General features: G+C 54.2%; 5 protein-coding genes across 15 annotated transcripts in view; 3 read left to right on the top strand and 2 right to left on the bottom strand.

Annotated features, from left to right (window-relative positions):
• Positions 1-43,400, top strand: part of RAB37 (RAB37, member RAS oncogene family) — a 66,605-nt gene extending 23,205 nt beyond the window's left edge. The window contains exons 2-10 of one of the 4 annotated variants that reach the window (XM_030827963.1): positions 24,942-25,052; positions 37,322-37,432; positions 38,803-38,844; positions 39,666-39,732; positions 39,825-39,877; positions 40,394-40,459; positions 40,971-41,027; positions 41,105-41,181; positions 41,381-43,400. In XM_030827963.1, coding sequence (XP_030683823.1) covers positions 24,942-25,052; positions 37,322-37,432; positions 38,803-38,844; positions 39,666-39,732; positions 39,825-39,877; positions 40,394-40,459; positions 40,971-41,027; positions 41,105-41,181; positions 41,381-41,486 — 690 coding nt within the window. In that variant the 3' untranslated portion in view covers positions 41,487-43,400. Of the gene's footprint in view, positions 1-24,941; positions 25,053-33,849; positions 33,946-37,321; positions 37,433-38,802; positions 38,845-39,665; positions 39,733-39,824; positions 39,878-40,393; positions 40,460-40,970; positions 41,028-41,104 lie in introns of those variants that run through there. The other 3 variants (XM_030827966.1, XM_030827964.1, XM_030827965.1) reach the window with 3 other exon arrangements.
• CD300LF (CD300 molecule like family member f) lies at positions 918-16,001 on the bottom strand. 2 transcript variants are annotated; one of them, XR_004033372.1, is made up of 8 exons: positions 15,817-16,001; positions 10,921-11,259; positions 9,487-9,550; positions 5,032-5,077; positions 4,825-4,937; positions 2,793-2,815; positions 2,326-2,463; positions 918-1,852 (listed from the first exon to the last, which is right to left on the bottom strand). XR_004033372.1 is itself a non-coding variant. In XM_030827967.1 (8 exons), exons 1-8 carry the CDS (start codon positions 15,857-15,859, stop codon positions 1,697-1,699), a joined length of 945 nt encoding a protein of 314 aa, XP_030683827.1. In that variant the 5' UTR covers positions 15,860-16,001; the 3' UTR covers positions 918-1,696. The 2 variants fall into 2 exon arrangements, 1 of the variants encoding a protein (XP_030683827.1); XM_030827967.1 differs by having other exon boundaries at positions 4,825-4,960.
• A 1,217-nt stretch (positions 43,401-44,617) lies between the features above and the next one.
• Positions 44,618-65,028, top strand: SLC9A3R1 (SLC9A3 regulator 1). The gene is made up of 6 exons (XM_030827962.1): positions 44,618-45,339; positions 57,959-58,120; positions 59,319-59,472; positions 62,591-62,631; positions 63,820-63,909; positions 64,141-65,028. The coding sequence occupies exons 1-6, from the start codon at positions 44,899-44,901 to the stop codon at positions 64,327-64,329; spliced, it is 1,077 nt and encodes a 358-aa protein (XP_030683822.1). The 5' UTR covers positions 44,618-44,898; the 3' UTR covers positions 64,330-65,028.
• Positions 65,029-66,224: 1,196 nt separating this feature from the next.
• Positions 66,225-72,077, bottom strand: NAT9 (N-acetyltransferase 9 (putative)). 5 transcript variants are annotated; one of them, XM_030827961.1, is made up of 7 exons: positions 71,925-72,077; positions 71,288-71,373; positions 69,241-69,350; positions 68,564-68,707; positions 67,889-67,948; positions 67,630-67,724; positions 66,225-67,528 (listed from the first exon to the last, which is right to left on the bottom strand). In XM_030827961.1, exons 1-7 carry the CDS (start codon positions 72,051-72,053, stop codon positions 67,394-67,396), a joined length of 759 nt encoding a protein of 252 aa, XP_030683821.1. In that variant the 5' UTR covers positions 72,054-72,077; the 3' UTR covers positions 66,225-67,393. The 5 variants fall into 5 exon arrangements, 3 of the variants coding, with proteins under 3 accessions (XP_030683821.1, XP_030683819.1, XP_030683820.1); XM_030827959.1 differs by having other exon boundaries at positions 67,630-67,647; XM_030827960.1 differs by having other exon boundaries at positions 67,630-67,647; positions 69,241-69,353; positions 71,925-72,018.
• Positions 72,078-72,140: 63 nt separating this feature from the next.
• TMEM104 (transmembrane protein 104) lies at positions 72,141-135,808 on the top strand. Of its 3 annotated transcripts, none has more exons than XM_030827958.1 (10): positions 72,141-72,235; positions 72,947-73,058; positions 81,172-81,293; positions 84,152-84,233; positions 85,529-85,625; positions 86,279-86,359; positions 91,306-91,405; positions 91,821-91,926; positions 115,972-116,065; positions 132,009-135,808. In XM_030827958.1, exons 2-10 carry the CDS (start codon positions 73,014-73,016, stop codon positions 132,767-132,769), a joined length of 1,488 nt encoding a protein of 495 aa, XP_030683818.1. In that variant the 5' UTR covers positions 72,141-72,235; positions 72,947-73,013; the 3' UTR covers positions 132,770-135,808. The 3 variants fall into 3 exon arrangements, with proteins under 3 accessions (XP_030683818.1, XP_003282091.2, XP_030683817.1); XM_003282043.4 differs by having other exon boundaries at positions 91,818-91,926; XM_030827957.1 differs by having other exon boundaries at positions 72,201-72,242; positions 91,818-91,926.
• The last annotated feature ends 2,096 nt before the right edge of the window (positions 135,809-137,904 follow it).

Raw genomic sequence — 137,904 nt, 5'->3', positions numbered from 1 at the left:
TGAGAACTTGCAGGCTGGGAGAGAAACCACCAGAAGGCTATAAGCAGGGAGTAATCAGGTCTGTGCTTGGAAAAGATCGCTCTGGTTGCTGGGAGGAGAATGGACTCTGCGGCAGAGAACGAAAGAGGAAGACCGGGCAGGGCCAGGTTGGTAACCACAGAGACAATGAGACGTGGTGGGGTTCAGGGTACTTTCTGGAAGAAAGGCTGTCAGGTTGCTAGAATAAAGATAGTAAGTCTGGCCGGGTGTGGTGGCTCACACCTATAATCCCGGCACTTTGGGAGGTCGAGATAGGCAGGTCACTTGAGGCCAGGAGTTCGAGACCAGCCTGGCCAACATGGTAAAACCCCATCCCTACTAAAAACATGAAAATTAGCCAGGCGCGGGGGCAGGCACCTGTAGTTTCAGCTACTTGGTAGACTGAGGCAAGAGAATTGCTTGAACCCAGGAAGCGGAGGTTGCAGTGAGCCGAGATCTTACCACTGCAATCCAGCCTGGGGGATAGAGTGAGACTCTGTCTCAAAAAAAAAAAAAAAGATAATAAGTCCAGCATCTGTAAATGCTCATGATCCCTGTGTGAGCAGCAGTGTGTGTATACACACACACACACACACACATGCACACACGTGCACATACACACTATCCTCCTTATACAAACAGTGCAGACTCCAGGCTCTGGAGTCAAACGTATTCAAATTCCAACTCATCTGCTTACTTGCCATTAAACTTGGTTCAAGTCACTGAACCTCTCCATCCCTAGGGTTCCTCGTCTGTAAAAAAGGGGACAATAGTAGAAGTGCCTCATGGTTGTCGTGAGGATTAAATTAGTTACTACATGGGAAGCATCTAGGGAAGGGCACCTGCCACATACCGTATGAGTTTCCTGTTGCCACTGTAACAAATTAGCACTGATTTCATGGCTTATTAAAAACAACACAAATTTATTCTCCTGCAATTCTGGAGGCCAGGAGCTCAAGATCAGTTTCAATGGGCTCAAGTCAAGCAGTGGGCAGGGCTGGTTGCTTTTGGAGGTTCCGGGCAGGGGAATCCGTTCCTTTCCCTTTCTAGCATGTGAAGCCTGCGGCATTCATGGCCCCTGCTCACATCACACCCATGTCCACTTCCATCATCTCATTGTCTCTTCCTCTTTGACCTTCTGGCCTCTTTCTTATGAGGACCCTTGTGGTGATATTTTGGGCCCATCTGAATCAGCAAGGATAACCTCCCTATCGCAAAGTCCTCAACTTATATCTGCACAGTCCCTTTCTGCCACAGAAGGTAACAGTCACAGGTTCTGAGGATTAGGACACACATATCTTTGGGGGCCATTATTCAGCCCATAACATGTGGTAGGCAATAAATAAAGGTTCATTGTATTATGATAATGATACTTCATGATAATAATGATAACATTTTTATCATTATCATCTTCATCATTCCCATGAAAGCCCCAGAGCATATCCCCAGCCCCCTCCTCAACTATGTAGGAGAGGAGGGGATGTTTAGAAAACCCCAACTCCTAGAAGCCCCCTGAGACTTTGCCCCAAGCCCAAACCAGAGCTGGGGGCAATGCTGGCTGATCAGGCAGAGTCACCAGTCCCCGGGTTGGTCCTGATAAGGGGAGCAGGGGACAGACGGTTGATGAGGCAGGAGTGTGCTCACAGCCTGGGGTCCAAGAAGGAGCCTGGAGTGCATGCTAAAGCCTCCTGATGGTGCTGTATTCCATGGGCACCTCAGGACCCCCGCTGGGGATGTGGCCACTGAGGTGGCCCATGTTGCAGTAGGTCGGCTCCTGATGCTCAGCACCGAAGGTCAGAGATGCGTAGGAAATGTTCTCCTTCGGCAAGGGAGCCTGCAGCAAAGGCGAGTGCCAGGTCAGAGAGGACGGCAGGAAGTGATGGTCATGGGGCAGAGGAACCATCGGAGGAGGCTAGTGGGGTGGACCCTTCAGGGCTTCTGACCCCTCTCCAGCCTTCCAACTTCCCCCGCACTCTGCCAAGCACCCTGAGCTTCAACCAAAACAGAACAGCTTCTCCCCCAACCCTGCACCAGGGCAGCACATTTCCTGTGGAATGCCAAGTCACTCAGCCTGTCTGGGACTCTGCTGCCCAGCGTGGGGACCGTGTTTGGCCAGTCCCTATGTCCCCGGGGCTGAGACTCGCCTGGGGGAGCTCCTAGGCGGGTTCTGCAGTGACTATGGCTTTATCCCACACTCGCCTCCTCGATGCCCACATGAGCAGGAGAAAGCCCACCCTCCGACGGGGCACAACAGCAGGCCTGTGCCCCCCTGCCCCAGCCTCGCAGCAGCCCCCACGGAGGACGCACCATGGTGACATATTCCACTTGCACCTGGTCAGCCTGGGCAGAGGAGGAGAGCTTCGTGGTAGCCTTTTGGGGAGAGGTTCCGGCCAGCTGCAGGGTCAGGTCTGCATAACAGAGGTCACCCTCCAGGGGCTGCAGTACCTGGGACAGGGAACACAGGCTGGGGAGTCACAAGACCTGTCTGTGGACACAGGTTCCTTTTCCACGGTGGGACGAGAGCCTCTCCGCTTCCCCAGGTGCCCCTCTCCCATTTCCCTCTGCGCCCCCACTTCTCAGGCTTCCATACCCCTCGGCCCTTGTCCCCCTGGCTGTTTCCAGGCCCTCAGCCCCCAGGCCCTGCAGGGGGCCTTGAGGACAGGATACTTTGGCACAGGACTTATCTGATATTTTGGACCTTCTGAGAGATGGAAAATGAGGAAGGGGAAAGAAGCTGCCTGGTCTCTCTGGTCCAACCTTGGGGGCTATCTTACCTGCTCTGGGGACATCCCGGCCGCTAAAAGACAAACAACAATTCAGAATTAGAAAGCCCATTCCCCAGACTCACAAGAACCCCCAGGTCTAGGGAAGACAAATATGGAAGAAAAGAGGTGAATTGGGTCCAGGCTCAGAGACAGAGACCTGGTTCTAATTCTGATTCCTCAGATGACACACTCTGTGACATTGGTCATGTCACCTCTCTGACCTTTCACTTCTCCACCTGAAAAAGAGGGACACCCCAGCCCCCTGCTCCCCACATCATAGAACCATGCATTCAGCTGATCGGGTGGCCCTGCCAGCCATTGGCTCCCCTGGGAGTAAGGTTGCTTCTGCAGAATCCCAACTCGGCCTGGAATTCCATCCTGTCTCTCTACCTGATTCATCCTTCAGGGGTCAATTCAAAGTCATGTCTGCCTTCTGCAGCTACCCAGGCTGTCTAATCCCCCTCCTGAGCCCCTGGGGGGGCACTTGCTTTATGTCTGTCTCATCATTTTCATCCTACTGAATTCTAGTTAGTCCTCAGGTAGGCTGTAAGCTGCAGGGTGGCTGGGCCTGTCCCTTCCTTACAACCTGGGTGCTTGGCTGTGCTGGGCAGGTGGTGCTCCATCAGTAAAAGTTGTCTGCAGAGACAGGATCGCACCAAGCTGCCCCCCAACCCTGAGTAGAATGTGCAAGCTGGGTTGGCACAGTAGGGACCGATTTTGTTTGGTTTGGTTTTGTTTGGTTTTGTTTTGAGATGGAGTTTCTCTTTTGTCGCCCACGCTGGCAGGCAATGGCACGATCTTGGCTCATTGCAAACTCCACCTCCTGGGATCAAGAGATTCTCCTGCCTCAGCCTCCTGAGTAGCTGCAACTACAGGTGTGTGCCACCACACCCAGCTAATTTTTTGTATTTTTTAGTAGAGAAGGGGTTTCACCATGTTGGCCAGGCTGGTCTCGAACTCCTGACCTCAAGTGATCCACCCGCCTCAGCCTCCCTAAGTGCTGGGATTATAGGCATGAGCCACTGCACCCTGGTTTCCAGGGGAAAACCCCCCATTTCTTTGTTGTCACTAGAGCAGGGATGTGTTCTCCAGAAAGCACTTAGACCTTAGGCCGTGAGCAACACATTTGGGAGAAAGTGATGAATAAGAGTCAGGCTCTAATTTTGAAAAAGCATCACAGAAAACAAACTAACAGAGAGTCAGGCTCCCCTCTTCCCAGGCGAAAGATTTCCCAGGCTGTGGTGAGGGAGAAGCGTTGGAGAGAACCCCGTGAGAGCGAGGACCCAGCTGTTCCAGAAGGGAAAGAGGTACAATTGTGTGAGAATGTGGAAGTGAAGCCACACAAAGGGGTTTGGTTGGGGCCAGGCCTCATGATCTGTGAGTGCAGGCTCCTGCAACAAGAGGCTCCTCCCTGAAGAGCTAGTTCACACAGGGCAAGTAGGTCAGCCTGGGAAAGTCCAGTGGGCGGGGGAGGGACAGAAGGAAAGGCCATTCCAATTTCCTGATCAGACTCGGAGGGCTGTGTGTGTGCATGCATGCTTGTGTAATGTGATGAGTGCACATGCACTGTGAGATCCATGCGCTGTGTGTGCCTGTGATCGCGCGCGTGTGTGTGCATCCACTGGTGTGTTTGTGTCTGTTTGTCCCTCCCCATTCCATGTCAGCTCAGTACCTCCTTGACAACCACATAGACCCGCCTCTAGCATCTAGTCTAGACACCCCAGACTGGACCACCCACCTGAGACCATTGCCACCTCTGCCACCAAGAGTCAATCCAGGAAAGAGAAAGGGAGGTGGATCAGAGAGAAGAGAAGGGGAAGGACGGAGGTGCAGGGCAGGCGGCGAACGCCAAAACCTCCTGGGGCGCCCCTGCAAGCTCCAGGGCGCCCCCCGGTCCCCTGGCACTGCCAGCTGCCGAGGGCCTTTGGGACTGTGCCCTTTCCAGATTGTGCGGGTAATCCCTTGGACCAGATAGCTCTCAGATGCCACACCTCCAGCCACCCGGCCCAGTCTCAGCCCAGCCTCACCCAGGTCCTCTCACCTTTCTGCTGGCGCTTCATCATCCTCCAAGCCAAGAGCGAGGCAGCCACCGAAAGCAGCAGCAGTATGGTGAAGATGAGGGGCAGGAGGACACTGAGCTTCAGGAGGTTGTGCCTGGAAACAGTGGCAAGCGTCCCCTGCATCCCAGGCTCACCATCTGCCTCTCAGCCCAATCCTACCCACCCAGCAGCAGGGGAGGGCCACACACCTGATGAGCTGCAGGTCTGTAGTTTGCAGCCTGGGAACCCTCACTCCTGGGGATCCTCAAAGATGGGTTTACAATGAGTACACATAGACACAAAGAAGGGAACGGAACAAGAGACATCAGGGTCTACTTGAGGATGGAGGGAGGGAGGAAGGAAAGAATCAAAACACTACAAACTACCTATGGGTACTATACCTATTACCTGGGTGACAAAATAATCTGTACACAAAACCCTGGTGACATGCAATTTACCGATATAACGAACCTGTATATGTACCCCTGAAGCTAAAATAAGTTTTTAAAATTTAAGAATTTTAACAAAAGATAGTTGTTTTTGTTTTGTTTTTCATTTTTTTGAGACAGAGTCTCGCTCTGTCACCCAGGCTGGAGTACAGTGGCACGATCTCGGCTCACTGCAACCTCCACCTCCCGGGTTCAAGAGATTCTCCTGCCTCAGCCTCCCAAGTAGCTGGGATTACAGGCACCCACCACCACACCTAGCTAATTTTTGTATTTTTAGTAGAGACAGGATTTCGCCATGCAGGCCAGGCTGGTCTCGAACTCCTGACCTCGTGATCTGCCCGCCTCGGCCTCCCAAAGTGCTGAGATTACAGGCGTGAGCCACGGCACCTGGCCTTAACAAAAGATAGTTTTTAAAAAGAGAAAGGGGTTCCATGAGGTGGTTTTAATGTGTCAGAAGCCTAACAGAAATTGTAGGGCAGTAGACTCCTAAAACATCTCCTGCCTCTACACCTGCCCTCTCTACTGGGTTGAATAGCGTCCGTCCTCTTCCCCCCGAATTCACATCCACTCAGACCCATGAATGTGACCTATTTGTGGATGTAATCGAGTTAAGATGAGGTCATACTTGATTAGCATGGGCCCTGATCCAGCGACTGGTGTCCTTACAAGAGGGAAATTTGGACACATAAACACACACAGGAAGCAGACCATGAGACGATAGAGACAGGGATCAGAGTGATGCCGCCACAAGCCCGGGAACACGAAGGATCGCAGGCGCCCACCAGCAGCTGGAACAGAGGCATGAGACAGACGCTCCCTTTGGGACCCCAGGGTGGAAACGGCCCTGGTGACATCTTGATTCGCAATTCCTGGCCTCCTTAGCTGTGAGAGACGTATTTCTTTTGCTTTGAGCCACTCGTAACAGCAGCTGCAGGACACTGACAGGCCCTACTGTAGTGGATCATTGCCACAGCAGCCGAGGGGCCTGTGAACCAAACATCAAAGCACAGCCCTCTCTTGCTCAAAATTCTGCAACAGGCCAGGCACGGTGGCTCATACCTGTAATCCCAGCACCTTGGGAGGCTGAAGTAGGCAGATCACTTGAGGTCAGGAGTTCGAGACCAGCCTGACCAACACGGTAAAACTCCGTCTCTACCAAAAAATACAAAAATTAGCCGGGTGGGGTGGCGTGGGTCTGTAGTCCCAGCTACTTGGGAGGCTGAGGTGGGAGAATTGCTTGAACCCAGGAGGCGGAGGCTGCAGTGAGCTGAGATTGTGCCACTGCACTCCAGCCTGGTCGACAGAGCAAGACCCTGTCTCAATAAATAAATAAATTAAATAAATGAATAAATAAACAAAATAAATAAATAAATAAATAATAAATAAATAAATAAATAAATCCTGTAACAGCCCCATTTCAGCCCATGAAAATGGCCAGGGCTGACAACGGCCTCCATTCCTGCCTACGACTCACCCCTGCCTGCTTCACTCCAGCCTCACTTCCTGCTGCTCCTCAAATATTCCAGGTACACCCCCACCTTAAGAACCTTATTCCAGTTGCATGTTTCTCCAGGAACACGCTCCCTCTGGAGCTCTGCATGGCTCACACTCTCATCTCTTCCAGTCTTTGCTCAAGAATCACTCGACCGGGCGCGGTGGCTCATACCTGTAATCCTAGCCTTTGGGAGGCCGAGGCGGGCAGATCACATGAGGTCGGGAGTTCGAGACCAGCCTGGCTAACATGGTGAAACCCCATCTCTACTAAAAATACAAAATATTAGCTGGGCGCGGTGGTGCGCGCCTGTAATCCCAGCTACTCCCAGCTGCTTGGGAGGCTGAGGCAGGAGAATAGCTTGAACCCGGGAGGCATAGGTTGCAGTGAGCCGAGATCCTGCCGCTGTACTCCAGCATGGGTGACACAGCGACACTCCATCTCAAAACAAACAACCAACAAAAAAAAACTGTTGTGGGCTGGGCTGGATTGTACTCCGCCACCCCCCACCCCAATCCATATGTTGAAGTCCCACCCTCTAGTATCTCAGAATGTGATTGTATTTGAAGATAGGATCTTTAAAGAGGTGATTGAGGTTAAATGAGGTCACTGGGGTGGGCCCTAATCCATTATCACTGGTGTCATTAGAAGAGATCAGGACACAGACACACGCAGAGGGATAACCACGTGAAGACATACGAAGAAGACAGCCATCTATAAGCTGAGAGGGCTCAGAAGAAACCAACCTTGTGGACCCCTTGATCTCAGACTTTTAGCCTCCAGAATTGTGAGAAAATAAATTTTTGTGATTTAAGCCCCCATTCTGTGGTATTTTATTAGGGGCAACCCAAGCAAACTAATATAAGGACTATCGGCTTCATCACTGGATGTGCAGAAATTTGAGAAAGAAATTCATCAGTCAATTAATTGTGTCACCCCTATTTGGTTACACTAATTAGCTCTAGATTGTAAGTACTTCGAGGGCAGGCATTTTGATTATTTGGTCCATTCTTGTACCCTTTTTAATTCCCTTAAACAGTGACAGGCTAGAGTGAGTGCTCAAGAGTTAAGTGTTCAATAAATGAGTGAACAAACCATCTCATGCTAATCAAAGGCCCTAATATAAGGCTTCGATTCATAAAATAACAAATAAATAAATAACCTTAACTATTACTTATTCAGAGCAGTTTGGTAGAAAATAAACTTTCAAATCAGAGGGCATCCTGTATTGGTTTGCTTAGGAAAAAGAAAAATAGGGACTAAGCAAGGTGGGTCATGCTTGTAATCTCAGCACTTTGGGAGGCTGAGGTGGGCAAATCACTTGAGGACAGGAGTTGGAGACCAGCTTGGCCAACATATGAAAACCCCATCCCTACTAAAAATTGGCCGGGCATGGTGGCTCACGCCTGTAGTCCCGGCTACTCGGGAAGCTGAGGTACGAGAATCACATGAACCCAGGAGGTGGAGGTTGCAGTGAGCTGAGATCATACTACTGCACTCCGACCTGGGCAACAGAGTGAGAATCGGTCAAACAAACAAACAAACAAAAAAACAATTAGCTGGGCATGGTGGTGGGCGACTATAGTTCCCCCAGCTACTCAGGAGACTGAGGCATGAGAATCACGTGAACGTGAGAGGCAGAGGTTGCAGTGAGCCAAGATGGCACCATGCACTCAAGTCTGAGCTACAGAGCAAGACTCTGTCTAAAAATTAAAAAAAAAAAGAAAACTTTTAAAAGTTTAATTAAAAAAAAAACAGAAGGCAAATGGGAGAGGGGGAGTAGAAGCGTCTCAGGTAGTCAGAATACCGGGGACCCCCCACAGGGATTGTGTGGCAAGGTCCCAGCAATAGGAGACCTTGGCACTTGGCAGACCTGAAAACAAAGTCAACAGGGCCAAGGAGAGTGAAAGGAGGAAATTAAAGGGCAAGTTCCACTTCCAGAAAGCCCAGCTGACTGCAGATGGTTCGGCAGGGCACTAAGAGGCGTGACCCGAGCTGTGGTGTAGAGCCCGGAGACTTCCGTCCAAGCTCCGGTGCCACCCTTCACTGAGGAAGGGACTGAGGCTCAGTTTCTTCTTCTGTAAAATGGGAACATTTATATCTGCCCATTCTTCCACATGGGGTGGTTGTAGGAAAGGTCAAAGAAAACAAAATAATGCATAAGGAAGCCTTTTGTGAGCTGTCGGGTGCTCTAGAGATGTGAGAAACTATCGGCATCACTGTTCTTGCCATAATAGTAATCAGATGAAAATTAAGGGAAACAGGACTTCCCCAAGCCCTCCTTTCCTTGTCCTCCCAGAAGTTGGACCAACAGCCATCCCTGCGGCTCCATGACCCCACGCCCACACTCACATGAGCCACACCATCCTTACTGACTGCCAACTCATCCGTCTCCCACACTGAGCTCCACGGGGACAGTCCATGTCTGTGTCCCCCGAGCTCAGCATGGTGCAGCCATGTAGAAGTTATTACAACACAGTAAAAGTGGGGCGAATGAACGAATGAACCTACAAACAGCACTGAGCTGCAGAATGAAGGACTGTGGAGACTGAAAGGACACCTTGTGGCCTCACAGCAAGTGGGAAGGGCTCCCAGCTTCCTCATCCTCACCAAGGAGCGTGCAGGTCCCAGACAAAGCTCCGGCTGGAAACTGGGGCTTCAAAGAGTTCTCCATTGGAGGAGTTTGGGTCAAGCAGGCCACAGTGGAACCAGAGCTGGCTTACCTGTTGTCCAAGTGGTGGCCGGTCAGAGTTGGGGAGCTGCTAGTTTCTTCCGGGGTGACTGGTGCTGTAAATATAGTGGAGGTAGGCGTGGTGGGGGCAGCAGTCGACGCTGTAGTTGATGCTTGGTGTATAGACCAGATCACAGACGCCCCTGCCCATGAGCCCACCCGCAGCCCTGCACAGAGCTCTGAGGCTGGGCGGGGGTCTGGACTGCTACTATGGGAAGGGGCTGCAGCTTGGACCACTCATGTCTCCTTGGTCTCTAGGAGACTCCAGAGCTTCAGAGGTAGGTGGGGCTGGGCAGGGTCCAGGGAGGACGCTGAGCAGGCCCTGGGAGGGTTAGAGGGGACTGGGAAGCACCTAAGGGCAGCTGGAGACCAGTTGAACTTGAGCAATCCTGCTGTTTATGACAGTGCCTTGGTCAATCTCCACCCCCAGACCTATTTATCCAGCAACAACAGGAGCAGAGTGGGAACTTGCACAGTGACCCTAGATCTGTGACATCGAAGGTCAGGACCAGCCCTGAATGAAATCATAATATTCAGGAAGAACCTTGACTTTGGGCAAGTTACAAAGCTTCAATGATGGGGATGCCCCTTTCTCAGGGGTATTGTGAGGACTCATTGAGACAATGCACGTTCAGCACTTTGCAAACTAGAACATACCCCAGAGGCTCCAAGTGCAGCCTGGGGCCCCGAGGACTGTGGTGCTCCCTCCATGCCACAAGGGCCCTCGAGCTGGTCCTGCTCATCTCCTGAGGGACAGCAGAACAAGCCCATGCAAACCGAGGCACTGGGACCCCTGAGCTAACCCTCCCAGGAGTGTCTGCGTTCTAGAAGGACGTAGGAAGAAACATCGTTAAGTCCACACACACAAATGGCTCATGGTGGGATGTCAGGGACCAGGAATGCAGCCGTTTGACTGTGAAGACCTTTCTGGACTTGGGAATTAGACCCCAGCACCCCGACTCTGCTGAGCCTCTTTTTCCCCCAGGTTAGATATGGAATGGGAGGTGGGAACGGCAGCTATGAAGCCCCAGCCCAGAACTCCACCAAAAGCAGGACACACCTGGGCACCGGAGGTCTCCAAAAAGCAATGGCAAGGATTGGGGTCTCTGGGTACCCTGGGAAGGCATCCCTTTGTCCCATGGGCTGAAACTGGGACCATCACCTTGTCCTCAGGCACTGAGCTGTGCAGAGGTAAAAAAAATGTGCCTAGAAAGGCTTAATCCCATCCTGGAGGGAGCCCTGGGAGCCACGGGGGCATTGAAGAGAGGCCCTGCTCCCCCAGTCCCAGGTGGTCGGTCAGGGTTCTACGAGACTCAGGACTCAAGTGATAGATCACTCAGTGACAATTAAATCACTTGAGTAGAATCTCAGAGACCAGAACAGAGCAGGCCCTGAGAGACACACACATATGTACACTCCCTCTTACCTGGGTCAATGGTCACTCGAACTGGGACCCCAAAGTCAGATCCAGTTCTCTCAATTCCACACCAGTAAGTGTCAGCATCAGTTTTCATGAGATCCTCCATGGTCACAGTGAACGTGCGGTTTTTCTGATTGTCCTTGATGGACACCCGGTCCCTCTTCACCTCCTGCTCTGATCCATTGGTTTTAACAAGGATCTTGCAGTCATGCCAAACAGCTCCTCGACACCACCATTTCAAGTAGGTCTCCCAGTGTGAGCTGTAAACACACCGCACGGTCAAGGAGCCCCGCTCCAGGCCATTCACCGTTGTTGGACCGGTGATTTCGGTGGCAATGGAGTAGCCTGGAAAACACAAATTCATGTGCTGTCACCTCCACCCCAAGGGCAGGGCCACAGCTTTCTGTTTAGGGAATAGCTCCCAAATCCAAGTTTCACAGGTTAAATAACAGTCAAGGAAGAAATACACCTTCCACATACAAAACTTTTGTCCTTCAATTTTCCACTGGGTCAAAGCCACCAGGAAAATCACTGAAGAGCCCAACAACGGATCCCCCAAAACATAAAAATATTGTCACTAAGCAATAATAGCTTCCTGCAGTTCACCCCTCTCTCCACCCTACGGCCAAGGTAATCTGTATATTTCAAGGAATGTCCTTTTGCAGCCATCTTTGTGTTAGTCCAGTCTAGTGGGGAGGAAATACCAGGAGACCCACTTCCACAGGGTCTTACCTTGGCTCTTAGCACTGATGACCCTCATGAGGCAGCCACATCAGATGGCTGTGGAGAGGCTGTCCTGGTGGTCCTAATGATTTCTAGTGGTTCTGGAATAAACCACCCTGGATGAATGCCTTTGAAGTTGATCAAAACAGCAACGGCAACTGGTCTCCATGTGCTATAGGATCCATACAACACAGATCCCACTTTCTTCATTGAATTGCTTTGACCCCTTTGTCAAATTGCAAATTTATGGACTTCCCATTCTGTTCCATTGATCTATTTGTCCACCCTTCTGCCAATCCTACACTCTCCTGATTACTATCACCTTGTAGAAAAGCAAGTATTATAGACAGTAAAGCAGTATTTGCTTTCTTTTTATCTTTTTTCTTTTTTTTTTTTGTTTTTTTTTTTTTTTTTTTGGAGACAGGCTCTCACTCTGTCGCCCAGGCTGGAGAGCAGTGGCACAATCATGGCTCACTGAAGCCTTCACCTCCCAGGCTTAATTGATCCTCCCACTTCAGCCTCCCTTCAGCAGGAGAATAGCTTAAACCCAGGAGGCGGAGGTCGCAGTGAGCCAAGATCACACCACTGCACTCCAGCCTGGAGACAGAGCAAGACTCTGTCTCAAAAAAAAAAAAAAAAAGAAAAGAAAATCAATAAGGGTAATATGCCACATTAACAGAGTCAAGGAGAAAAATCGTGTGACCATCTTAGATGCAGAGAGAAGTACCTGATAGGAATCAACACTCATTCATGATTTTTTAAAAACTCTTAGCAAACTAAGAGAACTGCCTTTATCTGTTAAAGATTGTCTATCAAAAACCTCAGCAAGCACCACACTTAATGTGAGACATTCATACGTACTTTATAATAATTTGTTAACATGGACATTGAAGTTTTATGCACTTTTTTGTACATTTTATTTTCCACAATTAAAGACTTTTAGGACACGATAAACCAAGAGGCAAATTATTCTTTTTTTTTGAGATGGAGTCTTGCTTGGTCACCCGTCACCCAGGCCAGAGTGCACCGGTACGAACATGGGTCACAGCAGTCTCAAGTCCTGGGCTCAAGTGATCCCTTTGCTGTAACCTCTCATGTAGCTGGGACGACAGGACCACAGGCATGCACCACCATACCAGGCTAATTTTTTTTTTTTTTTTGGAGAGACAAGGTCTCACTTTGTTGCCCAAGCTGGTCTCAAACTCCTGGACTCAACCGATATGCCTGCCTCAGCCTCACAAAGTGCTGGGATTACAGGCTTCAGCCATCATGCACCACCAGCCAAATTAGTCTTAACAGTGAAATACTATAGGCATTCCTATTGAAATCATAAACAAAACATGAATTCCCAATATATATAATAACATGATTCTGGAAGTTCTTTTTTGTTTGTTTGTTTTTTTGAGATGGAGTCTTGCTCTGTCACCCAGGCTGGAGTGCAGTGGCGCCATCTCAGCTCACTGCAAGCTCCACCTCCTCGGTTCACGCCATTCTCCTGCCTCAGCCTCCCGAGTAGCTGGGACTACAGGCGCCTGCCACCACGCACGGCTAATTTTTTGTACTTTTGGTAGAGATGGGGTTTCACCGCAGCCAGAATGGTCTCGATCTCCTGACCTTGTGATCCGCCTGCCTTAGCCTCCCAAAGTGCTGGGATTACAGGTGTGAGCCACTGTGCCTGGCCTGGAAATTCTAATCAATATAGGAAGATAAGGAAAAACATAAAATGTATAATTATCAAAAGGGAAATGATAAGTTAGAGAAAATGTTTTAATTTTAAATGAAAAAGTATTTTAATTCATAATTGAATTTAATAGAGTGGCTAAATAAACAATAAACATGTAAAAATCAATGGCTTCCCCATAAACTGCTAATAAATAGTTGGAAAGTAAAGTAGAAAAGTGCTCATTTAAATTAGCAATAAAAGTGTATTAAATTCCTAGGAATAACTTTAACAGAAACAATAAAGACTTATGGAAAAAAAGCACAAAGAGGCTGGGCACGGTGGCTCACGCCTGTAATCATGGTAAAACTCCATCTCTACTAAAAATACAAAAAAAATTAGCCGGGCATGGTGGCACACCTGTAATCCCAGCTGCTTGGGAGGCTGAGGCAGAAGAATCACTTGAATCCGGGAGGCAGAGGTTGCAGTGAGCCAAGATCGCGCCACTGCACTCCAGCCTGGGTGACAGAGCGAGACTCTGTCTCAAAAAAAAAAAAAAATCTCTTCCTTGCCAGGCATGGTGGCTCATGCCTTTAATCCCAGCAACTCAGAAGGCCGAGGCAGGAGGATCACTTGAGCCCAGGAGTTGAGGCTGCAGTGAGCTATGATCATGACACTGCACTCCAGCCTAGGCAACAGACTGAGACCCCAACTCAAAAAAAAAAAAAAAACCCTTCCTTTCTCACAGAAAACGAACTTCCTGATGGGTATTTTTTTTTCTTGGGTGTTTTAAAACAATAAATTATTTAAAAGAGGGAAGCAGAGTAAGCACACTTGCTGCTTGTGGGTGGAAGTTCTGCAGGAGAGGCTGGCAAGAGCTGATGCACGGAGGTTCACAGTGGTATCCGGGCTTCGTGTTGGCGCCCACAGCTGTGCCTGCTGGCTTTTCTGCCCACTTCAGACAGAGGTCCCAAACCACTCCCACCCCCAACACAACTCTCACATCTGCTCACTACCAAATTCTCCCATTTCCAGATGTCAGAAAAAAAGCAGCCACACCTGTCCTGGTCTCACTGTGCCAATGCATTTCATAATATCTCACCCAAAGTCTGCCTTCTCCACTTACACGCTGAAACTCGGGGCCAAGTGTCCATTAGCCACTCCCTGCTCTGCCTGTACCAGCCTAGCAGTCCTGGAGAAGTCATTTTCTTCCCCAAGACCCTTTCTCCAATCTGTCCCACCAGGCTCTTCTGAAGCATGTGGCAAAGCCGTGCTGACCTCCCTCTTCCTCAGACGTGCCCAGTCCAAGCTCATTCCTACATGAGAGTCCTCGTATCTGCTGTTCCCTGTGCCTGGAAAGCTGGTCCCGATCCTGTGTCTGATCTTTTTCCTCCTTCTTTTTCCAAGGTCTCGGCTCGGACAGACATCTGGGACCCTCTTCAGAGGGGTTGTTTCAGCCCGCCTGACTTAGAGCATCCCCCAACCTGGGTCCCACTGTAACATATCATCTTGTTCTGTTTTCCTCATAGTACTTATCACTTCTCACTTCTTGAAATTATTTTTTTGTTTTCTTTCTTTTTTTTTCTTTTTTCTTCCTTTTTTTTTTTTTTTTGAAACAGAGTCTCACTCTGTTGCCCACGCTGGAAGGCAGTAGCATGATTACAGCTCACTGCAGCCTCCACCTCCTGGGCTCAAGTGATCCTCATGCCCCAGCCTCCAGCCTCCCAAGTAGCTGGGACCATAGGCACATGCCACCATGCCTGGCTAATTTTTGTACTTTCTGTAGAGACAGGGTTTCTATATGTTACCCAAGCTGGTCTTGAATCCCTGAGCTCAAGCAATCAGCCTCCCAAAGTGCTGGGATTACAGGAATAAGCCTCCTTCCCTGGCCTCCCTTCATTTTTAATCAAAATTGCACGCACCAACTTAAGGTGTCTCCTGCCCTCTGGCTCTGCCCACATCTCAGTCCCTCCTTTCCTCTACGTCCCTGCCGGGCTTATCTCCTCTTTACCTTTCTGGTCCCTCAGCAAATTCTACTATTTCCTATTGCCCCAAATGCCTAGAACCACCACTGTCTCTCTGCCCAGCAAACTCCCTCTTCCCTCCTTTCAGAGCCCTCCAGCCCCACCTCTTCCCTGACGCCTGCCCTTGCTCAGAACACCTCCACGCAGGTGACAGACCACCCAGTCCAGGATCAGGCACTCGCCTGCTCTCCTGAGCAGCCCGTGTTCCTCCTCTGCTTTTCCCTGGCCGGCGGGGCCTACACTCTGTCCATTTCACATGATCAGCCCCTGGGTGGGGGTCAGGAATTCTGCCTTGCACTGGCTTCATTATGAAGGCCACGCCCTGTATTCCCGCCTTGGCAACGGAAACGCTAGGTGAATGGTGGGTATGTGGATGAAACGCACAAGGCTCATGCCATTAAGGACACCTTTTGGCCTGGTCCCTTCTTCCCTCTCTCAGCCACCTCCTCCTGCTGGCTAAGCTTCCCCCAAGAAGACAGACCCAGGCCCGCGCACCTGAGAGCCAGAAGAGGAGCGGGTAGAGCGTCAGCAGGGGCATCTTCTCTTCAGACAGGTCCCCGTTCCCCTCGGTGGAGCCTGGCAGCAGGAACAAGCTACAGACTGCACTCCATCTCCCAGCCTTCTGCTGGCACTCACTCTTGCCCTTGAACTTCCTCCTTCAGTCACTTCCCATGGGTGAATGAGACTAAAAGAGGAAGGAGGTGGTCGGTCGGGCACGGTGGCTCAGCCTGTAATCCCAGCACTTTGGGAGGCCAAGGCGGGCGGATCACGAGATCGGGAGTTCAAGATCAACCTGGCCAACATAGTGAAACCCCGTCTCTACTAGAAATACAAAAATTAGCCAGGCGTGGTGGCACACACCTGTAGTCCCAGCTACTCAGGAGGCTGAGGCAGAAGAATCGCTTGAACCTAGGAGGTGGGGATTGCAGTGAGCCGAGATTGCACCACTACACTCCAGCCTGGGCGACAGAACAAGACTCTGTCTCAAACAAAAAAAAAAAAGAGGAAGGAGATGGAAAGGGTGAAATTTCGAGGCAGTTGACAATGCAAGGGGTCACAGCGATCATAAGCTTCTGAGAAATACCTCTCTGTACACAGCCACCGTGGGTTCTCTAAAAAGAGAACTCAGTGGCTCCTCTGTCATGTGGAAACCTGCAGACATAGACCCACTGGGTCTGGCCAGCCCTTATCCAATCCTCCAAACCTGGTGGCTTGGCTTGGGGCAGGGGCACGTGGCTCCACCAGAGGGGTCCTGGAGAGCCACAGCTGATGTATACAATGTCCTCAACCTGGAGCTTCAGGTGTAGCCAGATGCGTGGGAGCCCAGAAGGCCAGAAGTTCAAGAGGATTGAGGGGCGCTTGGGGCCAAAGTCAGAAAGCCAGAGGCGAGATTCCAGACCAAAGGTTGGAAGGCAGCTACGAGGAGATGATTGGGTATCCAACCCCAGACTACAAGGCCAGGTACGGTGGCTCACACCTGTAATCTCAGCACTTTAGGAGGCTGAGGCGGGAAAATCACTTGTAGCCAGGAGTTCGAGACCAGCCTGGGCAACGTGGCAAGGCTTCATCTCCACAAAAAAAAAAAAAAAAAGGTCAGGCGTGGTGGCTCATGCCTATAATCCCAACACTTTGGGAGGCCAAGGTAGGCGGATCACTCCAGTTCAGGAGTTAGAGACCAGCCTGGACAACATGGCGAAACCCCATCTCTACTAAAAAATACAAAAATTAGCTGGGCATGGTGGCATGCACCTGTAATCCCAGTGACTTGGGAGGCTGAGGCAGGAGAATCACTTGAACCCGGGAGGCAGAGGTTGCAGTGAACCAAGATCGCACCACTGCACTCCAGCCTAGGCGACAGAGCAAGACTCTGTCTCAAAAATAATAATAATAGTAATAATAATTAGTTCTGCATAGTCACGCATGCCTGTAGGCCAAGCAATCTGGGAGGCTAAGGTCTGAGGATCACTTGAGCTCAAGAGGTCGCAGCTGCAGTGAGCCATGATTGAGCCACTGTCCACCGTACTCCAGCCTGGGCAACACAGCAGACGCTATCTCTTTAAACACACACACACACACACACACACACACACACACACACACACACACACAAAGAGGTTCAGAGAGAAGGGAGACGCAAGCAGGGAACTACTGGCCCAGTGACAAGGGCTTTGTCCTGAGAACACACAGGAAGCTCCTACTGCTGTACCCCAGCCCACCAGGTGAGATCCCAGGGATACCTACATCTGGAATCTTCCAGAAACCTGTCCATTGTACCAGGGGGTTTACCTGAGGAAACCAGTTCATTGCTCAGGACTATTACCCCCTCGCTCCACCCCCCATCTTATAACTATTTGTTGAAGGAAGGAAGGAAGGAAGAAAGGAAGGACCAGTTTTGCCCCTCACTCTCCTCCTTCTGACAATCATGTCCATCCCCCATCTCTCCTTTCCCATCAAGAACCCAGCAAGTCCCTAGGGTGGGGACTGGGGATATAAAAGGATTAGAAAGGGCCAGACTCGGTGGCTTACACTTGTAATCCCAGCACTTTGGGAGGCCGAGGCAGGTGGATCACCTGAGGTCAGGAGTTCGAGACCAGCCTGGCCAACATGGCGAAATGCTGTCTCTACTAAAAATACAAAAATTGGCCGGGCGCGGTGGCTCACGCCTGTAATCCCAGCACTTTGGGAGGCTGAGGCAGGCAGATCACAAGGTCAGAAGATCGAGACCATCCTGGCTAACACGGTGAAACCCCGTCTCTACTAAAAAGTACAAAAAAATTAGCTGGGCGAGGTGGTGGGCGCCTGTAGTCCCAGCTACTCTGGAGGCTGAGGCAGGAGAATGGCGTGAACCCCAGGGGGCGGAGCCTGCAGTGAGCGGAGATCGCGCCACTGCACTCCAGCCTGGGTGACAGCGAGACTCTGTCTCAACAACAACAACAAAAAATAAATAAATAAATAAAAGAAGAAAGAAGGGGATGGGCTTACCCTCCAATGTAAGAGTTATCCAAAGTTACTGTGATGGTCCAGGAGGCTTCCAAGGCAATCGGGCAGCATCAGTCTTCAGCCACTAAGCCAAGAAGATCTGGGAAGGAGTCAGTCAGAGAGCCTTGGGCCAGAGCTCCAGGGGCTCTGGGAGTGGCTGCCAGGTGAGCTGAACAGTCCGATTTTCATTGGGGTCCCACACAGATGGGATGCAGCTTAGGAGGAATCCTGGGCTGCAGGCATTCCCTGGCCCAGTGGCCAGATTTCCAGCACTCGTAGCAAGCTCCTGGGGGAGGAGGTTCTGGAGGAACGCCTGGCAGCTGCGGTTTAGGCATTTAGAGTTCTTGTGTGCTGGAGATGTGGCTGGGGTTTGTCTCACAGTGGAGGCAAGGAATTGCAGAAATACATTGCTACTTGGCTGCCTCTATTATTGTACACCTTGAAGATAAGGTTAATTAAGTCCTGTTGTGGGGTTTAAGGGCCGGAATTTAATTTTTGGAGCTGCATTTAATGTTGGGAGCAGATTGGGTAATAAAATAAAATGCATATTGAGAATAGGACGGCTTTCTGACCTTACAGGATCTAGGGCTGTAAAGTGTCTCAGGGTTGCTGCCAAACGGGCCATGAACTGGGCTGGGTTTTTTTATTTGATGAAAAAGAGCCTAAACACTAACTGATTTGGGAGAGGTCAGATAAAGAAAAAGGAGCATTAACCTTGACCATGCCTTTAGCTCCAGCCACCTTTTTAAGAGGAAATTGTTGGGCAGGTGGGTGAGGGCTATTCAAGGAACAAAACTGTCAGCCGGACCAGGTGTGAGGAGGGGAGGTGATAAAAGGATTATAGGGTGGGGGAGCGGAGGCTGAGGAAAAACTGGGACCTAGCTCAGCCTGGCGAGGAGCAGCCTTGGGAGGAGGGGAGAGGTCAGATGGGTCTGTAGAAAAGGAAGATTCGAAAGACTCAGAGACACTTGGGGTTGGGACTGAAGGGACAGGTGGGAGGGACAGAAGCAAGATTTGGGATGAGTTGCATTGGGAACAGAGACTAGGGAGGGACCAATGTGTAAAAGAACGTCAGGCACCTCAGACCGTTTGCCCATTTTATGACAAGAATTATGTAGATCTTGTAGGATGGAAAAATCAAAAGTGCTGTTTTCTGGCTATTTGGAACCACGGTCCAGTTTGTATGGGGGTCAAGCGGCATTGCAGAACAAAATAAGGCATTTAAGTTTTAGGTCAAGCAAGAGTTGAAGAGGTTTTAAGTTCTTGAGAACACAGGCTAAGGGAGAAGAAGGAGGAATGGAGGGTGGAAGGTTGCCCATAGTGAAGGAAGCAAGTTTAAAGAGAAGGGTAGAGACACAGAAAGAAGGGGTGAGGGGTGCTTGCCCCCCAGGAAAGTGGAAAAGGGGCAGAGACATGGAGAGAAGGGGTGGGTGTGCTTGCCCTCCAAGAAAGTGGAGAAGGGGTGGCAGGTGCTTGCCCCCCAGAAAAGTGGAAAAGGGGTAGAGACACGGACAGAAGGGGTGGCGAGCAGCCCTGGGCTGCAATGTGGGTGAGCAGCCAAAGCAGGCGTCCCTGCAATTGACTTGCCACCAAGGGAAAGTGGGTGAATGACCAAGGCAGGCATCCCTGCGGAGATCAGACACCAATGGAATGTGGGCGAATAATCAGGCAGGCATCCCCGCAATGATTAAACACCAAGGGAAGGCTGCCTTCCCAAGTCCGTGACTGGCACTGGAGTTTTGGGTCCACGGATAAAATGTGTCTCCTTTGTCTCTACCAGAAAAAGAAAGGAATTGAAAGTAAGAGAAGAGAGAGATTGAAGGATGGCGCCAAGACTCAAAGGAGAAAGAGGTTGAGAGATAGTGAGAGGTTGGAGAAAAGAGTAAAAGAGGCTGCTTACCCGATTTAAAATTGGTGAGTTGTTCCTTGGGCTGGTTGGTCTGAGGACCCGAGGTTGTAGGTGGATCTCTTCACAGAGTGAGGGTGAGGACAGAGGACTGGTCTCCCAAAGGAGTCCCGCTGACCAGGGTCTTCAGCACCAAATGTCACACACATCCATGTGAAGAGACCACCAAACAGGATTTGTGTGAGCAACATGGCTGTTTATTTCACCTGGGTGCAGGCGGGCTGAGTCCGAAAAGAGAGTCAGCAAAGGGCAGCGGGATTATCATTAGTTCTTACAGGTTTTGGGATAGGCAGTGGAGTTAGGAGCAATGTTTTGCGGGCAGGGGGTGGATCTCACAAAGTACATTCTAAAGGGTGGGGAGAATTGCAAAGAACCTTCTTAAGGGTAGGGGAGATTACAAAGTACATTGATCAGTTAGGGTGGAGCAGAAACAAATCACAATGGTGGAGTGTCATCAGTTAAGGCTATTTTCACATAATTGGTGGCTCTTCAGTTGCTTCAGGCCATCTGGATGTATACATGCAGGTCACAGGGGATATGATGGCTTAGCTTGGGCTCAGAGGCCTGACAATATCTAAGGTAATGGATTTAGGCAGCTCCGTCCCTAACATTTGGGGGCCAGGGCTAGAATACAAATGGAGGCTCACATACCGTGTGTCTCAGTATCTTAACATTCTAAAGCAAGTTCAAAAAGCTACAAAATCAAGTGTGTCTAATCTTCCCTCCTGAACAAAATACCTTCTTACCAACCTGGAAGCCAGGTTAGCATGTAGGATTCTCAGAAGTTCCACACTAAAATGTGGCAGCCTAGGGACAAACAACCTCCTGTCCCCAGCTCCCCCACCCACAAGCTCCTCTCCTTCTCCTCCCACCCTTGCGCACCCCAACCCCAAAGGAATTTTCAGCAGCTGTTGAGTGGCGAGAGAAGATATGTCACAAGTGCATTGGTTAGGTCAGAAGAATGCATGAGGCTCCACGTTCAAGCTCTGTCCACAGCTCCTGCAAATGGTCACCCCTTGGCCACACCACAGACCTAGGGATGCCACAGTAACAGCGACCTTGGGGCAAAGTGCAGTCAGTCTACAGGAGGAATAGGAGCCTTTGGCCATGTGGACACCCCTCTTCATGGGGAGGAGCACAGAGGAGGAGCAGGCCTAAGGGAGGTCCTAGGTTTAGGAAGAGACCATTCAACAATGCTTGTAAACAGACCAGCGCTGAGCTCTCCATGATGGCCTAGGTAAAAAGCTCTTAGAGTCATTATCAGTAGATTTTTTTTTTTTTTTGAGATGGAGTTTTGCTCTGTCACCCAGGCTGGAGTGCAGTGGCATGATCTTGGCTCACCACAACTTCCACCACCGGGGTTCAAGTGATTCTCCTGCCTCAGCCTCCCAAGTAGCTGGGATTACAGGTGCCTGCCATCATGCCTGGCTAATTTTTGTATTTTTAGTAGAGACAGGGTTTCACCATGTTGGCCAGGCTGACTTCAAACTCCCGACCTCAGGTGATCTGCCCATCTTGGCCTCCCAAAGTGCTGGGATTACAGGCTTGAGCCACCGCACCTGGCCATTGTTAATAGATTTCTGATGCTGATAAAAAAGACCCGGCAGGGCATGGTGGCTCACACCTGTAATCCCAGCACTTTGGGAGGCAGAGGCAGGTGGATCACGAAGTCAGGGGATCGAGACCATCCTGGCTAACACGGTGAAACCCCGTCTCTACTAAAAATACAAAAATTAGCCAGGTGTGGTGGCAGGCACCTGTAGTCCCAGCTACTTGGGAGGCCGAGGCAGAAGGATACCTTGAACTCAGGAGGCAGAGGTTGTTGTGAGCCGAGATCGTGCCACCGCATTCCAGCCTGGGTGACAGAGGGAGACTCTGCCTCAAAAAAAAAAAAAAAAAAAAAAAAAGACCATGACCAATATGAGAGGATCATCCTGCCCCACCCTGAGCCAAGGTTCAGCTGAATCTGAAATGCTGAACCCTGTGTGCACCCCCGGACCTCGGTGAGCCAGACAAGGTCCCGAGAAGACAGGACTGTTTCCTACGATGAACGCTGTGTGCACCCTCAGACCTCAGTGAGCCAGAAAAGGTCCTGAGAAGACAGGACTGTTTCCTATGATGAAAATTGATGGAAACTCCTCACCCTGGAAAGGAAAAGGATAAAAGAAAAAGAATTAGAGTCTGTCACGTTCTTTAGGACACGAATGAGGAGAATGTGGATGGACTACCCCTCACATTCTGGAATATTCTCTCTAGGAAGCACTTCTTAAAGCCTGAGGAAGTTAGATTCTAGATGTAAATTATTAACACCAATGCATATAACAAACAAATGAGTTCTCTAACCCAGGAGGAAATAAAAACTGGAGAGGTTCAGGAGGTGGGTGGGGGCGCAGTCAGGGGACATCCAAAGTCAATGCCGTGGACACCTTCATGGTAAGCAGACGCTGATATGCATCCCCTTCCGTGCCACTGCCAGAGTTGAACAATGGCTGGGCCCGACCCAAGGAGGCCCAGCCAATCTCTATGCTTTTACGGTTTTGTTGTTTTTATGTCTTTGTGTTTTTACAAGTCCAGCTAAAGTTTGCACCTCCTAGTCCTTTCAAACAGACTTGAATTCTTGTCTTTGGAAAGAGGCCACTGTCCACTTTACACTAAGGCATTTATCCACTCACCCATTCATTCATCCATTCATTGAGGGTACCAGCCTCTGGATGCATGTAGAGTTCTTCTCTGTTGTTTATGATTTTCTTTCAAACATTTCATCTGAACTTCCAAGCTAATTATCGCCCCTACTCCCTCCCAGTTCAGACCTCCCAGAGGAAGGCAGCCTTCCCCCTCTTTTCCCAGAATCTGCTTCTCTTTGAAATCTTGTCTGCTCCTTGTTCTAAGGCCAAGTGTGCGAGGCACATACCAGCCATCTGATTTTGTTTTACTCTATAGACTGGATTTGTGGGGCTCTCCCACACAGGAGATCTATGGACATCGTGTTAGTCCCGGTCTTCCAAAGAGGAGATGTGAAGAGGGAATTAAATGTGCAAGGGTTTTACCGGGGGAAATGCCTGTGAGAGAAATAGAGTAGGTGCCAGGGAGGCCAGGGGAGCCTTCAGACCATGATGCAGGTTGGATCCCCGTGAAGGAAAGAGGGCGGAAAAGTTGTGTGGAAGCATCCCAGACCACTTTGCCGTATCTGGAGGGTTGTGCAAGGCCATAAGAGAGCCCTTGAGCTAACTCAGCTATTACAGGGGTCCTGTGTCTCCCAGGAACAGGCCTGTCTCAGTGTCCCTGCTGTGCTCCACCTTTGGCTGGTAATTGCCCGTAGGAAGCATGACCTTGGTGCAAACACGACGACGATGGCTTTCAGAGCACGGCAGTGGGGACCGTCGGTCATGGATGCCCCTGTGGTTGGAAGTCTCAGAGACACATTCTCATGGTCACTTCAGATGCTCATTAACTTGGAGGGAGATCTCCTCTGTGCCTTCACGCCCCTTTCAGTGACTTCAATAGAAAATCGAGACTTTAGTGTCTTTGTGTATCTGGGTGTATGTGTGGGTATCTGTGTGCATGTGTATGTGTTTGTATGTATGTGCGTGTCTGTGTCTGTGTTTATGTTTGTGTGTATATTTATGCATGTGTGCATGTTTGTGTGTATACTGCATGTCTGTGAATGTGTGTGTCTGTGTGTCGGTGCCTGTGTATATGTGTCTGTGTGAACGTGCATATGTATGTGTATATATATATGTGTGTTTGTGTTATACATGTCTCTGTGTGTGCATGTCTGTTTCTGAGTTTCTGTGTGTGTGCATGTGTGTCTGTGTGCACGTCTTTGTATATGTTTCTGTGTGCATGTGTGTTTGTGCACGCATGTCTGTGTTTGTGTATATGCATGTCTGTGCAAATGTGTTTCTGTGTGTTTGCATGTGTGCTTGTGTCTGTATATGAGTATACATGTTGGTGTACATGTGTTTCCACGTGTCTGTGTGCATGTGTGTGTTCTGTATGTGTGTGTTTGTGTGTACATGTGTGTTTTATGTGTACTATGTGCATGTATGTTCTGTGTGTATGTGTTGCACAAGTGTGTCTGTGTTTGTGTATGTGTGTGTGTTTCTGTGTGTACGTTTTTGTGTCTGTGTGTGCATGTGTGTTTCTCTGTGTGTGCATGTGTTTGTGTGTGTGCCTGTATGCTTCTGCGTCATGTGTGTTCTGTGCATATGTGTTGTATGTGTGTATGTTTATGTGTGTGTGCCTCTGTATGCATCTGTTTCTGTGTGTATATGTGTGCTCTGTGTGTGCATATGTTTGTGTGTGCATGTGTGTTCTGTGCATATGTATGTGCATGTGTATGTTTCTGTGTCATGTGTGTTCTGTGTGTATGTGTGTACATGTGTTTTTCTGTGTCTGTGTCTTGTGCATGTATGTTTCTGTGTCATGTGTGTTCTGTGTGTATGTGTTGTACGTGTGTATGTGTATGTGTGTGCTTCTGTGTGTGTTTCTGGGTGTATGTGTGTCTTCTGTGTGTGCATATATGTTTGTGTGTGCATGTGTGTTCTGTGGATGTGTGTATATATGTTTTTCTGTGTCTGTATGTGTGTGTCAGTGTCTTGTGCATGTGTTTCTGTGTGTATGCATGTTGTGCACATGCATGCTTAGAAAGAATCCACTCCTGCAGCCACAAGGACACCTCTGAGGCCAACTCACATCACAGGCCCTCACCTCTCTCTCTATTGCTCCCTTCCAGACCATCCTGGTGGGCGACAGTGGTGTGGGAAAGACGTCTCTGCTGGTTCAGTTCGATCAGGGCAAGTTCATCCCTGGCTCCTTCTCGGCCACCGTGGGCATCGGATTCACGGTAAGCACTGGCTGGCACTGCTAGCTCTGGGCCTGGGCTCAGGACCCCAGCGTGTTTCTGTTGAGTGCCAGCAGGAAACAGGTGGACACTCGCATTGGATCATTCAAGGAGGATTAAGGAGAAGACTGTTCCCCAAGGTGTAGGAGGGTGTTGGGTGACCAGGAGGGAGGGTGCACTGCCCCTGGGTAGTCCAGGAACTCTGCCCACCTCTAGTATCAAGCAGGAAGGGAAGGCACCCTCACCAGAACCCAGAGACAAAGCGGGCTGCCGGGTGAGCTGCCTGGCGGGAGCTGTGTGGGACCTTCAGTGGAGGGACACGGCAGCCCATGGAAGCACCTGAGGGAGGCAGCCAGGAGAACAATCCCCTGTCCCACGTTGCTCTCCTCCTGCTCGCCATCTCCTTCTGGGGCTCCACATTGGATGAACGCAAGTGGAAGCCAGAAAGCAAAAAATATTTTAACATGGGATAGCTCAGGTCAGCCCTCCAAGGCAAGAAGATCTGGAGGGACAAAGGGACGACCAAGTTTTCAGTACAGTCCAAACTTAGCATTGTCACACGGGTCTCAGGGAGCTGGCAGGCCCAGGTTACAGTTCCACATTTAGTCTTTGGTAAAATGGTAAAAGGGCGGCTCGGGTTAAGGAAGACCAGCGCCCTCGGCTTTTTCTGCCCACAGCCCCTCTGCGGGACAAGGGATCCCTCCTCTACCACACATCCCATCTCCCCGCATTGTCCCATGCCTGCGGCTGCAGCTGCCCTTGAATTCCTGGGAAGACCTTGGGAGAGGGTTCCACTCCTCTCTCGGAATGTGGCAGGAAGAGCAGGGCCTTCCCTCGGGACCCCAGAATCCTAGCATCTCAAGATGGGGAAGAGCAAACATCTCTTCTTGGACAAGGTGGATGTTTGGGAACCTCTGAGACCACAGCACAGGGCCTGTGAGATCACACTCAGGGTCAGGACGCAGCAGTGCCACGCTGAGGGGAAGAGAGAGAGGAAAACCCAGAAAAATGGGCTTGCCCACCGGGTCACAGTCAGGAAGGCAGGGGTTCAGAACGAACATGGCTTCTGGGTGACCTTCCAGGAGGCAAAGCGGAAGGAGTGCCTGGCTCAGGTGTGTTCTGGGGCCTAGAATCGGCCCTGAAACACCAGTGCCCAGGGCTCTCCCTGGACTGGGACTGGCTGGGCTCTGGTAGTGCTGAATAGGGCAGGGCGGAGACCCAGGAGGCCAAGGCTACCTGGCAATCCCTGAGGTCTTGGAACAGGCCACCACGAAGCAAACCCGGATGACCTGGTGCCAGGCGTCACCCACCCCAACCCAGGTCCAGTCTGCCCTCAACAGCCAGGACACACCCTGCCCTTAGGGTCACACCCGCATCTCCTCACCCACCCTTCTGCCTGTCTGGCGAGGAAGGAAGAGAGTGGGGTGGATGTGGCTGTGGACATGCAAAGTCTGATTCACATTCCACAGACCACAGAGGTGAGATCTCCAAATTTTGCCGCTAGCTTGGCAAGAAAACTGAGGCCGATTTCCTGTGAAGGAAAAAGAAAGTGTGTGGTCAAACTGTGGGTCTACCCTGAGATGGGACACGCTGGGTTTTCCCACTGACCTCAGGGTGGGCCTCCTAGAGCCTGGGCTGCCTGCTTGGCACCGGCCAGCACCCGATGTCCTCAGGTGCATCTCAGGACAAACCTGTTGCCTGCTTACGCTGAGTGAGGGCCTGAGCCCCTGGCCAGAAACTCAGCCTGGGGACACCTGAGCAAAGAACTGGTAGACATGGGGGTCTCCTCCACATATCAGCGGTCTGGGGGTCCCCAGAGAGCCAGGCTACCAGACACTTGTTTACCCATCTGTCCTTCACACGGAGATTTGAGATATGGCATGGATAAGGGCCCTGCCGCTGGCCAGGCTGTATCCTGCAACTCCTGCATGATGGGAAGGGAGGCAGACACTGCCACTGGCTCCGCTCAGGAGGCTGAGGGCAGCCTAGGTGGCAGGGGAGGGACAGAGCCCCTGGTCTCCCACTTTGGAGGAGCCAGAGGTGAGCAGGGTGACTACCTAGGGCGTGCCTTCACCCATAAACTACTGGGCCCATCGCCTTCTGGAAGTGGGACCTGCCCAGGTCCTGTGTAGATGCCTCTCAGTCAAGACCTTCCCTAAATTCTCTACCACCAGCTCCATCAAACTGGCTGTGGGGGTCCTGCTGATGGGCTTATGGGGCACTGACATCGATGGGGTTCACACAGGGGTCTTTCCAGTCAGCCCCTCCCACCACGGTTCAGGTCCTCCTTGTTACCTCTCTCCTCAGTTTCCCCCAAATTCCCCAGTCTTGCCTGAGCACTGACACAAAATTCCTCTTTCAAAACCCTCACTCAGGCCAGGCGTGGTGGCTCACACCTGTAATCTCAGCACTTTGGGAGGCCGAGGCAGGCGGATCACTTGAGGCCAGGAGTTCAAGACCAGCCTGGCAAACATGGCAAAACCCCTTCTCTACTAAAAATACAAAAAAGTTTGCCAGATGTGGTGGCACACGCCTGTAATCCCAGCTACTTGGGAGGCTGAGGCAAGAGAACCACTTGAACCTGGGAGGTGGAGGTTGCAGTGAGCCGAGATCACACCATTGCACTCCAGCCTGGGCAACAGGGCGAGACTCCCATCTCAAAACAACAACAACAACAAAAAAACAAAACAAAAAAAACAAACTCACTCTGCTCATCCCCCACCTGAACATTCATGGTTCACTATTGCCTTCCAAATAAAGTCTAAATCTCTCATCTACTGGTCAAGCTGTTGCAGTTTAGACCAGTGGTTCTTGAACACTCCTTCAGCACACATAAAAGCCTCCGGGGGAAGCTCATCTGAAATGCAAATTCTAAGCTCCCTCATAGACATGTTACTTCAGTAAAACCACGTGGGGGGCCCAGAATCAGCAGGTCCATGCGCCACATTTTGCAAAACATGAGTTGAGGCCTTGTCCCTCCAGTCTCTGCCCGGGTCTCCTTCCCACATCCCGACCCTGTGCTCTTTGGGCTGTGCTGTTTCCCAGCTCTGGAGTTTTCTGCCATCGACCTGGATAGCAGGGAGGCCCCTGCCCCCCGCCCCAGAGCTCCAGGGCTGCACACAAGAGCCCCCTCGTCTCTCAACACACATGAGGGTCTGTCTCACTGACACTTGGTGCCTCCACTATCAGCAGGGCTGCATGACTATGAGGGTGTGATCTGTGATCAGGAGGGCAGGGGTATCTATTTGGGGGTTTTGTGGGGGTGTGCGTTTCAGATCTGGAGGCAATAAGAGGTGTTGGGGGTCATTTATAGGGTGATATACACATTTGGTGATGGTATGAGGCATGGGGTCCATTGGAGAGGCAGGTGTTTGCACAGTGATGTGGCACAGGTGTTGATGGCGTGAAATAAACTGTGCCTGGAGCTGCATCGTGGTGACAGGAGTATGTGTTTGGAGTGAAATGAGGTATGTGTGTTTGGGGGTCATGTAAGATGTGTATGTATGTCGTATGATAGTAGGTGTGTTTGCTTATAGTGTGAGGCGCGCATTTGTGGCATAATACAAAGTTGTGTGTGGGACATGTTATGAAGTGTGTGTTTGTGGTATAATGTAGGGTGTGAGCCATGTGTATTTATGGTATGATGTGAGGCAGATGTGTGTGGTATGATGGAGGGTGCGTGTGTGTATTTGTGGTGTGATTTGAGAGTGTATGTGTGTGGTGTGAGGTGTGTGTGAGGTATGTGTGGAGATTTGAGGGGTGTGTGAGGTGTGTGATGTGATTTGAGGGGTTAGGTGTGTGTGGTGTGAGTGTGTGTGTGTATGGTGAGGTGTGTGTGTCTGTGGTGTGATTTGAAGTGTCTGTGGTGTGATTTGAGGGTGTGTGTGTGGTGTGAGGTGTATGTGGTGTGATTTGATGTGTGTGTGTATGTGGTGTGAGATGTGTGTGGTGTGATTTGAGGTGTGTGTGGTGAGGTGTGTGGTGTGATTTGAGGTGTGTGTGGTGAGGTGTGTGGTGTGATTGAGGGGTGTGTGGTGAGGTGTGTGGTGTAATTTGAGGGGTGTGTGTGGTGTGAGGTGTGTGGTGTAATTTGAGGGTGTGTGGTGTGGTGTGTGGTGTGATTTGAGGTGTGTGTGGTGAGGTGTGTGGTGTGATTTGAGGGGTGTGTGGTGAGGTGTGTGGTGTAATTTGAGGGGTGTGTTGGTGTGAGGTGTGTGGTGTGATTTGAGGGGTGTGTGGTGAGGTGTGTGGTGTAATTTGAGGGGTGTGTGTGGTGTGAGGTGTTGTGGTGTGATTTGAGTGTGTGTGTATGTGGTGTGAGGTGTGTGGTGTGATTTGAGGGGTGTGTGGTGAGGTGTGTGGTGTAATTTGAGGGGTGTGTGTGGTGTGAGGTGTGTGGTGTGATTTGAGGGGTGTGTGGTGAGGTGTGTGGTGTAATTTGAGGGGTGTGTGTGGTGTGAGGTGTGTGGTGTGATTTAAGGTGTGTTGGTGAGGTGTGTGGTGTGATTTCAGGGCTGAGGTGTGTGTGGTGTGAGGTGTGTGTGGTGTGATTTGAGGTGTGTGTGTGGTTTGAGGTGTGTGGTGTGATTTGAGGTGTGTGTGGTGAGGTGTGTGGTGTGATTTGAGGGGTGTGTGGTGAGGTGTGTGGTGTAATTTGAGGGGTGTGTCTGGTGTGAGGTGTGTGGTGTGATTTGAGGTGTGTGCGGTGAGGTGTGTGGTGTGATTTGAGGGGTGTGTGGTGAGGTGTGTGGTGTAATTTGAGGGGTGTGTGTGGTGTGAGGTGTGTGGTGTGATTTGAGGGGTGTGTGGTGAGGTATGTTGGTGTAATTTGAGGGGTGTGTGTGGTGTGAGGTGTGTGGTGTGATTTGAGTTATGAGGCGTGTGGTGTGATTTGAGGTACGAGGTGTGTGTGATGTGATTTGAGATGTGTGTGGTTTGAGATGTGTGATGTGATTTGAGGTGTGTGTGGTGAGGTGTGTGGTGTGATTTGAGGGGTGAGGTGTGTGTGGTCTGAGGTGTGTCTGTGTGTGTGGTGAGGTGTGTGTGTCCGCGGTGTGTTGTGGGGTGGGTGCACACGTGTGAGTGTCTGTGGTGTGTGTCTGGGGAGAGGCACAGGCTACCGCAGGCATACACAGCCTCAGAGTGAACGTTAGGAGGCCCAGGTTTCCTCCCCAGAGACCACACAGGTCCCTTAGTGAGTCCCTATTCTGCACAGCCCCTGTTCCCTGTTCTGAATGTCTTTGACCCCAACCCACTTCTGACTCACCCGAGGCTGCCCTTGAACACCCTACAGGACATTACAGTGGCCCTGGGGACAGTGTATGCACCCTCCAAGTATGACATTACCCACACACTGCAGACCCAGCAAGCCCCACAGGGACCACCTGGAGGAGAGCCTGCAGCCCCTCTCCCCATGTTCAAAGACTTCTTCCCTAGGTCAGATTCCTCCATCCAGACTAGCGCAGCAACACAGCAGGGAAGTGCTTCAGGTCACTGTTCCTTCTGGATGATTCGCGCTAATGTTCAACCTTCTGTATTCCAAACGCACCATAGGACAAAGAGGGTCTTGGAGTCAACAACGCGAACCACAGCTGGAGGCTAGAAAGCTGAACTCAAAGTACCAGCAGGGCTACACTCCCTCTGAAGGCTCCAGGGAAGGGTCATTCCTTCCTCTTCCATGGCCTTGGTGGCTCCCAGGAGTCCTTGGCATTCCTTGGCTTGCAGCCGCACTGCTCCCATCTCGCCTGTCTTCACCTGGATGTCCTTTCCCTGTGTCTCTTTCTTCTCATGACACCGGTCATACTGGATTAATGGCCTGCCCTATGCTAGTATAACCTCATTTTAATGAGCGATATCTGCAATGACCACATTTCCAAGTAAGGGCATGATCTGAGGTACTAGTGGTTCAGACCTCAACCTATCTTTGGGGGACAGAATTCAACCCATAACAGCATGGTTTACAGTAGAAGGTGAGCATGAGGCACGCCCCATCCCCTCTCTCAGTCTTCCTCCACCATTTCCCTCCTGCAATGAAAACCTGCATCCCGGACGGGCATAATGGCTCACGCCTGTAATCCCAACATTTTGGGAGGCTAAGGCAGGTGGATCACCTGAGGTCAGGAGTTCAAGACCAGCCTGGCCAACATGGTGAAACCCTGTCTCTACAAAAATACAAAAATTAGCCAGGCATGATGGTGGGCACCTGTTATCCCAGCTACTCGGGAGGCTGAGGCAGGAGAATGGCTTGAACAACCCAGGAGGCGGAGGTTACAGTGAGCCAAGGTCGTGCCACTGCACTCCAGCCTGGGTGATAGAGCTCCATCTCAAGAAAAAAATAAAAAGAAAGAAAGAAAGAGAGAGAGAGAGACAAAGGGAAAGAGAGATAGGAAGGAAGGAGAGAAAGAAAGAAAGAAAAGAGAGAGAGAGAAAGAAAGAAAGGAAAAGAGAGAGAGGAAGGAAGGAAGGAAAACCAAGAAAGAAAGAAAGAAAGAAAGAAAGAGAGGGAGGAAGGAAGGAGAGAAAGAACGAAAGAGGGAGAAAGAGAGAGAGAGAAAGAAAGAAAGAAAGAAAGGAAGGAAAAGAGAGGAAGGAAGGAAGGAAGAAAGGAAGGAAGGCAGGCAGGCAAAGAAAGAAAGAAAGAGAGGGAAAGAAAGAGAGAGAGAGAGAAAGAAAGAAAAGAAAGGAGAGGAGAGGGGAGGAGAGGAGAGGGGAGGGAGGGAGGGGAGGGGAGGGGAGGGGAGGGGAGGGGAGGGGAGGGGAGGGAGAAGACCACATCCCAGGCTGGGTGCGGTGGCTCACGCTTGTAATCCCAGCAATTTGGAAGGCCAAGGCGGGCGTATCGCCTGAGGTCAGCGGTTCCAGACCAGCCTGTCCAACGTGGTGAAGTTCTCTACTAAGAATACAAAAATTAGCCAGGCGTGGTGGCATGCACCTGTAGTCCCAGCTGCTCCAGAGGCTGAGGGAGGAGAATTGCTTGAACCTGGGAGGCGGAGGATGCAATGAGCCGAGATCCCGCCACTGCACTCCAGCCTGGGCGACAGAGTGAGACTCCGTCTCCGGGAGCCCACTGGCATTGAGCAGACCTCAGCATTATTTGCAGCAAGAGCCTCTGGCATCCAAATAGCAACCAACACCAGGCCACTGTAGTGTGCTGCGCAGCCCCCACTCTCCAGTCTGTGGCTCCCTGTTTGAGTCCCGCCCTATGCCCAACTGAGGTTGTAGCACGCTCACCTCCAGAAGAGGTAACCCAAGCTCTTTACTCTACTGGAGATCACCTCTGACCCCACTATGGGCACTTCTCCCAGCTGACAGAAAATACCTCCAGCTGATATCAGAAATTACAGGGCTGGAGGCTGGCGTACAAAGTCAGTTCCCACAGGCCTATGGTGGCCCATAAGCCACGTCTACCCCTGCTCCTCACCTCCACACCTAAGTTAAGAATTGCAGGCCGGGTGCAGTGGCTCACGCCTGTAATCTCAGCACTTTGGGAGGCCCAGGTGGGCGGATCGCCTGAGGTCAGGAATTTGAGACCAGCTTGGCCAACATGGCGAAACCCCGTCTCTACTAAAAATACAAAAAGAAAAAATAGCCGGGCGTGGTGTCGTGCACCTGCAATCCCAGCTACTCCGGGAGACTGAGGCAGGAGTATCGCGTGAACTCGGGAAGCAAAGGTTGCAGTGAGGCGAGATCGCACCACTGCACTCCAGGCTGGGCGACAGAGTGAGACTCTGTCTCAAAAAAAAAAAAAAAAAAAGGTGCAGGTACCCGTCTCCAGCTCTCCCCTCCCTACACACCCCTCAAACAGTCCCTATGTAATGCACTCGCCCTGTTCCTTGGTAACCTGAAGCTGCTTATAGAATGTGGAGATGGGGGTAATTGAAAGGTGGGCCCAGGCCACAGAGCCCCTGAGCTCTGCTACCAGCAACCCCAGCTGCACTCCCTACTCTCTGTCACCAAGAGCTGCCGGGTGCCTGGGATATCCTGGCAGCTCTGCTCAAAATGATCCACGACTTCATGAATTTATTTGGCTCCTCCTCGGGGCCAGGGTGAGTGTCATGGGTTAATAAGGCCGGCCCCGCCTTCAGGAGCGGTCCACTGGGAGATGGGTGCTGCGCAGCCCTCTTGCGAAAGCTCTCCCCTGGTGGGACATTCTGGGCACAGCCCAACAGGCCGGGGGAAACGAGAGGTGATCCATACTAAAGGGTCAAAGTCCCCGCGCCAGTCAGCGGCCCTAAAACACCGCAGCGTACGTGTGCTGCAAGGCGAGTATGGGTTGGTAAACAAAACTGTATCAGATGAGCTCGGGCCGGGTGCCTTCACGGATGCGGAACTGTGTCGGGGCTATCCGCGGAGGCGCAGACCAGGGGTCCCCAGCTCCCCGCCTCGCCACCTGGGGACGGCCCACAGGCCGGGGCTCGGGCGCCGCCTGCTGTCGCGCTGCGCAGCGACTACGGGAACTCTTCCGCAGCAGACGGGGTCCCCGCGACCCGCTGCCCCCGAAAGGCAAGCAAGCGGCCACAGGGAACGGGTCCCGGGGCTGGATGTGACCCATGTCCTAAGCGCACGGAGCCGAGCCGGTGTTGCTCAGGGAGGCTGCCCGCCCCTTCACGCGGACCCTGCGGCTCTGCGTGCCCTCAGGGAACAGCAAGCTCCGAGCCAGTGTCGTCGAGGGGGCGACGGGACAGAGGGAGGAGCCCGCGGGGACCGGGTCGAGGGAGGGGAGGAGTGGGCGGGGCTGGGGCGGGGCCGTTCCTGCGCTCTCCTTGGCCTGCGGGCCGGCACTGCTCACCTCTCGTCCAGGGACATGACGGGCACGCCAGGCGCCGCTGCCACCCGGGATGGCGAGGCCCCCGAGCGCTCCCCGCCCTGCAGTCCGAGCTACGACCTCACGGGCAAGGTGGGTGGGCCTCTTCCGTGAGACCCCCGCCCTCCTCGGCGCTAGCCCCTTCCTGGCTGCGTCTGGGTTGGACTCAGCCCTTCCCCCAGGCAGCTGGGTCTCCCAGAGGAGGGAGGGAGAGAGGGTCAGGACACAGCCCCTGGGGCCGTCCCAAGCTCTAGGTGTCTCTGCTGGCTCGGTGGGGGCGGGTCGCGGAAGATCGCAAGGACTGAGTGATCCCCTCGCTGGCCCCAACTCAGTTCTCTTCTGCCACACTCTGGCAAATATCAGCCCCCGGGAGCCCATGCTTCTTGGTGAGGGTTAAGCGCGCAACTCTCGGGGCTCAGGCTGAGAAGCGCTGGGAGATGGGGACCACACGGAGACTCGGAGAGGACGTCCCCTGCTGGCAGAGGAACTGGCGTTAATGCCATTTTCCGAGCTAAGCTCTTAGTTGAGATCTGACATCCAGGTTTAAGGCCTGATGTCCCCCAGCTGCTGCCTTCCCATTCCACCCGCTGGAGGCACTGCCTTCCGTCTTCCTCCCTGCAGTAGGAAGCCGCTCCTCCCAAAAGGATGTTGCCAGCAGGCCTGCAGGCCACTTGGGAATTTTTCGAACCTGAGAAAGATTTCAGTGGTTGGTCTTTCGCATCCCGCACTTGAGAGGGCTCCAGGGCTGCTCTCGGGCTTGCTACCTCTACAGGGGTGTCCTGTATGGAAACAGGTAGGGACAGCAGTGGACTGCTCTGTCGTCTTCCATCTGTGTTTTTGGAGTGAGCAGGTACCAGAAACTGAAAGAATTGCTGAGGGATCCTAGAGCTTCACTCTTCCTCTGCAGGATTGGGGATGGAGTGAGGGCTGTCCTGGATTCCGCTGCATGGCCTAGAAGGAGACCTGCCTCTCTCTGGGCCTCGGTTTCCTCCCCGCCACCAGGGCTCACCCTTGCTGGGAGCCTCAGCCTCCACCCCAGTGTTTCGGGGGAAGCCACCCTGCAAGTCATCCGCCCAGAGCCGTTGAGATAGGCGTCCTGTGTGGGCTTGTGGCAGGAAATGGGCCCCTGCACCCTCGGAGAGGAGGAGCTGCTGTCGGCCAGGCTCCAGGCTGAGGGGGATTGATTGCCTGACCTTGTTGCCCTGAAAACCAGCTGGGTTGTTTGCCTAGGAGGTGGCCAGACTAGGCAGCTGTTTGTGTTTGGTGGAATCACCGAGCTGGGTGGGTAGCTGGCATCGTTTGCTCAAGGCAGCTGTGATCTGTAAAGTACACAAAGACTGGCGCTCCCTCCCTCCTTCCTGCTCCAGGGCTGGGACTCCTCCAGGGAGGAGTGCAGGCTCCAGAGAGCTCCTATCCCCCACCCCTTCATCTGTTCCCTGGCCAAGCGGCATTGGCAGGAGAGTTGGTCCCCAGCCTCCCCGGGCCTGCCCCAGGGGAGTGAGTCCGGGACCCTCTGAGAAAGCCCGGCAGGAGCTCCTTGGACCAGACTAGGAGTGATGTGGCCCACAGGCAGACAGTTCCCGCCCTGGGCCACTCTTCCCTGGGTCTTAGGTGATTCACCACGATGATTGGCCCTAGCCATTAACAGACTCTAGAAATACCTCAAAGAAATTATCCGTCCTCCTTCTACCCACTATGGAAACCATGCCACAGAAAGGTTAAGGAATCTTCCTAAAGTCACACAGTAGGCCATTTACAAATCAAGACCCATCCTTCACACCCCTTCTGCTCAGCCACCCCTGCCTCTCCACCACAGTTAACTAATCCCAGTAACCCATGCCCACAAAAGGAATGCCTTTGGGCTCCACTGTCAATTTCAGAGCCTCAAAAATAATTCAAACCTAGTCCCTGCTCAACCCATTAAGCCACCTAACCAGCAGTTGGGAAAATTCCAGCCTTGGACCTAGACCCCTGTTATCCAAGATTGGAGAACAATGGGACAAAGTGCTCCTCTCCACCATTCCTGCGTGTCCCTGGGGAAGATGAGCAGAGCAGAGCCAGACAGTAAAGGAGAGGGCCATGCCCCCTCCATAGGTTACCTCCTTGGTACTCCTGCCCACACTACCCACAGCAACCCCAGGATGCTGATCTGCAGCCACGTGTCCCATGTGGGAGGTTTCTGCTGAAAGAACTTCCAACTGCACATCTCCCCACTTTAGTATAAATTTCAACCTTCCCTAATTCATGCAACCTCCTTTTTTTTTTTTTTGAGACAGAGTGTCGCTCTGTCACCGAGGCTGGAGTACAGTGATGCAATCCCAGCTCACTGCAACCTCTACCTCCTGGGTTCAAGCTATTCTCCTTTCTCAGCCTCCCAAGTAACTGGGACTACAGGCATGCGCCACCACTCCTGGCTAGTTTTTTGTAGTTTTAGTAGAGATGGGGTTTCACCATGTTGGTCAGGCTGGTCTCAAACTCCCAACCTCAGGTGATCCACCCACCTTGGGCACCCAAAATGCTAGGATTACACACGAGCCACCGCACCCGGCCTCATGCAACCTTTTAATAAACATAAAATGTCATTAGAAACTTCCAGTCGGTGCGGTGGCTCACGCCTGTAATCCCAGCACTTTGGGAGGCTGAGGCGGGCGGATCACCTGAGGTCAGGAGTTCAAGACCAGCCTGACCAACATGGAGAAACCTCGTCTCTACTAAAAATACAAAATTAGCCAGGCGAGATGGTGCACGCCTGTAATCCCAGCGACTCAGGAGGCTGAAGCAGGAGAATCATTTAAACCTGGGAGGCGGAGGTTGTGGTGAGCCAAGATCTCGCCATTGCATTCCAGCCTGGGCAACAAGAGCAAAACTCCGTCTCCAAAAAAAAAGAAAGAAAGAAAGAAAGAAACTTCCAAATAAATGTTGTGACCCCCAAAAAAACCCCAAACAGTATTCATTATACAGTATGCAAATGACCATGCCCCACCCCCAGCAGATTTTGATAGACTCCCTTGGGTGGGAATCCTTGTCCAATATATTGACATTTCCCTTTCCTGTCAGTACAGCCCAGCCCATGCGTGTACTCACGAGCGGACGATGGATGACACAAGTACACAGAGGGATGGAATCCCTGCATGGTGTGGCTATGGGCAAATGTGGCCAGTGTCTAGATTGTGCAAATGTGGTGGTTCTCTGAGGCCACGGAGCACACCTGGGGACCTGTTCATGGTGAGGTCTTAACTCCAGCCTCTAGGAACTTGAATGAGGACAGGAGGGTCAGAGGGAGAGCCAAGGAGCGTGGAGAGGAGAGGTAGGGTGAAGGTGGCGGCAGGCTTTCTGGAAGCAGGTGGCCCTTAGTGCGGTCAGCATTCATGCCAGCCCCCTCTTCTCTGATCCTCTCCATGTGTCTCTCTCCTGGAATCCCAGAAGCTCCCCTGACTCCCCATTAACTGCCTCTGCCCCTACCCCCTAGGTGATGCTTCTGGGAGACACAGGCGTCGGCAAAACGTGTTTCCTGATCCAATTCAAAGACGGGGCCTTCCTGTCCGGAACCTTCATAGCCACCGTCGGCATAGACTTCAGGGTGAGGTGGCTGCAGGCACCTGCTTCCAGCAGAGAGCCAGGGCTGTGGCTCAGGCACAGGGGGGTTGCCCCTGCCTTGCTCACCCTGACTCCCAGGGACTCCCGAGGCTCATGCCTGGAGGGCACACAACCCACTCCCCCAACATCACAGAGGTGGCCGGGTCAAAGGAGACTCGGTAAGGTTGGCTCCTTGCCCAACTATAGGATGCAAAAAAATGAGACTGAGTCTTCGTTTCCACCTCAATTCCTGGGGGACTTCTCCCAAGCAGAGCAGCCGCAGGCACGGCATAAGCTGAATATCTTGGCCCACAGAGCCCCTGCTCATTGCCCTCCTACCTGGGCCCCTTTGGAAAGGCCTCAAAGGTCAATCAGTCTTTCTGGAGTTCCTGGAAAGCACAGCCCTGCACTAGGTTTAACAGCTGGGCTTGGGCCGGGCGCAGTGGCTCTCGCCTGTAATCCCAGCACTCTGGGAGGCCAAGGCAGGCAGATCACAAGGTCAGGAGTTCGAGACCAGCCTGGCCAACATGGTGGAACCCCCGTCTCTACTAAAAATACAAAAATTAGCCAGGTGTAGTGGCATGCTCCTGTAGTCCCAGCTACTCGGGAGGCTGAGGCAGGAGAATCACTTGAATCCAGGTGGTGGAGGTTGCAGTGAGCTGAGATTGCGCCACTGCACTCCAGCCTGGGCGACAAAGTGAGACTCCGTCTCAAAAAAAAAAAAGAGCTGGGCTGGCCATGTTGGGAGACAGCAGCTCACCAGGGACCCTCCCTCTCACCTTGACGACTCCATCTTACAAATCTGCGTCAGGGATGCTGGGCGCTGCACACCCAAAGTGTTCAACAGAGCCAACGTCTCACCCTGGCAGGTGGGGCTCTACAGCTTCAAGCAGGCAGAAAGTGAACACTTCCTTCACTAGAGAATTAGTGGGCAGCTAAAGAAAAGATGCTGCTGCAGATGTAACCTCAGGTCCCCAGGATGCAGGCAAACACCCCATCTCCAGGGGCTCGGTCACAGTCCTAGGGCCAGGCTCCAGGAGAGGGAGACCGAAGTGGGGAAAGGGCAGGGCCTCCAGCAGCAACCAGCCCTCCAGCCCTGGGCTGCCTGATCCCTGGAGAGAGCCAGGACGTTTCTCAGGCTCCTCTTGCCCTGCTGTTGTGAGAAGGCAGTTACAGTCCCCAGAAGAGACGACTCCACAGGGGAGGTGTCTGGGGATGGGGTTCCTGCTGCCCTGATGGTATGATCTGACTGGAGACGGTTCTGGGGCTCACTGCACCCACTCTAGGCCTGGAGAGGGAACAAGACAGGACGTCTGCACAGCTGAGGAGCCACATGACTCCTGCCCTCCCATCCTCTGCCTTTTTCTCTTTCAGAACAAGGTGGTGACCGTGGATGGCGTGAGAGTGAAGCTGCAGGTGAGACCAGAGGCTGGAGTTGGGGAGGGAGGATGGAGGACCTGCCCTTCCTTCTCACCCTGAACCACAGGAGGCCTGCAGCCCTGCCCTCCGCCTGGGGCAATTTCCTGTGGGGCCCACGGGAGGAAATGGCTTTTGTTTATTTGATGTCTGCAGAAAAAGCAGTTCCCAGGCACCCTCTCATCTATGAACGGTAGCTCCAAATGCCTTCAGACAAGCTTAGCCTCCATCCATCTCCTCCCCAGTTGCCTGGGCTTTATCTGCTCTTAGGAGATTGGACATCCCCAAACCCTGGGCTAGGGGAGAGGAGAAGATTCTTTTTTTTTTCTTTTTTTTGAGATGGAGTCTCTCTCTGTCGCCCAGGCTAGAGTGCAGTGGCACAATCTCGGCTCACTGCAACCTCCGCCTCCCAAGTTTAAGCGATTCTCCTGCCTCAGCCTCCCGAGTAGCTGGGACTACAGGTGCGTGCCACCACACCTGGCTAATTTTTTGTATTTTTAGTAGAGACTGGTTTTCACTGTGTCAGCCAGGATGGTCTGGATCTCCTGACCTCGTGATCCGCCTGCCTCGGCCTCCCAAAGTGCTGGGATTACAGGTGCGAGCCACCGCGCTCGGCTGAGGAGATGATTTTGAACGAGCTTGAGAACTCAGTAACTGCTACTGTCCAGGTCATTGGATGGTCAGGAGCTCATGAGAACCTAAAGAAGAAAACAGCCCCACCTTCCCACAGATATCTCATACCACAAAGCAGGCCTGCTCCACCCAGCACATTCCTTGCACCTGCCTCCTTCTGACCATTTCTCCATCCCATCCCTTCCCAGATCTGGGACACTGCTGGGCAGGAACGGTTCCGAAGCGTCACCCATGCTTATTACAGAGATGCCCAGGGTAAGCCCCTCGTACCCTCCAACCCCTACCCCAGCCCCTTGGTAGCACCCGTGCTGCTGCCTAAGTCCCCTCTGTGATCCTCTCCCCTCCAGCTTTGCTTCTGCTGTACGACATCACCAACAAATCTTCTTTCGACAACATCAGGGTAGGTACTCCCTTCCCCTGACTCCCACCCATAAGCAGCCAAGGCCAGGTCTGTGCAGGCTGGGATTGCTTCCTGCCCTGTGGAAAGGGGCGGAGCGTGGAATCCTCCTGCCTTCTGAAAAACACCTACTTGTGACTCAGAAGCCATATCTGCTGCTTTGTATTTGGTGGCCATGTGGGCATGAGAGCCAAGCAGGCTTTCCTGTCCTTCAACAGGACACTCCAAGAAATCACTGGTGACAACCAACTGATTTGTGAGATAAGGTCTCCATGCATCTGGATCTTCCATAGAACTGATAGTTGCACAGCATAACATGGGGAGGGTGGGGCCATTGTGGGTTGAGCCACCAAGGAAGGCCATCCAGGCGTGGAGGGGCCAGAACAAAGGTACAGATGAGAGAACGCACAGGGCATCATGTTTAAGGCAGTGAGTAGCTGAGGATAGTCAAACGGAGCAGCAGAAGAAAGGGGCAGCAGGAGGAAGAGAATGCCAGTCTCAGCACGCCCTCTCCCACAGGCCTGGCTCACTGAGATTCATGAGTATGCCCAGAGGGACGTGGTGATCATGCTGCTCGGCAACAAGGTGAGTGGCTCCAGGGCAGGGTCAGCCCAGCCCTGCACTTCCTCAGCCCTAGCCAGCCCCGTAACCACCCAAGAACAGTTATCCAGGCATCCTTCCTGAAGAGGACTCTGCAGCCTCCAGCTCAGGGCTCAGACACATCTGGAGGCTTCTGCCCATCCCATCTGCCCTTTCCAGGGAAAGTCCAAGTTGTTGCCTGAGAAATCAAGGGGTTCCCAGTTCTCAGCCCCCGTTAGAGCAGAGTGAACAGGGTCCCAGGTCTGGGGCTAAGACTGCAAAGGGTTAGCCCCAACTGCTGTCCTCTTCCAAGACTGGGTCACCACACCTTTCACCAAAGGTGAGATCCCAGGGCTGGGAGCTACACTGGGCAGAAACCCTGGCCCCAGGCCAATCACACCTGCCTGCACTCCCTTGGGCCACCAGCAGAGGGCAGGCAAGGCCTGCTTCTGGGGCAAAATATGGGCCGCTGGGGCTGAGGCCTCCTTCCCCAGAGTGACCCATTTGGGCTTGACAGGCGGATATGAGCAGCGAAAGAGTGATCCGTTCCGAGGACGGAGAGACCCTGGCCAGGGTAAGTGACTGTCTGTGGGACAGGGTGAAGAGGGGGGCAACCCGAGGCTGGCCCTGAGGACACTCTCTCCCGAGCAGGAGTACGGTGTTCCCTTCCTGGAGACCAGCGCCAAGACTGGCATGAATGTGGAGTTAGCCTTTCTGGCCATCGCCAAGTGAGAGCTGGGCAGGGAAGGGAAGTGTGCGGGGCAGGGCGGCACCCTCCAGGAATCCAGTAGGGCCCGGCCCCTGGACACACCTGCATTCTGCAGGCTGAGGTCCATTTGCTCTGGCCACTGGGAGAGGGGAGGGGGCGGCTCAGCTCCTCACCCCAGCCCAGCCCAGCCCAGCCCAGCCCGTTGTCTCTTCTTCAAGGGAACTGAAATACCGGGCCGGGCAGCAGGCGGATGAGCCCAGCTTCCAGATCCGAGACTACGTAGAGTCCCAGAAGAAGCGCTCCAGCTGCTGCTCCTTTGTGTGAATCCCAGGGGGCAGAGAGGAGGCTCTGGAGGCCCACAGGATGCAGCTGGCCCCCCCAGGCCTGGCTTATTCCGAGCGGCTGAGCCAATGGGGAGAAAGATGGAGGACTCACTGCACAGCCCCTTCCTAGCAGGGAGCTACACTCCAGCTCCTACTTGAGTTCCTGCAGTCTCCCCGCATCCACAGGGAGGGTAAAACACTTAGCTTTTATTTTAATAGTACATAATTTAATACCAAAAAAGGCACGTGGATGCCCAAAAAACCGAGGCTGGGACCTAGTGGCCCTTTTGCTTTCTAGGACTTGGGGGGCTGGCCCTCCCTCCTAAGCATAACAAAGTGGTGTTGCTCCAGCTCAGCCCTGGGGGACACAGATGCACTTTGGGGGTGAGGGCAGGTAACGACTCCATCGCACCCTCAGTTCAGCTGGACAGAGGCTCAGGTGACACCAGCCTTCACTGTCTTCTGCTCTCCAGGAGCTTATCTTCACCCCACCTCCCAAATAAGTGGGCCCTTGTGCTGTGAGGGAGACCAAAGCCTCAGGGAAGATAAGAGATACAGAGATGGGAGGGGGAGGACAAGGGGCAGAGAGTAGGGTCTAGCTGGCTATCTCTGGCCTTACTAACGCCCCCCTGGAGGCATGCCCCTTTTCTCCAGCACACAAGCACATTGGGGCACCTGGAAATATTGGTTCTAGGCTCCTGTTCTCTGGACTTCAGATCCTGGGGGAGCCCCTCCCCACTGAATCCCTGGCTTAGCTACCTTCCTGCCTGTGCACCTAAAAACCTCAGGTCAGAACTAGGAAAAGAGTTTTGTTTTTTATTTTTTTGAGATGGAGTCTCGCTCTGTCGCCCAGGCTGGGGTGCAGTAGTGCAATCTCCGCTCACTACAACCTCCACCCCCTGGAGCTCAAGCGATCCTCCCACCTCAGCCCCCCAAGTAGCTGGGACTACAGGCGTGCACCACCACACCTGGCTAATGTTTGTATTTTTTGTAGACACAGGGTTTCGCCATGTTGCCCAGGCTGGTCTTGAATTCCTGAGCTCAAGCGACCTGCCGGCCTCAGCCTCCCAAAGTACTGGGATTACAGGCAGAAGGCACCACGCCCAGGCTAGATGTGTCTTACCCCAATCCTTTGGCAGGCATGCAGCTCCACAGGCGATTTCTTCAAGCAGCTGAAGTGTTTAGCTCTCCTGGGTTAAGAGCCAGATAAGGAGAAATCCCTTTCCTAGGTTTGGAATGTGTTGTGAAAAAAAAGAGAAACCCCTGGCTCCTGGAGCTGGTGGGAGACAAGATTAAGCAAACCTCCCCCGACATGTATCCCTTTGACCCCAAGCTCTGCCTCCTCCCTGACCACCCATGCCCTTTCCTTTAACTTCTCAAACAGATACCAGGGCCTAAACTGCTTTACCTCCCCTCCTACTGAGTCAGGTTAGGGGGTGGGAGGTCACCCATTTCCGAGTTAAACCAATGCAATATGAGTAAAACAAGGTCATGTGGGTATGTCTGGGGTAGACAGAGGGGTAGCAAGTTCATATGGCCTCCTTGGTCACATCTCCCAAAGCTCTGATCCCTGCCATGGGAAGGGAGACATGAGGTCATCACCTGCAGGCACCTTTACTGCAACTCTGCCGGCCTGGCGGGGGAGGAGGGGAGGAAGGAGTGTGCGCTGCCCATTTCTGAGGCTACTGCATTTGCTTTCAAGGCAGAAATCTTGCACTGAGCATTCAGCGGCTCCAGTTTGGGCCCGAGAAGGAAGTTCTCCGTGGCCTCTCCCACGCAGAGCAGGGAGGAGGCTGACATTGCCAGTCTCTTCTGGGGCCCAAGGCAGGTTGCAGGAGATCCAGTCCCGTAGACAGCTCTGGGCCTCTTGCATTTGAGTTTTTCAGAATTAAACTGCAGTATTTTGGAAAGCACATCCTGTCCACTGTTTCTTTGAAGTGGGTGTGGGAGGGGGGTCTTGTTGAAAGAATTGTCATTCACTGCCAAAAGCATTCCAATCTCCTTCCTCAGCGTCTGTCCTCGGATGGTCAGCTCCCCGCTTAACAGACTGTCTCCCGCCTCTGTGACCAGCCTCTCTTTGGCAAGAGGGAGCTAGAAGGCTTTACAGTCCTAATCATTTTTCTGTTGGAAAAAAAAAAAAAAAAACCAAGGCTCCTTTCCCTGTGGCGTGTACCCAGAGGTTGATTACCTGAGTCTGTCCTGCCTCTCCCCACCCCACCTCCCTAGCCAAACGCTGCAGCCAAGCCCACGCCATTGCCCTAGGTGGCCTGTCTTCAGTGGGTTGCCCCTCGAGGTCCCAGGCTCTCCGCGGAGCCCTCACCTTCCCAGCAGGGATCAGAACCTGCACTCCTCTACGCGAGTCCTGGGACAGCACAAAGTGGATTAGGGTTAGGGTTCCCACAAACGGAAAAATGTTATTCAAACAACTCTGCAGGGTCCGAGGAGGCCCTCCGTCTTAATTCTCGAGACCGCCCGGCCCTCGCTGCCCCGAGCTGGAGCAGTTGCCCCGGCAACAGCCGCTCCCTCTCAATTGGAAATGCACTCAGGCTTTGGCTAAAGGCTGTTAAAACGTTGGCCAGGTGCGGTGGCTCACGTCTGTAATCCCAGGGCGGATCACCTGAGGTCAGGAGTTTGAAACCATCCTGGCCAACATGGCGAAATTTCGTCTCTACTAAAAATACAAAAATTAGCCGGGCGTGGTGGTGCGCGCCTGTAATCCCAGCTACTCGGGAGGCTGAGGCAGGGGAATCGCTCGAACCCGGGAGGCGGAGGTTGCAGTGATCCGAGATCGCGCCACGGCACTCCAGTCTGGGCGACAGAGCGAGACTCCGTCTCAAAAAAAAAAAAAAAAAGGGTCCTTTACCCGAGGGCCGGCTCTCCTCACTCCCCGCCACAGGTAGGGGAAACCAGGCCGGAGCCGGCGGGCCCACCCGCCCAGAACCGGGAACTCGGTGAGCCCCGCCCCTGCCACCCCAGCGCCGGCCGCTCGGTAACAAACACTTCCACTTCCTGAGCGCTCGTCTTCGCCCGCAGCTGGGCGCCGCGCCGAGCGCAGGCCCCGCCCCGCGCGTTCCCATTGGCCGACGCCGTTCACCCGGCCGGAGCGCCCAGGCCTGCAGCCCCCTATTGGCCCGCGGAGGTCCCCACCCTCGGCGCGGCCCCGCCCCCGGAGTAAGGAGCCGGGACGGACTCTGGGACGCTCAGACGCCGCGCGGGGCGGGGATTGGTCCGTGCTCCTCTCTCGGCTCCTCGCGGCTCGCGGCGGCCGGCGGTTCCTGGGACACCTGCTTGCTTGGCCCGTCCGGCGGTTCAGGGCTTCTCTCCTGCGCTCCCCGGTTCGCTGGACGGGAAGAAGGGTTGGGCCGTCCCCAACGGAACCCCAAGTCGCGCCGCTGACCCCGTCGCAGGGCGAGATGAGCGCGGACGCGGCGGTCGGGGCGCCCCTGCCCCGGCTCTGCTGCCTGGAGAAGGGTCCCAACGGCTACGGCTTCCACCTGCACGGGGAGAAGGGCAAGTTGGGCCAGTACATCCGGCTGGTGGAGCCCGGCTCGCCGGCCGAGAAGGCGGGGCTGCTGGCGGGGGACCGGCTGGTGGAGGTGAACGGCGAAAACGTGGAGAAGGAGACCCACCAGCAGGTGGTGAGCCGCATCCGCGCCGCCCTCAACGCCGTGCGCCTGCTGGTGGTCGACCCCGAGGCGGACGAGCAGCTGCAGAAGCTCGGCGTCCAGGTCCGAGAGGAGCTGCTGCGCGCCCAGGAAGCGCCGGGACAGGCCGAGCCGCCGGCCGCCGCCGAGGCGCAGGGGGCTGGCAACGAAAATGAGCCTCGCGAGGCCGACAAGAGCCACCCGGAGCAGGTAAGCAGGGCCCGGGCCGCGCAGGCTGGAGTGGAGTGGGAGGGGGATCCGGAGAGACCCAGGTGCCCCGGCCGTCCAGCCCCGCGCCCGCCGTCGTTTTTCTGAAACTCGAGCTGCGAGGGGGAGACCGCTTCCGCCCGCCGACCAGGCGCCCTGGCACATCCTAGGCAGGCCCGGGGCTGTGTCCCGCGACCTCCTCTCCTTCCCAGGCTGTGCTGGGAGCCTGAGCGCCTTTGCCGCCTGCGCCTCTTGTTCCCAAGCCTTTGGGGGGGGGGGCGGCGCAGGGGAACCCAGCCCCCTTCCCTCGGATCTGTGGGTATCTGCTCCCGTTCCTCGGAATCCCCCAATCCTGCTCCTCCCCCTGGTGCCCTCTCCTCGTTCACCCGAGTCCGCAGATGGGCCGGGGAGGAAGGGCTCTCCGCCCCAGAGGTGCCAGCTTCGCCCGCCACTCCCACTTCAAAAGCTAGAGGAATAGCATTACTCCTCCTGTGCGGAGCCCGCCGGTGTGTGTCCTGAACTTCAGTCCTGCTGGACTTCATCCTCCCGGAGTCCTGTGTGACTTCTAAGAGAGAGGAAGCCCCACCATCTCAGGGCGGTGTGGGGGTTGCCTGGCGGGGAGGAGGAGCCAAGGCATCTCGGAGTGGTGGTTCTGCCACCTCAGAGGATTTACGATTCTCAGGAATGTGAAGAGTAAGCGCCTAGAACTGTATCTGGGAGGGGAGGGGAAAGACCTTGGAAGAAGAAAAAGATGGCTATGGGGAGGGGAGAGAGCTTCTGGGGCTCACGGCCCTGTGTGCGCCAGCGGAGCTCACGGTGAGCCGGTGGTCTTGCCCTGGCCTTGCCACGGTCACTCTGGTGCCCACACAGCCAGCAGGCCGGTTGCTTTTTGCCCGTGTTTGGTGTTTGCCCATGGGACCCCAGTTTGGATCAGCTGCAAGAGGGGCAGCTGGCAAAACAGGAGTTGTGCTGAGCCTCCTGTCCCCAGAGAGTGGAGTGGTGCATTGTGTAGGGCAGGGCGTGAGCTTCCTAGGGCCCCTTCAGCTTGCACCAGCTCTCCCTGGTGGCAGTGTCTGATGGGAGCGTCCGTGGGGCCAGGAGGATCCTCCTGGACAGAGAAAGGGCACAGTTCGGCATTAAGGTAGACGGCAAAGCCCTAGAGGATCAACTGGTTTGGTGGAAGTAAGGTCACCAGAAGCCCTGTCCAGCCAGAGCTGGGTGCAGGGAATGCCAGGGCCACCCGCCTCCCACTTCCTGCCCCTGCCAAGCTGGCATTGGCAAGGGGAGGGGGAAAGGATCTGAGCACCTGGAGCAAGGGGGTTGACGCCAGGGAGTTGGGGCCGATGATCTCCAGTCCCAGGCAGAAATCCAGTGTGAACTTTGTGCTGAGTCCATCGATCGATTTGACATTCTTTTTTTTTTTGGACTTTGGCACCCACACAAATACCCACCCACCCCCACCCCCCACAAGTTGCAGTCTCGTTCAGCTCCTCCCTTTGCCCTTTTGGTTATGCTGTTGGGTGCCAGAGGGCCTGGGAGTCGAACGTGGAGGCCTGGCATAGCACACGTGAGTAAAGGCAGCGGCTTTGAGGTTCCTGGGTGAGCACAGAATCAGATTCCTGCGTGTTTTGGAGGGACAACTACATTTGCGTGTACTTTGTTAGGCCAGGAGATGAGAGGAGAGCCACCAGCAAATCCTGGGGACACCATTACCAGCCAAGTCCCAGGACTTCTGAGCTCTGGTTCTCCCATCTGTGAGATGGAGGCATTGGGCGATGTGATGCCTGCCTTCTCTAGAATTGTAGAAATGACGTGAAGCACTTGAGCCCCTTACTAAATGCTGAACTGCACTCCTTCATGCCTGGCGTTTGAATCCCAGCTCCTTTAAACTGACTCCTAGTCAACGTCATTGAGTCCCTCTAGCAGAAAATCCTCTCCTCTCAATCCTGTGTGCTGAGCATACAGACGCCCATGCAGCTATTGCAAAAAATGTTAACAGACATTTTAAGAGTTTGTTTTTCTAAAACACACCCCTTTCCTACATAAAGCATCAAATGGAGGTTTGCCAATTCGTTTTAGTCTGAATTTGTGTGCAAGGCGGGGCTGTTCCCTTATCTTCATTAGCCCTCCACTTACTAAGTGACGACGATCTCAGTGGAAAAGTGTGGCGCAGAGAGTGGTTGGCTGGGTGGCCTCTGGCTGGGAAGACCAGCTGTGTCCAGAAGCACTCAGGGCAGAGGCTGAGGGGTGCCTGTAACACTGGCCATCCCCTGTGGGGAGTCTAGGCCTCAGGAGGTGGAAGTGGCTCTCCAGCTCTGCCCACCGGCTTTGCTTTGTGGATGGCCTTCCCCGCCTGCCCCATGGGGAGAGAGGAGCAGCAAGACCCGCCCTGCTGTTCCCCTGCTTAAAGCCCTCCTCCCCCCATTCACCAGCAGTCACAGGATGAGGCCTAAACCCTTGAGTCTGGGTTCAGAGTGCCGGCCGGGCAGAGCCGAGCCAGCTCAGCTTTACTAGCCGGGCTGTGCGAAGCCAAGTTACCTCACCTCTGTAAGCCTCCATTTCCTCTTGTGTAAGTTGGGGGTGATGGCAGCTACCTCGGAATTGCATGAGGCTGTGTGTGAAGCAGGTAGCTTGAGTCCAGGCTCAGCCAGCCTTTGCAGTTGGTATTGGAATGAATACGTATTTCATAGTGATCGTTGCACACCTATCATGGGGCAGCTAGCGCTGGGTCAGCCTGCCTAGTTGGGCAAGTGCCACTGTGGCCAAGCCTGGCGCATAGCCAGTGCCCGATCGATGGTCACTGTGGGTTAAGAATGATATGTTGTGGCCAGGTGTGGTGACTCACACCTGTAATCCCAGCACTTTGGGAGGCCAAAGTGGGAGGATCGCCTGAGCCCAGGAGTTTGAGACCAGCCTGGGCAACATGACAAGACCCTGTCTCTATTAAATTTTTTCTTTTTTTTTTTTTTTTTTAAGAGTTATGTGCTGTTCCATGGCCCTTCTCCATCTGGCAGCCTGTTCTCACCACTGCCTCCCTACCCCCAAAACCACACCCAGGGTCCGAATTCCCCTCTAGCCTCTAAGCCTTCACACCCTGACACTTCTGTCCCCTCCCAGGGAGCCTGTCCTTAATCCAGTAGACAGAGTTAGCATTTCCTTTCCTTCACTTTTTTTTTTTTTTTTTTTTTGAGACAGATTCCACCCAGGCTGGAGTGGTGTCGCAACCTTGCCTCGCTGCAGCCTCGACCTCCAGGGCTCAAGCGATCCTCCCACCTCATTCTCCCTAGTAGCTGGGACTACGGGCATGCACCACTATTCCCAGCTAATTTTTAAATTCTTTGTAGAGATGGAGTTTCACCGTGTTGCCCAGGCTGGTCTTGAACTCCTGGGCTGAGGTGATCTGCCAGCCTCAGCCTCTGCCTCCTCTTTGTCCTTACATCTTTTATTGCTCTAAACACACAATATTTTAATCATCTGTTTGTGACCTTTTTCTCCACTACATGGTAAGCCCAAGGGCATCAACTGTGGCCTATTTGTGTTTCTATCCCCAGCGCTGTCCTTGGCACACAGTAGGGAGGCTCTCAAAAACAGTTTTTGAATTAATGAATGAATATATAACAACAGTCAGGGACTTTTGTCCTCATTCAGCTCATCCCGCCCTGCCCAGGGATTGGAATTCCAGATAGAACCTACCCACTCTTCTTTCTTGCCTGCTAGCAGCTTCCATTTGAAAACTAGAAAGCCAAAAGTCCAGGCTTTGGGGTCAGCCAGATCAGTGTTTGAATCCCAGCTCTGCCGTGTGCTGGTTCTGGGATCCTGGGAGTTCATTTTTCCCTGCAACCCTCAGCCTCCACCTCTGTGAAAGGCACTGCCTGCGGGGTTATTGGGAAGATTTGGTGGCATGACAGGTTTGTAAATGAAAGCGCCCAGCTTGGGGTGTTTCCTGCCAGCCCTGACCCTGATCCCAGAGTCAGAGAGTGCAGGCACCCCAGGGAGCAAGGTGGGTGGTGGGGCACAGTTAGCTGGAGGGCCATCAACCTCTTTCCCAGGGCGGGCAGGCCGTTTTACACCAACCAAGTTGGCGCTCTGGTAGGGCAGAACAGAGCTTGAGCTGCTGGGTGTTTGGATTCGAAATGGACAGGGTATGTGATTGTTTGTGTGTTGGGATCTCTCTCTTTGCTGGCAAAACAGTGTAGCCCCTGGTTCTTAGCTTCAAGCTCCTGTTAACTCAGTAATTCTGGAGATGATTCTCTTGGAGATAGAGCGGGGCTTCCTGGCCGGGCGCAGTGACTTGTGCCTGTAATCCCATCACTTCGGGAGGCTGAGGCGGGAGGATCACTTGAGCCCAGGAGTTTGAGACCAGCCTGGGCAACATAGTGAGACCTCGTCTCTACCAAAAAAAAACAGGGGGAGGGGGGTGAATGGGGGCTTCCTTCTCAAGGAACTCCATATGTCTAGATGGGGTCCTTCTCCCCTTTCCCAGATGTCCCATCTCAATGGTCCCTGGGAAAGTGGAGTGGGGAATTAATAAGAAACTCAGGCTGGGCACGGTGGCTTAGGCCTGTAATCCCAGCACTTTGAGAGGCCGAGGCGGGCGGATCAGTTGAGGTCAGGAGTTGAGGTCAGGAGTTCAAGACCAGCCTGGCCAATATTGTGAAACCCCATCTCTACTAAAAATACAAAAATTAGCCAGGCGTGGTGGCAGGTGCCTGTAATCCCAGCTACTCGGGAGACTGAGGCAGGAGAATGGCTTGAACCTGGGAGGTGGAGGTTTCAGTGAGCCGAGATCGCGCCACTGCACTCCGGCCTGAGCAGCAGAGTGAGACTCATCTCCAAAATAAAAAAAAGAAGGAAGAAGCTCAACCGAGGTCTTGTTGGTGCTGCAGGACTCTTTACAGGGAGAAACCAGAGCTCTAGACCCCAATAACAAATGTTCCTCTGTTTTCGTTGCTCTAAGATAGAGTGGCCCTACCTGGAAGGAAACAGGTTTGTAAAGTGCCTTTAGGCACTCTACCTATGACATAAAGATGTTGACATGCATTTCTTTCTTTCTTTCTTTCTTTCTTTCTTTTTTTTTTTTTTTTTTTTTTTTTCCTGAGACAGAGTCTTGCTCTGTCGCCCAGGCTGGAGTGCAGTGGTGTGATCTTGGCTCACTACAACCTCCGTCTCCCAGGTTCAAGCAATTGTCCTGCCTCAGCCTTCCGTGTAGCTGGGATTACAAACACCTGCCACCACCTGCCACTATTTTTTGTATTTTTAGTAGAGATGGGGTTTCACCACGTTGGCCAGGCTGGTTTCAAACTCCTGACCTCAGGTAATCCACCTGCCTTGGCCTCCCAAAGTGCTGGGATTATAGGTGTGAGCCACCGCGCCCAGCCGATATGCATTTCATTGTCTCCCAGACAAATTAGCTATTGTTTTCTCCATTTTGTAGGTTGACAGTAAGTGTTCAATACATGATAGCTACTATTTGTGTCTAGCAGTGTGCTAAACACTAACTTCGTCTGTCTCATTTAATCCACATGACCACCAGTGAGGCAGATATTGGCCCCATTCTCTGCCTATGGAGGCTGAGGCTTGATCAGTTAAGGTGGCCATGGCAGGTCCCAGGACTCTGAGCTAGCAGCTCCTCCCATACAGCACAGGGCTGTGTCTTAGAACCCAACACTCTTGACTCCAGTGCCTGCACAGCCATTTGGCCACATGAGTAGGCTGTGCTTGATGCCTGACTCTGCCAGGTGTTTCTGCCCATCATATTCTGAGCCACAGCTGGACCATCACAGTGGTATAAATTCAGGCTGCTTGAACTGGCTTCCTGTAACGGTCCAGGGCTTCCAGGTGCTCCTGTCCCTAGTAGGGCATCCTTGCAGTGCCTCAGCCCATAAGGGGCAGGCTCCTGTCCCCATCCCTTCTCAAGTGATGTGATAAGTCGATCTGGAATCTGGTAACCAAGTATCTACCCCCGCCCTCACTCCCCAGAACCTGCACAGAGAGCCCCCCTCCAGGGTGGTCTTCACTGTTGACCGAAGCCTTCCCCTCATGGTAGGACAACTCACCATGTCCCCAGACTCCTAGGCAACGTTTAGGTCCCTAGGCCCTAGGAAAGGACAAGAGTTACAGATTCCCTGAGGTCCAGGTCACCTCGGGGTGGTGTGGGAACACACAGAATGCTGGCCGGGTTCAAGTCCCACTCACTGCTGGGTGCTGAGAGCTCTGAATTCTCCGAGACAGGCTGCAGCCTCTCCCTGTGCTAAGTAAGGTCAGAGGAACAGCAATGGCTGGGGGTATTTAGGGGAGTGTGTTTGGGGCAGTCTCAGGCAGCACAGGTCTGTGCTGTCTGGGCAGCAGCCACCAGCTTCGTGAGGCTCCCAGGCACTCGAGATGTGCTGGTCCACATGCAGATGTGCTGTGCGTGCAAAATGCACACCAGATTTTGAAGCCATAATACAAATAAAAGGATGTACAATAGCTCAATTGTTAAAAATGGATTACACGTTGAAATGATAATATTTTGGGTACATTATGTTAAATAAAATATTCTATTATTTTTCCTGTTTTTTTTTTTTTTTTTTTTTGGAGGCAGAGTCTCGCTCTGTTGCCCAGGCTGGAGTGTAGTGGTGCAATCTCGGCTCACTGCAACCTCCACCTCCCAGGTTCAAGCGATTCTCCTGCCTCAGCCTCCCGAGTAGCTGTGCACCACCACACCCAGCTGATTTTTGTATTTTTCTTTTTTAGTAGAGAAAGGGTTTCACCATGTTGACCAGGCTGGTCTCAAACTCCTGTCCTCAAGTAATCCACTTGCCTCGTCCTCCCAAAATGCTGGGATTACAGGCATGAGCCACCACACCTGGCCTATTTTTCTTTTCTTTCTTTCTTTCTTCCTTTTTTTTTTTTTTTGAGACAGAGCCTTGCTCTGTCGCCCAGGCTGGAGTGCAGTGGTGCGATCTCGGCTCACTGCAATCTCCACCTCCGGGATTCAAGCGGTTCTCGTGCCTCAGCCTCTGGAGTAGCTGGGACCACAGGTGTGCACCACCATGTATGTCTAATTTTCATATTTTTAGTTGAGACGGGGTTTCACCGTGTTGGCCATGCTGGTCTTGAATTCCAGACCTCAGGTGATCCACCTGCCTTGGCCTCCCAAAGTACTGGGATTACAGGTGTGAGCCACTGCACCTGGCGTATTTTTCCTTTTTCAAATGTGATGACTAGAAAATCTTACATTCCACACATGGCTGGCATTACATATCTACTGGACAGTGCTGCTGTGGATCTGAGCTCAAATCCTGCCTTCGCCCGTCAGCCATGTGTACTTGAGCAATTGACTCCAGCTTTTTGAAGCTGGGTTTCCTTTTCTGTGAAATGCTAGCAATAATACCTTCCTTGTAGGACTATAATTGGCTCTTGAGAAGAAAACACATGTAAAGAGCTCGGTGCCTAATGCATAGTGGGTGTTCAGTAAATAGCAGCTGCTATTTGTTACTTCAGTGTTGAGCCCCAATTTCACAAACTCCTTGAAGGTTCTTAATAGCCCCTTGGGACAACCCCTGGGGGTTAAATCCAGAGACTTCTGGGAGGAGGGATGAGGAGGGATGCAGAAGGGAAGGCATGGGGCGGCCAGCCCTGGATGGTGTCCAGCCGGGCTGCAGCCCAGGTACCAGCCTGCTCCATCCCAGGCTTGCCCAGCCCTGCGGAGACCTGAGCCAGACTCTGCCCCCTCCTGCCCCTGTGGGTCTCCATGGCTGGCACAGGGAGAAAAAGTTACTAGCCAGAAGGAGAACCTGTTTCAGACCTCTGAGTCCTGGGATTGTCTGTCACACCAGCAGCCCTCACTTTAGTTTATGTCTCCCTCCTGGTTCCCACCCTACCAGAGTCCAGGGAAAGCTTTTCCCACTGAGAAATAGGAAGGAGGAGATCAAGGGCTAGGAGCAGTGAGTGACATTTTTTTTAAATGGACGCATCCAACATTCCCCTGCCCCGCGCACAGACCTGGAGGGATGTGGAGGGTGGAAGGGGGTCCTGTAGGGTAAAATGAGGTGACATCAGGGCCACTAGGCAGGGGGCCAGTGACAGCCAAGCCTCCTGTACCTCACCTAGGGTAAGGAGAAGACACCTTCTGCCTAGAGGTATGGACACTGGCTAAGTGCCTGGAGCTCCTGGTCACTTCCCAGTGCCCCCAGGCTGCCTGTCACACAGCACTCCAGGCTGGGCCAGCTGTCTCCATCCTGGCTTCCTTGAAGAGCCGGCCCCAGGCCCAGCCCTGTCTCCAGAATCTGGGGAACAAACTGAGCTGTCTCCCAGAGCAAACATGGCTCTTACACCCAACATACTCCTGACACACACACCCCAGCCCCTGAGAACAGCCAGGGCTCCTTCCTGCCCCCGCCGTCCTGCCCCCTTCCATCCTCTTGTTGGGGCTGATTTTCCTGTATTGGGCATGGGGCACTGGTCTTCTTTGCATAAACAAGAGCCCTGGGCTGGGGGAGGGGCAGTCTTGAGAGGTGGGGTTACCTCTGTTGTTCCCCCTGGACACCCAAGTGGTCTTCCTACTCCTCCAGCCCGTTTCCTCTGGGGTCCTGAGCTGGCTGGCTTGAGGGAAGCGGGCTGGGCTGTTTCTGTAGGGCCCATCACCATGGCATCAGCCAGGCGGGGGCTGGGCTCAGTGGGGCGTTGGCCCCCAGGCTCCCACAGCCTTCCCCGAAGGGAGGAAGGAGGAGCAGGGAGCGGCCCTGGGCCTGTTCCCCAGAGACAGTCACTGGGATTAGGGTATCGACTTTCCTCAGCTTTCCAGGTGACTGCTGGTGGCGCCTATTGAATTCCGTGCGCGCCATCCGCTCCCTGGACTGCGTGGGTGGAGGTGATGGGGCGGCCACTTGGGGCGGGGCGAAGCTCCCCGGGGGAAAGGACAGATGAAGGGAGGCAGCCTGAGGGTGGAAGAGGCCCCGGGAGAAGGGTGTTGGGGGGGGCAGCTCTCCCGGCAGGGTCTTTTCTGGAAAGCCAGCCAGCATTGTGTGAAAGTGACTCTCCAGCCTGTCCAGCCCTGGGTCACCCCGGCCCAGCTGCGCTGCCCATTGGCTGCTGTGGCCTCATGTTCCCTCCTGTCGATTCTGGCTCTCTGCCAGTCTCCTCTCTGAGCAGATCCTGATTTTGTCTTGAACTTGGGTCTCCCGGGCTGTCGTCACTGGAGGTCCCACTTTGCCCTCTGGAACTCACTGGGGCTGTGTTCCTTTTGAGTCTCCTCCTCCCACCATGTTTTGGGCCCCTCTGTAGCTGGCTCCTCCTAAGCTCCTGGGGGCCACACACCAAGCCCAACATGCCTGGATGTCACTCCCATTTATCCCCTTTCCCCAGAGGCAGAACCCAGCCCTGCCCCAGCTTGGCGGTGAAGGTCCAAGAGCAATGGTGGCTGAGCTCGGCCAGGTACCCCACACCTCCCCATCTTCTCCTCTCAGTGCTGGGCCTGGAGACCACAGGCCAGGCCCCACAGATCCCCAGGGGGGCTGCCCCAAGGTACTCCCCTGCCAGCCCCAGCCTCCACCCAGGCTGGGATGGGCTGGCTTGATGGGCTGACTCAGCAACTGGCACTGACACCTCCTGGAGACAGCTGGGAGGCTCCTGCTAGGGAGGGGTGAGGAGACAAGGCTGGTCTCCCGTGGAGAGTGGGAACCCCCCTTCCCATGTGAGGGGAGGGAGTCTCTAGGGACTTGGGAAGGAGGCTGTGCAGGTGCACTGGACCTGTCTAAATGCTCGTGGGGTCTACCTGGGCTTCCCATCTCCTTGTCCAGCCACCCCCTCAGGTCCTGGAGCCGCCACAGAGCCACATCTAGACAGAACAGTGGAGCAGGTCCCAGCGCAGGGGAAAGAAACAGAGGGCACCTGAGCCCCTCAGCCTGGGTCCCCCGTTTCCCCTTGAACTGCACGACTTGGTGCTGGCAGAGCAGAGCAAGGCTCAAAGCAGGCCCCGGAGCTTTGGCACCATATGTCACTAGGCGAGGGGCACTAGGGCGAAGATCAGTAAGGGAAGCCCACAGCACAGAGACCAGGGCCAGAGGATGGGCATCCCAAAGGCAGCTAGCACAGCCCTGTCCTGCCAGCCGGGGGAGCGCCCAGAGCCACCTGCCCCCAGTCCCCCAGTCCAGCCATTCCCCTGCCCCGTCACCCACACCAGGCTTCATCCCCCAGCTCAGGCCGTAGCTCCAGCTGCGAGAGGCCCTGAGCACTCAGAGGGAAGGCTGTGGTAGGTTGTGGTTTCTTCAGCTCCCAGCCCACCTCCAGCAGAGGCTGCAGCCGATGCCCCGGAGAGAGCCCCTGTCTGCCCTCCACTGCCTGACTCCTGTTGGCACCTCACCTCCCAGTGGGTTGCCCCATTCTGGACCTGGATCCTTAAGGAGCACCCTGCAGTGTGGTGGAAGGAGGACAGGTTCCAAGTCAGAGACCAGGGTTGGAGTTCTGGCTGTGTGATGTCAGGCAGTGGGCTCCACATCTCTGAGCCTCAGTTTCCCCATCTCAAAAACAGCTGACAAGCCCCAGCCAGGTTGTTATGGGAAGGTTTTTGGGAGCGTGGGGACTGTGGAGGGAGGTTGGAGGAGGTCACTAGAGCTGCCCCCTGCCTGTCCTGAGATTTCACCCTCCCCACTTTCTCAGGGTGTCTGGCAGAAGCAGAAAGCTGTGCCTGTCCTGGTGACGGCAACTGGTCAGACTTGTTTCTGCTCACCTAGGCAGCCGGGGGGAGGGCCTGGCTGGGAGCTTTGTGGAGGGATTAGCTCTAGGGGAGAAGAGCCTCACTTACTCCCGGAACAAGATCCCGTAGGGCTGTGGGAGTGCCGGGGGGTGAGCCTGGGGCAGGTGACAGCCGAACTAGCTGGGAGTGGGCCCTGCAGTGAGGCCGGGGATGGGCCAGGGAGAACAAGGCAAGAGGAGCTTCATTCAGGGTTCCTGAGCCTTTGTGAGCCACTCAATTTTTTACCACTCACTTAACCGTCTTTGTTGTTGGGGTGAGGGGCCCTCGAGCCTGGATTTGGGTATGAAACACAGGCAAGAAAGACCTGCCCAAGCCTTTAAAGGAATGCAAAGTCATCCTCTAGCCACCCCCAGAGACCGAAAGGCTGGGGATTGAGTCTCCTGCAGATGGTGGCGGCCTCCTGGGGCTGGCAAGTTGGGACAGAGGCCCATAAGCCCTCCTGGGCGCGCCTTCCCACCCCTCTCGGCCCTCTCCACTCCCAGCTGGGGATTTGGGTTTCAGAGCAGCCTGGCACACACACCCTCACCCCACCAGAATCTCACTCCCAGCTTCCTATGACTTTTCATTAGTATTCACAACAATGGGAAAGTCTGGGTGTGCACAGGGGTTTTTTACAGTTAGAAAGTGTTTAAGTCAATGACCTCACTGGGCCTCAGCAACCCTGGGAGGCAGATGGCAGTCAGAATGATCCATCAATGACCTGCCCCAGGTCACACAGCTCCTAAACAGGGGAGCTGGAACCTGGCTGGGAGCCTTGACTATCCACTGCTCATTGTCTGATGTGCTGAGTGATAACACAGGGCCAGCAGGCTGGACAGCAGCCAGTGGCCCTGCACCAGGCCTGGAGGAGGGGAAGAGGGACAGGGACTCAGGTGTAGTCCTTGGGCACAGGCTTCGGCCACCCACACCCATATTCCCTCCATCATACTGTGTGTCCAGGCCTGCAGCTTCTAAGCTGAGCTGCTTACTTTGGACCAAGCACGTTGGAAACTGTTTTCAGCTGAGTCCAAGCACTCGAAATCTGCGTGTGCCCTTTTAGTAGGTCACACCCTCCAGGCCACAGCCACACTGGGCTCCCTTTAGCTCAGCCCTGCTTTTCCCAGTCCCCTCCCTATTCAGGCTCCTCTTTCTGGGGTCTCTGTGCTTCCGTTGCCACTTCTGCCCTCGGGCAGCGGTGTCGGGGGAGGAGGTCCTGGAACACCTGAGGATGACCCCTGAGATGGCTACGTCTTGTCCAGGTCCCCTTGCTGTGCTGCATAATAGGTTTTTGGTTATCTGCTCCTTCTGGCTCCCTTTTGGCTGGGCCGTTTGGCTTGGTGGGGGTGAGAGAGAGTTCGCGTATATGGAGGAAGGCTTTACTGTAAACACACTGACCAGCTTTCAGTAAACACCTGCCTCTTCCTCCCCTGCTGCAGAGAACAGGGTACAAAGGGGCTGGGGGTCCTCAGTCATATGCCCCAGGTCCCCAGCCAGGCTGACAGGGGTGCCACACTCTGCCCCCTCTCCAGGAGGGCCAGACTGAGCCACCAATGGGGAGGGATAGAGGCCCGATCAACACAGCATGTGATTCACCTTAGACTGTCAGAAGGGACAGGCATGTGAGAGCTAACCTGGTCCTATCCCTCATTTGCCAGAAGAGGAAACTGAGGCTTGGACAGAGCAGTGTTTTACCCCCGTCATCTAAGCAGTTTGCTGCGGTGCTGGGTATCCACACAAGTCTTTTGAGTCTGGGCCAGAACCCTCTCAAATTGCTGTGCAGGGATCTAAGCAAATTTGCATCCTCCCAAACCTTCCTTGGTTGGGGAGATGGGGACAGGCAGAGGACAGGGAAGGCAGAACCTGGGGCACTGGGGAATAGCCATGGACCCTCCCCTGTCCCTGCAGCGCGAGCTTCGGCCTCGGCTCTGTGCCATGAAGAAGGGCCCCAGTGGCTATGGCTTCAACCTGCACAGTGACAAGTCCAAGCCAGGTCAGTTCATCCGGTCAGTGGACCCAGACTCCCCGGCTGAGGCTTCAGGGCTCCGGGCCCAGGATCGCATTGTGGAGGTGATGCTTCTCGCTCTCTTTCTATCTGACTGCCCCCACCCCCTGCAGATCAGCAGCACCTGGGGCAGCCATCATACCATCATGGGCTTGATTAGCCCATGGGCATAGCCAACCTGGAGCTGCTGGATGGATGGGTGGATGGGAGGAAGGGTGGTGGATGGATACATGGAAGGACAGATGGGCTGACAGACGGACTCCTTTCTTACCTCCACTCTCCCCTGGACTCCTCCTTGCCAAGCAGATACACTGGGCAGCCTGTGATTCACCCATCGATCAGGGAGATGTCTGGGGCCCTCTCCAGAGCTTCCCTGCTGCCAGGCACACAGAGTGGGGTGGCAGTAACAAAACCCCTCTCGTGAGTCAGGCCTTTATTTATTTAGTTATTATTATTATTTTTATTTTTTGAAATGGAGTCTTGCTTTGTTGCCCAGGCTGGGGGAGTGCAGTGGCACAATCCCAGCTCACTGCCACCTCCGCCTCCTGGGTTCAAGCGATTCTCCTGCCTCAGCCTCCTGAGTAGCTGGGATTACAGGTGCCCGCCACCACGCCTGGCTAATGTTTGCATTTTTAGTACAGACAGGGTTTTACCATGTTGGTCAGGCCGGTCTCAAACTCCTGACCTCAAGTGATCCGCCTGCCTCGGCCTCCCAAAGTGCTGGGATTCCAGGCGTGAGCCACCTCACCCGGCTCCGAGTTAGGCTTTTAGACTCGCGCATTCAGTGCTCTGGTGCTGTGCTCCTGGGAGAGGAAACGTGAACCAAATGCTCAGGCAGGTCCCAGAATCACAGTCTTAGAACCTTAGAGCTAGAGATCAGCTCTCCCAAGACTTCTCATTTTACACGTGAGAAAACCAAGGCCCAGAGAGGGAAGTCGGACAGCAAGTCCTTACCCAGGCTGGGCCCCACCCCAGCCTCCCAGCTCGCTCCCATCTCATCTCTCCCAGCTGTGTTTGTTTAGTCTCGTCTGGATATTTTCGTTGGCCCTTCCCATGTATCCTGCCTCCCTAGCTGACTGTCAATGGGAGGACCCCCAGCCTCGTTCAGGACTCTGTAGAAATGGCGGGGGTCAGTATCCCCAAGTTGTGAACTGCAAACTGGCTGAGAACCAAGGTGGCCACCCCTGCCCCCAGCCCCCCTCCACTTACCTGCCCCAGAACCAAGGCCTGTGCCCGTAACGCCTCCCCGACCCCGCCCTGCAGGTGAACGGGGTCTGCATGGAGGGGAAGCAGCATGGGGACGTGGTGTCTGCCATCAGGGCTGGTGGTGACGAGACCAAGCTGCTGGTGGTGGACAGGGAAACCGACGAGTTCTTCAAGAAATGCAGAGTGACCCCATCTCAGGAGCACCTGAATGGTAAGCTGGGTGGGGCCGCTGGCCGTCCTGGGGCTGGAGACCCCCAAGTCAGGGATGTGAGCCAGGGCTAAGACTGCTGGGTCCCAGGCGACGGGTGGGCAGCTTCCCGGTGTGGGTGCTCCCTCCTTCTCCTTCATGGGAGGCCCAGAGGTGTGGGCTTGGGGAGTGGGGGCCTAGCGTAGGGAGTGGAAGTGGGTTTCTGAGGACGGCTTGTGACGGGGTCAGCTGGCATGAGGTCAGTGAGAGAGATGGACAGATCTTCTGGTTCCTGGCCAAAGCTGCAGCCCCAAAGGAGGCCCAAGCCCCCAGTCCTGTCCCTACCAGCAGGCTTTCAGGGCAGTGTCAATGTGAGGAAAGGGTTAACTCCGGGGAGGCCTCCAGCCTTTGCTTGGTCAGATCAGAGTCCAGTGACAGGGGCCCGGTGCCTCCCCCTCCCTCCTCTCAGGTTGTCTTGGAAACCCAGCCTTGCTGGCTCTAGAGAGTAGTGGGTCCCCCTTCAACCCCTGGGCCCCTGCCCTCCCCATCCCCCACCATCACCCTGCCAAGCCTGGCGCCTCCCCCTGCCCAGGCCCGAGCCAAACAGGGCAGGGCTGCTGCACCGGGGCAGGGAGGGGTTAAGCATGCTCTGCTCCTTGGTCTGGACTTTCTCCCTGGGAAGATGGCTCCCTGGAGCGGGCAGGGGTGCTCACTGGGCCATATTGAGGGTGGAACCTCTTGGGACTTTGCAGTGGGCGGGGCCTCCTGGAGACTCAAGGTTGTATGTGTAAAAGGGGATCCACACAAAGGTCTTGCTGCAGACTCCCATCCCCAGCTGGAAGGGCCCACTGGGGAGGCCCTGTCCCCTTCTGGCGCAATCCAAGGCCTGAGGCTCCTAGAAGAGGGGATGGCCCCTGGAAGTCCCTAGCTGGCTCTGGGCATGGGAGGTGGGGTACCGCCTTACCCTTATCTCCCAAGTTCAGGGAAACCAGGTAACTCAGATAATCCCCTTCTCCACTGAGGGGGAGACTAAGGCCTAGAGAAGCCCCAGCCTTCCTCCTAGGGATCTGATACGAGGAAGACACAGCTGGAATCTGGATTCCACTCAGCTCCTGGGATACTGTCCCCCTGCTTCCCCCACCCCTTCACCCTGCAGGTAATTGGCCCCCTCAGACATTCCTCCCTCTTCTGCCTATCTCTCGGGCTAGAGGGGCTGCAGCCTCTGGCCAAAGGACCTGAAGAGGGAGAGGCCTGGGGACAGTCCCCTCCCCGCAGTCCTTCCAGGATGGCATCCTCACCCTTTCCATAGGGAGGAATGCCACCCTCTCCGGCTGCCAGGGTTTCACCCTGACCACTGTGAGCTGATGGGGAGGGGACAGTGAGTGTCCCTGTGTCCCAGCAGCCTGTCCTTGCCCAGGGAAGGCTGTGGGTGTCAAAAGGGAGAAGATGAGAGTCAGGTATCTCTGGCTGTGTCCTGGACTGGGGACAGGGAAAAGATAACCAGGAATTTTAAGCTAAGAGTTCAGAAGAAGCCCAACGCTGACCAGTCCCTGGAGATAGAACAGCCACCCGTGAAGCCATGTGGGACCCTTACCCTGAGTGAGCCCAGTGAAGGTGACCCCAGACCTGTCTTCTCTCCCTCTGACCCCTCCAGGTTTCCCACTGGCTGGGGGAGGGGATACTCAGGACACACCCCTTGAGCCTTCTCGTCCCCCCTCATTTCCTGATTGGCAAATAGGAGTTGGGATTATTTTCTCTCTTTTTTTCTTTTTCTCTTATTTTTTTTTTTTTTTTTTTTTTTTGAGATGGAGTCCTGCTCTGTCCCCCAGGCTGGAGTGCAGTGGTGTGATCTCGGCTCACTGCAACATCTACCTCCTAGGTTCAAGTGATTGTCCTGCCTCAGTCTCCCGAGTAGCTGGGATTACAGGCGCCCGCCACCATGCCCGGCTAATTTTTGTATTTTTAGTAGGAATAGGGTTTCACCATGTTGGCCAGGCTGGTCTTGAACTCCTGAACCTCAGGTGATCCACCTGCCACAGTCTCCCAAAGTGCTGGGGTCCCAGGCATGAGCCACCTAGCCCGAACTATTTTCTCTTTCAGTTGAGGCGGGTACTAACTGTAGTCTGGGGTGTGGTTCCAATTTCGGTGTCATCATCATCACCTGGGAAGCGTTTGGAAAATGTTGATTCCTAGGCCTGCCCACTAAACCAGAATCTGTGCTGCCAAGGTCCAGGAATCTGTCCTTTAACAAGCTTCCCATGTAGGAGTTCCCAGGTAAGAATTAGGCAGCCATCCTGGAATTTCATCCCCATCTGGGACAATACATTTTTTAAACACCTTGTGACCCATCAGTGCCTCATAAGATCGATTTAGTAGATAGAGACCAGCAGGTTGGTTTTTTTTTTTTTTTTTTTTTTTTGCCAGAGTCTTGCTGTGTTGCCCAGGCTGGAGTATAGTGGCGCGATCTCGGCTCACTGCAACCTCCACCTTCTGGGTTCAAACAATTTTCCCGCCTCAGCCTCCCAAATAGCTAGGATTACAGGCGTGTGCCACCATGCCCAGCTAATTTTCTTTTTGTCTTTTTTAGTAGAGACAGGGTTTCACCATGTTGGCCAGGCTGGTCTCGAACTCCTGACCTCAAGTGATCCAGCTGCCTCGGCCTCCCAAAGTGCTGGGATTACTGGTGTGAGCCACTATGCCTGGCCCAGAAATTTTTTTGTTTTTTTTAATGAAATGAAATTGAAAATATCAAAGAACACTGTAGTAAGGGTATTGCTTTGTGAAACTTGTCATACAAAATCTTTGTGTGTGCTGAGTCATCAAAATGGCAAACGTAGGCCAGACATTTGCTCACACCTGTAATCCCAACACTTTGGGAGGCCAAGGTGGAAGGATTGCTTGGGGCTAGGAGTTTGAGACCAGCCTGCACGACATGGCAAGGCCCCATCTCTACCAAAAAAAAAAATAATTTTTTTAATAAATAACAAGGCAAATGTATTCATGGTGAGTGGTAGTCAAAAAAGTATGAGATGTTGACCCAGGGAACAAGATCTAATAATCTGCCTAAACCCAACTCCCACCTCCTCTCCACGCTCTATTCCATCCCCGTTCTGGACTCACCTCTGCTCTGTCCTTCGCCTAGGTCCCCTGCCTGTGCCCTTCACCAATGGGGAGATACAGAAGGTAAGGGCGGGTCCCCTGTCTCTCTGGATTTCAATCCTTGGGGTGCGGGAGACAGAGGAGAAGGTGCTGTGGTTGGTAGGATAGCCATCTGACTAAGGCCAAAACCCCAGGGTCCCCAGTTCCAGCTCCTTCTTCAGCTTCAAGCTATAGAACTGCCAGAACCGTCTTGGCCTCTGCCTGGGGCCAAAGCTGTCAGGAGGGAGCGGGCTGGCTGGGCCCCTCTGCAGCCCGCCATCCTGGGTGACAACCCCCCACCCCCCCGCCTCCAACTCCCCACCATACAGAAGGGGCCATTCTTCCCCCCAAGAACAGAGCTTCAGTGTCTGCCCTCGGGCAGCCAGGCCCCTGCTACTTCCAGGCTGGGTTGGAAGAACAAAGCCCCTCCTCCCCCCTTCCCTGGGCAGAAGGGAAGGGGGTGAGGCTGGGGAAGAGATGGTGGGGCTGGGTGCCAGCTGAAGCCATGGAGGAACCCAGGAAGGGGCTGGGTGCCAAGCTGACGCCCCAGCCAAAGCCTTCGCTCTGGGACAGGCCGACTCAGTCAGGCCACAGAGCAGGAACTCTGCAGGGTCTGTTCAGAGGTTCCCCTTCCCTAGGAGCTCCTGCCAGGGTACTTGGCAAGGGGGAGGGCCCTTGGACCCAGGCCTCAACCTTCTTTCACCTCATCTTTGGATCTAGAACTTTCCATCCACCTTCCTCCTTCAAGGCCCTCCTTTGCTGCTTCAGGGTTAGGGTTTCAGGATTCCTGGGGTCAAATCCTGGCAAACAGTCAGGTGGACCACAGGAGATTCAGGGAGCACCACATGGGTTCCCCGTGCCAAGCAGAGAGGCCCCCAGTGTCCCCACATTCCAAGAAGCCCCTCCCTGGTCACTGGCCCAAAAGGCAAGTCAGTACCTAAAAGCCACATTGGAGTGGCCCAGGGAGAGGGAGCAGTTCAGCTAATCCCATGATGGTCTGTACCCGTCCCATCCCTCCAGCGTGAGCAGCAGAACCAGCCTGCCCTCTGATCCTTGAAGGAATGTAAAAAGGAGCCCCAGCAGGCTCAGGAGGTGGGAACCAGGGGTGGGTGGCCAGGGTATCAGTGCTACCTCTTCTCAGTCTGAGGCCCCTACTTCCCCAGGAGCTCCCTCCCTCCTCAGGAGCCCCTCACCCCATCCTCTGACAACCCACAAACCTCTCCTCTCTGCCAGGAGAACAGTCGTGAAGCCCTGGCAGAGGTAGCCTTGGAGAGCCCCAGGCCAGCCCTGGTGAGATCCGCCTCCAGTGACACCAGCGAGGAGGTAGGCCAGCCATGCAGGGGGTGGCAACTGGGTTACAGGAAGCCGATTCCCAGGCCCCACTTGTTCCTGGCACACCAGCCTGCCTTTGAGGTCACATGCTGAGCCGCATTCTGTTCTTGTGACCTGGCTTCCCTGGGCACGGCCCCAAGGGAGCCACCTCACCCAGGCTGAGGACCAGGGAGCCTAATGAGGGACTCACTCCCAACTCCCGGCCCCCACTTCTCTTTACAGCTGAATTCCCAAGACAGCCCCCCAAAACAGGACTCCACAGCGCCCTCGTCTACCTCCTCCTCTGACCCCATCCTGGACTTCAACATCTCCCTGGCCATGGCCAAAGAGAGGGCCCACCAGAAGCGCAGCAGCAAACGGGCCCCGCAGATGGACTGGAGCAAGAAAAACGAACTCTTCAGCAACCTCTGAGCGCCCTGCTGCCACCCGGTGACTGGCAGGGCCGAGCCAGCATTCCACCCCGCCTTTTTCCTTCTCCCCAATTACTCCCCTGAATCAACGTACAAATCAGCACCCACATCCCCTTTCTTGACAAACGATTTTTCTAGAGAGCTATGTTCTTCCCGTACCTTAGGGAAGGTGAATGTGTTCCCGTCCTCCTGCAATCAGAAAGGAGATTCTGCCTCCCTCCTCCTCACTGAGTGCCTCATCCTACCGGGTGTCCCTTTGCCACCCTGCCTGGGACATCACGAACCTGCATCACGCCAGGATCGTGGGACCAGGCGAGAGGGCACCCTCCCTTCCTCCCCCATGTGATAACTGGGTCCAGGGCTGATCAAAGAACTCTGACTGCAGAACTGCCGCTCTCAGTGGACAGGGCATCCGTTATCCCGAGAGGTGTGGCAGACACATCTTGTTTTCATTTGATTTTTGTTGTTAAGAGCGCAGTATTGCAGAGTCTAGAGGAATTTTTGTTTCCTTGATTAACATGATTTTCCTGGTTGTTGCATCCAGGGCATGGCAGTGGCCTCAGCCTTAAACTTTTGTTCCCACTCCCACCCTCAGCGAACTGGGCAGCACGGGGAGGGTTTGGCTGCCCCTGCCCATCCCTGAGCCAGGTACCACCATTGTAAGGAAACACTTTCAGAAATTCAGCTGGTTCCTCCAAACCCTCCAGCCTCCGTGTGTTCCTTGGAAGTTTTGTCCTCTGGCCTTGGACCCCTTATAGGTAGAAAGTGAGAAATGGTAAGCCAAGATGGTCTTTGGCTGGGAGGGTGGGGTATACTGGAGGGAGGCCCATCTAGGGCTCCTGTGACCCCAAGCCTGGGTAGCTTTAGCTAGAGGGCCTAGCTGCAGAAGTCCTGTAGGAAGGAGGATGCATGCACCCAGCCGGGTATTCAGCTTGGTGGTCAGTGTGCCTGTGTGCCAGGCTGCAAGCACCGATGTGGGCTGGGGACCCCTTGTCTAATGGGGACATTTACAAGGGGAAGTGGGAGCTCAGACCAACGTGCTCAGAGGACTCTGGGAGGCTCCTCTAATTCCAGGAGCGTGGAAAGTGTGTCCCAGGATGGAGCTGGGTTTGGAATGTGAGGACTTGGCTTTACTCTTCCTGCCTATAGCCAGTGGGGTGCAGAATTCCCAGGGGCAGGCTGGGCTGGTGCCAGATCCTCTATCTTATCTGGCCATTGTGACCTGATTAGAGGGCAAGTGTCCAGTGCCAGGGGAAAACAAACCGGTCCACTGAGCCCTGGGACATGCTGTGTGGCTAGGTGGGGTGGAAGGGACTTTTCAAGGGCGAAATGCCCTGCTCCCAACAAAAGACTCAGGTCCCTGACACCTTTGGCACCTGAAGCCTGATCTGGAGGTCCAGGAAGGTGGCCTGCAAGAGCTCGGCTGCAGGGCCGGGAGGTTCCGGGCAGGTGCTCAGAAGGAAGGTGCCCCCAGGCTAGTCTCCACCCAACCCAAAGGGACACCTCTCAGAAAATAGGCTCCTGGGCTGAGAGGAATGAGTAAAGCAGGTAGATCTGGAATCAGGGAGTGGACAGTGTCCCCTAGGCCAGTCACTATCTGGCCATCTCCTGCTCCTTGTCAGAGGAACCATCCAAAACCCTTACCACAATAGTGCCCCGCTCAGCTGACCCGCCCCTACCCCACCCTTGCTTCTACCCTTTGGCCCCTGACAGATTCCCCTCGACAGGGGTTGTCGAGGGGCCCCTCCCTATCTATCTCACCTGCTGGGTGGGGAAGCCCTGGGGGACCTTTGACTCTTCATTAACCTGAAGACTGGTGGAAAGAATGGGTGGCCTCGAGGGAACTCCCATTGCTGAGGTACACGTGGTACGAAGGGAGCCACAGCAAACAACGCGTTCGTTTTATAATGTTCATTTTACACTGAGGCATGTGTTCGGTTTCAGTTGTTCACATGCAATCTGCTGTGAGACTCCAAGATCAAGGGGGCTGGGAGGGCTTAGGCAAGTCACCTTACTTATCTAAAAGACTGTTTCCCCACCTGGAAAATGCCCAACAAGCCTCCTGTGGCCGTTTCGAAAGCATGCCCAGCCTTTCTTGACAGCCAGCCACCCCAGACGATGGCAGGGCAAGGAAGACTGTTAGGAGTCAGAGTGCTCCCCTCTGGGCCAGCTCTACTTTGTAAGCCATAGGGTGCCAGGTGGCCCGGCCACCCTGAGCCTGTGCCTCCGCTGCCCCGGCATGGCCAGTCAGGTGCAGCTGCTCCCAGAGATGGAGGGTGAAGAACAGACGTGGGAGCACCAGAGGGACAGAGCTGATAGCCTGACGCTCTCTTCAGGAGGGCACCCCCACGGGGCCTCTGCTTCCTCCGTGCCCCCTGAGCTTCATCAACAGAGGGGTGTTCTCCAGCCACAAGGAGCTGTATCTAACACTAATGCCTTTAAACTCAAGACTGGCTCCAGGAGAGAGGAGGAGGGACACTAGGTTGAGGGGCCAGGCCACACTCACTCTGGACCACCTGTTGTTCCCGAGTCAAGTTCCCAGGGTCACACCAGCCTGCTTCTGCAGGACAAGAGGACCAAGCTGCCCTTGAGTGGACACTGTGAGGCTGGGGCTCCTGGTGGGTCTTCACACAGACCAAATGGGAAAACCAGGAAAGCTGGTAGTGCCTGGAGCTTCACTCCCAGCCAGGGCAGCACCTCTGGCCTCTAAGAAGAAAGGCCTGTCCACTCCCATCCATGCTCCAGGTCCCCCTGCACCTCCGGCTCCCACCTTCATCCCGACATCTCCCATGGATCCCTGCCCTCCATTCCAGCTTCCTAGAGTCTGGGTCTGGGTTTGGCCAGGAGGGGAGAAGGGAACTGGCCCTGGCCCTGGAGTCTGCTCAGCCACACCACTAGCTGGAAGGAGGCCACAGTAAGCCCTGCCCCAGTCTGAAGGGCCTCGAAAGATGATTCCCAACCTGGGGCTGGGCCAGGAGCACTCTCCCAGTTCAGGGCTCTAGTCTTTGGAGTGTGTGGGCCCAACACCCTGCTCACACAGAGTGGCTGCCCACAAGGCCCAGCCATCAGCAGGGCTCTGCCGACCCATCTCTGTAAGGCTTCTCTTCCACGTGGCTGGTCTGCTCCAGAAGCCACTGATGCTCGGACTCATTCACTGTCAGTCTGAGGGTCACCTCCTGAAAAACACTGCTCGCAGCCACCTACGTGAGCCAGAGAGAACAAAGCCTGCTAAGTTACGGTATTAACACCACCAGGCCCACCACCCAGGTCTAGGCCCCACTCTACCCAAGGACATCCTTACCTGCTCAAAGTGAAGTTTCTGGAACATCCGGATGCTTGGTTCATTTCCTTGCCCAATTTTAGCCTCAAACTTGGTTAGACCTAGCGTGGTCACTCCTCGCAAAGGAGATGAGACAGGGGCAAGTAAGGAGGCGCCTGCCCCCACCCCTCCTGTCCCAAGTTGCCGAGGAGGAACCTTCACCTGCCCGCAACCCTCAGACCTGAACAAGGTTCACCTGGGGCCTGGCCACTTCCCGCATTGCCTGCTCACACTTTCTTACCGTAAGACAGCATCGCGAGAACGGCCTCAGTGCCAAGGCCCTTACGCCTGCAGCTGGGTTCTAGGAGAAACAACAGGAGTGGTGCTGACACCATGTGCCACGCTCCAGTGCAGGCACTTGACAGACACCATCTCATTTAATTCTCAACAACTCTGAAGTTGCTGCTATCATTACCATTCTGCAGACGAGGAAAAGGGCACAAAGTGTGAAAGGCCTCACGGCTTGCAACCCAGCAACCTGACTTCAGAGCTGACCCCTTTACCTCATGGAGTCAGTATGCTGCCTCATGGGGATAGTAGCCACTTGGGGGAAACTGAGGACCAAGAAGGAGCAGAAACAGGAGGGCCTCCTCCTGTAATATGACAACATGCTCCAGAGAAGACCTTTTTCTGAGGGTCCCCAGCCCACCCCAAGTATGGGACTAACCATCCTTGAATCTACCCCAAACCAAGGGTTAAGCTCGTGCCTAAGCATAAGGAGTAAGGTGATGGGCCTGGGGGTGCACCACCAGGCTGAGGGGGGCTAGGTGGGCAGGCTGCCCAGCCAGGCCCTGGGCTCACCACATGGAGCCTCCCAGTGAACCCTGTGAGTGCCCACCCTTTGTGGCCTCGGCAGGCTCAGTCAGCAGATCGGAGAGCCAGGAGTCCGGGGAAGATAGGGCTAGGTGAAACAAACCTGCAATCATGACCTCGATCTCCCCCAAGGTGGGGTCTTCTAGATCTGTGAGGAAGAGGTTTACATCTCCCACCATGCAGCTGTCTTCGGTGGCGCCTGGCTGGGCCTGCCACTTCTCGGCATCCAGCACAATGAAGGTACACTCTGAGGAGGAGGTGACAGGGCTATCACGCACACTCCCCAGAGGAGAGAAGAGAGGATGGTACTCCTACCCAAGCCAGAGCACTACAGAACACCAGCATCTTTGAGTCTGCCAGGAGAAAAGGGGGTCCCAGAGCTTCCTTCAGCTCATTACAAAACTCCAAATCTGCCTCATACAGAAAAAGCCTCTCCAACCAGCAACCAAATTCTCAGAGCAGGGAACACAGAAGAGGACAGTCACCACACTAGGCTGTGGTGAGGGATGTGAGGGGCAGGGCCTCAGTTTACAGCCAGAGCCCCAAATGCTTTACTTTCTCCAAATCCTTCCAAGCCCAATGCAGTAGGTGAGGAAGAAGACAGAAGGGTCAGCCACAGGGACTGGCTTCAGGGCCATGAGAATGCAAGAGTTCCAGCACCTTCCAGGCTTTTCACAAAGCTTCTGTGGCCAGGGCTGGGAAAGGGAAGGAAACTGGAGACTGACTGTGGAGTCAGCCCTCCCAGTACCAGGGCTAGAGGGAGTGGGGGGCACTCCTCACTGTCTGCATCTTCCTGCCAGCTGCGCTGCATGGCATACTCCTGCTCCAGGGTCAGCGGCTCTGAGGCTGTCAAACGCTGCAGCTCTTCTGATTTCATCCACTCGTGGTACCTGCTGGGACAGAGGGGTGGCCTTAGACATGGAGGACTCATTCAGAAGCATATGTCTGACACCTTATAATGTGAGGGTCCAGAACCCAACAGGGCTAACATAGGGCTCAAAGAAGACCCAAAGGGTTATGATTGCTCCTAAGGCTGGGGCCACAGGCACAAGACCCAGAAGCTAGCTAGTCTTACCCAAGAACAGCAGGAGTCAGTTCTATCTGTCCAACTTCCTATCCTGTATCGGGTCAGTGCGGAGGAGCAGTCTGAAACCAAACATTCTTCAAATTCCAGAAGGGGACATATATGGCAAGCCGACCTCAACAAAGGCAGCTGGACAGATCCCACAAAGTTAGGGCACCAGGAACCCTCAAACGGAAAACTACAAGTAGAGAATACCCATCTACAGTACCACTATCCCAGTCTACCAGACATGTGCCAACTGCTCCCACAGGAATCCCATCATGACTCAGTCCTGGCCTTTCGAATGGCAGATATCACAACTCATCAGCTCAGAGTTTAAGGACAAGCTAACATTAAGTCTCCAAGAACTGAACATATTCACTGGCACGAGGGAAACATCACTAATTTACAATTAGGTGAGAAGACAATTTCTTTTTCTTACACGTTTAGTTTACATAAAGCAATTCCTTGCTGAAAGGCCAAAAAGAAAGCTGAGAGAATGAAAGGGAAGAGGATGGGCAGCTCCTCCCAAGGAAGTCACAGTCCCCAGCTTCTGCTATTTTTTTTTTTTTTTTTTTTTTTTTTTTTTTTTTTTTTTTTTTTTTGAGACTGAGTTTCATTCTTGTTGACCAGGTTGGAATTACAGGCATGTGCCACCATGCCCGGCTAATGTTTTTGTATTTTTATTAGAGACGGGGTTTCTCCACGTTGGTCAGGCTGGTCTCTTTTTTTTTTTTTTTTTTTTTTTTTGAGACGGAGTCTCGCTCTGTCACCCAGGCTGCAGTGCAGTGGCGCGATCTCGGCTCACTGTAAGCTCCACCTCCTGGGTTCACGCCATTCTCCTGCCTCAGCCTCCCGAGTAGCTGGGACTACAGGCGCCTGCCACCACATCCGGCTAATTTTTTTGTATTTTTAACAGAGACGGGGTTTCACCGTGTTAGCCAGGATGGTCTCGATCTCCTGACCTCGTGATCCGCCTGCCTTGGCCTCCCAAAGTGCTGGGATTACAGACGCGAGCCACTGCGCCCAGGCTTTATTTTATTTTAGAGACAGAGTCTCGCTCTGTTGCCCAGGCTGGAGTACAGTGGTATGATCTCGGCTCACTGCAACCTCCACCTCCCTGGTTCAAGTGATTCTCCTGCCTCAGCCTCCCGAGTAGCTGGGATTACAGGTGCCTGGCACCAAGCCCAGCTAATTCTTTTGTGTTTTTAGTAGAGATGGCGTTTCATCATGTAGGCCAGGCTGGTCTCGAACTCCTGACCTCATGATCCACCCACCTCAGCCTCCCAAAGTGCTGGGATTACAGGCGTGAGGCACCGCACCCGGCCTTCTTTTTTTTTTTTTTTCGAGACAGGTTCCTGCTCTGTCACCCAGGCTGGAGTACAGTGGTACAATCACAGCTTAGCGCAGTCTTCATCTCCTGAGCTCAGGCAATCCTCCCACCTCAGCCTCCCTAGCAGCTAGGACTACAGCTGTGTACCACCATGCCTGGCTAATTTTTGTATTTTTTTGTAGAGACGAGGTCTCGCTACGTTACCCAAGCTGGTCTCAAACTCCTGGGCTCAAGCAATCCTCCTGCCACAGCCTCCCAAAGTCCTGGGATTACAGGTGTGAGCCATGGCACCCAGCCTTCACCCCCCACCCCCCATATAATTATTTCTCACAACCAATGTTTCTTCTTAGGGGAAACAGCCCTGAGACTGGGGCTGTACCTTACACAGCTCTGGGTGCTGATACGCACCCCATGTCAAGCGGGAAAGATACCTGGGCACATGCTCCGAGGTGTAGGGTACAAGGACCACCTTCTTCCCCAGCAGCAAGGTGTTCTGATTCAACCTCATGGTAGCAGCCTGCATGCAGATGGGGAGAGCAAAGACTTCGGGGACCCTGAATTTCCTCCAACTTTGGGTGGGAGCTCCAGCTTTCCTGCTGAGGCTAAGATGACTTCCGTCATTCTTTCCTTCTACACACTTCAGAGAATACAGACTCCAAAATTCTTGCAAGAAAGAGAACCGGGCTGTTAAGGATAATTAACAATCCTTGACTCCTACCCCAAGGGGCCAAGCCTGGGCTCCGTTTCTGCCGGTTCCTTCCGTCCACTCCCCAGAACTTCGATTCCTCAAACCCAAGCACCAAGTACCAAGACTTATCCCCAGAGCTCCCATTACTTGCCCCAGTCCAGGGATTCCAATACAGAATCAACTTTCAGCCCTGCCTTAAACCTGCTTCCAACCTCTCACCCAGGAGACCACCCTATGGGGCTCTGGCCACTCCCTCCTCCCCGCCCCCGACCACTTCAGGGCAAGGCGGGCTTAGTCTCAGGCCCTCCCCTTTGAATGGGGTTCTAGACCACTCTCCCCTCCAACCCCGCGGACCCGGGTATTGCCAAGCTCACACCCACCCACGACCGACGAAATCGTCCACCGCAGAAAGGGTGATCCACCTCCTCGAACAAGCCACGCTCCCTGGCCCGGCCGGCTGCCACCCCTCCCGCATGCGCGCGACAGCGCGCCCCGCCCACTTCCGCCATGCTGACGGCAGCCGCCAGGCCCCAATCCCGGTCCCGCCCCCGCGAGGCGCCCAATCAGCGCGCGCGAAGAAGGTGGGCTGCGGGGCCGGCGCATGCGCGCTGCGGACGCTGGTGCGGGACAGCTGGCGCCGGCAGCAGCGGACCGGCGGGAGGCGGCGGCTTGGGAGCTGTCTGTGCTGCAGGTGTCGGGTTGGGTCGGGACGGGACGGGACGGGACGGGACGGGACGGGACGGGCGGGAGAGGACGGGATGGGATGGGATAGGTTGGGGCGGGACAGGGCGGCACCAGACTCGGGACTCCTCCAGGAGGGGGAGAGAGGGAGAGGCTGGGAGTGGGGCTCCTGAGAAAAGAGGGAGCTTTGAGGGTGGGGAACCCTACGAGAGTAGGTGGGGCCAGGGAGTGGAGGCCCCGTTAAGAAAAGAAGGTCTTAGCGCCAGGAGTGGGGTTGGAGGGGTAATGTAGGAAAGCCCCCAGCTCCCTGCCCTAGACAGAGACGGCAGACAGTTCCTTGGGCTCCCCTGTGTGGTAGTGAGCTCCTGGTTCCTGGAACTAAATGGGGATAACCACACCAGAGCGTGGAAAGGGGGCTCTTGTGGTGGGTGAGACTTAGTGGTTTTAGAGGCCCCTTAAATCAGTTGCACCCCGAGCAGCATTGAAAACATCCGTGCTGGGCACAGAGCAGTGCCTTGCACAGCGAGGGAAAAGTTAGAAGAAACCGTCCAGATTTCTGTCATCTAGCGTGACCCCTCCCTCGGGGTTGAGTCTTGTGGCAGATACTGAGGCCCTAAGTGTCTATGATAAAAGAACCAGAGGTGGCAGGGGAAGTCTGCAAGCCTCCTCCCACCCCTATCTCAGTCCATCACATAGGTGAAGCCTGCTCTTTTGTTTTAAGGAGCTGCAGCAGCCGCCGCCCTTGCACCTAAGGAACCTTTGCTGCCAGCCCTTCCTCACTTTTGGAAATGGCAGGTGAAATTACAGAGACCGGGGAACTCTACTCTTCCTACGTGAGTGTGACTTGTAGAACCTTTAGCTCACTTAAGTGTTCCTGGCTTCTAGAAAAGCACACTGCTTCCTGGGGATGGGACTAGTGAGTGTTGCTGCTTGAGCAGACCGTGGTGGAAGCAGGATGGGGGAGTTCCATGGGCCAGCGGCTACAGTGCTGCTGTGGTGGCTCAGAATGTAAGTCAGATTTATTCTCTTTTTAAGGTGTTTGTCAGAGTGGTCAAGCCAAACAAAATCGCCATGCTGTTTATAATGTTAATCCCGGGCTGGGCACGGTGGCTCATGCCTGTAATCCCAGCACTTTGGGAGGCCGAGGTGGGCAGATCACCTGAGGTCAGGAGTTCAAGACCAGCCTGGCCAACATGGTAAAACCCTGTCTCTACTAAAAATACAAAATTAGCCGGACACAGTGGCACATGCCTGTAATCCCAGCTACTCGGGAGGCTGAGGCAGGAGAATCGCTTGCACCCGGGAGGCAGACATTGCAGTGAGCTGATATCGAGCCATTGCACTGCAGTCTGGGCAAAAGAGCGAAACTCCGTCTCAAAAATAAATAAATAATGTTCATCTCCAGGCTACCACACTTGCCTGCAGTGCTGCCCTTCAGATGAACAGTGATTGACAATTGTTGACTCTGGGTTTTGCTCATCTCAGCAGTTGGAAACCGCTTTGGTCTTTACTGAATTTTAAATTGCACAACTTTTATAGTCTTGGATGGCGTAAGAAGCAGCGAAAGCATGCAGAGACTGCTAATTACAGTTTGGTGGACTCTGCAATTAGAACAATTAGAATGATTGATTCTCACTGTCTTAGGTCTGTGTTACCTCTGGTTGCCCCCAACACACAGTCAATTTATCTTCTCTGTGTAATGTATCATTGGTCATAGTTGTTAGATCACAGGGCCCTCTTGCCTGGATAAGTAGCCGGAGGGTTGGAATAATCAGATGGTTGACTCAGGTTGCTACCGACTATCCCAGGCAAAAGCAGCACTGCCCTAAGTAGCAAGAGTCTTCTAGAACTTGATGTGCTTTCAACAGCTGCCCTGCCTTGTACATAGCTTCCTAGCCTGGGAATCCCTGGTCTGTTTCTGCTAGCTTCACAGACTAGCATTGTGGTGTGATGGACAAGGATGTGTCTCCAAGACATTTCCTTCACAGCTAAAAGAAAGCCTTCCTGATTCCAGAGTCTTCCTGTTGGGCCTGTGCCATTCATGTGTGGCAGTAAAGGAGCCTTCTTCACCCATCACCTGTGTAATTTCTCAGGAGACGTCTTTTTTTTTTTTTTTTTTTTTTTTTTTTTTTTTTTTTGAGACAGTTTCACTCTTGTTGCCCAGGCTGGAGTGCAATGGTGCAATCTTCTCGGCTCACTGCAACCTCTGCCTCTGCCTCCCGGGTTCAAGCAATTCTCCTGCCCCAGCCTCCCAAGTAGCTGGGACTACAGGCATGCACCACCCCGCCTGGCCAATTTTTTGTATTTAGTAGAGACAGGGGTTCACCATGTTGGTCATGCTGGTCTCAAACTCCTGACCTCAGGTGATCCACCCGCCTCAGCCTCCCAAAGTGCTGGGATTACAGCCGTGAGCCACTGTGCCCGGCCTCTCAGGGGAAGTATTTCATGAACCCTGGAATGGAATAAATAGTGTCCCTCTCATTTGTGGAATTATGTAACAGCTCCAAGCCTCCTGGTGTCAGCAATGAAATCTCCATGCTGTCTATTATAAAAGTCACCACAGCTCCTGCTTTTTCTTACATCTGTAACTTTAGAGATAAGGAGATGAGTCATCCCTGTAACTAAGTTTTGTAAGGAAAACACTTTGATATGTCCCCATTTCTTGTGTCTCCAGTTGTTTAAGGGGTCCTTTCACATGTCAGCATGTGCCCACAGGAAATGAGGCAGTTAGGCCTGCAAGCTTCAGTGCGCTCTGCGCGTTTTTGTTTTCCATGTCCTGTGTATTTTATTTCGTTCAGGGTCTTTGTTGCCCAGACGGCCAGCTCTGGGCATTGGCCACAAGCAAGTGCTTGTGTTCTTTCATCCTACTGGTGAAGAGAGACGTAGGGAGGAGATGGGGTGGGGTGGGGTGGGGATGATGTGACATCAAACAGGAGGTGTAGTGGTCAGTGATCTGAGGGGAGAAGACCCCTTCTTCCTAAGGGTTCCTTAACTCCACCGTCCTGGAACAATTCTTGGTCCTCCGTAACACCAGAAGAGTTCATTGTCACTGAACCCAGATAAGCTGTGGAACTAACTCGCTGCTGATGCTGGCTGCTCTGACTTCCCCTGCAGGCTCCAGCTCAAGACAATGTGGGCAGAACTCTGCTCTGGCTGCCTTGGGAAACCAAGACACGGGGCAGGTAATTCATACATGTGCTTCAGCCCATGGTCATTTACAAGACAAAGCCTCTCCTTAGCTCTTTATTGCCCCATTCATTTTGAGTTCTTTTCCCCTTCAGGAGTTCCAGGGATGTTCACTTTAGCTTGAATTATTCTGCCTAAAATATTTGTAACAAGCAGAGCCTCCTAGGTGGCTCAGTTGTCACACCCTCTCAAGGATAGTGCTGAACACAGGAACATGGTTCAGAGAGGTACATGTCCCCTTAAGGGATCTCAGGATAGGCATGTCTGTTTCCCCATTTATGAGGACAGGAGTGACACAGAACTGAAGTGGTTGTTGTGTGATCAAAATACAGGATGCTGTAGGTCACGCCCAACAGAAGGGTCAGCCACTGAGGGTGCCTCTGCCTGCTGATTCCTGCTGAAGATTGTTGTGGTTGCTTTCGAAGGAGAGAGGCTTGTTTCACACCCTGAAATCCTAGTCATTGCTTCCGCATCTTTGCTGCCTTCTGTTTCCTTTGACGATTGTCAGAGGGGAAGCTGTTGAAAGATACTGGTGACGTCTGCCCCATGCAGGTCATGAGTGAGGCTGCTGGGTGGAGATGAGGTACGTGGGATGCTGCACTGAGCTTTCTAGAGCATAGGAGAGCAGGCCAGCCGTCCCAGGGAGCAGTGTCTGTGCCTCCTCCAGTGCAGCCACAGAGGAAGAGGTGAGAATTGGAGGTAACTCAGTTCAGAATGCATGCATTTGTCTTCATTATCAAGACTGCAGTAGAGCCTATTCCTCAGCTTTCTGCCACTGCTTCCCAGGAGTCTGGCCCACAGAACTGTCCCACGACCAGCAGAAGAGAACGTCTCCTTTCTCTTCCTTCCCCACAACCCCTCCTGACCCAACCTGTGGCTCAGCCCAGATTTGGTTCCTGCCTCTATGTCTGCTCCTTGTGATTGGCCCTCACTGATTACCTTTACAGAAGGTAAAGAGGAGTGAATGCTCGCCAGGAGTGCCGCAGTCCTCAGAAGGCAGAGAAGTCCTACATTACCCTGCAGGATTCCCTGAGCCCCCACTAAACACACGGGGCTTGCTTTGGAACTGAAAAAATTGCAACAAAGCAAGACAACTGCAATTACCCATTTCTGCTCCCAACTGCCAATAGTTTCTCTGTTCATTCATTTCTTTGTAAAGTTCTTAAAGGTTCCTAAGTTTCCTTTGGGAGCATGTTTATTTCATTGTATCTCTCTCTACAGCAGTGGTTGTCAACTAGCGGTGATCCTGCCCCCCAGAGGACAGTAGGCAGTGTCTAGAGACATTTTTGATTGTCAGGACAGTACTGGTTGGAGAGAGGTTGTTACTGGCACCTAGTGGGCAAAGGCCAGGGATGCCACTAAACATCCTACAATGCACAGGACAGGTCCCCATCATGAAAAAAGACCTGGCCCCCAAATTTCCATGGTGCCCAAGCTGAGAAGCCCTGATCCACAAGAGACCTTTGACTTTTACATCCCAAGATCTTCAAGCATCCCTGAATTTACAAATGCCTCTTACACTGTTTAGTTTCCCCATAAAACTTTTGCCTAAGAACCATTACTTTCTTTTTTTTTCTTAAGACAGGGTCTCACTGTGTCACCCAGTGAGCAATTACAGCTCACTGCAGCCTTGACTTCCCGGGCACAGGGGATTTTCCCATCTCAGTCTTCCAAGTAGCTGGCACTACAGGCGCTTGCCACTGTCCCCGGCTAATATTTTTGTGTTTTTTGTAGAGATAGAGTCTTGCTACATTGCCCAGGCTGGTCTCAAACTGCTGGACTCAAGCCGTCCTCCCACCTCAGGAGTGCTGGGATCACAGACATGAGCCACCATACCTAGCCTAGAACTATCACTTTCTTATGCCTCTTTGCTTTCTCTTTACTTCCATTGTGGGAACATCCTTCTCCATAAAGAAATAAGGTTTTTTTCCCTTCATAAGTATTACTGCTTACAGAAGCAATAAGCAGAGAACAGAACTGCAGGGAGGGCAGATGTTAGGTTGTCCGCTGGGGTCTGTTGTGTTAGTGCCCTGCTTAAAATGCTCCAAAACATCCAACACCCTGTGCTGTCCAAAAGGGCTCTTCGCAGTCTGACTGCAGCCTCTTCCAGCCCCACCCCTGCCCGGCTTGCTGTGCTTCAGCCACACAGGCCTTCTGAAAGCTCCTCGAGCCTACCCGCCTCTTTCCCCCTGTAGGCCTCTGGACTGGGAAGTTTCTCCCTCGTCTATTGCCTGGGCAGCACCTTCTCATCCTCCAGGTCCCTTCCTGGGGTATCCACTGTTTCCAGTGCTTTCCCACTGTGCCTTCTCACAGTGCCCTGATTGTTTGCTTCATAACGCCTCTCTCAAGCTGTAACCGTAGTTGTTTTCTTCCCAGGCTGAAGTGCAGGGGCACGATCTTGGCTCACTGCAACCTCTGCCTCCCGGGTTCAAGTGATTCTCATGCCTCAGCCTCCCAAGTAGCTGGGATTACAGGCGTGCACCATCATGCCCAGCTAATTTTTTGTATTTTAGTAGAGGTGGAGTTTTACTATGTTGCCCAGGCTGGTCTCAAACTCCTCAGCTCAGGCGATACACCCACCTCAGCCTCTCAAAGTGCTAGGATTACAGGTGTGAACCACCACACCCGGCCTGTAGTTATTTCCTTGTTGTCTGTTTCCTCCTCCTTAGAACGTAGCCCCATGAGTTCTAGGGCCATATCTGTCTGGTTTATCATTGTATCCTCAGCTTCAAGCACAGGGCCTGGTCTGTAGAAGGCTCTTGCTGGTTTTTGAATAAATGAGCAGAACTGAGCTAGCTAGATGACCCATTCCTACCCTTGTACGCATGAGCATGAAAGTACCGGTGATTGAAACTAAGCTCAGCAAAAGTAAACGTGAGTTAGTTATAGACATTCACAGTCACTGTAAAAAGCCAGAACTTCCCATTCGGAAGACCAGCAATGGGCTGTGTGTCCCCTGTCTCACCCAGCTGCTGCCCTCAAAATTATTCTAGCAGCACCACTCTGAGCCAGGACTCCCAAAGGAGAATCATATCATGATGATGATGTGATCCAACCAAGGCATAGGAAGATGATTCAAACTTGTTTTCATCCTTCTGGGATTTGTCTGTAGGATCAAATTGAGATTGCGGGCTGGGCGCGCTGGCTCACTCCTGTAATCCCAGCACTTTGAAAGGTCGAGGCAGGCGGATCATCTGAGGTCAGGGGTTCGAAACCAGCCTGACCAACATGGTGAAACGCTGTCTCTATTAAAACTACAAAACTTAGCCAGGCATGATGATGGGTGCCTGTAATCCCAGCTACTCCAGAGGCTGAGGCAGGAGAATCCCTTGAATCCAGGGGGCAAGGTTGCAGTGAGCCAAGATCACGCCACTGCACTCCAACTTGGGCAACAGCAAGACTCCGTCTCAAAAAATAAAAATAAAAATTGAGATTGTGACGTCCAAAACTGGATGATGAAGACTCTCAGACTCACGTCAGAGATAACTCAAGCAGGGTCCAGTGCAATCAGCTGGGTGTTGCCATCTCCAGCCTGTGTGCCAGACACCCTGAGAAATGCAGAGAGAAGTGAGACGCAGCCCACGACCACAGTGAGCTTCATATTTAGTAACAGGGAAAAGAGAAATATGCCAATATCTGAAACCCAAGAGAGGGCATAAGAAGTGTTGTTGCCACAAGGATTCAAAGGCAGGAGGCAGGACAACTTAGGGAGCCTGGGAAGGACTTTGTGGTAGAAGTTGCATTGGAATGGGCCCTGCAGGCTGGGTAGGAGTTGGAGGGGCTGGGGAGGTGGCACAAGAGGGCTTTGGTCCTGTGCCAGGTATTCAGGTACTGCAGGCAGAGCGCTTTCCTCTCCACAGGGTGGCCTCCCTTTTGTCCTGCTCTCAAATGTCCAGGTAGCACCTGCTGGGAAGCCTGTCTTCTCTAACCACTGCCCAGCCCCTCCTTCCCCCAGCCAATAGCTCCAAGGCGGGGAGTTGGCAATCTCTATTTCTTCATGCTTTTTTTTTTTTTTTTCTTTTTTTGAGACGGAGTCTCGCTCTGTTGCCCAGCCTGGAGTGCAGTGGCGCAATCTTGGCTCACTGCAACCTCCACCTCCTGGGTTGAAGCGATCCCCCTGCCTCAACCTCCTGAGTAGCTGGGATTACAGGCACATGCCACCGCCCAGCCAATTTTTGCATTTTTAGTAGAGACAGGGTTTCACCATGTTGGACAGGCTGGTCTCAAACTCCTGCCCTCGTGATCCACCCACCTCAGCCTCCCAAAGTACCAGGATTACAGGCATGAGCCGCTGCATCCATCCTCTTCATGCTTAAAAAAAAAAAAAAAAAAAAAAAATTTGACTGAGTCTGGGAGAATGGGCACCAATTTGTGTGTTTCTGTCACAAATTCAGCATGTGGCTATCTTAGAAAAGCTTTAAAATAGAGAAAAGCGCATCTTTCTAAGAACAGGAGTGAAAATGAGAAATGGGTAAGCATTCCCAGAGATGAGGTGTTTGTCTTTTTTAATGATCAGAAACAGGTGGTAAAGCATAGGGTAAGTCGCCCAATTTAGCAGAGTACAGGAAAACCAGTTAGGAGTTTACTGCATCAGTCCAGGCCGGAAAGACTCATTTGAATTGTAAATAAGGATAGGAGCCAGAGTTAGCCACAAAAGAAGTTCCAGAAATAAAATCACTAGAACTGTGATCTGGAGGGGAAGGAAGGAGGATGGGGCCACTGATGGGACGTCTAGGTGTAGGTGACTAGCAGGCAGCTGGCCTTGAGGTCTGCAGAAAGGTTGATACTAAGAGAAATACACCAGGAAAGGAGGCATGTGCTTGGTGGAGCCCGCTGATTGCACCAAGAAAGGAAGCAGATGATGCCAAAATAGGGGTGGGCTTCTGGGAGGGAGGATTGGCAGGGGAGGAGGCTGGGGGACTGGAGAGCATCACAGAAGGGGAGGAGCTCAGGTCAGACAGGAAATTCACGGTTGAGATATTAGAAAGGGAATCATTGTAAACTGTGGGTTGTTTAAAACCTGAAGTCAGTGACCTGACAAATCACCCTGAAGTTGGGTGGGCAAGCGGGGAGGGAAGAATGGGGAGTGGCTGCTAATGGAAATGGGCTTTTTGGGGGTTGATAAAATGGAATTAGCTGGTGGCGCTGGTCACACAACCTTGTGAATATTACTACAACCCACTGGTGTGTGTACTTTAAATGGGTGGATTTTATGGTATGTGAATTACATCTCAACTTTTTTTAAAAAAAACCTGAAGTTGGTATGAGGAGAGGGGTGGAGAGAGGGAAGCATGAATATCCATGTCCCAAAGGACAATGGCGAGGACCTTGAGTCACATGCTCAGTGGTCTTGGAAAAGTGGGTGTTTCTTTGAGGTCAGCATTATGTGCTCACCTTTGTGCCAGGTACCCCGCCTATGATGCTCTGTCCCCGGGAAGCCTACAGCCTGGTTGAGTAGAGTGCTAGCATCTGCGATGCAGCTTTAGAAGGGGACAGCAGTGATAACAGCAGGAACAGAGACTGAAACTGAACCCCAGGGCTTGAGTCATCCACGTGTTCATGTTTGGTTAACAGGCTCTGTGGTTGCAAGCCTGGCCCCTTAGGCCCCAGGTGTAATTCTCCTGTCCTGCCTCTTTCCCTGTCTACAGTCTGGCCTTCTGGCCTCCACAGTGGTGCCATCACCAGGGTCGTTCCTTGGGAGCTGTTAAGGGGAGAAGTTGATTAAGTTCCGGGCTTGAATGTTGCCTCTGTTGTTTCCAGGTTGGGCTGGTGTACATGTTTAATCTCATCGTGGGCACGGGCGCGCTCACCATGCCCAAGGCCTTCGCCACTGCCGGGTGGCTTGTCAGCCTCATCCTGCTGGTCTTCCTGGGCTTCATGAGGTGAGGGGCAGTGGAGACTTTCCCACAGGGGCCAGGAGTGGAGCAGGAGGGAGTCGGCCCAGGAAGCCCGAACATGAGGGCACTGAGGGGGTGGGAAGACACCTGTCTACTCCGTCTCGAGCTCAGTGAGTCCTTGCCAGGGTAGTCAGAGACGGGACAGTGGTCACAGAGGCCTCCTGGTGGCTTGTGTTAGTGGAGCGGTTGCACGGCCCTGATCAGTTAAAAACCTGGACATCCACTAGGCTTTGGAGTGTTTCACGTGATGCTGGCCTATTTCTTCCCTGGCAGATTTACCTCCTCTGCTATTAAATGTGTCCTTTTTAACATTACCATCAAGTTTTGCTGAGAAAATACCACCCAGCCACAGAAAAAAGATCTAACAAACATTTAAGGTGACATGGGAAATCAGTTTGGAATTTAGAATTTACTTAAGGTAATTGACGAAGTAGGTGATAAACACACGCCTGGGTGCATCATCAAGCGTGGCACTCGCCTGCCGCGTACCTGCCCAGGTCTTCAGGGACGCCTACTCCTTGAGCCAGGTGTGTGGGCCTCACCAGCCGGTGCTTCAGGGAGGGTGGGTTCCACCTGAGGCTCTTCTCGGGGATTCCCACACACGTAGGGACTAGTCTGAAGTTGTCAGCAAGTGCCCCAGGCCAGGAAGGGGTTTAGGACTAGGCATTTCCATCCTCTCAACCAGGTAGGAATCCACAAGCTGCAAAAAGATGGGAAAGAGCACCTGGAAACACCTCCCCTGAGAGAGGCGACCCCACCCCATCTGTGCACCAAGCACCCTTCTGGGTACTGAGGGGGCCTCACCACAAAGATCCCTGCCTGTGCAGACTTGACTTCATGTTATGGGGAGACAGACAGTGAGCAGTGAAGACAATAAATGGATAAATTGAAGAGTGAGCTGGAAGGCAGTGAGTGCTATGGAAAGAGGAAGGCATAGCAGGGCGAGGGGACTAGGCTGCCGGGTGAAGCAGGGTTAGGGAGGGCTGCATCTAAGCGAGGATCTGAAGGGGGAGGGAGTGGGTGCCGGTGGAAGGATGAGACGGAGCTTAGTAGTTGGAGCAAACTAAGACGTACAAGAAGCTGAATGGGATAAGAAAACGCCCATGGTTTTCAGTTTCTTCATGCATTTCTTTTGGGGAGTTTTGAGGGTGAATCTTGGGGCACTATTGGTTCATTATCTACTATGAGCCCTGGCAGCCAAGAGCTCTAGAAGTCCTTGTCCTTACATGACGCTGCTGTCCCCTTTAAAGGACCTTCAGCACAGGCAGCCATCAAATGGGAAATGATCATTCCGGGCTTCCAGGCAGGGGATGTCACACCCTGCTCCTTGCTCAACCCATTTGTGTTTGAACGTGATCAATGAGTTGGCCTTGTGCAACCATGAGAAGTCTCTTTATGCCTTAATTAAGATTGATTTTAATTTCACTTCCGAAAAGAAGGGTAAATCCAAAGCCCTTAAAATGGTCACTTAGGCAAGATAATGAGAAACCTTTCTAGGAGGTGCTGAGACGACTGGAATGGGGGTTTCAGAGCTGGCTGCTCCCCCAGAGTGGGAGTGAGTGTGGGTTTAACTGGTGTGGGGCCAAGCGACCCCTCTGCCTCCTGCCACCTGACCTCGGGGCGAGCAGTCAGCCCCCCAGCCCTTGTCAACACTCAGGGAGAGGCAGGGGTGAGTCTGGTGGCAGAGCTGTCCTGGCCTCAAAGCAGGAGATGAATGTTCGTCCCATGCTGTTCCACAGCAGAGATGGATTCATACCTCAGGTTTTATTAGCAGGAAGGCAGCCCACTTCTGTATCCTCCCTTAACAAAAGCACTCATGCATTCCAGCTGTCATCTGTCATCTAGGTCTCTCAGGTTTCCTTTTTTTTTTTTGAGACAGAATCTTGCTCTGTCACCCAGGCTGGAGTGCAGTGGCACGATCTCGGCTCACTGCAACCTCTGCCTCCCAGATTCAAGCAATTCTCCTGCCTCAGCCTCCCAAGTAGCTGGGATTACAGGCATGTGCCACCATGCCCGGCTAATTTTTTTGTATTTTTAGTACAGAAGAGGTTTCACCATATTGGCCAGGCTGGTCTTGAACTCCTGACCTTGTGATCCACCTACCTCAACCTCCCAAAGTGCTGGGATTACAGGCGTGAGCCACCGCGCCTGGCCTCAAGTTTCTTTAAGAGGAAAAGATGATTTTTCCAATCTAGTCTGACTTCTTGGCAAGCGTCTAATGCCACCTCCCAATCTCCCTTTTGAATTGGTCCATAGAAGTGCAAGCTTATTTTAATATTAGCCAGATGGAAAGTAAAAAGTACTGCCAAAGAAAAAAGGGATGGATTCCGGAGCCAAGTGCCCATTTCCAGTTATCCATGCCTGCGCTCCTTCCATGAGTGTATGTAATTGGGAGGTGACCACTTGCTTGTGTCCTTGCAAGGTGACGTGAAAGCTGCCTGCTGCCCTTCCAGAAGCTGGGGGGCCCTTTGTGAACCAGCCTCCCCTCACTGAGAGCGTCCTTTGATGTCTGCCCCCAACAGCCCCTCCTGGGTGTGCAGCGCAGCTTGTCCCAGTATCATTTCTGCCCCCAGCTCCCTCTCTCCTTTGGTTAGTTTCCCTCCCATCACTTGGTTCACGCCCCTCTCTCTCGTGCACCGGAAATACGTTCTCACTATAGACAGCAACATCAAAGCATGCACCCCTTTTTTACCAAGTAAAGCCCGTCTCTAGGGAACAGCTCTCAGAAAAGAGAATGGTCTGGGCTGGTGGGTCTGTTCGGTTCTTACAGTGGTGTTTTCCTTCTCTCTCTGTCTCCTCCAACCTCCTGTCCGCCTTTGACACTGGGCACTCGGCCCCCTCAGCTTCGTGACCACCACCTTTGTGATAGAAGCCATGGCTGCAGCCAACGCGCAGCTCCGCTGGAAGAGGATGGAGAACCTCAAGGTGTGTGTGTTGCCCTCGTCTCCGGGCCATGCCTCTGTTCCGTCAGGTACCCAGCAGGCGGTCTCAGCAGCCCATTCTTTTCCTCTCAGTGCGCGGCGGGCTCTCTCCACGGCACTGCTCCCGGACCCCAGTCCCAGAGCTGAAGCTTAATAGCCACCTAAAGCTTAAAGCACAAATGGAGCCTCTGCTGCTTTCCCGTCTCAGCCTCAGGCCCTGCTACCCCCACCCGTACCCAGCTCAGCTGTTTGAAGTCTTTGTACCCAGGAACTGTGCTGTCGCTTCTTCCTGAGTGTGTCTCCGCCACCTCTAATGGGGCAGCATGGCTGTGCTGAAAGCTTCCTAAAGATACAGATAGGCTGCAGAAAGAAAGAACACGGGCCGGCAGGGGTGCTCACGCCTGTAATCCCAGCACTTTGGGAGGCCGAGGCAGACAGATCACTTGAAGTCAGGAGTTCAAGATCAGCCTGGCCAACATGGTGAAACCTCATCTCTACTAAAAATACAAAAGTTAGCCAGGCATGATGATGTGTGCCTGTAATCCCAGCTACTCAGGAGGCTGAGGCACAAGAATTGCGTGAATCAGGGAGGTGAAGGTTGCAGTGAGCTGAGATTGTGCCACTGCACTCCAGCCTGGGTGACAGAGTGAGATAGCATGGAGTGGCAAGCATCTCAAAAAAAAAAAAAAAAAGAGGCCGGGCACAGTGGCTCATGCCTGCAATCCCAGCACTTTGGGAGGCCGAGGTGGGTGGATCACCTGAGGTCAAGAGTTCAAGACCAGCCTGACCAATATGGTGAAACTCCACCTCCACTAAAAATACAAAAATTAGCCGGCCGTGATGGCAAGTGCCTGTAATCCCAGCTCCTCGGGAGGCTGAGGCAGGAGAATCACTTGAACTTGAGAGGCAGAGGTTGCAGTGAATTGAGATCACACCATTGCACTCTAGCCCGGGCAACAAGAGCAAAACTTCGTCTCAAAAAAAAAAAAAAAAAAGGAAGCAGGTTCACCATTGTCCCAGGGCTTTTCTATAGAGTTCCGTGCTCTTTTTTTTCTCTCTTTTTTTTTTTTTTTTTTTTTTTAAGACAGGGTCTTTGCTCTGTCACCCAGGCTGGAGTGCGATGTTGCAATCACGGCTCACTGCAGCCTCGATCTCTTGGGCTCAGGTGATCCTCCCATCTCAGCCTCCCAGGTAGCTGGGACTACAGGCACATGACACCACACCTGGCTAACATTCTGTATTTTTTGATGCGCTCCTTTGTTTTCCCTTGTTTTCCTCCCTCCTCCTCGTCCATCCCAGGAGGAGGAAGATGACGACTCCTCCACAGCCTCAGACAGCGATGTTCTCATCCAGGACAACTACGAGCGGGCAGAGAAGCGGCCCATCCTGTCTGTGCGTAAGTCTTGGGGTCCTCGCGGGCCCGCACTTCCCTCTGGGCCACAGGGTTCCCTTTCTTCATGGAGAGGGCCCCGGAGAGTCTCCCCGCAGATTCTGGCATTTCCTGCCCCTGGGTTCTGAGGCAGGCCCTGTGGTAGACTCAAAAGGGCACAGAGTTTCAGTCCTGGGCACAGGCCTGGCCCCTGCTGGCTTGGCCACTACTCAGATTTGCAGCTTGGTAAGTTCCTTGACCCCTGCACCTCAGTTTCCCGCCATACCCCTTCCTGTTACTGAGATGGTTAAATGCCTGGTTTCTTGCCTGGTGCACCCTGGAAGCTTGAGTAAATGTCGTTCTGTGGCATCTCTTCTTCCCCCTGCCCTGTGCCCTCACGTTCGTACATGCCCCTGCCTCGCTGTCTCCCCCCTGATCGGCTGGGTTGGGCTCCGACACCTGCTGTCCCTTTCACCCCAGCAGGAGCATCTCTGAATTACCTTTAAAAAAAAAAAAAGACTGTGTTAAACCATGTCAAGCAGGAAACATTAGGAAAAGTTTTCTCGAGCTTGGACACTTGGGGATTTCATGGTTGAGATAATTCAGTGAGGTCCTCACCACCCTCTGAAGCTCTCCACGTGAAGAACCACTTCCTCTTCCTTGTTCTTTTGGCTCTGCAGAGAGACGTGGATCCCCCAACCCGTTTGAAATCACAGACCGGGTGGAAATGGGACAAATGGCCTCCATGTTCTTCAATAAAGGTAGAAGTTCTTTTGGGGGTGGGGTGTGGAGAAACGGGGAGCTGGTGCTTCCCTGCAGGCCTGCACCCTGGTAATGACGGCTCCACCCTGACAGCCAGACCATGGGGCAGGGCAGGTGGTAGAGCTGCTGCCTCAGCACCTGAGAAGCCACCTTGCTGATCTATTTTCCTGGATTCCTCCCTGTCTGTGGGCATTAAAAACAAAGAGGCGGCTTCTCTAGCGGAAGTCAGGAACCCAAGGCAGCTACTCCAGCGAGGGTCAGGAACCCCAGGCAGCTACTCCAGTGGAAGTCAGGAACCCCAGGCAGCTACTCCAGCGAGGGTCAGGAACCCAAGGCAGCTACTCCAGCGAGGGTCAGGAACCCCAGGCAGCTACTCCAGCGAGGGTCAGGAACCCCAGGCAGCTACTCCAGTGAGGGTCAGGAACCCCAGGCAGCTACTCCAGTGGAAGTCAGGAACCCCAGGCAGCTACTCCAGCGAGGGTCAGGAACCCCAGGCAGCTACTCCAGTGGAAGTCAGGAACCCCAGGCAGCTACTCCAGCGAGGGTCAGGAACCCAAGGCAGCTACTCCAGCGAGGGTCAGGAACCCCAGGCAGCTACTCCAGCGAGGGTCAGGAACCCCAGGCAGCTACTCCAGCGAGGGTCAGGAACCCCAGGCAGCTACTCCAGCGAGGGTCAGGAACCCCAGGCAGCTACTCCAGCGAGGGTCAGGAACCCCAGGCAGCTACTCCAGCGAGGGTCAGGAACCCCAGGCAGCTACTCCAGCGAGGGTCAGGAACCCCAGGCAGCTACTCCAGCGAGGGTCAGGAACCCAAGGCAGCTACTCCAGCGGAGATCAGGAACCCCAGGCAGCTACTCCAGCGGAGATCAGGAACCCCAGGCAGCTACTCCAGCGGAGATCAGGAACCCCAGGCAGCTACTCCAGCGGAGGTCAGGAACCCCAGGCAGCTACTCCAGCGAGGGTCAGGAACCCCAGGCAGCTACTCCAGTGGAAGTCAGGAACCCAAGGCAGCTACTCCAGTGGAAGTCAGGAACCCCAGGCAGCTACTCCAGCGAGGGTCAGGAACCCAAGGCAGCTACTCCAGCGGAGATCAGGAACCCCAGGCAGCTACTCCAGCGAGGGTCAGGAACCCCAGGCAGCTACTCCAGTGGAGGTCAGGAACCCCAGGCAGCTACTCCAGCGAGGGTCAGGAACCCCAGGCAGCTACTCCAGCGGAGATCAGGAACCCCAGGCAGCTACTCCAGCAGAGGTCAGGAACCCCAGGCAGCTACTCCAGCGAGGGTCAGGAACCCCAGGCAGCTACTCCAGCGAGGGTCAGGAACCCCAGGCAGCTACTCCAGCGAGGGTCAGGAACCCCAGGCAGCTAATCCAGTGGAGGTCAGGAACCTGAGGCAGCTATAAAATAAGCTTTTTCCTTTTCCCGCAAAGGAAGCTGATGGAGGCCGGCTGATGGTTTTGCACCTCCTGCTTGATTGCCTCTGACCTTGCCCTCTTCTGGCCGATTCTGTCTAGGGTAACACCTTCTGACAGCAATAGGATCTGCTGCTCGCACGCCTGGGCCTGGCTTCCCAGTGGCCGGCAGAGGGCGCTAGGAGCCCACACCCAGGCTTACTGAGTGAGACCGGAGCCCTGAAGTGTGCTGGTGAACCTGCTCCTTCCTGGGATCTGGCTGCAACCATAAGGGAGCCACCCAACTCTGGGGTTGAGTTGTTGGGTGTTCCAGCGACATCTTATATCTCCATGGCAAATCTGGCTCTTTTGGAAGATGAGCTATTTAAGAGTTTAGTGGGCCAGGCACAGGGGCTCACGCCTGTAATCCCAGAACTTTGGGAGGCCGAGGTGGGCGGATCACGAGATCAGGAGATCGAGGCCATCCTGGCTAGCATGGTGAAACCCCGTCTCTACTAAAAATACAAAAAAATAGCTTGGCGTGGTGGCAGGCGCCTGTAGTCCCAGCTACTCGGGAGGCTGAGGCAGGGGAATGGCATGAACCCTGGAGGCGGAGCTTGCAGTGAGCCGAGATTGCACCACTACACTCCAGCCTGGGCTACAGAGCGAGACTATGTCTCAAAAAAAAAAAAAAAAAAAAAAAAGAGTTTAATGGCCAGCCATGGTGGCTTATGCCTATAATCCCAGCACTTTCGGAGGCCGAGTCAGGCGGATCACTTGAGACCAGGAGTTGGAGACCAGCCTGGCCAACATGTTGAAACCCCATCTCAAGTAAAAATATGAAAATTAGCTGGGCGTGGTGGTGCACACCTGTGGTCCCAGCTACTCCGGAGGCTGAGGCACAAGAATCACTTGAACCCTGGAGGCGGAGGTTGCAGTGAGCCGAGATCACACCACTGCACTCCGGTCTGGGCTGCAGAGTGAGACTTTGTCTCAAAAAAAAAAGAAAACAAGAAAAAAGAGTTTAGTTTTTAATGCCCAGACCTGTTTATTTCCATTTCATTGAGAGTCAGTCACATTCTCAGTTCATCCTTCCCTTTGCAACTGTCTTCGAAGATTTTCTGCCACTTTGTCAAAGCCCCATTTGTCGAGTGGGCTGCCTTACCAGTTCTTTCTAGTCTTAAATGTGGCTGCACTTAACTTAGAGCCAGGGGGACTGTAGGAACTAGAATCTCTTTGACTGCTATTTAGGACATGAAGCATTTAGGCAGGGCGATGTGATTATCAGCCAAAGGCTGCCCTACGGCCTGGTTCACCCTCCCTGCTGGACTGGCCTCACAGAGGGTTTTCAGAATTCAGCAAAACCAACTGGTCAGGTTCAGCCTGCATCTGTGCTTCTCCTTTGTTCCATTTCTATCCCTCCCGTCTCACCAGCCTGAGCAGGCATAAGTGTTTCCTCCTGGCAGCCACGCAAAGTCCCCTTCCAAATACAAGCTTTAAAATAAAGTGCACATTGGAAGGAAGACGCATGCTTTTAAACCTCCTTTCTCATTTTCATGTTCTGCAGTCTGCCCTCATTTCTTTAAGAATTCTAGGAACCAGCAGTTTTGCCTTTTTTGCCCCCCACCACAGACTAGACTCTTAATTTGCCCAAATCTAATGGAAAATAAAGACATTTGTCTGAGGCCACCCTCACACTGAGAGGCAGTCTCCTTCTCTACCCCAGGGTTTCTCAAGCTCAGTCCTGTTGATGTTTGGGCTGGGGAATTCCTCGCTGTGGGCCTGTTCTGTGCGTGGTGGGGTGCTGAGCAGCATCCCTGGCCTCTGCCTGCTACTTGCCAGTAGCACCTCCTACTTACGACAGTCAAAACTGTGCTCAGAGCTTGTCACATGTTCCCAGCAGGGTCTGGGAGGCAAAATCACCCCGGCTGAAAACCTCCGCTCTGCTCCATTCCTGATTCACAGACTGCCAGATTGTCATCTTCACCCTTGGTGGGGCTGCCTCCTCTATAGGAGGCTCCCTTAGGGTCCCAGCTCATTTCTTAGAAATGCGGGCCTAGCCATTGATGTCTTCTCAAGAAGTTCATTGATCCCTTATTTTGTGTCTAGTAATGAAGTTTATTGACCAGGGAGGGCCAGTGGCAGTTTATAAACAGAGCCGATGCCGGAGTCCATTGGCAGGTGGAGGAAAGGCTGGGAGTGGGGCGGGGGACAATGCGTCCCCTCAGAGCAGAAAACAAGCTAGAGTGCAGGCTGTACCTGGAGCCTGGGCCTGAGGGATGGGCCAACCCCAGAGGCCACTAAGCTTGGACGTCAGGCTATCTCTGACATGTCAGGGAAGGACATGCCATATTCAAAAAGCGGGCGCCGAGGCCTCCTGTGTCCCCTTGAGGATCATGTTTTCTTAGTCTTCCCCCCCCAGACTCCTAGGAACAGAGCTGACCTCACATGGTCGAGGAGTAATATGCCCTAGGCTTTCCCTTGGGGACCCTGCAGGCTCTTCTGAGCCACCAGGATTAAAAGGGAACTGTCACTTCATTTTTCTTTATGTTCTCAGAGAAGCCAGCAGCTTGAGACCAGTGACATAAAAAACGTGAGCTTCAGTCTGAGCAAGGGTGGAGACTGGTTGTCTGGGCAGTAACCCTTAGGTCGTAGGGCCCTGCCATTCTTTTCAGAGCTCTTGTACGTGGCCTTTCTAGCTAGAATCATTTATGGAAGATGGCCCAGGTGGGATTCTTCTCACCCTTATGGGTTTGGAGACGTTCATGGACTTGCCGGGGTCCTGAAACAAGTCTGATGGAATTAGGACTAGAGCCCTGTGTTCCCAACTTCTCGTTCAGCCTCCTGCTGGAGTGAGAGGGGACAAATGCCCCCTCTGCAGCGGGAGTGTCAGCATCACGCACCATCCAGAGTCAGCATTGTCCCTTGGGAGTGCTTCCCATAAGAAGGAAAGGGGGCCTGTCTTGAGCACCATCTCCCCAGTACACCAGGCCACCATGTACTTGGGATCAGTCAGATTCAGAATGAGACATTTGGCCTTTGGAAATCCAGGGCTTTCTACCCTTTGGATCCCAGCTTCAGAGAGCTGGGCTATTTTCCATCAACTTCTCTTTGCTTCAACTCTTTAGCAGCAATCTCTTGTCTTAGAGCCCGGTGTTGGGTGACACCAGAGGGGGCCCCAGCCCAGACGCACCTGGAGTTCAGGCTTCTGACTCGGGGCATCTCTCCTCCCTTCTCCCTCCCCAGCCATGCCAAGCCTCACACTCACTGTGCACCTGTCTGGCTTCAAAATCTCTCTGATCCTCCCAGCCTCGTTGAGTCCTCTCAGGTGAAAGTCATGAGCTGATCTGTCTCTTGTCAGCATCACAGTGTAGCCAGCCAGAAAAAGAAATAGGACTTTGGGGTCATTTTCCCACTTTTTGTAGAAAGTAAACAGCTCAGAGAACTGAAAGCTATGGGAGAGGTAGAGATTTAGTCAAAAAGAAGAAGAAGAAGAAAAAAAAAAACATGCAGACATCTCTTTGTGGCTCCCTGACTGATGGCTGTGTTCCTTTCAGTGGGGGTCAATTTGTTCTATTTCTGCATCATCGTTTACCTGTATGGGGACCTCGCCATCTATGCTGCTGCCGTGCCCTTCTCCCTCATGCAGGTGACCTGGTGAGTACCCTCCTGACCCTCAGGTTGGTGGTAGCCAAAGGGGCTTCCTCAGCCGGTCAGGGCAGAGTGTCCAGGGGAGAAGCACCATGCCAAGTGAGTTCATTGCATCTAGGGAATGCAGATGCCCAGGCCCTTTTCTGCACAGACCACAGCCAGCCATGCTGTATGTCCTTAGCTCATGTCACTGTCCCCTTCCCTGCCCCACTAGATTCCCACCAAGGGCTCCTGAGTCATTGGGAAATGGTGCTGCAGGAACAAGGAGGGTGCATCCTCAGAGATGCATCCTGCAAAGTGGTTTGTGAAAAGTCTGATTGTTAGCTCACAGGCAGCTGTGCAGGGAGGGGCTTCTGTCTCCCCTAGCCCAGCCAGGCGGCCTCGCTGAGCCTTGGCCTGCTGTCATTCTCTTTATCAGCAGCGCCACTGGCAACGACTCCTGCGGTGTGGAAGCAGACACCAAATACAATGACACTGACCGGTGCTGGGGGCCCCTGCGCCGAGTGGACGCCTACCGCATCTACTTGGTGAGTGTCTGTGCCTCTGCGCCGCCTGCCCCAGCCCAGCCTGGGCAGCTGAGGGCGTTTGAAGTGCCTTTACTTCCGGGTAGAATCCTTTCCTCAGAGAGGAGGGTCTACCTTTCTCCACACTCTGGCTAAGCACTGGGGCCTTGGCCCCAGGCAGAAATGGATCGTGTCACTAAGAGTCTAGCCCCCAAGTTTCCTGGCAGCAGGCCTCAAAGTCAAGCGTGGTTTGGAGTAGGCACTCAGGTCATAGCCAGATTCAGGACCGTGACTGTTGTAAAGTTAGCTCCGATTCTAGGGCCAACCTCAGCAGAGTTCTCCAAGAGTGCCACGTCTCATTTTTTCCAGAAACTTTCCATATTTTGACCTTACTCCTGGCCAGCCCAAGAGCATATGGTTCGATGCTGGGTCTGGCCGTAAACATCCTCTCCAGATAGGGAAGGGTCAGCCAAGCTCTCTTCCTATCTTCCCTCCTCTCATCCTCCCAGTGGACAAGAGAAGAAGATGAATCTCCAGGCTCATTCTTGATTGCCTTGTGCCATTGGTGGGGGGCAGGGAGCTGAATAATATGCCAGACAGGTCCTGGATAATAAGATACAAAACCAGAGACAGTTATTTATCTCTGCCTACTTTGGGGGTGGGACTCAGAAATGCTTTTCTTTAACTGTTGCAGTATCTGTTAATATTCTCTGCTTCCTCTTGGTCCTCCTCAGCCCTGACATAAATTTAGGTGTGCTAGGTGACACACAGTTTGACACGTGGCCACTTGGCTGATTTGGAGCAGGGAGGCAGGGACCAAGAGAGAGCCAGGCTTTTCAGGGAGCTGGCCTCCCGACTTCATTATCCGTATCTGAGGAAAGGTTTCCACAGGCCCTGCAGGCTATTTGGGGCTGGATTTGTTAACCCCAAGGGGCCACTGAATGGCTTTTCTTACCCTCCTAGTCCCACTCTACAGCCGTGCTGCAGGAGCCCTATGGCCTGGGCTGTGGAGAGGTTGGTTTTCCTCTCTGCCTCTCTGGAGCAGTCAGCTAAAGGTCGGTGTATCTTCTCCTGCATATTCATCTGTGGCTAGCAGTTTAGTAGGCTGCATCCCTGATTCCTCTGTTGCAGGTCTGGTGGGAATTTGGTAGCGGGTTAATTGTCTGGCACCCTTCTCCACTTTCCCCAGCCTTGGGGCAGGAAAAGGCACCAGCATTGCAGCCAGAGGGGTGAGCCCAGGCACTAGCAGCACAGCTGAGGCTCGTTAGCCTCTTAGCACTCAACAAACCGTGATTGACAAAATTAGCCAAATTAGTAAGGGAAAGGCCCCATCTGGATCTCTAGCAGGGTAGCTGGGCAGAAGGAGGGGATGGAGGATAGGGTTTGAGTGGCTCGCACAGACAGGGTGGCATGTTCAGGGCAGAGCAGCCACAGCAGAGCCAGTCTGGTGGGTCTTTGCTGGGGAGGCTGCTGGAATCTAAAGACCCTGCCAGGCACACTCCCCGCCCACCAGCAAAATGGATACTGAGCGCTGGGAATATTGGCTGCTGCCATTTGCCTGATAAATTATTTAGAAGCGTTATTCTTGCCTTGTTAAATGGTTCCCTCACTTATTCCTATAAACCTTCCACATGATGGAAGCCTCCCTCCCTGGATCTCAATAACTCTCTGACGGAACAGAAGGAACCCTTCAGGAAAGCAAACGGGCATTAATTACTGCCTTCATCTCCCAGATACTGCACCTATAACTCATAGAGCTAATTGTCATCAGAGCCTGCAAAAGCCACGAAAACAGGAAGCAGAGGCTGCAGAACAGGAGTGGAGACCCTGGCTGCCCACGAGAGCCTTTTCTTTCTGGGCCAGTGACAGTATCCTTCCCCCATAGCCCAGTCCCCTGCTGGGGGCTTCCATTTGCTCAGAGGCTTTTGGTTTGCATGGGCTCTTCTACGCAGATGCTTATCCCTGTGCATCTTTGTAAAGGTCAGGAAAGCTAGATTCCATCAAGTGGCCCCTTGGGCCCCAGAGGAGGAGGGCTGTCCTTCCCCGCTGCCCCCTGGTCATTCTGTTTCATAAGATTGTCCATCCCTTCTAGGGATGCCACGATGCCTCTTATCACCAGCTGTTTCTGATTTTGCTCCCAGCCAGATTTCACTCAAAGTGTTCAGCAAGGCAGCGAGCAGGTCGGGGGAGAATTGAAAGCAGCTCCCTACCCTGCACACAGATCTTGTTTGTCTCAGGTAGATGGTGCCCCTACCCAGCCTGCATTTTTTAAAGGGCCTGCTAGTAATCTCTCCTTCATTGCCATTCTGCAACGGTAGTTCTGGGAGACAGAGATACAGACTTTTATATTGTGGTCTAACTTTCAGAAAGTCGTCTGGAAGCGATTTCTTCTGTGTCTTCCCAGGAATGCTCCTGAGACGCACACGCACAGTGAGAATCCTTGCTGTAGTAACTGTCTCCAGGGCTGGCCTGTGTGTAGCATCATGATTACTTACAAAAAGGGAGATGCTTCTACCAGCAGCTCACAGTGGCCTCCCAAAGCCCTTGACCTTCACCAGTGGAAAATTCCAATCCCACTCCTTGTGCCTGACGACCCTTGTCCGTATCCTGTGCTTCCCGGCTCAGCTGATATGAGTCACTTTCTCCCTCTCCTTTCCTGGAGGAGCCACAGAGCAGGGTGCCGGGGAGTGGAGGTCCCCTGAGTCACTTGCTGCTTCATTGGGCTCTCTGGGGTGTCCCAGCAGGCCACTGCAGCTGGAGCCAGCAGTGACCTCGGCCCTGTTAATTAGGGCCCATGGAGATTATCATCAGGGTCTGCTATCAGCTGACCTTGGATTCTCAGGCCCCCCACCCACCCATCCCTCCTGCTCTTTTGAAAAATCAAATGGGAATGTGTGAGATGCTCCAGGTCTTTCAAACGGGTAACCTTGCCTCCAGGCTAGGGAACATCTCAGGATTCTTTCTGCAGTTTCTCTGGCTTTGGTAGGCCACACAGGCAGAAGTTGGCATTTCATTCCTTCCTCTACAGCATGAAGGAGCCAGGGACCCCTGGTGAGGTGATAGGATTGCGTATGAACCAGTTCTGTTTGGGACTCAGACTGTCCCAAGTGTCTGGGATGCAGGTCTGTGTCACTCTCCCCTGGGATCAAGGGCACTGCCCAGCGCCTTTGTTGCACTTCCTTATTCCTTCATCACCTCCCAGCCAATATTCCTGTTCCCTGTCTGGACCCATCCCTCCTCCTAGAGAGAGTCAGGGGGAAGCAGTGTCAGAGGGGACAGTGGGGACTCCCAAGTGCTGAAAGCCTCTGAAAGCCTCTCACTGTTAGGAAGAGCAAGTGGCATCCACCGCTCACAGGTGGACAGATGCTGCTGGTCGCAGGTGGCCCGGCAGGCCCCGGCCGAACAGAGCCGGGAACGCAGATGGCAGAGCGGAGCTTATCCTGGCTGGAGACCCGGCCGCAAACTGCCCTGTTGAGCAGGGGGCCCTTCGTTGGCTGCCCTGGGACAGGCCAAGGTCACCCTGGCCTGCTCTCCTGCCTTGAACACAGGAGCTGTGAGATCCACCTCCAGGGCACAGGTGACTCAGGAGAGGGATACAGCCTGCAAGTGCCTGGCCAGTGCCCTGCCACCCCTTGTGACAGAGAGAGTCTTCCCAAGCTCCCTCCGGACACCCACCCGAAGAAGTGGAGGGCCAGGGGGTTTTCTGTCTGCTGGCCTCTCTTCCTAGAGGGCTGGGTCGGTCTCAGATTCAGGTTCAGGTTGACACCGGAAGGGTCAAGGGTCCTTCCAGCCCTGTTTACGACAGCCCTGTTTTTTCTCGCTCTGCCAGGATTCCATCTTGGCCTCCCTCTCACATGGCAACACTGGCCTTTGTCCATTTGCAACACTTAAAATGGTGTGCAGTCCCCGTTTCAAAACCAAATGGTTTCCTCCTAAAATAGTACCACTCAAGGAGAAAATATCCTTTTCATGAGGGTGCAGAGGGAGTGATGTGCCCACCTGGCAGTGCCATGCGTGCCCCACCCTCCCACGGTTTACCTTGCGTCAGTGTAGCACGTACCAGTGACTTGTGACTCCCAGCCACACAGTAAAGTGTACACAGCGTCATCCCATTTCACAGCAGGGAAAACTGACTCAGAGGTGGGGGCTTCCTGGGATCCTGGAGCTGAAGCAGACAGATAACAGCTCAGCTCTTTGGCCTCTCAGCTCTGTCCTGCCCTGGTGACACAGGCTTGCTCCACCTGCCCAAGACTCAGTTCCACAGGCCCTGCCTTGGGGGTGGCCCCCACTGCCATGTGCAGGCCGGGGCACGGAGCACCTGTTCTCAGCCCTGGTAGCCTGACGTTTTCAGGCGGCTGGGGTGACCCGGCTGAGCGTGTTCCCTGGTGAGTGAGCACCTTTGCACGTCTGCCCATCGTCACCAACTTGATTGATGCCCCGTCTGCCCTGGTGCCCCTTGCTCCTAGATAGCAAGGCCAGCTTTTCTGGGCACTCAAGTAGTGTTAGAATTAAGTGCCTCTTCCCAAGGACACTTCCTTCCCCTGCCATGGTCTCTGTTCTTCTAGCGTCAGCCACTGTGCCCTGGGGCTGTGGCATCTGCTAATAAGTGGGTCAACGCTGCCTTCACTTGAATATTTATTCTTACCAGTGCTGGGGCAGGAGGTGGCTTAGAGGCCTTCAGGACCAGTGAGGAAGGAAAATTAGTGAAGCAACAAGTTTTAGGAGCAGCAGTGACTTCACTGGACTTGGAGACTGTGGGGACACTGTGCCGCCTGCCTCCCAGACACCACTCCTGTTGCTTTCAACATCAATGGTGCCCCCAGAGCACAACTCCAGTAGAAGACAGTGAACACTGCCCCCGGGTTTGTGCAGCGTCGAGCCCGGGATTGGAGTGAAGTGCAGTCAAACAGGAAAGGTGGCCCAGGGAGGGCCCAGCAAGAACGTGGACAGGATAAGCAAGCTGTCTCTGTGGAGGAGTCTAGTGGGTTGGCCCATCTAGAAACAGAATGCAGGACCCTCAGCCCAGAAAGCAGACAGCCTGTCGAGAGTCCCTTCCTGGGCAACGTCCACCTTCTCATCTGAGTTAGTTAGTCCTAACGTGAGTTAGGACTCAGCCTCACACCAAACCAAGATGAGTCAGGAGGAGACTCCAGGATGCCTGGAGGGGGAAGGGTGTTGCTTCCAGGGTTGGGGACATCCAAGTGCCTCCTTAATAGGATGGTGACCATGTAGGGGCTCACTGGGGTGACCCAGGAAGCCCATCTTCTTTCCTTTCCTTTTCTTTCTTCTCCCTCCCAACGTACCTCTTGTCAGTTCCTCCTCATTCAGTTCTGGAGACTCTAGACAGGTCGGGTTTGTTTTGCCTTTCACCTTTTCCTCCCCTCTCGCCTGTGGAGAGATGCCCGTCACACGTGGTGGCACCGCAGGTGCACTGCGTGCAGTCAGTCTAACCCGTGCCCACCACCGCCAGGAGCTGGACTCAGTGAGGCTTCGAGGTGTCTTCAGCCAGCTTTGGTGTGGGGTTGTGAGCCCCTGAGATGCGTGTCCCAGGTCCTGTTTGTCCCACACATGCTGAGCCTTCTGCAGTCATCCCATGAGACTGGATGTCAAGGAAGAATGCGTTTCTTCCCCGCACCCCAAAAATGTGCATGCCCGTACCCACCACCCAAGCAGAGCTGGGAGTCTAACCTGGGTGAGCTCTAACTTCAGGCAGTGACCGTGCTCAGGCTGAAATGGTGACCTCAAAGGATTAGCTTGTCTCTTTTTCAAGGAAATCAATAATACAGGGACAGGCCTGTGTTCTTGCTTGCTTGCTTTTTCTTGAGGAGCTGTCTGTATATCTTAGACCAGGAACGGCTTCCTGTTCTTCCGTGTGCTTTCCATCCCCCTACCCCAGCCCTCCCTAAATGAAATTCAGGTTGCCTGTCACTCACTCCCACACTGCAGCTTGTCTCTCTAACTCCTAGCCAGGGACAGCGTGAACCCCCACCACCCCACCCGTTCCTCCGCCACTGCTCCTCCTGTCTGAGCGTGGCCCCCGTCCCTCCTTTCTGCCCCGAGTTGCTCCAGCCTGCGCCTTCACCTTGCTGAGGACACCTGGGTGACGCCTCCCTGAGTCACCCTGTGACTGCCTCCTCCACCCTCACCCCCAGTGCCCATGCTTTCTCCTCCTGCTTAGGGAGAGGGTTGCTGTTTTTGTTTTTAATGTCACTCTCAGGGATGTGGGTTCGGTTGACTGGCGTTATGCCCATTATCCATCACGCCCCACGACCTGTCCCCACCTTGGCCAATACCTACGCGCCAGTTGAGAGGACGATGCCTAGTCCGCCATGCCACCGCCTCCATGGTCTCAGTACAGGTGCCAGACTGGGGGACTCGGGGTCACAAAGCAGCAGGCAGTGGCTTCTTCTCCCTACCACTCCCTTCCCCAGCTCGGAAGCTGCTCATGGGCCTCTGTCAAGGTCCTGAGGGGTGACAGGATCTTATGTTCTTGCTTCTGAGCTGGTGACCGACATAGCTCCCTTCACAGCATGACAGTTGGGTGTCTCTGGCCCTGGTAGAATGTGCAGGTTGGGTATCCCTTCCCCAGAATATTTGGGACCAGAAGTGTTTCTGATTTCAGATTTTCTTCAGATTTTAGAATATCTGCATTATACTTACAGTAGAGCATCTCAAATCCAAAAATCCAAAATGTTCCAATGAGCATTTCCTTTGAGGATCGTGTCAGTGCTCAAAAAGTTTCAGATTTTGGAGCATTTCAGATGTTGGATTTTTGGATTTGGGGTGCTTAGCCTAAACCGTATTTCTTTACCCCATCTCCATTGTCTGTAAAATAATGAGTATAGCCTTGCGAAGATCACCTGTCCACAGCAAGCCAGTTTTACTCCCGGGCACATGGGGAAAACGGCAGTGTAACTTACCTGGTTGCTCATCCCTCACCCCACCCCCATTCACCAATTCACCCAGGAAGTGAATGGAGATGGGAAATGGTCTGTTGCCATGACTTTGACCCCCATACACCCAGCATTCTTAACTCCTAGGAACCCCATTAGATGAAAATCCAAAGGTGTAAAATAAATTGGGAAGGTAGTTACTTGTTACAAAGTGATTCCTTACTTTACTGAAGGATTTGCTTCAGATTTCTCTTAAGTACTTAGTTTCCCCAGTGCATTTAAAATGTTGTTCTGTGAAAATTAAGCATTTATAAAAGAACTTTAGAAGCCCTTCTCTTGTGTAAAGGGAGGTATCCGTGTATCATATGCAAAGGTGCCAAACCCCAAAGCCCAGTTGCTGTTGCTGGAGAAACAGGCAGACAGGGCTTGGGGTGGACGTCATAGGCAGCCCACCTGAAAGAAATAACCAGCGATTCCCCTTCCCCTCTCCCCATCCACATCCCTGAGCTGGGAGAGCTCCGCAGAGCTTGATAAGTATATACCCGAGCCCCACACCTGTGCACAGGCCAATTTGGTTGGGAAGCTTCCAGGTAGGGCTCCGTGGGGGAGTATCCATCCCTGCTGGGGACCTTCTGCGCTGAGCTTTTTCAGGACCGTTTCTTCGCAGGTCTCATACTGACCCCAGTCAGAGCCTGAGCTCGAGGCTTAAGCCCTCCTTGTTTATGAGTGGTGCAGTCAGGGATAAAAACCCGGTGTGCCTCACTTCCCAAGCCACCTGGGCTGATCCTGGCCGCTGACCCGTGCGCGCATATGCGTTTCCAGTCATTCCCCTTGAGAAGCCAAGCCCCGGGCAGACTCCCAAAGCTCAACAGCCCAGTCCACCCCACACTGTGCGCCCCGCTGCTTCCAGAACTCCCATTTCTGGGCAAAGAACTAAAGACAGTTTTATTATATTTGTTAAGGGTACATCCCAGTTGTTGATTTCAGATCTCTCCCTGCCACCTTTTTTTATTTTTTTATTTTTTTCTTCATTTCACAAAATAAAAGTGCCAAAAAACTCCATAGTCTGCGGAATCTAGCAACCTCCCAGTAGTTTGAGAGTAACATGGAATGTTCTTCAATATTCTGTGCTAACTAAAATGAAAACTGTGTATGCCAAACTGTTTTTCTTCTGCTCCGTGTCTGGCTGCTCCTTTTATCCTGTAGATCAGTCTGTGGCATTTGTGGTGGCCCTGCCAAGTTTTGTGAGGCTGTGCTGTTCCCTGAACGATGCTTGCTCTGTTACAGGGTATGTATCATAAGCAGAGCCTGATGTCTTTCTAAATAGCGCCCCAGGGCCCTAGCAGTAATTGTTTAATTAAATAAAGCACTCACTCAAAAGTAATAGCTGTGATCCTCCGTGTGGCCGGTGTCCCAGCCAGCGGTGCTGGCCCTGCACACTGGCTCAAAAGCAGCACCTGTGTGCAGAGAAGAAATAGCTGAGTGCACACTCTGCAGTGCACCCCTGGCCCTGAGGAGAGGAGCCACAGAACCCCAGAGGGTTTACAGCCGGCAGAAAGGTGCGAGGGACTCGGCTGTGACGGCCCTTACACAGAGCTGAACGATTAGGGTGCGCATTAATGATGATATCGGATGAATTAGCGTGAGCCCGGATGTCTTGTGGATTCACTGACAGTGGACCAAGGAATGTTTTCATAAGCCTCGGTCACAAAAGGAGGCGCTGGGGGTGTGGCAGCAGATACCCCGTGTGAGTATGACTCTAGAAGGGTCTTGAGCCGCCGCAGGGCATGCGTCGTTTGGCAGTGGCAAGACCTTCCTTCAACCATGGATTGAGACGTTTTCTGAACACCTTGATGGGAAGAGAATGCAGGGACTGGTGTTGGGTGTTGGGCGCTGGCTGAGGCCGGGAGGCCCCTGCGGTCTGTGATGTCCAAGCAGTTCTGGCGCCTTCTCCCGCACTACTGCAGGGAGGCTGTGCGTCACCTGAGAGGCAGGTGAACAGTCTCTGGGAACACTTCCCAGCTGGTCCCCTTCCCCTGGATCAGGAAAGTGTTTCTCAAGATCTGGTTGCCTGACCACTGGCACAAGAAGGCCTTCAGGCTCTTAATAAAAATGTAGATTCTTGGGTCCTGTGCCAGGCCTGACGCAGTATTTTCGAAGGCCACAGGGCCCAGGAATCTGCATTTCCAACCAGTTCTGAGGAGAATTCTGTGTGCTCTTCCCTTTGAGAAATCCTGTTGGCGCAGACCTCTCGAGGTGGTAAAAGGTCTCCCGGGGAGAGGCCCACTCTGATCTTCCTTCAAGAACTGCTTCCCACAGCACCATGGTGGAGGCAGCTGTCAGGGGCTTCCCATGCCTGCCTCTTGCAGGGAAGGGAGAGGGGCTGGGCCATCCACAGGTGCTGCCACATCCTGGAGTCCACACCTAAGGCGCTGCCAGAGAGAAGAGGGGCTCTGCGTGCCCACTGGCTGGGGGCTACTTTGTCACCTGTGGCTGACCGGTACCTCCCATGTCCCTAGCGGGTGGTGCTCTAGGCTTCGCCTGTAGCTTCCTCTTAAGGTGGTGGTTGGGGGCTCTGAAGCTGCTGGTTGGGGGCTCTAGACCCCACAGCGTGCCAGCTCCCCGGAGAGGGCATCTCACTCTGGCCCCCGACTAGAGAGGAAGCTGGGGGCTTGCTGATGTCACTTCTCAAACCCGCTTCAACAGAGCTCATTAATCAGCCAGCTTGATATGCCGTCTCCCCTCTGTCCCGCCTCCAAGGTTACTCAGTTTCTTGTCTATTTCGAGGCCAGACGTCAGCAGAAAAGGGGTGGAGCCAGCTGGGCCTGTGCTGCCCTCTCTGCAGGGCACCCGTGTTCTGGGCACCTGACTTCCTTCCCTCCCTCGCTTCCTCCAGCTCCTGCTGGAGCGTTCCCACTGCCATTGCTCTTCCTGCACCGAGAGCATGGACCGAGGAAGGGAAGATGCCGAGAGCATCTCAAGTGATCACCTGGCACCTCTCCTTGAGTGACGCACAAGCTCCGGGCAACAGAGGGTGACGGCACTGCCTCCTCCTGTTCCCAGGGCAGGGCAGGGGATTGACAGCAAGACTCTGGGCACCAAAAGCCATCAGATGCCAGCTGGTTACTGGAGACGCAAGCAGCCTCACAGGTTCCGAGGCCCACGGGCATACTTGTCGCCACCAATGAATGTTCTGAGCAGTTCAATTCCTGGCAGAATCAGGTGGTTGGAGGTGTGGGTGTTTTTTCCCAAGGGAGCTGAGGGGCTAGATTGATGGCCCGGAGGGTCCCCCACCCTCTGTCACTTGCGACACAGCCTACCTGTTCCTCTCACGCTCTCTTGTTCTTAGGATCTGTGAGGACCAAGTTGACCCCTAGCCTGGCCCCAACAGTGGTAGCCCAGCCCTCAGCAGTTATGTGGCCAAGCAAGACATGCCCCAGCCTTCTCACTGGCATAAGATAGTGGTATACTGTGACCCCGGCTAACCCAGGCCCAGCCTCTCCAGGCACAGCCGTCGGGGAGAATAATGCCGTGCACCCATCCCCTCCCTCCTCCTTGACATCCAGCATAAATACTAAAAGAGCTGTTTTTGTAGAGAGATCTCAAAAGCTAAAACATGAGAGCCAGTAAGCCATGCCCGTAGTGCCTGGAGGAGTTTTGGTCCTTGCATCTGTTAACTCGGCCGAGGAGAGCTCGGAAGAGAGGTTATCATGCTCTAGAAGAGCCCTGCCTTTCCTCACAGTCCCCATTTTCTTCCTGCCGTGGGGAAGAAAGGCTTCTCTAGAGCCTGCCCTAGAAAGTGGGCATCTCTCGCTCTGTCTCCCATCAGGTTCCCTGGGAGGACCTAGGATGGCCTCTTCCCTCCTCTGTCCCGATAGGATGGGAATGAACTTCCCTGATCTCCCCCTACCCGTGTCTATACTCCTAGTTCAAAGGATCAAAGTCCCTTTTAAAAACCTCATCATGTTAGGAGGAGTGTCCCGCCCCAGGGCTCATGACGAGGGACAGCCTGTCACAGCCTCCTCCCTGGTGTGCAGACCCAGCGCCTCACAGCAGAACTGCCCCAGGGTCATGAAGGTTTTCTGTGTCAACCCTGATTTTAGGTCAGTCTGATTGCCATCTCCCTGCTTAAAACCCCATAGAAGCTCTTCTCCAGAAAGCAAAGTCTAAACTCCCTCACGTGGCATGGTCTGCCCCAGTCTCCTGGAGCCTTCTCTCTCCCCCAGACACCCCCCCGCCCCGCCGCCAGTGTCGTCCCCAGACGTCAAGTGTTTTCACTACCTGGCCCACCACGTGCCTGTGCCTTGCTTTGGAGTCAGAGGAGCATTCCCCTAGTCCACACTGAGCTCAGGGCCCCTCTTCCCCCACCCCCTGCCATGGCGTTAATTGGGCTTTTATGATTATTCCGTTCCTTGGCCTCATTGTGAGCTCCTCCAGGGCACGGGCTGCATCTGGTTCACCTTTCCGTCTAGAGCCAGCCTGGCCCATCGCAGTGCGGTTGCTCCCTGAAGGCTGGAATGAGGGAAACTGCTTACAGGTGGACGCCACTGCTGGGCCTGTGGCGGGGCTTTGGCACACAACCCTCCCCTGGGCCTTGGCCTGCTGATGGCCAGAGCCCACCACAGCTAGTGGCTGCTGCTCCAGCGAGACAGACTCCATGCACAGCCAACCCCTCCTTTCCCAGTGGGTGGGTCATCCTCTGGTCCTCGCTGCCAGGACAAGCTTCCCCTCCGCAAGTGCCAGGGCACCTTTGTCTTTGAGGGGCAGAAGTAGAAGGGAGCAGCTGGAATCCGTCCACTGCTATGAAGTCACAGACGGCTTGTCACCCGTCTCTTTCTCCACCACCACCAATTTGCATCTGAAATTCGGACAGTGATGGATTAGAGTAGGCGCCAGCTCCAGAGACAGGTCTGTTCCTCACGTCCCACAGCTTTGCGCACACATGCCCTCTGCCCCACCCCAGCTCCTCACGTAACATCTGTAAAGCTCTCGTAGGTCAAGGTCAGAACCCATGGTCTTTTCACCTGGACATGCGGGTGCTAGATTCCATGGTCCTCCGTCAGGCTTGTGAGGAGCCGGGCTGGCTCTGATATAAACCCTGATGGCTCATAATCATTAGGCAAATGACTGTGTGGGTTTTCCACAGTATTTATCTTCCCCTTCCCCCTAAACCACAAGGGTTGCAGCTCTGGCATCAAATACTTGGAACTCTGCCCACCATCAGGTACCATCTGGCTTTTCAGCCAAGAAAGAGCCCACACAGGCAGGCAGCTTGTCCTCCAGTGAGAGGCCAGGCCAAGGCCACTGGGCCAGCCCAATCCTCCTGCCCTGAAGGCTCCAGCCTTGAGGGGGCCACAGAGTGGATGGCAGAGGAGACAGCCCTTCCATCAGGGTGTAAGCAAAGGAGGCAATTGAGTGCTCTAAAGAGGCACTGGGTGCTCTAAAGAGGGACTGGGTGTTCTAAAGAGGGACTGGGCGCTCTAAAGAGGGACTGGGCGCTCTAAAGAGGCACTGGGCGCTCTCAAGAGGGACTGGGCGCTCTCAAGAGGGACTGGGTGCTCTAAAGAGGCACTGGGCACTCTAAAGAGGGACTGGGCACTCTAAAGAGGCACTGGGCGCTCTAAAGAGGGACTGGGCGCTCTAAAGAGGCACTGGGTGTGCTAAAGAGGGACTGGGCGCTCTCAAGAGGGACTGGGTGCTCTAAAGAGGCACTGGGCACTCTAAAGAGGGACTGGGCACTCTAAAGAGGCACTGGGCGCTCTAAAGAGGGACTGGGCGCTCTAAAGAGGCACTGGGTGTGCTAAAGAGGGACTGGGTGCTCTAAAGAGGCACTGGGTGCTCTAAAGAGGGACTGGGCTTTGACTGAAGATGACCTGTTTCGAATCCCTACCACATCTAAGTAGTGTGAGGTTTGGGACAAATGAATCTCTCAACCTGTTTTCTACCAAGTGGAGACAGTCACCAAGGCGCAGGTCACTGCGGGGAGGAGCTCTCCTTGGAAGATGCCGTCCTGCCTGGGCACTCTGGTCGTGCCTGGCAGTGCCAGTCCACTTGCTGGTTCTGAGCCTCATCTTCCCTGCCCCGGGGCAGAGCCTTCTCTGGAATGACAGACATCACTCTCAGGTGTCTCAGGAAGCTTGGAGAGCTTGGGAAGGGCTCCAGGTAGAGAAGGGTGTCATGTTCAGGGGCTGAGCTCTTGCCACCAGCATCCCCTCAGTGTGAGCCTAATACCAGCTCCCAGCTAGAAGCTTGGAGGCAACAGGCGGGGTATTGCCAGGTGTGTGGAGTCATCCTGGTTCCAAAGGTGGGTGGAGTTCACTGCCTGGGGGCCACAGCATGTGTTCTGGGCAGACATAGGCTCCCTCCTGCAGCGGCCACAGTGCGTGGACAGTTTCCTGGCAGGTCACAGCCAGGCTGCCCATCTGGTGCTGCAGGAGCCCCCAGTGGGTCATGGCACTAGGCTCCCTCCCAGGTGGCGCCTTCCCCCACATGCCTCCCACACACGGGCTCCTATGAGCCACACTCTGCCTGATAGGAAGTTTCCTGACGTTCCTTTTTCACCATCAAGGGGTTAGGGAGAAGATGCTCATTTTGTTGCCTCCCGGAGCTCCGGTAAAGATAGGTTACAAACCTCAGGTCCCTAACTAAGAAATTGAGCATGTCATTTACGTAGGGGTACGGGGTGTTCAGAGGAGGTGGTTCAGAAAAGGAAGTTATGTGGGTTTTTCTTGGCTCTGTTTCCACTTGCTTTGAAAAGGGGGAAGCAGAGGTTTGAGGAAGGGACCTGGGGAGGTTTTCTGCTGTCAAACATTCAAAGACAGCCCTTCAGCCAGTGTTCAGGGAGTAACAGCAAACCCAAGAACTGTCTTCCAGATGCCTCTGGTTCTCTCCTCGCTGACAGGGCTGAGCCTCAGAGCAGCCTCCCCCAGGCTCCTCAGGAGTCGTGAGCGGTGCTACAGTGGCTCTGGACTGTCCCTCCCGTGCTGTCCAGCTCTCCCTGTCTTTCTCAGAGTCAGCACAGGGGAGTCTAGGGAGCTCTCATCCCATGCAGTCTGCATCACAGCTGCCATGGGATGGCCAGACTCCTGGAGCGGGTGCTGCTTCAGTTCTGTGCAGGAAGCTCTCACGCATCCCCTTCATGCCGCCTCCTTCCCAGCCACAGGCTAATGTTGCATCCTGGGAGGTGGTGTTCTGGACCTGCAATAGCTCGGGCAGGCCGTGCACCAGGGCTGCTTGAGAGCCCTGGCCTCCCAGGTCCAAGGGGGCAACGTTGCATAAAAGAGAGCATCCATTTACCTTTCCCCTGGTTTCTTTCTCCCTGAAATCATTCTTCCAGGTTCCCCAGCATCAGAGTCGAATAACATTTTCACAAGTATCTGAGCAGAGGTAGCGCAGGTGCCCCACTGTTGGCCAGTCTGTACCTGTACCAAGAAAGTGCCCAGAGTTCATCCTTATCTCCGCTAGCCGGGCAGAGGGATGGGTCTTTCCTCCCGACCAGCCCCTGGTTGCTGAGCTCCTGCTGCATGGATTTGGTTTCTTTCCTCTGCTTTGTAGCTTGGTGGCCGCTTTAGAACACGCTGCTGGGACCTTCACTTTTGGCTCATGATTGCCTCTGCCTGGAGGCTCAGTGTCCTCCCGTCTTTGAGAAGAGCTGAAGATCTTCCGTCTCTCCACTCATTCAGAATGAGGCTGCCAGCTTGGCGGGAGCAGCTGTGGTTTTTTACTGAACAACATGGTGACCCAGTGACAAGGTGCATAGAGCTGGCCTCTAATGCACAAGGGGCACCTGCTTCTTTAGAGTCATCTAGGCATCAGCCGTCAGTTCTGTCTTCGGTCATCACCTGAATCTTTCAAACTTGGAGTCTATTCAGCAGGCATCTCCCAAGGACCTTCTAGTTGAGGGGTTTGGGAAGATCAGGGGGAGCCAGGAACAATGAGCCACGGTAACTTGTTCAAACAGTGCCTTATGGCAGTTGTTGGGCTGACACCAATCACTGCTGCAGAGAGGGACGTGCACTGAGGGAGGCAGCCAGCCTCCCCCTGTCCTCATCACTCACTCTGCACCAGGTACACAGTATTTGAGAATTGGCGGGGGCAAGATCGGCACTGTCTGTCATGCTTGGGTTGGTGTCTAGAACCCGACAGCCTGTCCTGGCACAAATGCCATCCCCTCCCAGTCTCTGGGTCAGCCCATTCCTGGGCTGGTCTTCAGGAGGGGAGGGGCAGTGCTCACCCTCTGCCCTGTTGAGAACATTTTAGGAAGCTCATCCTTACATAGTTCCTTGTGTAAGCGCGATCACCCGCAGAATTCGGACGACCTCCTCTAGATGGCATGGTGCCTCTCATCACAGAGTTTTGGCAAACAAGCTGTGACAGCGGTTCGTGGGATTGGGCGCACACAGGCTGCCGACATGGTTTCTGACACGGTTCCTGCTCTCTTTCTCTGGCAGACGTCTTCTGCATGGTGAATGATCCTTTGTGTTTGGTCGGGAAGAACTTGGACTGTCCTAAAGAGCATTTGTACTGTAGTTGAACTTGGGTGGAGGTCATGGAAGTCAAATAAGAATAGTACTGGGGCTGGGCACCGTGGCTTATGCCTGGAATCCTAGCACTTTGGGAGGCCAAGGAAGGCAGATTGCTCGAGCTCAGGAGTTTGAAACCAGCCTGGGCACTATGGTGAGACCCCGTCTCTACAAAAAATACAAAAATTAGCCAGGCGTGGTGGCACAACGCCTGTAGACTCAGCTATTCAAGAGGCTGAGGTGAGAGGATTGCTTGAGCCTGGGAGGTCAAGGCTGCAGTGAGTCATGATCATGCCACTGCACTCCAGCCTGGGCAACAGAGCGAGACCTTGTCTCAAAAAACAAAAAAAAAAAAAAAAAAAAAAAAAACACATTTGGACCATAGTTGAACTTGGGTGGACCTCATGGAAGTCAAATAAGAATAGTAGAATAGTATTGGGGATCAGGCATGGTGGCTCAGGCCTATAATCCCAGCATTTTGGGAGGCCAAGGCAGGCAGATCACTTGAGGTTGGGAGTTCATGACCAGCCTGGCCAACATGGTGAAATGTCATCTCTACTAAAAATACAAAAATTAGCAAAGCGTGGTGGCACACGCCTGTAGCCCCAGCTACCTGGGAGGCTGAGGCAGGACAATTGCTTGAGCCTGGGAGGTGGAGGTTGCCGCAAGCCAAGATCACACCTCTGCACTTCAGCCTGGGCGGCAGAGTGAGACTATCTCAAAAAAAGAAAAAAAAAAGAAGAGTATTGGGGCTAGGCATGGTGGCTCACGTCTGTAATCCTAGCACTTTGGGAGGCCAAGGCAGGAGGATCACTTGAGGCCAGGAGTTTGAGACCAGCCTGGGCAATATGGTGAGACCCCATCTCTGCAAAAAAAAAAAAAAAAAAAAAAAAAATTAATTAGCAGAATGTGTTGGCATGCATCTGTAGTCCTAGCTACTCAGGAGGCTTAGGCGAGCAAATCGCTTGAGCCTAGGAGTTTGGGGCTGCAGTGAGCTATGATCGCACCACTGCACTCCAGCCTGGGTGACAGTGCCTCAAAAAAAAAAAATAGTATTGACTTAACATTCTTTGGATGGAGCTCCTTGCTTGGCTTCAGGAGTGCTGCGTTCCCCCACCGAGATGTTTGGATGGGAATGATGACTTGGTGTGTGCTGACACGGGGTCAGGAAGCCGCACTCATATCTGTTGAGTGTCTTCTGTGCACATGCAGCATGCTTTGAGGGGTTCAGGAACTTGAAAGCTCTCGCAGTTAGAAGGGACATCAGGATGCAAATCCTGCCCTAGCCACGTGACCCTGAAGCCTGTGGTCCTTCCGCTGACCCACAGTGCCTCAGAACTCACCTTCCTGTGGGTGAATCCCCAGATACTGTAATTCAAGTTGAGAAAGTAAAAACTTCCAAACCAAAACGTTCACAGCCACTTGAGAAATAAAAATAGAATCCTTGAACGTTTCTTCACTACACTTCAAGGACGTGTTGAAAGTTCACTTCCCATTTAGGGACGGGTTCATGCTGAGTTGCCATTAACCCCAATTAACTCTTAACCCCTTGTGCCCACCAAGAGCAACCCTGGAGTCTGGGGGGGGGATGCTTTCTTTTATCGCTTGAAATAACCTCCAGGATCAGGGAGCTCAGCTGTGCGATTTATGCAACTCTGCCTCTGTCCAGATGAGCCCCCTGCACCCTCCTCACTCCAAGCCCGAGTGCTCCGTGGTCAGCCCCCACAGGTCTCTGTGCGTTTAAGGTAACCCTATTCAGCCTTTCAAGGCTTGCTGCTGTACGAGAAATGCCTCTGTCACCCCTGCTACCTTAACAGAGAAATCCCCATCAGCCCCCAGCCCTGGAGTGAGAAGGCTCGGAGTGGACCTGCTGGCCTCCTGTGTTGAAACTCCGGGAGCTGACAGCTGGAGTGAAGAGAAGGCTGCTGGTGCCTGAATTCTTGGCTCTAGAAACTCCGTCTCACTACACCGTGGAAGCCAAAACCAAAAAAGCCTCATATTTTTAGAGGGAAAGAAATAAGCACGCACTTAGAGAACTGCCCACATAGTAACCAACCAGTCTGCTGCCTCAGTAGCGTTCATGGGAGCCAGCAGTCACAGTGTCACTCCCCTGCCCCGCCCCACTTTGGTTCCAAGCCTTCTTGCCACTCCAGGATGAGAACAAAAGCATCGCCTGTGTGCTTCCCTGGTCACTGCTGGCCGCTTTGGCCACTGGCATTTGTCTCCATGGGCCACTGCCCGCTTTTAAAGTCTCAGGAGGCAGGGCTGGGAGGGACCCTCCCCTGGGCATCAACAGTCAGCTGATGGCTGCCCTTCCAAGTGTTTTCTCTGTCACTTGGTGCAGAGGGTAATTGTGTGTCACTGTTTGTCCCATGGGTTAGTTTTGGCGTGGAGTTGCTCAGAAAGTTCTTAGGACATTTGTCCTTTGTTGCAGCCCTCACTTCAGCCCCTCATTCTCCTGTCTCCCCTTTCTTGTGGGTTTTTTTGTTTTGTTTTGGTTTTTGAGACAGGGTCTCGCTCTGTCACCCAGGCTGGAATGCAATGGCGCGATCTCAGCTTACCACAACCTCACTACAACCTCTGCCTCCCGGGTTCAAGCCATTCTCCTGCCTCAGCTTCCTGAGTAGCTGGGATTACAGGCACCTGCCATCACGCCTGGCTAATTTGTGTATTTTTAGTAGAGATGGCGTTTTGCCATGTTGGCCAGGCTGGTCTTGAACTCCTGACCTCAGGTTATCTGCCCACCTTGGCCTCCCAAAGTGCTGGGATTACAGGTGTGAGCCACCATGCCCGGCCTCCTGTCTCCCCTTTCTACCAGGAAAGTAGCCCCTCTGTCTTCCTTCTCCTTTTTTGAGGGAACTGAGATGGAACTATGAGTGTTGTTGAATTTCATCAGTCTAAGTTCCAGTTGGAAGCTGCAGTCTGCTCTGTCTCCTTCCAGCCACAGGGAAGATGATGACCAGCAGCACGTGGGGTTTTAGTCTTGTCTTGTAAGCATTTTGGTTGGTGGCGGTGGATGACTATTAGGGACACTGACTCCACTGTCTCCAGAAAGTAGGGATGAAAAGGATCACTCCTTTGAAGAATTTGAGCTTCTTCACTTTAGGTGAAGATGTATTCTAAGACACCACCCCTCTGGGAGCCAAGCAGACTGAGAGTGGTCACAGTTCACCAGGGTCTGATCCCCTTCCTTGTGAGGATCTTGGAGGTGATGGTGATGGTGGGGAGCTGGGCACCCCAGGCCCCCTTCCTGTGGGGATCTTGGAGATTGCTGGTGATGGGGGGGAGTCGGGCACCCCAGGCCCTTCCTGGGTGCACTCTCTCCTTTATGGAGGGATGAATATCATTCTCCCTGAAGCCAGTGGGTAAACTCAGAGCCATGCTGTTTTGATTTGATGCGTGTTTCCTAAAATCATGACCTGTCGATTACTCAGCTGCATTGGGAAGAGTTATTCCCTGACTATGTGGTGTTTTAAGGCAGAGCAGGTGACTCTTGCCCACGTGCTGCTGGCTTTGCCAGGTCAGGCACTGCCCCCCGCAGGAGGCATGGAAAACATGTACAAGGCAGGTTGGCAAGACTGGGGCTGCCCCTTCACCCACTCTAACAGGCACTCCCCCGCCAAATGCAGTACATCCTACAAAGCTTTCGTGAGCATCCCACGTTTGAGAGCCTTCCTAGTTGCTGTGGCAAACGAGGATGCAGTCCTTGCCCTCAAAGCGGTTACACTCTGCCGGGTACACAAAATCAACCCAAGAGAAAGCAGCGGTTCAGAGCCTACTGGAGTGAAGTCAGGTGGTATCAACTGTGTGTTGGTAATTCAGTCAAGAGCCCCCAGGGAGGATTAAAATAACTTGCAGAGGAGATTGGCACTTGAGCAGGGCTCAGAAGGTCACAGGGGAAGATTCTTTGCCAGCAAGAGGGTGAAGGCATGAGGTTGAAAATTTGAGGATGGGGTGTCAGAGAGGGGGACCTTCCCTTCTCCCTCTGCCGCTTTCTAGCTGTGTCACTGAACCTCTCCAGCCCCCCAGTTTCCTTATCAGTAAGATGTAAGCATCGTTACCTGCACCAGTGACCTTGCAGCGGGCCATGAGCATGAAATGAAACCGTGTGCGTTAGCACTTGGCAGAGCGTGGAGGGGCTGCAGCTTGGGCAGCGATGTTATCATAGAGCAGCTTTGATAGCACAGGGCAGGGCCGATCAAAGGACCAGTGGCTGGGAAGATGCAGCCTTGGGATTGGCTATGACAGATATGCAGGCAGAGGTTGGGACCTGGAGACTGTACCACATGTTAAACAGGGTGTTTAATTTGAGATTGGCACCAAGTTTAAAATTTCTTTTTGTTTTTCTGACCAGCTAAACAGGCAGAGAAATTTGGGGATGGGGAGATAGTATCTACCCGCTTTACTTTTGTGCTCTGATGTTGACACCCTCACTCACATGCTCCTGTGTGGTGCAGTTAAACTAAGGACATAACACGTTGCCAGTCCTGGGCTCCTTTTGTATATGACACAGAAGCGCGCTGAGTTGGAGCCTTTCTTCTGTAAGTGCCGTGTGCCGTAGGGTTAGAATTGGAGAGGAGGGAGGCAGGTGGTGGACACGGCTCAGCCTCAGCAGGTGTGAGTTGAGCGTTCTTGGTTTAAAGATCCATTCTCAGAAGTAGCACAGCATTTGTTTCTCCCATTCCATGGCTGGCCAGCTGACTCCTCAGTCTGTTCCAAACCACTCCAAGAGGAAAGTGGAGGCTCCAGTTAGTGACCGAGCCTTTGGTACCCAGATGCCAGGCTGCTCAAGCAAGCACAAGTGTCAGTACTTCCGGGTCCTCAGCAAAGCCATGTCCTGTCCAGGAAATCTCCAGGCACAGCACACAACAGGCCCCTGTGAGGCTGCAGGGTCCCTTCCCCACATCTTTGAGTCACTGATTCTGAAGAGTAGATTTCCTTCCTATCCAGAGGACAGAAGGCTGGGTTTGAGATTAGGCGCTTTCTTTACTCCCTACTGTGTGCTTAAATCTCATTTCTGGTGGCATCTGGAGAAACGGCTCCTCCCTGTCAGCCCCATCCTTAATGTATGTGTAGGACTGGGCTCTGTCCCGTTGGGGGCGCTATTGGGAGCCTTGCCTTGCAAGAGGGCACTTCTGGCCTGGGAGAAACACACTTCTGTGGTTTGAAGCCCCCCAGTTTGTGGTCATCTGTGTTAGCAGCCCCAGGAACCTAATGTAGAGAGCAAGGAAGGAGTCAGAGATTGCTGGAAGTCTGCAGCCTGGGCAACTGGAGGTGGGCAGTGCATGTAAGGGACACAGGAGGACAGGCAGCCCTGTTGAGCTGTAGACTGCAGAACGTTCTAAAAGAGCTATGGCTGAGCATTGCCTGCAGTGCCCTGGGAATGTGAGCCTCCTTCTCTCCATCAAGACTTCAGCAAGGCTGCTGTGGGGCCCCTGGTGTCATCTAAACTCACTGACCCAAAAAGAAAGAGGATCTGAACAGACCCATTTGTACCCTCCTGGGTCCGTCCCGGACTTTATTCCCCATGACCAGTTTGAAGATTTTATTAGAAATCAGAGTTTTCTTTTTTCATTTTTTTTTTTTATTTTTTTTTTTTTTTTTAGAAATGTGCTTGGCTGCAGCGACTCGTGTCTCTGCCTCCTGTAATGAGTTGGGCTACAAGAGCCCTTGAGCAGAGGCTGAGTCTGAGCTGATCAATGGCATTTGGAGGTTGGAAGATTGCTCAGGAGCCAGCTAATTTCTAATGTCATATGGGCTAGACTGGAAGACCCAAGAGAGTAGGCTGTCTCTTTTGGCTTTTTATCTCTCCTTTTTTTTTAAAAAAAGGAAAGAAAACACAAAGTGCCATGCCTGGCTGTTGAGCATTCAGAGATGGACGCTGCCCCTGCTAGACCATCTGGAGACGGGGGCTCTTGCTTCTCCCGCCCCCCTCCCTCCCCAAGACCTCAGCGGCCACACCGTGGCGTGGCAGCGCATGCCACTGCCTCCGTCCTCATGCTTTGTCACTCCGGATGCCTGCTCCTGCAGTTGCTGAGTTCTGGCTCTAACTAATTTGCAGACGACACCTGTTCCTTAATTAGCCCCAGCTCGCAGTCTGCGTCTTCATCTGGGTGCTCTCTGATGCGTGAGCTTGCAGCCCCATGGAAGGGCTGCTGTTTGGCAGTCTGTGCGTGTCTGCTGTGCCTAAGTGGGCCCTGAGCCTTCCCAAGCGTTAAGGTCGGTCTGTACTCCTGAGCATTAAACGAAAAAGGAGCCACATTCCAACCATCATCCATCTATGGATGTTGCAGCCATTGGCCAGATCTTCCAGAAGAGTCCTTCATTGCCAGTTCCCATGCTGAGAACAGACCTACTGTCCCCAGAACTGGGTCTGGGAACAATAAGAGGGTATGAACCCTCGTTTCGACTCCTCTAGAGTCATATTCCTGATCACTCAAGTGGCACCTCACACATACCACTTACGATACCTTTCAGAGGTACATCTGATTAAATAGAGAGATTCTCTCAGCGGGCTGGGATTCATCCATACAGGGTTTTACAGAATGGAGCCTTCTGTGTCCTAGGATCTTGACAAGCATCTGCCGGGGACAAGGACAGAGATGGACAGGGCCCCTGGAGGACAGGACCCAGGCAGCCTGCAGGAGCATTCTCTGCCTGCCCTTGGGAGTGGTTCTCTTGTCCCTCTATTTTTATGGTGTAAAACCTTCTAAAAATCACTCTTTAGGTTTCTGAGATCAGATCTGACCTCCCACATAAGCCACCCCTAAGATCTCCAGCCCCCACAGCTGGAGGACCGTAATTTCAGCGGGAAGTCAGAGGCGAACCACCCAAACACCCGGGCACACCAGGAGTCCAGTTTCCAGCAGACCACAGTTACTTGGAAACATTTGTGGCAGGTGGCTCTGTGTTTATGCATTCTTCTACCTGACATCTCCCTCTTCATCCTTCAAAAGAGAAATTCATCAGTGGAAAGTTTCCCTGAAGTGGTAATTTTCCTAAATGACTTACTGATGGTGCTGCGTACAGACCTGCTCCGCCAGAGTCAACGTTCTGCATGCGTTACTGTGTCCCCAGCTCCTCTCCCTGGGCTGAGGGGACGGCGGAGGCTGTCCATTGCTTTTGTGAGGAGAGCCCTTTCCTCTGCCTTCCCCTGCCCCACCGCATCCCCCAAGCCTGATAGACTTCTTTCCCCTCTCCTGAGTGGAAGCAGGGCCAGTTCTGAGGCCCCCAGCAGGAAGCTTTTCTTTCCAAAGCCCTCCGTGCCTGTGACTGCCAGGTCGCCTTCTCTAAGCCAGCTAATTAGAGCCTTTCCTTAAGCAGCACTTCAGCCCTCCGCGTCACTCATCCTCACAGTGATAATGGACTTGGATAAGAGGTCACAGCTTCTCCCACATCCTGCCCTCCTTATGGCCAGAGGTGGGGAGCGGGGGGGCGGGACGGGCTCAGCCCCTCCTTCTGCGGGGCTCCCACCTGCCAGTCACAGGGGCTGGCCGAGGGCTGAGCAGCTGTGATGGATTCACCATGACAGGCCAGAGCCCGACTCCCCGAGTGGGCCCGCTCCCCACATTCGTTCGGGCTTCTGAGGCGCCTGCCGCGTCTCTGGTGAGCGTCATTAGCATTAACGTGATAAAATGGCACTGTGTAAATGTTAATAAGATCTGATGCCTCACGCTGCTTCCGAGTGGCACATTGGAAATGGTACTATCATCTTAACTGCAATGAGCAGCTCTCAATTCCTCTACTCCCTGAGTAACCAATTTGGCATGGAAATCCTAACCTTCCCCACACTTCAGTCTCTGCTCTGTCACGTTTACCCCCATTTGCCTTTGCAAAGAAGGTTCTCATTTCCCGCAGACCAGTTTTCTGAGACAGAGTTTGACTTTTGTTTTTTGAGTCAACACTTTCCCCTGTTCTCCAAAGAGAAACGAGAGGACCCATGCCCACCAGCACCCCCTTCTCTGCCTGGGTCCCATCCTCAGCCCAGAGCTTCTTTACCCTGGTTTTCCTAGATGCAGCTCCTTTCCTTGGTCATCCCGGATACTTCCAAGGGTCCTGCCCTGGAAGCCAGGGGCTCTCGTTCTCCAGACTTCTCCTTCTCTCGAAGCCAAAAACGTGGCCCATGCACATCCCGATCACTCCTCTCCAAGCCCTTCAGAAGAGGTGTCCTCTCCCGCCAGGCTTCGTCAGGGCTCTTGGGGCCCCTCCCCACTGTGTCCTTTCTTCCCAGTAAACTGAGAGTCAGAGACGTGGCTGGTGCTTCTTTTGGATCCTTTTTGCCATTACGTCTCTAGCCCATGCTCATGGGCAGTTCGAGGGTGGGCACGTCATGGATCTTCAATCTGTGTTTGCTGAAGACAGCAGGATGCATGGGGTCCCTGGAACAATACCTGGGCCCTGCCTAGGAGGCTCAGCATTGTCGGGACAGTACATGTGAGCAGCAGCAGGGAAGCATGGCTCTGGAGCTCTTGTTCCACCCGCAGCACTGGCCCTTACCCAAGGTGACCCCAGGGAGCCTCTTGCCAGTCCAGGTGTGCCCAAGTTAGGCCCAGCCTTAGCTATGGGCGGAGGCCACATGAACAGCAGCATCTTCCGCGTGCAGACGGTCTGCTGGTGCGGCCTGCACCCCCCTCACTCTTGTTTCCATCCCCCAGGCGATCTTCACTCTCCTCCTCGGACCGTTCACCTTCTTTGATGTCCAGAAGACCAAGTACCTGCAGATCCTGACCTCTCTGATGAGATGGATCGGTGAGTCTGAGAAACAGCTCGAGTCTCTGTGCTTTCTCCTCTCGTCCCTTCCCTCTCCTTTCGCGAGAGGCCATGCAGGGCCCCCAGCCGTAGCTGGAGTGTGGTGGTGGTTTCCATTGACTCAGGCCTGTCTGGTCCTCCCACCTTTCCAAAGGATAAGAAGGGAGCAGATACTCAGCTTGCCTTTTGCTGTTGGGGAAGTTTAGCACCAAAACAAGATGATTTTTTCAAGGTCACATAGTGTGGATGGAGCTGGGGCTAGAGCCCAGGACTGTTGATTCTAGGACCAGCTTCTTTGTCATACAACCATGCTGGGTGTCCACTGACCCAGAGGCTGGCAGGGGGGCTCCCAAAGGCCTGGGTTGGGCTGTGCCCTGCAGGGCACTAGAGCGGCGCGGCTCTGCATTCTCATGAGTGTGCTATGTGGCATAACCATAAAAGCCAGCGGGCCATGGCAGCAGCCACTCTCTGCCTCTGGGTCTCTGGCCACCAGGGCATGAAAAGACACTCCCTCCACAGCATCTTCTAAATGACGGACACCACGCTGAGCATGAGTGCCATTGTCCTCAGCTGCAGTCTGGGAGTCTGTTCCCCCAAACAGGTTGGTGGTTGGGGGCTGGTCTATTTCCGCCACACCATCCTGCCAGCCACCTCAGGGAAAGGGCCGGCTGCCGATCCACCTGGACGGAGGACAGGAGCAGGTGGGGCCCTTTGTGGCCAGCACGGCTTTGGGTGTCCGTTGGACACCTCTTCTGCTCAATCTAAAAACAAAGAAGGCTGTTGCTGTTCTGAGAGAGGGGCCTGGACAGAGTGGCTGTGTCCAGGCTCCAGGAGCTTGCCTGTCTCTCAGCACAGAGGCACTTGGCTCTGGAGAAACCCAGGTTGGGGCTCCTCCTTCCTGACCACCTTCCCCAGCCCCCTTTCCCACTGCGCTCGCCCATTCTACCCTCATCCAGACTCTGGGAGTGCACGCTGATCCTGATTCCATGCCAGGACTCAGCAGTGGGTCATGGTCGCCGAGGACACTTTCTGATCTAAATGACTTCCAGCAGCTTGACATCTGCAATTCCCCTGGTTCCCCAGACTCAGGGGATTATGAGATGTCAGTGTAAGGAGCCTCTGTACACGGCAGTCTTGGCATCTTTAGTTGGAAGGGGCCACAGCAGTCGGGTAGCCCCACCTCGCCCCTGTGGGAGCAGGCTGTACAGGACAGGGGACAGGATGGCCTCCGGGGCCCAGAGCTCACGACTGGGTGAGGCTCCCACTCCACTCTGAGGGGTTGTATGTCAGTGCTGGAAAGTTTTTTCTTGTCTTGAGCCACGCTCACCAGTCTGTAACTTCCTTGCCCTCTTGGTTTGTCCTTGCAAGGAGATGAGAGCAGGATGGAGATGAGTTGTGAGGCCCCCACAGGGGCACATCATCTGGGCCGAGCCCGTCCTTGGCCATCAAGCTGACATGAGGGAGCGGGAGGACACCTGTCCATCCCTGGACAGGGTGGAAGTCTGCATCTGCCCCATTCAGTCTGTCTGGTCACGTACTCACCAGTGAGTGCTGTTCCCAAATTGCACTCAGAAGTTCCAAAGCCCCAGGTTAAATTAACGTGACTGCCTGGGGGAAGATGGGAATTGTTACTTAGAACCTGGGGATCCCACCAGCTCCAAGGATGGATTTAGAATGGAGCCTCCCTGGGTGCCAGGAGGGATTGTGTCCAGAAGTCGGAGTCAGCAGGGATCAGAAACACCAGGGCTCTGCCGTCCACCCTTCCTATTTCTCTGCTTATATGAAGTATTTGAGAGCTCTGGGTAAGGCCGAGTGGGTAAGACCTGGTGGTCTCAGAAGGAGTTTTCTCAGTAAAGCAGGATTTGGAGAAAACTGTTCTCCCTCCTTGGCTTACTGGCCTAAGTCTGGTGCTCCAGCTCCTGTGGCTCCGTGCAGCCACATCTGTAGCCCCAAGGTCTGGCCCCTACCCTGTGTGGGACTGGCTGTACTTGATCTGCCCCTCAGCACTGGGGAGGGGGAAAGGGCCCCTTGGGTGCTGGCATGGAGAAAGCTGAGCTGATTCCCATCCTTTCCCCTCGTCCAGGAGGACAGGAACAGGCTGGGGAGAGGTGGAGGGGACGCTCCTGCTTTAGCCAGCATGACAGCCCAAGAGGGGATGACACCCAGGATAGTGACAGTTAATGGCTTCCGAAGACCTCTGCACTTGTTTAGGGTAACAGATTCCTCCCCGTGTCTGGGGAGCAATACATTTGTTGAAAGGGAGAAGATTGTAAAAAAGGAGAAGAGGAGGCTGAGGGCAAATAAAGAGCGATTGTCTCAGAGTAGGAGACCAGCTGTACCCCTGCATCAGTCGGAGGAGAAGCCAAATTCTGTGGCCAGCAGGGCCCCGGGGTCCTGGAAGGCGGCTGGGGACAGCCCGGGCCCCTTGCCATTCTGCTGTTGGAGACCCTACTTCCCCAGAGTCAGGCTCGCCGTAGACTTGGCTTTAGAAAATCAACTCCTGTTTCCCCCAGCCCCTTCCCACCCCCAGGTCTCCCACCCTGAGGCTCCTGGGGCCCTGCAGTGCTGCAGAACAGGTGATAGTGACCTCAAGAGAGGCTTTTGGCAGCATCAGGAGCCGGAGGTGGAGACCAGCTCGGGAAGATCCACAGCACTTGTTTTTTTGGTGGTGACGTTGTCTTAGCAAGTCATCTGCCTCTTTTCCTTTTGATCCAAGAGATAATCAAGTGTCAGGAGCCTCTCAGGCGAACCTTTTCTCCAGAGTGCTGCTGGGGGCGACAGCAAAGGCAGTGATTTTTTCTCCATGAGACACTCAGACCTCTGGGATTAAAAAGCAAACCTTTCTGTGGCACAGCCCTCTCGCCAGAAGAAAAATTACCCAGTTAAGTAAACTCTGAAGCACAGCTGGGTCTAGGGTTCCATCCCCAACAGCCAGCACTGGAGCCAGCGGGGTGTTTTTCTTCCCAGTGCTGGCGGAAGGTGTGTTCCCCTTCCAGCCCCGGGCAGCAGCGTGGCTCAGGAGGGGACGAAGGGGATGGAGGTCCCCCTGGAGCCACCAAACAAAACAAAACTGGCAGCCCCTTTTGTGGGAGGGACCCCACGAGGGTTTCTTGCCTCTGGGCCAAGCTCACCCCAGGCAGATTTTCGAGAACCACCCTAAAGGCAGTGACCTCAGAAGCCTATTTGTCCTCTCAAGTCTGTGCCAAGTTGTCAGTTCGCCACAAACTCCCTTTTCATTCGGTCTTAAAAGCAGCTGTGTGACCGAGTCCCACACAGCCCCCCTCCCTCCTTCCCACACTCCCGCCGCACCCCTTCCTCTCCCCTCTCCCCAGATGAGGCCATGCTTTCCCAATAACCAAGTGGGGAGCTCGGGGTTGGAAATAAGCTGGCTTGGGTTCCAGGAAGACAAAGGGGAAGAATAAGCACCAAAGGGACCGGAAAATCATAAATAAATGTGCTGAGCCGGAAACTTTCTTGGGCTTAATTAGGAATTAGTTCTGCCATCTGTTGAAACGAGGCTGGAGGAGACTGCAGGCCCTGGAGCTGTGCTGAGGAGCCTTCGGGCCAGCTCCTCTGAGGGGCTCTGCTCTGCTCTCCTCCCCTTTAGTCGCCTCGGAAGCCCCATCGTTCTGCCAGAATGGCACTGAAAGGGTTAAATGGCCTTTGTGAATAGCCACTTGTCCAGGAAAACTCAAAGCATGGATGACGTGTGACAGTGTCTGTTCATTTCTTGTGCTCCCCAAATAAGTTCTGGGGAGACTGGGCTGGTCAGTGTGGGATGCCTGGGTGGCAGATACCTCTGAACCCACATGGGGAACGAAGGTCTTGGTGTGCTGTCCCCCGCAGTGAGGCTGTTGTTCAGGTCCGGGCAGACCTGACTGGCTCACCCCCAGGTGGCCACCGCAGATTCCTGAGCAATCAGGTCTCCGGTGGCTGCTCTGCCCCAGGTGGCGTACCTACTGGAGGTCACGCCGGACCTCCTTGCCTTGATCCCCCCGCCCCGTGTGGGACAGGCGGCGTTTACTCCCGATGTGCACAGATGGATCGAGGCTTCTCCGCCAAGTTTCTTGTCTGTGCGGTGGCAGCGAGGCCTTGAATGGGACCGTGTTGTTAGCACAGCACCTATGCAGTGTGCAGAGGGGAGCCACAGTGAGCGTGACTGTCCTCAGCATCATCTTGGTCAGCCGCCACATCCCAAGAGTGGCCTCAAGATGAGCCTCTCTGGGGACTGGCCATGAGACTGGGGACATGACCTCAGCTACCTCAAGAGAGCATGGCACTGGGTGTCCACACTGGTGTCACGGTGAGATCTAGAAGCACCCAGGTTTGCTCTGTGCAGCCTCTCCTCTGCCACATCCCAGCTGTGGTGCCTGGAGAGGAGCCCTCTCTGCTCCGCCGCCCCCAGCATCTACTCCCACCCACTTTGAGGAAGCTCTGAGCTGGGAGAATGAAAGTCAGGCCCATCTCACAGAGGGGCAGGGGCTCTAGCCTCTGCCAGTCACAGGTAGACCGGGGATGCTGAGGGGAGACGCAGCACAGAGGATGTTCTTTGTGCTCAGAGGCCCAGCGCAGGGACTTCAGATCCCAAATCTGAGCACCTAAGCTGATGGCGGGAGGCTGCCCCCGCCCCGCCGCAGGGAGCTCTCGAGCTGAAGTAATGGCAGCTTCATTACTTCAGTCCCATTACCAACTTTCCCTGGCAGACGCCTGTAGACGCCTCCCATGAACAGCTGGCTTGGTGTGGGGCGTCCCATTTGGGGTTATTAAAATCCCGATCCTTTTTAACAAAGGCTGCCCTGGAGTACCACAGCCCTCCTCGGGCCTGGGCTGCCGAGGACCGCAGGGTTCCCTTCCCTCTGATTGTGTATGCAGAGCAGACGCTGCACACGCTCTTTTTGCATCTGTGTTCCCCTCAAAGTGGGTCAGACACCGTCCTCTCCAGGCGTTTGTGGATGAACGTGAGCCTGTCTCATGAAGTTCTCGGCCCCGCTGTCTCCACCTCCCTGAGCAACTGCCCCAGATTTGTTTTCCAAGCTGACAGGGAGAGGTGGGACGTGGTGGTGGTGGTGGCAGGTGAGGCCCCCAGGAGGAAGCCATCACCTGGGGACATGAGGCTTTCCGGTGTTTACCTGTCCCCAAACCCATGACTGATCCCTGCAGACAGCCTCCCAGTAGGACTGCGCTGATCCGTCACCACCGGCAGCCAGTGGTCTCGTGTCTGGGCCATCTGGTGCCCACTGCTGCCAGCTTGGCATTGGAATTCCTCCACAGCCACTCAACTAGTGCCTCTCAGAGGTCCCAGAAGGACCCCCCAAAATGCCCCCTGTGCCTCCATCCAGACAGCCTCATGTGCCAGCACCACGCCACCCTGCTGCTGCTGTCAGCAGCCCTGCACGGCCCAGGTCTCTGCGGCAGCCCTGCCCACCCTCCGACTGGGCCACTGTCCAGGGCTCTCCTGGACTGTTCCGTGTCCAGCCATGACTGGTTACACTCCTAGTGGAGGGAATCTTGAAAAACCTTTTGTATATGTTTCGTTTTGGTCTTAATTTTATTCTTGGTTTTCTAGAAGTTCTTTTTGCAAATGCACAGAGGCCCATTTATAGGAGAGGAACCCAGTGTTTCTGTTTTAAGGTAAAGTGGGCAGTTAATGAACGCTTGATGGTGAACAGCCAGCCATGTGCCGCCAAATGACTCCCTTCCTTAGCATCAGTCAGGACTGACCTGAGAGTTCACTTGGCCCCGAGCAAAGGGTGTTGCCCTTTCGGCCGCACCTCTCCTCTAAGCAGCCTTCGTTATCAGCTCTGATCTGTGTACAGCCGAGATGGGCAGATCCAGCTGCCAGACAAAGACTCCTGCAGTGCCCAGGAGGTCGGTGGCCCAGCTCTCCGGGCACTGACAAGGCAAGGAAACTAAGTCCCAGATCACTTGTGGTCGTGGGTCGAGTCTGGCCTGACGATGGTGACAGGCGTGGCCTCTGCAGAACTGGGCTTCACGTGGGAGGGTGAGTCTTAACCTTGCAGCAAGTCAGGCCGTTATATACACCTGCAGGGCTGCCACGGCCCACGGCAACCCTGGAGCTCCAGAGTTACGTTCAGACCCAGGAGGGGCCGCCCATCCTGGCTCGGTACCACCTCTCCTCATCTTCCTCACTCTCTCCTTCCCGTCTCTCTCTGCATCTAGCTGGCTGCTGGAGAGGAAAGGGCTGAGCAGCCTGCAGGAAAGGTGACAGCGCCTGAAATTTTATGTTTCCAATCTCCAGGAAGGAGATTAATCAGCCAGCAGCCAGAGGCCCTGCCTTGCCAATGATGGCACACTGAGCTTGCTCTGACAACTTAAGAATGAAAAATTGAGACCCTGCCCTCCCAGGCGCCACCTGCCAGGCTCCGAGGGTGTGGGGAAGTGGAAGGATGAAAGGCCAGAGCCCGTGATTTCTGACCGAAGGCTTGATTGCTCCAGAGGCTCAGACACTTGCCCTTCACCAGGCTGCCGCTGCCTCCTGCCACCCTGGGGAGAGGGGGACTCTGCTCTCAGTCCTTTGGGCTAAATAATTTAGCCCCAGGATAGAACCTCGTCCTACAAAGCTGGTTGTTTCAGCTCTCTTCTCTTCTCCTGGGGTGAGGAGTGAATGAAGCTAGAATCCTCCAGAAAGCACAGGAGCTGGCCCACATGGGAAGATCAGTTGGCTTTAGAGTCCCTCCTTTCAGCAGAAACCCAAGTGCATGGTGGGTGAGTTGCTAGGCAAAGCTGGCATATGCTGGATGCCCTACAGGTCTGAAATGAAAACCAGACCCAGGGTCGAGATGCTTTCGGTGCCTGGCACATCCGTGTGGGGGCCTCCCGTAGTCCCCAAAGGGAACTCCTACCAGGCAGAGCCCTCACCCACACCACAGCCCAAGTGCAGGTAGGTGCCACCCCAGGAAGGATGGGCCAGCTCAGGCTCCAAAGACCCTGTCTCCTTTAGCCCCTCCCGGAGAGGGCACATACCCGGAGGCCCCAGAGCTGGGGTAGTGGGGATTGCCTGGCCTCGAGGGGCCTTAAAAGATGCTGGTGGTGGTGGGGGTGGGCAGGGGCGTAAGAGGAGGAACTGAGGGTCACTCTGGTTGGCAGAGCAGGGGTGAGCAGCCTGTTGGGGTCCTCCTTGCCCCCCTCCCCATCCCTGACCCCCAGAGCCCCAAAGGTTAGCGGAGGCCAGTGATGAGGTGTTCCTGGGATCTGTTCTACAGCAGCTTGACCTGGCCAGGAAGGCGGGGTCACTAGTATCATCCAGTCCCCCTCGTTGGAGCACAAGGGGAGCTAGATGAGAACTCAGCGCTGACACAGTTTTTCCTGCTTGCCTGGGAACTGGGCTTTCAGCAGGGGCAGTGGGTTTCTGCAATGTTAGAAGGCATGTGCAGCTTCCTGAGCAATTGCTGCGAGGCAGGTTTTACCAGCACGGCACTGCCCTGTCTCACTCCAACCCTTCAGCGTCCCTACAGTCGTCTCCCTTTTTTTTTTTTTTTTTTTTTTAAAGACAGAGTCTCGGTCTGTCGCCCACGCCGGAGTGCAACGGCACAATCTCGGCTCACTCCAACCTCCATCTCCTAGGCTCAAGTGATACTCCTGCCTCAGCTTTCCGAGTAGCTGGGATTACAGGCATGGGCCACCACGCCCAGCTAATTTTTGTATTTTTAGTAGAGATGGGTTTTCTCCATGTTGGCTAGGCTGGTCTCGAACTTCTGACCTCAGGTGATCCACCCACCTCGGCCTCCCAAAGTGGTGGGATTACAGGCATGAACCACCGTGCCTGGCCTCATCTGCATTTTTAAAGGTGATGAAACAGTTCGCCCCAAGGTTACACAGTTAAGTGGCAGATTCAGGAGCTGTGCCCAGTGTAACTTGGCCATTTCCAAGCCAGGACTGTGTCCTAGTGTCGCTCACACCTCTGGGCTGCAGGATCCTTGGGCTCTTCCACCTCCAGCCTGCAAATGTGGGTCTCCTTCTGCCGAAGTCAGTCCCGTTATTTAAGGAACAAATGCCCAATCACCTCCCCCTGTTTTAGGGCCAAGAGGCTGGTCTCCAGTTGCTCACCCACCCCTTCCGATGGCCCAGCTAAAGCCAGAGAGCCCTGCAGCCCGGCACCTTCCAAGGGCTAAGTGGTGGTGAAGGAGGGAGCTGGCGCCAAGTCCTCCGCTAGTCCTGTTCCCCGCCTGGAGTGCTGGTGCCTGAGCTGGTGATAGGCACACTGCCGGCCATTCATTATCATTAGCCCCGGCATGTTGATTCTCTGCTTGGAAAAGAGAGTGCCGCTCCCAGACAGCCGCCCTGACGCATGGCCTCCACCTCACAGTGTCAGAGCCAGAGCACACATGGGGAGCAGGGAATGGCACGGGGCTTGGGGCGCCCTGGCCTTAGGGACATCTGGAGCCAGGTTCAGAGGTCAGAGAGTTGCGGGAGCAGCTCTCCAGGAAGCAGCCCTGCCGAGGCATAGCTCAGCACTGGCGTGTGGGAAAGGCCTGGGGGCCCATGCCTGGAGGAAGACCCCTCACCCTTGGTCCTCAGGGTCTTGGCTCTGAGTATGTGTGCACAACTCGGGCACCTAAAGGGATCAGGGAGGAATAGTGTGCTGCGTGCGGTCTGGCCCTAGTGGATGCGTGTCTTCATACTCCTCATCCCTTCCAGGCCCTGTAGAAAGGGATGAGCGGGCTGGGGGAGCCCTGTCATGGGCAGGGCCCTCTATGGCTCCCGAGAGCCTCTGTTCCAGCTCACACCCTTATGGAGATGTCCCTCTGATGGTGGCCCAGGACCACAGGCCAGTTCCATAGCACCCCAGACCCAGCCAGTGCCTCCCTCACCAGATCAGGCTGCCCTGGGGGTCACAGCCTGGGGGTACTCAGAGCCCATTTGTCCTTGGGCTTTTCGAGAAGGATTGGTGCAGCGTCTCAGCTCCACCCTAGGTCTTCAGCGTCCCCATGCAAATCAGGGCAGACGACAGGGTTAGAGTGAGGAGTCCTGGACCGAGGTTGGTGGCAGGAGGCAGAAATCTTTCAAATCCTTAGCATCTCAGGTGCTTCCCAGGTACGCACACATCCACACAGCCCACAGACCCCCAGCACAGGAAACCCCCACTGAGACACCCATAGAAATACAATGCCAGCCACCTGGGGAAGTTTTCAATTTTTAGTAGCGACATCTTGAAATTCAGTTCATTTTGATAAAATACTTAACATATCAAAAATATCTTTCAACATGTAATCATGAAAAAATGACGAGTGGGATACTTTATGTTCCTTTTCCACGCTAAGTCTTTTTTTTCCTTTTTGAGACAGAGTCTCGCTCTGTCACCCAGGGTGGAGCGCGGTGGCGCAATCTCAGCTCTCTGAAACTTCTGCCGCCTGGGTTCAAGCGATTCTCCTGCCTCAGCCTCCCTAGTAGCTGGGATTACAGGCACCTGCCACCACGTCCCGCTAATTTTTGTATTTTTAGTAAGGACTGGGTTTTGCCATGTTGGCCAGGCTGGTCTCAAACTCTTGGGCTCAAGTAATCCGCCCACCTCAGCACTGGGCCACACACCAAGTCTTTGAAACCCGGTGTGTTTTACACTTGAGCACACCTGAGTTTGAGCCAGCCATGTTCCAGTGCTCAGGAGCCTTGGCCTTGTGTGGCCCTGGTGGTCAGCACGGCTCTAGATGCTTCTCAGTGCTTCTCCGTCAGAGCCCAATGGGTTTGTTGCCACCTTCAGGGAGAGCATGGGCAGAATTCAGGCTGCCCAGAAGTAGCCCTTGCTTAATTCCAGAGCCAGTCATGGGGATGAGGAAAACAGGAAGGCCACCAAGACGGACTCAGTGCCTCAGCATCGCATGCCCATGGGGAGAGGTTCATGTGTGACCCCAGAGCGGAGGTGGGGGCTCCTGGGAGGGCTCTTTCTGCTCCACCCCTCCCCGCCCAGGCCTGGAGAGCTCTGGCCCCTGTGCGCCAACTCCAGTGGTGCCTGGGAAGGTCACCCAACTCTCTCCAGCCCCACACAGACTCCAGCATTCTGTAAGGAAGGCGGAGTCCTGCCCAGGCCTCACATGGCTCAGAGACCAAGGCAGCGCTGCCTGGGAGGACCTGGAAGGAGCTCGTCCCTCTCCATACCTGCAGCTCAGCCAGCCCTTATGTTGATGCCCAAGGGTGTGTGTTCAGCACAGGAAGGAAGGGGCTGGCTACTGACCATTCTGATCTTCCTGTCCCTGCCCACAGAGACCCAAGAGAGGTGAGCTGGGGGTGCTGGTAGGATTCGCCGAACATGAGCATCAGGGCCCTGGGCCCCAACTCCAGACACCTGCTCATCCCCCTCTGGGCCCAAGAACAAGTCACCTTCAGCTGCTACAAGGGCTTGGCCCAATCACGGCTTCATCCCTCCAATAAGGCCCCCTTGTTTCCCCAGGCCCCCAGGGTGAGGCTCCAGGAGGGCAGGGATATTCTGAAAGGGAGGGAGAGATGTTGACTTTCATCCCCTTATAAACCAGCGCCAACTTTGCCGTTTGGCAGGTGTTCAAAGTGGGTGGGTTCACCCGTCCTCCTCCCTGCCAAGGAGACAGGCCGTGAGGACAGACGTGGAAGCAGTGCCTGCAGGGACTTCTTATCTGGTTCTTGCCAGGCTGAGGCTGTCTGGGGAAAGGCTGCTTCTCTTCGCTTCTCTTCTGACTGCTTTAGGAGCCTGAGGACTCGGGTGTTGTAAGAGCGTATCTTGAGGTGAAATTGCTCCCTGACCGCCACGCTTGAGGTTGCGGCAAAGCCGATATTAACAAGAACCTTGGCTTGTTCAGATGCCCGTACACTGGATGTGCCTCCTGGCAGCCCAGTCTTTGTGTCAATTTTACTTCTAGCCTCCTCAGAAAGGGAAGGGAGGTGCCTTCTCTGACTGGCCTCTGGCAGCTCAGGATTCCAAGACAATGACTTCCTGTGCCTTCGCTCTGTCTTCCTCACTCCCTTCCCAGGTGTCAGTGTGCGAGGGAGGGGAGTGGCTATGGCCCAGGTGAATCAGTGTGGAGCTGAGATCCACTATCGGGATGAGCCTGTGAGCAGCCAGCAGCCTTGGCAGGCGACCTCACGGGGCCTCGATGAGGCTCTGCCTATGGGTGTCCTCGGGGGCCCCCCTCGTCTCCATCCCACATTGAGCTGCTCCTCCTAAACCGTGAGGAGTCACAGCAGCCACAGACCTATAGGGTCGGAACGGCCCCGAAAGGTCCTCCACATCCCGTCTGACACCTGCTTCCCCTCTGGGACCCCCACCTCGTGGCCTCCTACCCTCAGGCTTGGCCGCCTCCCGCGACGGGGATCTCATCATGTACCCCACAGCTAGTGTGCCTGATAACCAGCCCGTTCTTTGGTTATAATTTGTCCCCTGTACCTTCCACCTGGACTCTGGTCCCCTGGACTCTGGGCTCCAGAAGGACAGGACCCCTGTCTCAGTGTGCTGTCCCCAGATGGCCAGCATAGTGCCCAGCACCCAGGGGAAACTCCGTCCATTGTTGTTGAATGAAGGAATGAACAGTCCAGTTGGGCCCATGGGTGACACAAGACAAATGCGGTGGCTTTTGCGTTGGCTTTTACTCAGATATTAAGAGAGAAGTCTCCTGCCTCCCCTTGTCATTTTGTAGCTGAGCCTTCCGAGACCCAGCAGCTGCTTGTGTGACCTGTGTTCGCCTCCTCCTGTGTCCTCCCCTCTGCCTCCTCCCGGCTTCTCACTGCTGCTCTCCACCACTCAGAGCGGGACTCCGGGTGTGGAATTGTGGGTGGATGTGGACGCGGATGTTCTGGGCACTGCCTGTGATAGGCTCTTGGGGGAACTGCAGGCCCTGCTGGGGGCTGACCCCCCTGCACATCTGACTGAAGTCCTGGGTGTCTGGTCCTTAGCGTGTCTGGGGAGCACCTTCTGCTCTGTCCCGCCTCCGCGCCCGTCTGGCCTCCCACGCAGCCTCCATGAGGTGGGCGCAGGCTGTCTTGGCGGCTGTGGCCGAGCCCCGGGTGTCGGTGTGGCTCTTGGAGCCCTGCTCCCCACCGCGCGTCCTGGCAGAGTCTCCATAACCTGTCATCCTCGTTTCATCTTGATTTATGATCAGACCTAGTGAGTTTTTGGAGCAGCTGTCTCCCAGGGATGTGGCGATCAATCTAGGAGATGGCTGTTGAACTCCGCTCCTCCCCCAGCCAGGAGAGGCAGGGAGGGGCCAGACAAAGGGGTGGGGCCACAGGGGCCTCACCAGGTGGGCAATGGGGGTTAAGCCTCGGGCCATGGTCCCAGGACTCTGCAAGATCAGGGCCCTGACCTCCCCTCCGTCCCTCCCTTCCTTCCTTTTCTCCCTTCCCTCCCTTTCCTCCATCTCCCAGGGGAATTTGAGGTTCTAGATGGTGCTAGTTTCTTTTGAATTTGCTGGTTTGGAGACCAGGCTGGAACAGTTCCCTTCACTCTCCACTCCCAGGGGACGGATCCCAGCACCCACCTTCATATCCTCATGGTGGTACTGAACCGGAGTGCCCTGCCCCCTCCCCAGATAGCTGGGTTCACCCTCTGCCTCAACTGGGGCCATTTCCATTGGGAAGCTGCTCCTCACCCCTGTTTTGGGGGCGTGGCTCTTCTAGAACCACCTGCCCTTCCCATAGTGTTCCTCACCATGGCAGCCTCTCCCACTCCTGGTGTGTGAGTGCCCTGAGTGCAGGTCGGGATTCACGGGTGAATGACCCACCTCTGCTGGGTGCGCACTCGGTCTGCTCAGCCCCAGAGCTGGTGGCGTCTCCATGCAGCTGAGCTGCCACACAGCTGGGTGAGCTTTTGACAGCAGCGCAGGGTGTGACCAAGGGGAGTTCACGAAGGCCCGCATGGCCCTGCAGCTGCGCCTGCCCAGTCAGGTGTTTATCCTACTTTCTAATGCTCTGGAATCACCTCCCAAGAGCTTCTAGCATCTGCTTCTGACTCCTAGGTGGCAGCAAACATCCAGCCCATAAAGGTAGACTTGGTTTTTGCAAATAGACTTGTTTAAGACAATCAAAAGAACGAAATGGGTGACTAATCTAGGTAATCTAGGTAGTGGCATTACGAGGTGAAACTAATTCCGGCTAGAAGATCATGAAGTCGTTTTTTTAATCACCTATAGCCATGGCTTTGTTCTTTTTTTTTTTTTCGGTGGTGGAGTCTTGCTCTGTTGCCCAGGCTGGAGTGCAGTGGCACAATCTCAGCTCACTGCAACCTCTGCCTCTCGGGTTCAAGCGATTCTCCTACCTCAGCCTCCCGAGTAGCTGGGATTGCAGGTGCGTGCCACCAAGCCCAGCTAATTTTTAGTAGAGATGGGGTTTCACCATGTTGGCCAGGCTGGTCTCAAACTCCTGACCTCAGGTGATCCGCCTGCCTCAGCCTCCCAAAGTCCTGGGATTACAGGTGTGAGCCGCCGTGCCCAGCCGCTGTGGCTTTGTTCTAGCTGAAGGTTCTGAAGTTGTTCCACATCATTGTTGGTGTCAAAGGCGCCTCTTCCCAAGACAGCTGCTCTGGAGGATGCCAGCTAGAAGGTGTATATTTCAGGGGTGTGTGTGTGTGTGTGTGTGTGTGTACAGCTGTCTCATTTCTCTGGAAACCTACTTCGTAAATTGGTTTATTTACCATGAGGAAATCCCACAGTCGGCTGTAAGGAGAGCTGCCTTTCTTTGGAGATGTGAGTTTGGGGAGTTAGAGGAGCAGAGAAGCACGAGCTGTGTCCAGGGCAGGAGGGAGCAGTGGCAGGGATGCTCATATCCAGACAGCTGACCTCTTCCTGCCTTCTTGCCTGCTTGCTCACCAGACCAGGGCCCAGGGCCGAGTGACAGCTAGAGGAATTCTCCACTTGCCTTTTTCTAAGTTCATGCCAGCCTTGGCCAGGGCCAAATGCCAGGTCTCAAGGTGGTGCCTCAAGATGGCAGTGGCAGTGCAGGATTTGAATCTTGCCCTACAGCAGCTGCCCCCGTTGCCCTGACCCTTGCGCCCCACTTATGGTGGCAGAACAGTCTGCTGCAGCCTCCTGAATAACAAATCACCAGGTGCCCCTGAGCCCAGTCTGGCCTCTGTACCCCCACCCCATCCTGCTCAGCTCTGCTCTGTAGCCCTTTCTGGCTCACAGGGACTCTGCCTCCAGCCTGTCTGCTCTCTCCCCGGTACCCCTCCTGCACGTCCTGCCCTGGCACAACTCGTGTGGGGTGGATCTCTCACATAGGCACTGCTGTGCACACCCCCTCTACCCACCCTCAGAAATCTCTGGGGCAAGCAGATTGCTCAGAGTCCTGGGCTGTCCCACAGGTGTCCTGTGCCATCCACCCCCAGTGGGTGAAGCTGGAGGCAGCTCCCTGGGCTGAGACTGGAAGGAGGAACTAGGCCGCCGCTTCCGCCTGACTGACCAGGGTGGACGATTTGTGATGTCAGGGGAGGAGGAGTCCCCAGGCCCTCAGAGTCAGGAGTGGCGGGGACTGGAGCGGGTGGTGAGAGGCAGAAACAAATCATCTTCTTTACTGGCAATTTTCTCAGGCCGGTTTCCACGCTCCCCTCCTCCCCTCCTGTCCCCGACAGTGTCAGGCAGTTCTGATTAAAAGTAATAGATGAAGATTCCATCTCACTCCCAAGTGTCATTGTGGGAAAACATTGCCTGGTTTCCTGTGGGTCCCATCAGAACCACCTCTTCCTTCCAGGAGTCAGGGAGTGGGCCTGGCCCAAAGGGGACCGTAGGGTACCCAGCCTCACACCTGCAAAAGAGCCCTGGGGCTCTGCGGGGGCCCCCAGACAGGAGCCTCCAAGCTGTGAGCTGACCTCTTTGGCCACTGCCCCTTCACACTTGCCTGTGCTGCTCACCAAGAAATGTCACGTGTCCCCGTGGGCTTCACCTGAGGGGTGAGGGCACAGGCTAGAGAGGCTGTCAGATATGTTCTGAACAGAGAGAGCAGGGCTTGGTCAGCTTCAGAACAGACACGGACACCGGTGGTCTCCGTGTGTGAGTAGCTAACCGTGGTTCTGGGTAGCCCGGAGAGCAGAAGCGAGAGACACAGAAAGATCTAAGAGTGCCATCTCCTCAGAGCGCTGGAAACGCAGCCCCTTGTCCCTGCAGTGCGCAGGCTGCCTCTGGGGAACTCAGCCTGGAGGGCGTGCTGTGAGCCCATCTCCAGTGGCAGCCCAGAAGGAGGGTCCCCGTAAAGAGCTGCGAAGTGAAGCCAGCCTGGTCTCCATCAGCAATGCCAGCTGTTTGCTCTGAACAGATAGGGCCACAGGCCCCCTTCCACTTCCACAGATGGTCCCCTGTCCCCTAGCTGTGCTGCCAGGCCCAGGAAAACAGAGCCACATCCCACCTGCCTCCAGCCTCGGTGTCAGCAGCCCAGGACTCGGCAGTCCGCAGCTTTGGTCCTTGGTGCCATTTCTGCCCTGGCGTGACCGCTGGCAACTTCCTGCCTGCCCTCGGCCCAGGAGGACACCTCCTCCCAAACACTCCGTGCCCTTCTGCGTCTACCCCCCAGCTCTCCAGCCTCACATTCCTTAAACCAAGGGAGAGAGGGTGACCCTGTGTCCTGACTCAGCCTGCTCCCTGCCAGGAAGCTGGCAGAGCCCCTGAGAGCCCTGGGGATCTGATGAGGGAGCCAGGCAGTGCCTGCCCAGGACTGGCCCTCCTCTAAGAAGACAGAGTTGCTACCTCTGCAAAGCCGGACCACCCTGCCACTGGCCCCACTGCAGCCCTGTCCCCACATACCCAGGCCTCCTGCTCAGCAGGGAGAGGGGAGAACAGGACAGAGAGGGATGCGGGACCTTCCTCTGATGAGCAGCCACTGTTGAGCCACCCAAGAACAGGGCTGCATGAATGTGCATTTAATGACTCTTTCTCACGGGGCTCTAGTCCCCACAAAGCTGCCCCCCAGACCGGAAACTCAAGGTAGGGCCCTGCCTGTCCCCACGGGGTGACTCCTCTCTCTCGTTTCCCAGCTTTTGCCGTCATGATTGTGCTGGCCCTGGTCCGCATTGGGCATGGACAAGGGGAGGGGCACCCGCCCCTGGCCGACTTCTCGGGGGTCCGAAACCTGTTTGGGGTGTGCGTCTACTCCTTCATGTGCCAGCACTCTCTGCCGTCCCTCATTACCCCCGTCTCCTCCAAGCGCCACCTCACAAGTCTGGTGTTCCTGGACTACGTGCTGATCCTGGCCTTCTACGGCCTCCTCTCCTTCACCGCCATCTTCTGCTTCCGCGGCGACAGCCTCATGGACATGTACACACTCAACTTCGCGCGCTGTGACGTCGTGGGCCTGGCCGCTGTGCGCTTTTTCCTGGGCCTCTTCCCCGTCTTCACCATCAGCACCAACTTTCCCATCATTGCCGTGACTCTGCGCAACAACTGGAAGACACTCTTCCACCGCGAGGGCGGCACGTACCCGTGGGTGGTGGACCGCGTCGTGTTTCCCACCATCACCCTGGTGCCGCCTGTGCTGGTGGCCTTCTGCACCCACGACCTGGAGTCCCTGGTGGGCATCACAGGGGCCTACGCGGGCACCGGCATCCAGTACGTCATCCCCGCCTTCCTGGTGTACCACTGCCGCAGGGACACCCAGCTGGCCTTTGGCTGTGGGGTCACCAACAAGCACAGGTCCCCTTTCCGCCACACCTTCTGGGTGGGCTTCGTGCTGCTCTGGGCTTTCTCCTGCTTCATCTTCGTCACGGCCAATATCGTCCTCAGCGAGACCAAGCTCTGACAGCAGGACAGGCAGGTCTAGTGACGGGAGGCATAGGGGCCCCAGCCCCGCTCCTCGCCCGCAGAGCCCAGATTTAGTTGCTTCCAGGTGTTCATGGGGCAGGTGGGACTGTGGCTCTAGGGGAAACCCCCTGTCCAGCTGGGGGTCTTCACCCCACCTTCCACCCAGTCCACACCTGTCCTCACTCCCCCGGGCAGCTCTCCCACCAGGTCCTTCTACCTGGGTGACACGTGGCTGCTCCCAAGTTCTAAGACTCATTACTGGAATCACACCTCTGCCACATCTTCCAACACGCTTCACCCCCCACCCCACCTCCAGGGCGGGCTACTCCCTGCACGGTGGGAGATGCAGTGCTGGCACTGCCATCATTTGTCCCAGACCCATGCCCCTGCCCTCTCCTCCCCCGTCCTGCGTCCTTGTCTAAGAAACCTCCACTAGCAGCTGCGGCCTCTTCAGAGGCGAATCCCAGGCTGGAAGCATCCTAGCCAGGTCTGCCTGTGATGGCAGGGCCCACCCTCCCACCAGGCCTGGGAGGCGGTAGGTGCCACCTCAGAGAGGGCCTGGCTGGCCGCATGACAAGAACAAGAAGTGCTAACTGGTACCAGAGTCCCCAGATAGAGCTGTGAGGGCCCTCGCTGTGGGTGCGAGCTCCGGAGTAGCAGGCTGGATGGAGCATCCCTTCTACAGGGACACAGCCGCCCGCCAGCTGGGCCTAAAGTCTGGAGCTGGTCCCTGAAAGGGACCGTCTGCTGCCCTCGCTGCCCCGCTGGAGCCCTCAGGGCCTCCTGCAGTGCAGTGCAGGTGGTCCTACTAGAGGGAAGCCATCTCCACCTGGCACCTCAGCAGCTTGGCAGTGACACGGCAGTGGGAGGGCTCTGAGGCTCCCAACCCCAACACTGAAGGCGGCTCCCTTAGGGGCTGGGCGTGGGTGCTCAGCGTTCGCACTGTGTCCCTTGGGCAATGTGGGGTTGGATGGGGCCCCCACTGCCATTCCCATGGAAGGAGGCTAGGTCCCCAGCCACCTCCCACTCGGCCATGCACGCACTTGCTGGGCTGGCCTCCTGGGAAACACAGGTGACTCGAATGAACTCTGCATTTTCAACGTGCCTTCTACTGCTTCAGGACCTGGGGGTCCCCCTGACCCTCACTGGCTTGCCCCCAGCCCTGGGCCTGGTCCCACCTGGCCTGGAGCTGCCTCTCTGGGGTGGGTCTCAGGCCCCACCCCTCCCTCTTTTGAGTTCAGTGCCTTGCTCAGCCCCTCCCCTGTATCTAAGCGTCTTCAGACCTCTCACAGAGCGACGATGTAGGGTCTCCTGGGGCCCAAGGTGGTCTCAGGGTCAGGGGTGGGATTTGCGGGGAACGCGGGGAGCCCACGGGCTGCGCCACCTCTGCCCTGGCAGCTGAAGCCTGGGAGAGTCCCTGCGTGGTGTGATCGGCCTCAGCCCGCTTTCTCTCTGCCGTCGCACCTCAGTGGTTCTCATAGCTTGTCCCCACGTGTCATTTTCCATCCACGGGAAAAACAAATGCCCCTTCTCCATCTGCCATTGTGGCTTCCTCCCAGGAGGCCTCTCAGGTTGGGTAGAGCAGGGGCCTGCAGTGGTCAGGCCAAGAGCAAGGAAGGCCTGGCTACACCCCTGTGGCTGAAAACTCAAAACATCTGGAATTACCCTTCTCCAGTTACGTTCCCTCTTGCTTAAAGACAAAGCTGATTAAATCATCCTGCCACCCGAGGCTCCAAACCAAATCTTGGATGCAAATTCATTAGCTTCATAAAGCCCAGATTGATTTATGTGACAGTCTGGAACCGCCCAGCCATGGGGTTGGTGGCCGTGTTCCCCGCCACCTCTGAGCTGGGGCAGCCCCAGCCCTGGAGGGAACTGGCCAGCAGTGACCACATCGCTGATACCAAGTGGGGACCCTCACCACTGCCATTGTCTAACTGCTTTGCTCCTCGGTGTCCTGCTATAAGTCAGATGAGGTCACCTTCCTCTCCATCGATGCCAGGCTTCTGCCGTTGACGGCCAATGGGTCTTGGGGCCAGGGGCAGAGAACCCCAACAGCAAGACAGCCCCGGGTGATGCTGGCTCTCCACGTGCATCAGTCACGTTTCACTGCAGCCATCATCAACTTGGCAAAGTAGGCAAGTTCAGCTTGTGGTTTCCATTTTGCAGATGGGCCCCCAGGGTCAGTGGTGGGGAGAGCAGAAGAGGATGCCAGCCCAGCCTGGCCCAGGAGCAGGTGTCGCTGTGAAGGAAAGCTTAAACTCAGCAGCCTCTACCCAACATCTGCCACCTGCATGGCCCCAGATGCCCCTGGGGCAGGCCAGGTCAAGGTGGGAGTAAACTTTCTTTGCCTCCCTCCCCGCAGAAGCACCAGACCCACCTGAGCCCCAGAGCCTCATGCCAGCAGCTCCTGGCTGTTCCTCACCTGAGGCTAGAGCAGCAGCTGCCGGCTTATAGATGGGGCAGATGGCAGGTGATAGACTGGGAAGCACTGCTGGGTGGTGGAGGTGGGCAGTGGCACCGTGATGGGCCCCTAGCCACACAGCTGTCCTCACCACGGGGCAGGAAGCAGCCTCGGTAACAGGCAGCGGCCAGAGTCAGAGTGGTGGGGAGGACAGGGGCTGCTGCCCCGCTCCTGGAAAGCCCCTGCAGAGGGGCAGTGGCTGGCAGTGCCAGGCCTGGGGGGAAGTGGAAGCGTCCTGTCTGGGGGCAGATTCCCAAGCAAAGGTGACCCATGGTTAAGGGCCACTGGAAAGCTGGAGAGAGCTTGGGATCCCTTCCACCTGGGGCCAGTGGTGTTGACTGCATACTGGAGGGGTAACCTCCGCTGAGGGTCATTATGTGCCAGGCATGGCATTGGGTAGTTTCTGCATGGACCAGGCAGCCGGGCCTGCCATTTGCAGGCAGCGAGCCTCTGTGACCTGTCCTTCCTCATTTGTAAAGTGGGGTAACAGTAGCGATGTCACTGGCCAGTTGTGGGGATTAAAGTGCTGAGCTTAGTGCCCAGCACAAAATGCTCAATAAAGCTATTCAGTGACACCTGTTCCCCACGTCACTCACCAGCCATAACTACTTGTAGCCAGGGACCCCCGACTCATTAGGACTCCAGACACCTACTTGGTTTCATAGCCTCCTAACGAGCTGTCGCCGGATTGCAATTCAGAAACACAAAATTGGTCTGAATTCTCTGGAGTCTAGAGGGCTTTGGGGATAGGGGTTGTCTCTGGTTCTCCAGCCCTTAGGAAACTTGAGGACAGTCCTCCCCTTTCAAAGAGCAGGACAGGCTAGGCTGGAGGGTCCTGGCTGAAGACAGCAGCCTGCCCTTTTGCAAGCTCTGCCCTCCTCCCCCACACGCACCTGGCTCCCTGCAAAAAGCTGGCTTAGACCACAAGCCGCTCAGCTAGACACGAGGAAAAACAGCTACAGCAGCAACAGAAGGGACCCCAGTTAGTAAGATTTTCCTGCTCTGAGGCCAGCCACAAGGGCCTCCCTCTTTCTGTATCTCACCCAAAGAAAACAACGGTATTCGAGCATGTGGGTCACCAGGCCCTTGTTTATGATGCTTTCACATCTACAGCCTGACTTCTCTCTCCTCTCCCCTGCCACGCTTTCTTCCCTTCCCTTGGTGGTGCAGGAAGCCAGGCCAAGCTAGTTCTGAACTCAGGATGCAGCCTTCCTGCTACCTGTCCCCCAGGACTCATATCCTCCTGCCCCCCCAAATATATTCCTAGAGAAGGAACAAGGCAGCCAGCGCCTGGCCCAGGAGCAGGAGTGGCCCTCCTCAGAGCCAGCAGCAGGCTCAGCTCCACACTGGAGGCTCAGCTCTTAATGATCTTTCCAGTTCTTGGTTATTAATGATCTTGGGCAGAGAGCAGAGCAGCCCTGTCCTCACAGCTCCTCCAGGCTGCCTCACCTCCCACAGCCTTCCTCCCTGGGCCAAAGGCAGACCCTGACTCCAGGAGGAGGAGGGGCTCAGTTCCAGGGGCTGGTGGCCAACAGTTAACCCTCTCACCACTAGTAGCTGCAACCAAGGTCAAGCTCCCTTCCAGAGTGAAGCCTGCTGTCCTGAACCTGAATCCAGCCCATAAAAACCCATAGGGTAGACAGCGTGAAATTGTATAGACAGGGCCACCCACTCTTGGGGTACTCTCCTCCCAAGAATGGAGGTGTATCCCCCCCACCATTTCAGCTGCCTTCACCCCTAAAACTAACCGAAAAAAAAGTCCAGTTCTCATGGCCCCAACCCAAACAGTGGGGTCTTCAGGACTAAAGAGGCAGCCTGGCTTCCTGGGAACCAGCAAGGAGCTATGGGGGAGGGCACTGGCAGAGACAGCCAGCACCGCCCCTCGAGGCTTCCGCTCTGTCACATGGAATTAGCCTCTGACCTGCCTCCACCCAGCTTGTCAGGACAGCCAGGGCTTGGCCTTTACATCCTCAGCCGTTAGAAAAGGGTCTGACAGAATCAATAGTGCTGTTTGTGGAACGGAGAGAAGAACGAATGCCTGCTTGTTCCACAGTCATTGTAGGGGGGATAAGTGTAATTGCAGATGTGAAAACATTGAAAATGGTAAAAGCAAAAGCCATCTTTTCAGATGGGCCAGAGGCGAAGATGTGTGATAGAAAAAGGAAGTGGGCTAGAAGCCCCAGAGGGAGGAGAGGATGAGACCGCAGGCAGATTCTCCCACCACAGGAGTCCTGGCACCAGCGAGGCCAAGCTGTGCCTGACCCTGGCAGCCACCTGCACCAAGATTCCAGAGCCCAGGCAGTTCCGAGCCTCGCATGTCAGCCACGGAGAGAACGCGGCCAGCCAGGGTTTAGCAAGCCTACAAGCTCCACACCTTTCTCTGCCTCTGCTACCATGGCGCTGTCAGGCTCCCCGGGGCGTCCCTGGCAGGGCAGGACAGGACAGCCACCACCCCTGGCACAAGCCTCCCTTTTCAAGGAGACTGAGGGATAAACGCCATCCATCATCACCAGAGCCCCCGTGCTAAGCACACGTGTTACATCTGGTGCCAGGATGGGTGGGAGCTGGTCCTGAATACCAAGTGGCTTCTGCTGCCTAGAGCCCCCTCTCGGCCTCACCTCCTTCCCACATCCCTCCCAGACACAGTCCCAAGGCTCCGCCTCCCCGAG

The sequence above is a fragment of the Nomascus leucogenys genome, chromosome 14 (assembly GCF_006542625.1).
Source record: "Nomascus leucogenys isolate Asia chromosome 14, Asia_NLE_v1, whole genome shotgun sequence".
Lineage (NCBI taxonomy): Eukaryota > Metazoa > Chordata > Mammalia > Primates > Hylobatidae > Nomascus > Nomascus leucogenys.
The sequence above is the reverse complement of the archived record's forward strand: the minus strand, read 5'-3'. Positions and strand labels throughout refer to the sequence as shown.

Coding starts and splice junctions, on each gene's coding strand:
- CD300LF (XM_030827967.1), bottom strand. CDS start 15,859: ATGCCCCTGCTGACGCTCTACCCGCTCCTCTTCTGGCTCTCAG. Junction 11,260..15,816: donor GCTCCTCTTCTGGCTCTCAG/GTGCGCGGGCCT, acceptor TGTGTTTTCCAG/GCTACTCCATTGCCACCGAA. Junction 1,853..2,325: donor AAGTGGAATATGTCACCATG/GTGCGTCCTCCG, acceptor CCTTTGCTGCAG/GCTCCCTTGCCGAAGGAGAA.
- SLC9A3R1 (XM_030827962.1), top strand. CDS start 44,899: ATGAGCGCGGACGCGGCGGTCGGGGCGCCCCTGCCCCGGCTCTGCTGC. Junction 45,340..57,958: donor ACAAGAGCCACCCGGAGCAG/GTAAGCAGGGCC, acceptor CTGTCCCTGCAG/CGCGAGCTTCGGCCTCGGCT. Junction 63,910..64,140: donor CCAGTGACACCAGCGAGGAG/GTAGGCCAGCCA, acceptor TTCTCTTTACAG/CTGAATTCCCAAGACAGCCC.
- NAT9 (XM_030827961.1), bottom strand. CDS start 72,053: ATGGCGGAAGTGGGCGGGGCGCGCTGTCGCGCGCATGCGGGAGGGGTG. Junction 71,374..71,924: donor GACGATTTCGTCGGTCGTGG/GTGGGTGTGAGC, acceptor ATCTGCATGCAG/GCTGCTACCATGAGGTTGAA. Junction 67,949..68,563: donor GATCGAGGTCATGATTGCAG/GTTTGTTTCACC, acceptor TGTTTCTCCTAG/AACCCAGCTGCAGGCGTAAG.
- TMEM104 (XM_003282043.4), top strand. CDS start 73,014: ATGGCAGGTGAAATTACAGAGACCGGGGAACTCTACTCTTCCTAC. Junction 81,294..84,151: donor GTCTTCCTGGGCTTCATGAG/GTGAGGGGCAGT, acceptor CGGCCCCCTCAG/CTTCGTGACCACCACCTTTG. Junction 116,066..132,008: donor CTCTCTGATGAGATGGATCG/GTGAGTCTGAGA, acceptor CTCGTTTCCCAG/CTTTTGCCGTCATGATTGTG.